Here is a 144,179-nt window from a genome sequence, read left to right on the forward strand (position 1 = left end):
GTCTCTTACCATCAGGTTTCCCAATAAGAATCCTGTAAACTCCTCTTTCCTCTCCCATTCGTGCCACATGGCCTGCCCACCTAACTCTTCTTGATTTAATTATTCTAATAATATCTGGACATGAATACAAATTATGTAGTTCTAAATTATGTAACCTTCTCCACTCACCTGTCTAATCATCCCTTTTAGGTCCAAATATTTTCCTAAGGATCCTATTTTCAAATACTCTCAATTTATGTTCCTCTTTCAATGTAAGGGACCAAGTTTCACACCCATATAATACTACAGGCAAAATTACTGTTTTGTATATTTTAACTTTTAGTTTCTTAGATATTAAACGAGAAGACAAAAGTTTATGAAGAGAAAAGTAACATGCATTTCCTAAATTAAGCCTACTTTTTATTTCCTCTTTAATATCATTTTCATTTGTTAATATTACTCCTAAGTATTTGAATTTGGAAACTGGTTCAAACGAGTTGTTATCAATAATTAGATTTTTATTATTACCTAACACTTGGTTTCGGCCTGTAAGCACATATTTAGTTTTCTCTTTGTTAACTTCCAAACCTATCTCTTTAGCAGTTTTGAAAAATATTTTAGCATTATTCTCAATTGTATTCACATCATCACCCAGTAAGTCTACATCATCTGTATATGCTAACAAATGAGTCACACCATTTAATTTTAGTCCTTCTTTAGTTTCGTTTACCTTCCTCACAGCATATACTAAGGCAAAATTAAAGAGCAATGGAGATAATGCATCTCCTTGTTTTAACCCATCATGAATTGTAAATTTGTCCGACATATTAATACCCACACGAATTTTACTTTCTGTTTCACTGGTGCATATTTTTATCATACTAACAAGCTTCTTAGGTATTCCAAACTCTACTAATATATTATATAATTTATCTCTTTTGACCGAATCATATGCTTTTTTGAAATCAATGAATAGCTGATGGACATTTTGATTATATTCCCACTTTTTTTCAAGTGTCTGTCTGATGTGAAAAATTTGATCTGTGTAGTTGATCTGTTGCGTTTAAATCCACATTGATAATTATAATCACCTATAATTTCATTAGCATATGGGGTTAGTCTTGTTAAAAGAATGTTAGATAATATTTTATATGTTGTTGAGAGTAGAGAAATTCCACGGTAATTATTGCAGTTCATTTTATCACCTTTTTTAAACACAGGAACAATTATGGATTCTTTCCACTGTTGAGGGATTTCTTCTTTATTCCATATTAAACAAATTAAATTATGAATTTGACATATCAATGAATTTCCACCATATTTAATTAACTCAGCTGGTATTAAATCAATGCCAGGTGCTTTGATATTTTTGATCTCTGATATTTTTATTTTTGCTGTTTGTTTCAATTTCATTAATTTTGCTTTTCAAGTAATCTATTTTTTTTTACTTCTAAACGTGCAGTTAACTTCTCGCTTTATTCTATTATAATTATTTAGATTTGTATCATCAGAGTTATTTAACCACCTAAGTCTAGCCTGATTTCTTATTTCTATTAGATTATGACATTCATTATCAAACCATGGCTTACTTTTTCTCGGTTTATGGTATCCTATACTTTCTTTAGCTGCTGATTCTATTGCATTACGTATGTGCTCCCAATTCTTATTTACGTCTGTTTCATTTATATTTTCATCATCATTTAAATCCTGCAAAACATCAAATCTATTTGACAGTTTAATTTGGTAATCTTTCTTAATTCTTTCATCAGTAAACTTTCCTGTATTAAATTTTAGAACTTTTAGATTTTGTTGCTTATGATTTATCACTGAGAGTCTTTCTCTTAATTTAGCAATTACTAAATAATGGTCACTGGCACAGTCAGCACTTCTACGTGTACGAACGTCAATTATACTAGTATGCCTTCTCTTATCAATGAAAATATGATCTGTCTGATTATGAGTTTTACCATCTGGAGAAGACCAGGTATATTAATGGATATCTTTATGTTTAAAAGTGGTACTTTTCACAATTAAATTCCTTGAAGTTGCAAAAGTAATCAATCTTATACCATTATCATTACTTAATTCATGAAGACTTTCTTTAGCAATCGTGGGTTTAAATGTCTCTTCTTTGAGAATCTGTGCATTACAGTCACCTAACAGAATTTTCATATCATACTGAGAAAATTTATCAAAGACCTGTTCTAACTCTGTATAAAAATCATCTTTAGTATTATCATCTTTATCTTCCGTTGGTGCATGTATGTTTATTAAAATAATTTTACACCACCTACCCTGTAAAACTGCATATGTTATCCTACCATTAATAAATTCTACTGTTCTAAGAGCTGAGATAATTATATTATTTATGAAAAAGCCTGTTCCAAAATTATGATGTTCAGTACCACCATAGAAAAAAGTATAATTTTTAGTTTTACAATTCCCTTCTCCTGGCCACCTAACTTCCTGGACAGCTACTACATCTAATTTATACTTAACTATCTCATTAACTCTACACTGAAATGCCCCAGGCCGGTAAAGGCTCAGAACATTCCAGGAGCCTAATTTAATATCCTTATTCCTAACGTAGATCTTATCCTTAGTCCAGGGACCTCCCAAAATAGTCCCCACCCGGAGATCCGAACGGGGGACTATTTTACCTCCGGAATATTTTACCTTGGGAACATCCATGGCCTTATATTGCTGTTTCTTGACATGGCTTTTTTACAGTGCAGAGTTGTCAGCTCTACGCCTAACCTCCAATATGAATGGAGGAACTACTACAGAAGACAAACACAAACACATTAGACAGCACAACTACTACACAAGACACACACAAACACATCACAACTATAACACAATATAAACACAAACACACCATAACTACTACATAAGACAAACACAAACAAATTAGACAGCACAACTACTACGCAAGACAAAACAAACATACTAGACAGCACAACTACTACACAAACATACTAGACAGCACAACTACAACACAAGACACATACATACACACCACGGATACTACACAAGACAAATAGAAACACATTAGACAGCATAACTACTACACAAGATAAACACAACCACACTAGACAGCACAGCTACTACACAAGACAAACCCACGTACAAGCACATCACAACTACTACACAAGATAAACACAAACACACTAGACACCACAACTACTACACAAGACAAACCCAAACACACTACACAGCACAACTACTGCACAATACACCCAAACACGTAACAACCTCTACACAAGAAAAAACAAAAAACATAAATGCACAACTACTACTACATTTTAGTGCTAAGCACAGGGAAGCAATAAACTACATGAAAAAATATTTGCATTTAGATATACAAATTAACTATTTTGTGACTTCTGTCGACATTTGAAAAATATTTTCAGAAGGTATTTTAATTCTAAGTTTAATTATTTTATGTAGAAGTTGCAAAAGCCAAAATTACATGATGTAATTATATAAAACCATATATTCCTTTAAATTTTGGCCTCGACATTTTGTTGACAGCTTTGTTGTGTAAATTGCAAGCTTTTCGGCCTTGTTTTCCGGATCCCGTAAGGCTACTATCTCCGTTTAGCCTTCAGGAAAGAACTGCCCATACATTCGGACGGATTTGGCGTCTAACAATAGGCTGTTCTCTATAAACCGATACCTCTGGGTTAGGTTCCTGCAAAACTTAATGACCGTATATTAATGTTCGAAGGGTTGCCGGTTACAGATTCGTATCTGTTAACTCGCTCCGGGATTGCCTTTACGAAAGTTTCATTGTAACTGTGTGACCAAGAAAAGAATACACACTTATTCGAAGGATTATCAATTACTTCTTGATTCCAAAATAAGAAACACTACACCAGTGACCAGTCAGTGCCTGGTCATCTGTCACCTTACAAATCTAATTGAGAAGTCTTATCAGGAGTGAGAAATCTTAGAAACTGTGACCAGGACACAGATGACCAGTGAGGTGCATGTTAATAGTTTGTTCAGCTTGAAATAAACTTTTTTTCCTTACCTGAATAATGTTTTGGGTTAGATGTCGATTATGTGTTCACATGCTATTGCAAGGTTTTCTTATGTAAGAAAATATTTTCTGAGCGAATTGTTCATCAATAATAATGCTAGCAAGGAAGATACACAATGAACTGATTCCATTAAAATTTTAGGTAAGAGGAATGAACGAAGGAGTAAACGACCAAGGAGAAGCTGCGAGTGTCAAAGCTACTACAGTTGAAGAAGGTTAGTATCTTAGCTGAATAGATTGCAGTAATATAACATTTTAAATAAAATTAATTTATTCGTTGAGTTTGTGTTTTAAGTCCACTGTATGCACAGTAAGGCTAATCGGGACTGGGCCTACAGTTTAAAGTGGGATCCGAACCACTATGTGCCTCCACCGGGTATCGAATCCGGGGCCCCTTGTTTAAGTGGCGACGACGTTACCACTTTTTTGTTATTATTACTTTGATTTAACTATATACAGCTGATTGGAACAAGCATATTTCATGTTTACATATAAATGTTATTGCATACTACTATACATTTAAGAATTTGGCATATAAAATGTTATTTTTGGTTGATGACATAGTTTGAAATATGTGATGTAAGTAATTCACAAATTGTGTGAAAGTCAGGTTGTTGATAGGTGGAGGCCAACCAACCATAATGCCTCAGTAACCACTGTGCACTGTTGTGTTTCATTCTTGGGTAATAATTAAAGGTTGGAAACAGAAGGTGATCAACTGTTATATTCCCCTCGCTTGTGCGACAGATTACACTCACGAGTCTTGAGACATATTTCCAGGACGTAGCAGTTAGTTTGCATTCACTGATCTTATGCACTAAGGATTGACATATTGAACATAGTGAGGTGTCTGCTATGTCAGCTGTATTTGCACTATAAGTACCACGCCGATCTTACCCTTTATAGGAGATATCTCGCGTGAATGTTTGTTCACACCGCAGGTCAAGGAACTTCAAGGTGTCTTGCAACTATTTTACACGCCTGTTGAGACGCTGCACGCATTCCTCATAACATTTCCGACACCACTGGAACTGGTAGGGTATGAGTTTGCAACAAGGCGTAGCAAATCTCCACTAAAGTACAGTATATCGGAGGTACGTAAGGTTGTGGTGGAGGGTAGTAATGTTTATGGGGAGTTCAAAAACGTGACTCATGATTGCAAACTCAGGGTTCGAAACTTATGAATTTGCAGCGCTGCTTTACCACCTCCAATCACTCGATCATAATGTATTTGGATCATTCTTTGCAGAGAATGCTTACATATTACAACAAGTTTCTTTTAAGGTGGTAACAACAGGGAAGTATCGTACGGGTGTGTGTAGGGTAGGTACTTAATTGCATCACACAATATTTTCGTACATTAATTTGGAGGCCTCAATGCACACCAAATTCCTATAACTATAGAAAATGGGGGTTCAATCTGGTAATTCAATTAGTTGTGGCATGGATTTACATACTTACTGCCCATCACAGATATACATTGCTAAAAAGTTGACTGTCGTAGCTGGCAGTTAATCAAAACAAATCACTTTCGCGTCAGGGAGCGTCATACACGGGTAGAATCTTTGACTTCAATTTACATTACCGTTTTAACCTTTCATAAGTAAATCTAGTTCAGCGTAAAATTCTTTGTTTGGTACTCGTGATTAAAACGTCTACTACAGAGAACACTCGCTTGTTGTTGTTACGATAAACGATGACATAGGGGGAAAATGATGACGAAGATTGGCGGTAAGGAAAGCAAAGTAGATGACTCTGATTCCTCTTTTCAGATTCACGAAAAAAACATTTTCTGTCAAGTTTCTTTGGATTATATAAAATCCGTCCGAGCACTGTGTATGAAGTTTATCGAAGCACTGTGTATGAACTCAATCGGAGCACTGTTAAAGGACGGAGAGAGAAAAATGTTTTATGCTTTTCAAATCCGTCTGAGCGCTGTATATCAACTAACTTCGGAGCACACTTTTTCACCCTCGAGTCTCTTGGTATCGCCCCACAAGAGAGAACTGTCCGTCTTCCCCATTGGTCATTTGACTTTAGCTCCGCCTACATCAGGGTTGCTTATTTACACGAGGGGACGACGGGTTTTCCCGAGTCGTTTTCGGGGCTTCGCGACCAATAACACTGCCTGCGGGAGAAACGGATGTGAGGTATTAAAAGTATATGGTTCAATTTAAATCCCACTACCGTACATTCGTTGCGAGCACTATCGCTTCACTTCTGATATTTTTGTTTAGCTTATGTCTTTCCTTGCTGTATTAACTTCACAGGTGTGAAGATATATAATGTAGGGAGGTTAGAGTTCAATTTTCCGTACTCTTCACTCTGTCACGGAAATGTCTAGAATGCAGCCGGACCGTCATCCGTTCGAAAGTTAAGACACTGGCTCTGTTTCCTTAAAATGTCTGGAAGCAGGTTTGTTTACGTCTAGGCAGCTGGCTGGCCCCACGAGAACAGTGTGTCCGTTGGTTCTCGGGTCCTGGATGAGGAGCGAGATATGTGTTCCAGCAGGAAGTGTCAGTTTTTAATTTTTAAAGGTCTTGAAAGCCGTGAAAAGTTAAGCACCTGCATCTCCACCATCTGCACTGTACGCAATTTATGCTGACAGTGCGGCGAGAGTACACTGACTTCCATCTCGAGGTGTGTGTTTCTCAAATTTACGGTATGTCTGGCTCCGTGGGAAGTATGCTGGCCATAAAGAGACAGCCGTGTTCTGCTTTTCAGGAGCGGAAACTCTCGTGAAGTTTTCGTTGGGACCGTAACTGCAAATCGGTCAAAAAAATTTTCCTGCTCTAGAATTAAATATGTTGAATATTCAGGAAGCAAATTTTTCATCTCGCTGTAGTAGCACATCACGCAGGAATTATTTCGGAGGTTCTTGCCTTATGTTATCTTCGTCGTCATCTATGATAGGTCAGAATATAACCCTAGCACCCATAGGCTTAAGTGTTCGGGTCACATCTGCCCTTCCCTGGCAAGTCAGCCTGTCTCTCTCTTTCTCCAGCTGCTGTTGCTGTCTGCTGCTTCATCTTCTGCCTGGATTGCCTTTGGGCATGTGCGTTTTGCCCTTCTGCTCCACCTCATATCCTTGACATCGTCTGCCGTCTTCATTGCTGTCTGGAAGTTCTGCGTAGCTCTTCCTATCTCTCTGCCGTCGCGTGGCCTGGGCATACGGTTGATATTATAGACTGAACCGCCCGCATTGCAGAGTCGTCGTGGAATCGACTCTTAGCCCACACTGACATTTTTTTTTTTTTTTTGACATTTGGTCCATTGAGCTGAATTTATCGAATCGGAACTCCATCTTGGTTGGTTCTGGGACTCCATGAGCGCATCTTCTCCATCTTATTGGCAGTGATAATCTCTGTTGACATTAGTGGTTCTCTTTACTGATGTCCATGTCTGTGAAAGTCCATAGAAATTAGACAATTGCTTTGTTAAAAGTCTTAATTGATCTTCATGCACTATCTTTTCATGTCACATCTTCAAGTCTCTGACCACCTTATAATTTTTGACTTCATACAATCCCTCACTAAGTTTTTCGATCAGATCTTGAGATTCTACATCTAGTATATTTAGACATGTTTACATAATTAAGATTAATAATAAAAGTTACGAAAAATGTATAAAGTCTTCTTGTTATAAAGAGAGATATTACATTATCTGTTCTCTCCTATGAAAATTGGTTGTTTCTTAATGTGAAATTAAAATGTGAAAATTAAAATTATTACAGCTTAATATATTAAAAAAATGAAATTTTATTTTATTCATGCACCGCTTTCTTCATATCCATTTGCCATTTGTTTAGATATCTCAAAATGTATTTACGGGGCCCAAGCAGTTACCAACACTTATTAAAGTCAATACTACTAACTTATTCAAATAAGGTAAATATTAAATAACGCATGGGCTATCAGCCCTTATCTGTGCACATTATACATATCATAGGCCCCTTTGGGCAAATCCTCTGCAGCTTTGCAGGATCAATAAGTGCATCTTCGGCACATTCTATATTTATTGCAACATAAAACCTATGCCGCTCCCTATGGGCAAACTTTCTGGAGCTTTACAGGTGAAATAAGTGCATCGTCTGCACATTCATTATGCAATTTTATTAAGCATCTTAATTATCAGTACCAATATTTAAATAAGTACCAATATTTCAATAAGCTCAATACAGCATAAACCTTTGTTAAGTGTTGTTGGCAAGTGTATGTAGTAGGTGTGTGTTTGTTTGATTGATTGATTGACTTGCATTGTTTAACTTCGTCTTTTGTGCCACTTTTGGCTAATTTGCGAAGATGGGGATGGTGATGATATGATGGAATTGAGGAATGGACACTCACAAACATCCATGCCCAGGCCGGGATTCGAACCCGGGACCGCTGGCGTCTTAGCGCGATGTGCAAACCACTCCGCCACGGAGGCCGGCAGTAGGTGTGTGTATCCTGTATCTTACGCTAATGTTATAATCACGTTTCTTGAACCACCAATTATGTGAGAATCTAAGGTATTTTATATTAACTCATTTTCTCAATTATTATCATAAAAAGCAAGCGATTAATAACTTTTGTAGAGATCGAATAGGATTTCCTCGCTACCATGGAGCATGACTGGTGAATGAATACTAGTTTGGGTTGACAAGATAATAATTTTAGCTTCTTCAATATTACATGGGTCTGATTATAATAAAGTATATAATATAATATATAAAATCATTTAAATATATATAGACCCAACCAGTAGTGTAAACTTATTGTTTCTAAGTCGTACTTAGTAGGTATGCATTTGTAGCCTCTTTTTTTATCAATTGAATATCAGTTTTTGACATATTTTGAAAATTTTTTGTCGATGTTTTAGCGTTTAGCGATGTTTTAGTAAAATTTCCCTTTTTTCCCACTCGTACTTGGTAGGTATGCATTTGTAGCTTTTTTTTTTCAATTGAATATCAGTTTTTGACATATTTTGACAATTTTTTTGTCGATGTTTTAGCGTTCAGCGATGTTTTAGTAAAATTTCCCTTTTTTTCCCACTCACACTTGGTAGGTATATCACGATCTTACGTGATATAACTTAACCTATTTATTTTATTACGTGCTAAACTACACGAGAGCCTCTTCGTGCTTTGACCTACTTTTAGTAGTGGTAGAAGCCAAGTTCTGAAACCGAAAATGGGGCTCGGAGTGGGGCTCGACTTAATGATTTTCTCTTGTAAGGCATAAGCCTTATTTTCTCGCAGTGTTGCCAACACCTCACTCGATCACGATCTTACGTGATATAACTTAACCTATCTTACGATTTTTTTTACCATCGTCAGTGATATAACTTCACCTATCTTACGATTTTTTTTACGATCTTCAGTGATATAACTTAACCTATTTATTTTTTTTATTTACACACCGAACTAACTTACATTATATTTTATATAACCTAAAAACTTTTATTGATTTTTTTTTAGTATGTGGCAATTTTTTTAGGATTTTTTTTTAAAACTGCTCCATGACCCTCTCGTTCTTCACGTCATGGATGAAGGACTTCTTGGCGACCAGGATGACGCTACACAGAGTATCGGCAGGCAGCGCGTCGTGGAATTCGCAGACGACCTTGATGTTGGTGCGATCGTTGATCACGACCTGCTTCCTCTTCGTGGTGTTGACGACGAACATCGGCCTGTGGGTTTTGAATTCGCTGGGTGTGTAGTACATGTCGACGTTTCCCTCGGTCACGCGCTTGTAAGCGGTGTAAGCTTCGTAAAGTTTTAGGTAATCATCTTTTGTCGTGTCGAGGTTGTAATTCTCGCGCGGGAACACTTTGTTCCTGCCATTCTTGAGATAAACGTTCTTGATCTTGCAGTCGTCGAATTCGCAAACAGATTTTTCCTAAGTCTTACCGTTTCCAAGGTAACCCCACTTCCGGTCGCCATTTTGGATTTCCGAGCATAGGTTCTATTCATATTTTACTTACATATCGGCGTACGTGATGAATCCGCAAACAGATTTTTCCTAAGTCTTACCGTTTCCAAGATAACCCCACTTCCGGTCGCCATTTTGGATTTCAGATCATAGCTTCTATTCATACTTTTTCTCACATATAGGTGTTCATGATTACATGATGAATCACCAAACAGATTTTTCCTAAGTCTTACCGTTTCCAAGATAACCCCACTTCCGGTCGGCATTTTGGATTTCCGATCATAGCTTCTATTCATACTTTTTCTCACATATAGGTGTACATGATAAATCACCAAACAGATTTTTCCTAACTCATGAATTGGAGGGTTCTATGACAACCTATATTAATTCTCGTAAGAGAACAGAAAACACACACAAAAAAAAAAACAATACTGTGGTCACTACAACAAATAGTCTTCTTCAAACCCAATCCAACAACCCAAAAATCATCATCCTAACTAGAACCATGTAACTATCTGCCATCTGTTAGAGGTTATGTGAACTAAGTGGTGTTTTGTTTGTGTGTAAAAAAAAAGAAATGCAATGCTTTTTGCACTTGGTTATCATCACCTAACATGTTATTAATTGTTTTTTAAAATTAATTACAACTGAAAACTAATAATTAATATTATCTAAAGTTACTAATTAGTATTATACAAATAATTGATATATTTTTTTGTTCTTGTTGCTAGTGTTGGGTAATTATAGTTGTTGCAAAATATAGCTCTCGCGTATGACAGTTTCTGAGTTTTGTTGGGTATATAAGAACAATTATACACAACCTTTTTCGGTTCTCCTCCGTAGCCGTGCGTGTTAAGGCGTTCACTCGTTCTTGTCATTGTTCGTTCTACGTGTGGCCTATAGGTTCGAACCCGGTCGTGGTCGAAAGTTTTTCAGCGTGTCTAGGAGTCTTTAACAGTGTGTATATTTACTTCTCTGTGTTGAGTCTACGGATTCTGAACGGGGTTGTTTAATGTATATGTTGTTCTTGATATATATATATATATATATGGTGTTCATGTATGTATCCAAAGCACATTGGAAACAATATTCGATCATTAGCTGCGTTCAACCACTGCTGCGGTGGAGTGACCACCCCCTGTCCCCGGGGGTTCCCCCCCTGTCCCTGGACCCCTGTCCCCGGGGTCCTATTCCTGACCCTGGGCTCGTGTTCCCGGGGTCCCTGTCCCTGTTCCCGGGCTCGTGTTCCCGGTTAAGTTAGGTTAAGTTAGGTTAAGTTGTCTAATGTCTATGTCTATGTGTAATGTCCATGTCTCTGTCTTTGTAGGTTTTTGTCAAAAATTCGAGATATTTGCAATTTAACGCTGGACTTAGAAAATTTTCGATTGCTGAAAAAAAAATTGGTTCCATGACGACCTATGTTTATTTTGGTATGGGTGGACAGAGGACACCGAGACTCGACCAACGCACTAAACCCGACCTTTCTACGACTATTCGTTCAAAAGTTACGAGAGATCAAAGTTTTGGGAGGTGGGCTAACTTCTTACCCCTTGGCCCCAGGACCACCAAAACTTGGTACACGTATTCTCCACCTCCAAAATCGACAGGGGGCATCTAACGATGCCGTATGGGGGTGTTTTTCGATATATTTTTTCGATATCTCTTACCATTTTCGAGATATTTGCAAATTTAAGATTTTTTAACACAGGACTTGGAAAATTTTCGATTGATGAAAAATTGGTTCCATGACAACCTATGTTTATTTTGGTATGGGAGGACAGAGGACACCGAGACTTGACCGACACACTAAACCCGACCTCTCTACGCGTACTCTACGTCACCAAAAAAGGTTAAAGGTTCCAAATAACAATAGTTAGAGTTTCCCCAATCTAGTAAAGTGGATTGGTTGAAATCTCCAAGGCGTATTTTGCATTTTTTTTTTCAAATATGAACACGTTAAAACTGAACTGTCTCGGATTTTTGAGTTTTGTATTCGCCCTGAGAAAATTCTATATAAAATAACATACCTGAAAATTATATTCACAGTAGATTGATTTTTTTGAGTTTTGTAATCACCTCAAGAAATTCTATATAAAATAACATACCTGAAAATTGTATTCACAGTAGATTGAATTCTTGAGTTTTTGTATTCGCACACAAGAAATTCTATATAAATAACATAATTGAAATTCTATTTACAGTAGATTGAATTTTTGAGTTTTGTAATCACTCCAAGAAATTCTATATAAAATAACATACCTGGAAATTGTATCGCTATATACTAGATTTTTTGATTTCTGTGATTTTGGAGAAAGCAATGGCATCCACCACCAGTTTCAATCGTAAAAATGATAAAACTGAATGTGTTACTTGTGGGAAGCTAATCTCAAGGAACAATTTATCGGTACACAGGGCAAGATGTAGCGAAACAGGTTCGAGAATTAATCGTTCGTCACCTTCTAAGTCTTGTGCTCGTTGCGGAAAGATGATTAGCATTACAAATTTAAGTAAACACCTGAAAATTTGCAAACCATCGACCGAACAAGGAACATTGAAAAGAAAAATCGATGATCCAGGAACCGAAGCTTCTACTTCCAAACAAGTTAAATTATCGGATGAACGCAAACCAATTAGATCTGCATTGAACCGTCATATTCAGGATTTCTCTTTTACTTCGGAACCAGGCTGCGACATTCTTAGTTTCTTGCGTGAAACGAAAACATCCTTGATAAATATTCTAAAAAATAAATTGGAAAATAATTCCATAAAAGTATACGTTGATCTATTTTCCGAATACGAAAAAGTCGATGGTACAACAAGAGTTTTTTATCATCGAACAAAAACCAGGCTCTTCATTTGGCGGACGTCGATAATTTGGACGAATTTTATTCTGATCTTTCAAATGAACTGGTTAAGAAACATGACGATTTCGAGGCTACAGGGTCGGGATGGTCTCTGTGTGGTAGTCCTCACACGTTAATTGTTTACGTAAACCAATTCTCGCCTCTTCGTGCATCCAGCTACGTTCCTCTTCCAGTGGATATTAAAAATAAAAAAGCCGTGCTGAATATTCAAAATATAGATGATAAATGTTTTCTTTGGTGTGTGTTGGCGGAACTTCACCCGATTCATTGGTCAAATAATCCAGAACGGGTTTATCATTACAAGCAGCATGAACCTGAACTGGAAAATGCAATGGCTGGCATCGAATACCCGATGACTATTTCTGATATATCAAAATTCGAAACACGAGCACGAGATGCAGAAGGAAAACGCTTAATCATCAACGTGTATTCCTATACGTTGGATAAACATGTCGTGCATCCCGTCAGGATAAGCAATGTCGACGATGATGATGCTCGTGTGATTAATCTTCTTCTAATTTCAAACGACAGTGTTCACCATTACTGTCTCATTCGTTCTCTATCACGTTTGGTCAGAAGTCAAACTACCAAGTTTGCAAACAACATCGAAGTTTGCCCGAGATGCCTAACCACATTCAACGATATAAAACAAGTCGATTATCGAAAATACACCGGACGTCAGATTGCTATCGATAAACTTGCTCAACATAAAATATATTGCGGCAACAACAGACCGTTTCGAATGTTGATGCCCGAAAAGAACGAAGTGGAAGAATTTAGGATGTACAAGGCATTGTTGGAACATCCGGCCATCATCGTTGCTGATTTCGAGGCGTTCCTCAAACCACTCTCATACTGCGATCCGGATCCCGAAGTTTCTTCCACCACACCTTACCAGCTTCACGAACCAAACAGTTTCGGTTACGTTGTCGTGCGACAGGATAAAATAGATGAACCGTACGTATACCGAGGACCCGATGCAATCGAACGCTTCTTCGAAAAGATGATCGAGGAGGTTGGGAAAATTGGATGCATGCTGCAAACATCGAAACCGATGCTTCCGTTATCTGCTATCGAACTTCAAAATTACTATGACACTGTCAAGTGTCCCGTGTGTGATAACCACTTCACAGACGACAATCGTAAAGTGTTTCACCATTCGCATACGGACGGTCGCTTCATAAGCGGAATCTGTAATGCATGCAACCTCAAAATCCAAAAACCAAAATTCGTCCCCATATTCTTTCACAATGGTCCTAATTACGACTTTCATCCCTTAATTAGGAAACTTGGATACGACACTCAAAAATAGATATTCTTGCTCAAAACGAAGAAAGATACATCTCTATAAGTAAGAAAGTTATGATTCCCGAGACTAAAAATACCATCGAGATGAGGTTTCTGGATTCGTACAGATTTCTCTCTGCCAGCCTGGACGCTCTTGCCAGCAAACTTTTAGACGAACAATTCAAAATTACAAAAGCTAGTTTTCCCAACGTAGACATAGAACTCGTTAGACGTAAAGGGATTTATCCTTACGAATATGTTAGTGATAATTCTAAATTTAACGACGACGCTCTCCCACTTCCAAGAGAATTTTACAGTCGACTCAGAGAGAAAGGAATCACGGACGAAGAATACCAACACGCGCAACTCATGTGGGAGAAATTAGAATGTAGGACACTCGGAGACTACAACGATGCCTACTTAAAATTAGACGTAACGATACTCGCGGATGTTTTTCAAGCGTTCAGGAAAACGGCAACGAATATTTACAAATTAGATCCAGCGTATTTCTACAGCCTACCGGGATTAGCGTGGTCGGCAATGTTATTCCAGACAAAGGTCAAGCTGGAACTGATATCGGACGTGGACATGTTACTTTTCGTCGAGAGGGGGATTCGGGGCGGGATGGTACAATGTGTGCAGAGATATGCAAAAGCCAACAATGTGCACATGAAAGAAGATTATGATTCAAATCGAGCATCGAATTACATCTTCTACGCCGACGTTAATAATCTCTACGGACATGCCATGGTACAGAAACTTCCTTACGGGGGATTCGAATGGGCGTCATAGACATAGAAAATTTCGATGATAGTGAGTATGGCTTCTTCGCAGAGGTGGATATCGAATTCCCCGACCATTTACACGATCTGTTCAGCGATTTACCACCGGCATCCGAGTTCAAATCTTCGCCTCATTCTAATCAATGCAAGCTTTTATTGACTCTAGAGGGGAAAAAGAGATACGTTGTTCATTACTCGAATCTCCGATTCTTGATCGGGAAGGGTGCTAAGGTAGCGAATATTAGAAGAGTCCTCAGGTTTAAACATTCCGAGTAGCTCAAACCGTACATTGAAACAAACACGCAACATAGGACAGTTGCCACTTCCGATTTAGACAAAGATTTTTTAAATTGATGAATAACGCGGTGTATGGCAAGACGATGGAAAACGTGCGGAATCATGTAGACGTGAAATTGGTTTCAGATAAAAATAAATGCATGAAGTGGGTGGCCGATCCTAGATTCAAGTCGAGAAAAATTTACAATGAGAATTTGGCACTTTTCAATCTAGATATAAAATTGATGAAATTCAGAAAACCAATTTACGTTGGTGCAACGGTTCTCGACTTGTCGAAACTTTACATGTTCGAATTTCATTATGACGTGATGAAACCCTTCTTCAATGATAAGATATCACTTTTGTACACGGACACCGACAGCTTCATTTACAGCATACAAACACCTAACCTCTACGAAGACATAAAAAATCCTTCCATGCTCGAGTATTTCGATACTTCTGCATATCCTCAACCCAACAGATTTGGGATTCCTTCCCTCAACAAAAAAGTCCTAGGTAAACTGAAAGATGAATGTAACGGTGATATTATTGTCGAGTTCGCGGGTTTGCGTTCGAAAATGTATGCCATGAGAACAGAAAGTAGCGTCACGAAGAAAGCAAAAGGTGTGTGCAAGAATACGGTGGAGAACAAACTCACCTTCCACGATTACATCGATTGCCTTTACTCACAATCGACGATACTAAGTATAGAACAAAGAATCCAAAGTGTAGACCACGTGATTACAACAAACAAAGTTAGGAAAGTAGCATCAGATCCGCATGACGATAAAAGATGTATTTTGTCTTGCGGAATCCACACATTGCCTTGGGGACACTATCGTTTAGAAATTAGTAAAAATTGTAGGCAATGCAATTGAAAAAAAATTAACTTAAATAACTATAACTAATATAAAAAAAAACTTTAACTGTCTCAAATTATCACATACACAATAAATAACTAGCAAGGACAATGAATCTCTTTGGTTTCCGAAAGCAAACAATGGAGACTGTACACCGCACGGCAGATCATGAATTTCTACCTTCCATGTTATCTAATCTCAACGGCCTGTTGATCAATCAATTTTCGGAACGCTGCTCTTCTTGCTGGAACAGTGACGATTTCGGATTCGCGACGATCCTCACAACGTTGCAACGTTTAGAAAGTCGTTGATTTTGTTTCTGTATTTTCCGTCGTTGGGTTTCCTCGTCATGTCGATCGACGCGAATCCGAAATCGTCACTGTTCCAGCAAGAAGAGCAGCGTTCCGAAAATTGATTGATCAACAGGCCGTTGAGTTTAGATAACATGGAAGGTAGAAATTCATGATCTGCCGTGCGGTGTACAGTCTCCATTGTTTGCTTTCGGAAACCAAAGAGATTCATTGTCCTTGCTAGTTATTTATTGTGTATGTGATAATTTGAGACAGTTAAGGTTTTTTTTTATATTAGTTATAGTTATTTAAGTTTATTTTTTTTCAATTGCATTGCCTACAATTTTTACTAATTTCTAAACAATAGTGTCCCCAAGGCAATGTGTGGATTCCGCAAGACAAAATACATCTTTTATCGTCATGCGGATCTAATGCTACTTTCCTAACTTTGTTGTAATCACGTGGTCTACACTTTGGATTCTTTGTTCTATACTCAGTATCGTCGATTGTGAGTAAAGGCAATCGATGTAATCGTGGAAGGTGAGTTTGTTCTCCACCGTATTCTTGCACACACCTTTTGCTTTCTTCGTGACGCTACTTTCTGTTCTCATGGCATACATTTTCGAACGCAAACCCGCGAACTCGACAATAATATCACCGTTACATTCATCTTTCAGTTTACCTAGGACTTTTTTGTTGAGGGAAGGAATCCCAAATCTGTTGGGTTGAGGATATGCAGAAGTATCGAAATACTCGAGCATGGAAGGATTTTTTATGTCTTCATAGAGGTTAGGTGTTTGTATGTTGTAAATGAAGCTGTCGGTGTCCGTGTACAAAAGTTATATCTTATCATTGAAGAAGGGTTTAATCACGTCATAATGAAATTCGAACATGTAAAGTTTCGACAAGTCGAGAACCGTTGCGCCAACGTAAATTGGTTTTCTGAATTTCATCAATTTTATATCTAGATTGAAAAGTGCCAAATTCTCATTGTAAATTTTTCTCGACTTGAATCTAGGATCGGCCACCCACTTCATGCATTTATTTTTATCTGAAACCAATTTCACGTCTACATGATTCCGCACGTTTTCCATCGTCTTGCCATACACCGCGTTATTCATCAATTTAAATGTTTTTTTGTCTAAATCAGAAGTGGCAACTGTCCTATGTTGCGTGTTTGTTTCAATGTACGGTTTGAGCCACTCGGAATGTTTAAACCTGAGGACTCTTCTAATATTCGCTACCTTAGCACCCTTCCCGATCAAGAATCGGAGATTCGAGTAATGAACAACGTATCTCTTTTTCCCCTCTAGAGTCAATAAAAGCTTGCATTGATTAGAATGAGGCGAAGATTTGAACTCGGATGCCGGTGGTAAATCGCTGAACAGATCGTGTAAATGGTCGGGGAATTCGATATCCACCTCTGCTAAGAAGCCATGCTCACTATCATCGAAATTTTCTATGTCTATTGACGCCCATTCGAATCCCCCGTAAGGAAGTTTCTGTACCATGGCATGTCCGTAGAGATTATTAACGTCGGCGTAGAAGATGTAATTCGATGCTCGATTTGAATCATAATCTTCTTTCATGTGCACGTTGTTGGCTTTTGCATATCACTGCACACATTGTACCATCCCGCCCCGAATCCCCCTCTCGACGAAAAGTAACATTTCCACGTCCGATATCAGTTCCAGCTTGACCTTTGTCTGGAATAACATTGCCGACCAGGCTAATCCCGGTAGACTGTAGAAATACGCTGGATCTAATTTATAAATATTCGTTGCCGTTTTCCTGAACGCTTGAAAAACATCCGCGAGTATCGTCACGTCTAATTTTAAGTATGCGTCGTGGTAGTCTCCGAGTGTCCTACATTCTAATTTCTCCCACATGAGTTGCGCGTGTTGGTATTCTTCGTCCGTGATTCCTTTCTCTCTGAGTCTGCTGTAAAATTCTCTTGGAAGTGGAAAAGCGTCGTCGTTAAATTTATAATTATCACTAACGTATTCGTAAGGATAAATCCCTTTACGTCTAACGAGTTCTATGTCTACGTTGGGAAAACTAGCTTTTGTAATTATGAATTGTTCGTCTAAAAGTTTGCTGGCAAGAGCGTCCAGGCTGGCAGAGAGAAATCTGTACGAATCCAGAAACCTCATCTCGATGGTATTTTTAGTCTCGGGAATCATAACTTTCTTACTTATAGAGATGTATCTTTCTTCGTTTTGAGCAAGAATATCTATTTTTTGAGTGTCGTATCCAAGTTTCCTAATTAAGGGATGAAAGTCGTAATTAGAACCATTGTGAAAGAATATGGGGACGAATTTTGGTTTTTGGATTTTGAGGTTGCATGCATTACAGATTCCGCTTATGAAGCGACCGTCCGTATGCGAATGGTGAAACACTTTACGATTGTCGTCTGTGAAGTGGTTATCACACACGGGACACTTGACAGTGTCATAGTAATTTTGAAGTTCGATAGCAGATAACGGAAGCATCGGTTTCGATGTTTGCAGCATGCATCCAATTTTCCCAACCTCCTCGATCATCTTTTCGAAGAAGCGTTCGATTGCATCGGGTCCTCGGTATACGTACGGTTCATCTATTTTATCCTGTCGCACGACAACGTAACCGAAACTGTTTGGTTCGTGAAGCTGGTAAGGTGTGGTGGAAGAAACTTCGGGATCCGGATCGCAGTATGAGAGTGGTTTGAGGAACGCCTCGAAATCAGCAACGATGATGGCCGGATGTTCCAACAATGCCTTGTACATCCTAAATTCTTCCACTTCGTTCTTTTCGGGCATCAACATTCGAAACGGTCTGTTGTTGCCGCAATATATTTTATGTTGAGCAAGTTTATCGATAGCAATCTGACGTCCGGTGTATTTTCGATAATCGACTTGTTTTATATCGTTGAATGTGGTTAGGCATCTCGGGCAAACTTCGATGTTGTTTGCAAACTTGGTAGTTTGACTTCTGACCAAACGTGATAGAGAACGAATGAGACAGTAATGGTGAACACTGTCGTTTGAAATTAGAAGAAGATTAATCACACGAGCATCATCATCGTCGACATTGCTTATCCTGACGGGATGCACGACATGTTTATCCAACGTATAGGAATACACGTTGATGATTAAGCGTTTTCCTTCTGCATCTCGTGCTCGTGTTTCGAATTTTGATATATCAGAAATAGTCATCGGGTATTCGATGCCAGCCATTGCATTTTCCAGTTCAGGTTCATGCTGCTTGTAATGATAAACCCGTTCTGGATTATTTGACCAATGAATCGGGTGAAGTTCCGCCAACACACACCAAAGAAAACATTTATCATCTATATTTTGAATATTCAGCACGGCTTTTTTATTTTTAATATCCACTGGAAGAGGAACGTAGCTGGATGCACGAAGAGGCGAGAATTGGTTTACGTAAACAATTAACGTGTGAGGACTACCACACAGAGACCATCCCGACCCTGTAGCCTCGAAATCGTCATGTTTCTTAACCAGTTCATTTGAAAGATCAGAATAAAATTCGTCCAAATTATCGACGTCCGCCAAATGAAGAGCCTGGTTTTTTGTTCGATGATAAAAAACTCTTGTTGTACCATCGACTTTTTCGTATTCGGAAAATAGATCAACGTATACTTTTATGGAATTATTTTCCAATTTATTTTTTAGAATATTTATCAAGGATGTTTTCGTTTCACGCAAGAAACTAAGAATGTCGCAGCCTGGTTCCGAAGTAAAAGAGAAATCCTGAATATGACGGTTCAATGCAGATCTAATTGGTTTGCGTTCATCCGATAATTTAACTTGTTTGGAAGTAGAAGCTTCGGTTCCTGGATCATCGATTTTTCTTTTCAATGTTCCTTGTTCGGTCGATGGTTTGCAAATTTTCAGGTGTTTACTTAAATTTGTAATGCTAATCATCTTTCCGCATCGAGCACAAGACTTAGAAGGTGACGAACGATTAATTCTCGAACCTGTTTCGCTACATCTTGCCCTGTGTACCGATAAATTGTTCCTTGAGATTAGCTTCCCACAAGTAACACATTCAGTTTTATCATTTTTACGATTGAAACTGGTGGTGGATGCCATTGCTTTCTCCAAAATCACAGAAATCAAAAAATCTAGTATATAGCGATACAATTTCCAGGTATGTTATTTTATATAGAATTTCTTGGAGTGATTACAAAACTCAAAAATTCAATCTACTGTAAATAGAATTTCAATTATGTTATTTATATAGAATTTCTTGTGTGCGAATACAAAAACTCAAGAATTCAATCTACTGTGAATACAATTTTCAGGTATGTTATTTTATATAGAATTTCTTGAGGTGATTACAAAACTCAAAAAAATCAATCTACTGTGAATATAATTTTCAGGTATGTTATTTTATATAGAATTTTCTCAGGGCGAATACAAAACTCAAAAATCCGAGACAGTTCAGTTTTAACGTGTTCATATTTGAAAAAAAAAATGCAAAATACGCCTTGGAGATTTCAACCAATCCACTTTACTAGATTGGGGAAACTCTAACTATTGTTATTTGGAACCTTTAACCTTTTTTGGTGACGTAGAGTACGCGTAGAGAGGTCGGGTTTAGTGTGTCGGTCAAGTCTCGGTGTCCTCTGTCCTCCCATACCAAAATAAACATAGGTTGTCATGGAACCAATTTTTCATCAATCGAAAATTTTCCAAGTCCTGTGTTAAAAAATCTTAAATTTGCAAATATCTCGAAAATGGTAAGAGATATCGAAAAAATATATCGAAAAACACCCCCATACGGCATCGTTAGATGCCCCCTGTCGATTTTGGAGGTGGAGAATACGTGTACCAAGTTTTGGTGGTCCTGGGGCCAAGGGGTAAGAAGTTAGCCCACCTCCCAAAACTTTGATCTCTCGTAACTTTTGAACGAATAGTCGTAGAAAGGTCGGGTTTAGTGCGTTGGTCGAGTCTCGGTGTCCTCTGTCCACCCATACCAAAATAAACATAGGTCGTCATGGAACCAATTTTTTTTTCAGCAATCGAAAATTTTCTAAGTCCAGCGTTAAATTGCAAATATCTCGAATTTTTGACAAAAACCTACAAAGACAGAGACATGGACATTACACATAGACATAGACATTAGACAACTTAACCTAACTTAACCTAACTTAACCGGGAACACGAGCCCGGGAACAGGGACAGGGACCCCGGGAACACGAGCCCAGGGTCAGGAATAGGACCCCGGGGACAGGGGTCCAGGGACAGGGGGGGAACCCCCGGGGACAGGGGGTGGTCACTCCACCTCAGCAGTGGTTGAACGCAGCTAATGATCGAATATTGTTTCCAATGTGCTTTGGATACATACATGAACACCATATATATATATATATATATATATATATATATATATATATATATATATATATCAAGAACAACATATACATTAAACAACCCCGTTCAGAATCCGTAGACTCAACACAGAGAAGTAAATATACACACTGTTAAAGACTCCTAGACACGCTGAAAAACTTTCGACCACGACCGGGTTCGAACCTATAGGCCACACGTAGAACGAACAATGACAAGAACGAGTGAACGCCTTAACACGCACGGCTACGGAGGAGAACCAAAAAAGGTTGTGTATAATTGTTCTTATATACCCAACAAAACTCAGAAACTGTCATACGCGAGAGCTATATTTTGCAACAACTATAATTACCCAAGACTAGCAACAAGAACAAAAAAAATATATCAATTATTTGTATAATATTAATTAGTAACTTTAGATAATATTAATTATTAGTTTTCAGTTGTAATTAATTTTAAAAAACAATTAATAACATGTTAGGTGATGATAACCAAGTGCAAAAAGCATTGCATTTCTCTTTTTTACACACAAACAAAACACCACTTAGTTCACATAACCTCTAACAGATGGCAGATAGTTACATGGTTCTAGTTAGGATGATGATTTTTGGGTTGTTGGATTGGGGTTGAAGAAGACTATTTGTTGTAGTGACCACAGTATTGTTTTTTTGTTTTTTTTTGTGTTTTCTGTTCTCTTACGAGAATTAATATAGGTTGTCATAGAACCCTCCAATTCATGAGTTAGGAAAAATCTGTTTGGTGATTTATCATGTACACCTATATGTGAGAAAAAGTATGAATAGAAGCTATGATCGGAAATCCAAAATGCCGACCGGAAGTGGGGTTATCTTGGAAACGGTAAGACTTAGGAAAAATCTGTTTGGTGATTCATCATGTAATCATGAACACCTATATGTGAGAAAAAGTATGAATAGAAGCTATGATCTGAAATCCAAAATGGCGACCGGAAGTGGGGTTATCTTGGAAACGGTAAGACTTAGGAAAAATCTGTTTGCGGATTCATCACGTACGCCTATATGTGAGAAAAAGTATGAATAGAACCTATGATCTGAAATCCAAAATGGCGACCGGAAGTGGGGTTATCTTGGAAACGGTAAGACTTAGGAAAAATCTGTTTGGTGATTCATCATGTACACCTATATGTGAGAAAAAGTATGAATAGAACATATGCTCGGAAATCCAAAATGGCGACCGGAAGTGGGGTTATCTTGGAAACGGTAAGACTTAGGAAAAATGTGTTTGCGGATTCATCACGTACGCCTATATGTAAGTAAAATATGTATAGAACCTATGCTCGGAAATCCAAAATGGCGACCGGAAGTGGGGTTATCTTGGAAACGGTAAGACTTAGGAAAAATCTGTTTGCGAATTCGACGACTGCAAGATCAAGAACGTTTATCTCAAGAATGGCAGGAACAAAGTGTTCCCGCGCGAGAATTACAACCTCGACATGACAAAAGATGATTACCTAAAACTTTACGAAGCTTACACCGCTTACAAGCGCGTGACCGAGGGAAACGTCGACATGTACTACACACCCAGCGAATTCAAAACCCACAGGCCGATGTTCGTCATCAACACCACGAAGAGGAAGCAGGTCGTGGTCAACGATCGCACCAAAATCAAGGTCGTCTGCGAGTTCCACGACGCGCTGCCTGCCGATACTCTGTGCAGCGTCATCCTGGTCGCCGAGAAGTCCTTCATCCATGACGTGAAGAACCAGAGGGTCATGGAGCAGTTTTAAAAAAAAATCCTAAAAAAATTGCCACATACTAAAAAAAATCAATACACTTTTTTAGGTTATATAAAATATAATGTAAGTTAGTTCGGTGTGTAAATAAAAAAAATAAATGATAGGTTAAGTTATATCACTGAAGATCGTAAAAAAAATCGTAAGATAGGTTAAGTTATATCACTGACGATCGTAAAAAAAAATCGTAAGATCGGTTAAGTTATATCACGTAAGATCGTGATCGAGTGAGGTGTTGGAAACACTGCGAGAAAATAAGGCTTATGCCTTACAAGAGAAAATCATTAAGTCGAGCCCCACTCCGAGCCCCATTTTCGGTTTCAGAACCGGGCTTCTACCACTACTAAAAGTAGGTTAAAGCACGTAGAGGCTCTCGTGTAGTTTAGCACGTAATAAAATAAATAGGTTAAGTTATATCACGTAAGATCGTGATATACCTACCAAGTGTGAGTGGGAAAAAAAGGAAATTTTACTAAAACATCGCTGAACGCTAAAACATCGACAAAAAAATTGTCAAAATATGTCAAAAACTGATATTCAATTGATAAAAAAAAGCTACAAATGCATACCTACCAAGTACGAGTGGGAAAAAAGGGAAATTTTACTAAAACATCGCTAAACGCTAAAACATCGACAAAAAATTGTCAAAATATGTCAAAAACTGATATTCAATTGATAAAAAAAGAGGCTACAAATGCATACCTACTAAGTACGACTTAGAAACAATAAGTTTACACTACTCCAACCTATCAAACACTCAAATTATATCAAAATACACCTTAATTAAAACATAAATCAAAATCAATACATTACTTGCCAAAATATACCCTTGATAAACATATTTCAAGTAAATATTTACAAAAATAAATGTGAAAAAATAATCTAAGATTAATTCTTGTAATGAAACTATAAATTAAAAATCTTATTACAGGACAAACATGCTAATTGCATTTAATAAACAAAAAAACTAACTTTTGGTTACGAGCTGCGCAACTGATAAAATCATAATTGAATTTGAATTTGTTACTCCATATAATCCATCTACATTGGTATTTGGCGGGGTTCAGTACAGTTCATATAAAAAATATAATTACAAAATTTCTATAATTTACAATCTAGATATTCACTAACGCTATAATATTCCTTATTAACTAATAGTTTTTTTTATTTGTTTTTGAAACTTGTCATACTTTCTGCTTTTATATATTTTGGTAAATGGTTGAATACTTTAATTGCCATCTCTTCGGGTTCTTCTTGAACTAATGTTAGCATGGTGAAGTATGGCTTTAAAAGCTGTTTGTTTCTGGTGTTATATGTATGTTCTATTGAACTTCGTAGCGTAATAATTTTTCTCGCATATGATGCCATTTCATATATGTACAGTGAAGGGAGGGTTAATATTTTCTTTTATTTCTTGAACAACGTTTTGCACGATTCCCTAGTCTTTATTCCTGCTATAATCCTAATGGCTTGCTTTTGTTTTCAAAATGTTTCTAAACTTATTGTTGAGTTTCGCCAGAATTCTGTTGCATAATTTATTAGTGAATGAAACATTGCATAATATACGTGAATTAGAGCAAATATTTTGGAATTTAATTTTTTAAAGAGTATTTTTACATGGTTTGACCAATTTAGATTTTCATTTATAACTAGAGTATATATATAAAAAATTGTTTCGCTAAGTAATATTACTGAAAGATGGCTATTCTTTACTATATCCTTAATTTTATTTTGTTTAGTGTGAAAAAGCAGGTAATTTGTTTTCTGTTCATTCAATAGTAATTTGTTACTATTAAACCAAGATTTTCTTTCTTCCATTGTTTTTTGAATGTTGGCTTCTAACTCGTTCACATCATTTCCCTTTACTATTGCGCTAGTATCGTCTGCATACAACAAAATCTTGGCATTCTTTATATTTAATGGTAAATCATTTATGTACAAAAGAAAAAGTAGCGGGCTTAATATTGATCCTTGGTGAACTCCATATTTTAACGTCTTTAGAGTGGATTTGTATTTTCTTACGTTTCCTTCTCTTTCGTGGCTAATTTCAACACATTGTATTCTGTTTGATAAGTATGATTTCATAATTTCAAGCGCATTAGGTGGCATTCTGTCTACAGATACAGAGTCATCTGTGCCAAGTTATAATAATACTATTTACACTACAAAAGTACAAAAAACACAAGCAATATTACTAAATTATACTTATGAAATAGTAAGGTATTTAATATGAACAAAATAATAATATCCATACACATATATTAACAGAGGATTAAGTACCTCTTTGGGTTTATATTTCGGACAAAGTTTGAACTTCAAGTTACAATAATTCAATATTATGAAGTAAGGCAAGTTTAATACACTAGATTTAAGAAACTCATAGTACGTAAGTTCTGATTTATGTGCGAAATTACGCTTCTTTGTGTGGAAAATGAAAGACAAGCCAAAGATTGATTTAGAATACATTTTTTTATATTGAAGAGGAAATAAAGTGCTGGAATCTGTATACTCCTTTTTTAGAATCAAGTGTGAAAGATTCTCCCAGCCAATCATTAGTACACTGATGCATGCAAATACTGAGTAACTCCTGAGTATATTCCTAGGGTGAAAAAGTACTCGGAAAATTAGTGAACAGGTTTATTTTATTGAACAAATTACACATCTGCCACCTACGAGCAACGTGAGATTTCTTATGTTTCGTATCAATACAAAACAAAAAAAGGATGAAGTTTATCCCAGCATGTTCAGAACATCTGATATTTTACTTATAAGGATTTCTCTTCAACTACTTGCATCTAAAGATATATTTTATACAACACCGCCTCAAAATACTCATAACATAAGTAATAAAATGATGGCGGTACTATAAACCACCTAAATCTAAATAATCAACATCTGTTGCGCATCTACTTGCAATCTGTAAAATCATCTAACACATTAATTATATATGTGACATAATGTCTTTGTCAACCATAAGCATTCCCATATATGAGCATATGACCTTGACGCGAAATTGAAGTTGACTAAAACAGAGATGTGCATAACATTCGTTCACATTTATACTAAGTTCCACCTTTTCTGAATGGTTTAAACAAGATTTATACTCGTTTTATAAGAAAAAAAAATTGCCACAGCAATGGCGTCGCCCGCCATTGTCTCCGGACCACGATGTTCAGAACGACAGTTTCGCGATTTTCTTCGCGACACACGGTATACTCGCTAGCATGCTTTAATTGTCGATCGCTAATTAGGCAGATCTACCAAACAAGTAAGAAGACATGAGCTCATGCGACACTTTATGACGAAATACAGCTTACCTCCATGGAGTGGTGGGGAGTTGAGAATCATTCACTATCCCTACCTTTTCCCTTCGATCATTTTAATCGTTCAGCTGACGCATCAAATCTTACACATTCGTCAACCCATTCTCCTTGTGTCCATGTTTGAAAGTAAATCCGCCATAACCATCCAGCTGTTGTGCGAAATCTAATATCGAAGGATTTGTACATCCGAGTGCTCTTCACGAAGCACCTTTCTCTCCATCTTTTCTCTGCCCGAACCACCAGTCGCATCATCTGCCCGACCCTGTGGCCGAGTGGTTAGCACATCGCGCTGCGAAGCCAAGGGTCCCGGGTTCGAATCCCGGTCGGGCTTGGTTGTTTGTGAATGTCCATTCATCAATTCCATCTAGAGACCTGCACAAGACCCGGAAAAAACCCGTCTGCGAGGAGGCGCGCCTACAATAATATGCAACACGCACGTCAAGCCCAGGTGTTCGAAATCGCGCAAGCGAGCCTCACGTCACAGTTGTGCACAGGCATCGATGCCTGCCAGGTTTTTCTGTTACCCGGGTCTTAAGAAGACCCGTGAGACTCGATGTAGTTCTTGCAGGTAGACGGCGAGCACTACTGTCAGTGCTGCCAACGGCCATTATATTTCACTACGCATGGAAATATTTGAATTTCTGCTAGGCGCAGGTGGCTTGAGGTTGTATAACCATTGGCGTAGCAAGGGGTGAGCGAAGTGGGCGACCGCACTGGGCCTCGCACATATAGGGGCCTCGCGTCCTATGAGGTTGATACGAAAAACGTAATAAATGGAAGTGAGAAAGATAGAAAAGGCTAATTTTTGTGGGCAATAAAATTTAAAAAAAAATTATCTGGCTTTATATTCTAGTTTAACGTTATAATTTGAATGAATACGTCAAATCAGAGGCGAGCGGGAGCTCTATGCCTAAGGGGTCCCAAAAAGTCAAAACAATTCTCATTTCTCATGTGAAACATTAACGCAAAAATTGCTTGGACAATTTTATCCAATTATTATTTTCTTGAATAGAAAGCGCTTTGTCTTGGCTTTTCTTCTGTCTCGTGACCTTGCATAGCCTACACGATTTTAATATGTTAATGATAAAGCACCTCAAACTGCCACGGAGCAAAGTATGGGGCGTTTAAATGCTCCCGGTGTTTTAAACTGAGGAAGGGTATGGATAATGTTAGCAGTTCGTCCTTCCTTCCTACAACTTCAGATGCAGCTATTGCCCTCTGTAACGGGCACGAAGATGATTTATCTTCAGAATATCCTGATAAAGTTTACGTTTCAGGAATGTGCTTAAATCTGAAATCAAGTGCTTTGGCAAAGTTTCTTCTCCTGATAGCTCTACACTAGCTTCCAGTGTTCTCTGTATCCTGTACCGCCTTCTGTTTTTTTCCTACTCTTCAAGTAACAACCACGAAAAAAGAACTATTATTTCTCAAAATTGAAACTTAGGAAAAACTTCTGGAAGGTAAGTAGTAGGGTTTGTGGTACAACCAGCGCCGGAAAGTATGAACCCCCCTCATGCAGATTTGGCTACACTTAAAACTTGCTCAACATGCCCATATGAGCTTTTTGCTCAAGTGTGGAACCCCGTCTAATCCAAGATTTTTGTAAAAATGCCCTCGGGAATTTCCTGAGAAAGTATGATCCCCCTCAGATTGATTTGCCTACACTTATAAGAGGCACTTCTGTGAGATTGTTGTCCATAAACCTGTCAAAAATATGCCCCTCTTGATATTTTTTTTGGCCACACCTAAAACTACGCCAAAGGTATTAACACACCCACACCCACACACACACACACACACACACACACACACACACATACACACACACATATTCACACATATTTATTTCCGGTCCATTTCTGCCCATTTCTGCCCACTTCCGGTCCATTTCCGGTTAATTTCTGGCCATTTCTGCCCATTTCTGCCCACTTCCGGTCCATTTCTGGCCATTTCTGGCCATTTCTGCCCACTTCCGGTCCACTTCCGGTCTATTTTTGGCCATTTCTACTCATTTCTGCCCACTTCCGGTCCATTTCCGGTCCATTTCTGGCCATTTCTGCCTATTTCTGCCCACTTCCGTTCCACTTCCGGTCTATTTTTGGCCATTTCTACCCATTTCTGCCCACTTCCGGCCCACTTCCGGTCCACTTCCGGTCTATTTTCGGCCATTTCTACCCATTTCTGCCCACTTCCGGCCCACTTCCGGTCCACTTCCGGTCCACTTCCAGTCTAGTTTCGGCTATTTCCACCCATTTCTGCCCACTTCCGGCCCACTTCCGGTCTATTTTCGGCCATTTCTACCCATTTCTGCCCACTTCCGGTCTACTTCCGGTCCACTTCCGGTCCACTTGTGGCCTATTTCTGGTTTATTTATATTGCATCATGTTTTGAAACAAATTATTACCCAATATTAAGCAACAAATTATTAGACATGTGTTGTTTTCTGATTGGTTGCTTATGACATAATGTAATGATGTGTTATATTCTGATTGGCTTATTGTTTCAGATGTTTTCAATGCGGTCTGTGCTTAGGCTATATAAAGAGATTTTGCATTGCATATCAGCCAGTATTGTGAGAGTTGTTGAAGAGTAAGGGTGTGTTGTTGCAGTGCTGCTCATATTTTTTTAAACACAAAAATATTGCAAATTTATATAAATTGAATTACAAATCTATTTGATTTAATAGACAGAATTTTTGACAACCTGTCATAGGTTTATTAAGTATAGAGTTTTGATTTGAGCCCCAAGAAATTTTATATAAATACCAAAGCCAAAAATATTAACACACATACATACATACACACATACACTAAATATACAAATCACACTGCTGAACCCAACTGATATTTTTTATTAAGCATAGAATTTTGATTTGGACCCCAGGAAATCTTATATAATAAACAACAACAAAAATGCCAAATCAAAAATATTGTAATCAATGCAATAAGAATATATCCAGCCCCAATTGGGCCAAGCATCAAAGGAATTGTAATCCAGACAAATGCAGAACTCCCACAAAAATATGCCCTAAATGCCATAGAGAATATAGCATGCAACACTTCACATATACACATAAAGGTACTTGCTCTGCACAGTTATCAACATTTCCCCCTCAACCATCTACATCTGGTCTGAAAAGGAAGCATGAAACACCTGTTAATGCTGGACCAGCAAAGCAGCCACGCTATGAACCCATCCATAGCAGTTTTAATGGCCAATTAAGGGATCACCGGTTTGTATCAGAGCCAAAATGTGACATTAAGAATTTTTTGAACAGTATAAATTCTGATGTGCAGGCAATTCTAAATGCACAAAATGGCTCTTATGAGCTGTCCCTCAAATTATTTACACAATATAAGAAGCCAAATGGCACAAAATTTACACAGCCCCACATAACAGAAACTGTAGCTATATATTCAAATGCAAATTCAGACAAAATAATAATCAGTTTGATAGATCAATTGAATATTAAACACTCTGAATTTGCAGAAAAAGAGTCTGGATGAAGCCTATGCGGTTCTCCACACAAGTTATATGTTAATATTTCTGAATTCAGCCCATTACAAGGTTCCACTTATGTGCCATTACCTGCCAATATCAAAAACAAAACAGCCGTGGTTAATATAAAAAATAATGACCAGAAATGCTTTTTGTGCTGTATTTTAGCTGCTTTGTATCCAGTTTCAAGGGATCCTCAGAGAATAACTTATTATAAACAACATGAAAATGATTTTGATGAAGCAATGGAGGGTTTAGAATATCCAATGTCTGTTCAGAATATTGATAAATTTGAAAAAAAGGCCAGGCACATCAATGGCAAACAATTATCTATTAATGTATTTACTTGTTCTACTGGCCGTGACAATTGCTTGATAGATCCTCTCAGAATCAGTACACTTGATGATGAATCTGCTGTTCCGATTGATCTGCTCTTAATTGAAAAGGATGGCACAAATCATTATACTCTGATACATAATCTTGAAGCTTTAGTCAGAACACAACTAGACAAAACTCATAAAATATTCAAGTTGTGCAGAAGATGTTTGTCTGTATTTGATGGTAAAAAAATGGTGAATGGTGTTTGTGAAGAGAATGCAGAAATTGCTAAAAACAAGTTAATTGAGCATCTGAAATACTGTGGCAACCATAAACCTGTTCATATGGAGATGCCAATGCCAAGTGATAATGCAAAATTCAAAAAGTTTGAAGCCTTGTTGGAACAAACAGCATATATAGTCTGTGATTTTGAATCAAATCTCAAATCTCTTGCATTCTGTAGCCCAGACCCTGAGGAATCTTCAATTACATCATACCAGTTACATGAACCTTCTAGTTTTTATTATGTTGTTGTACAGGAAGTTGTTGTTAGTAAAGAAGATTTATACATGGGAGCAGATGCCATCAAAGAATTTGCACATAGAATAGAAAATGAGTGCCATGACATAGGATCTAATGTCTTAATAAAATCAAAACCCTTGTTGCCTTTAACAGAGGAACAGATTGAAGATTTCAACAATGCAGAAAAATGTCTGGTATGTGATTCTGAATTTTCAGATGCAAATATCAAGGTTCATCACCATTCTCATACAGATGGTAAATTCTTAATGGCCCTGTGTAATATCTGTAATATTAAGATCCAGAGACCAAAATTTGTCCCTATATTTTGACATGGTGCATCCAATTATGATTTTCATCATTTGATCAGGTACGAGGGGTTTGACAAGCAGAATTTAAATATTTTAGCTGAAAATAATGAGAAATATATTGCCATTAGCAAAATAATTAAAGTTAATGGTGTTCCTATTCACTTAAGATTTCTTGATTCATACAGAATTTTATCGGCTAGCCTGGCTACACTGGCCACTCAATTATCTGATGATCAATTCAAAATCACATGTGCTTTGTTTCCAAATCAGGAGCTGAAATTAATTAGGCGGAAGGGTGTATATCCATATGATTATGTTACAGATTTTTCTAAATTTGATGAGTGTTCTCTGCCACCACAACAAGAGTTTTACAGCAAAATCAGAGCATCTGGAATCACTGATGATGATTATCACCATGCCCAGTTGATGTGGAACAATTTAAAATGCCAGACATTTGGTGATTATCACAAGGCTTATTTAAAACTTGATGTCACTCTCTTAGCTGATATACTTCAGGCATTTAGAAAATCTTCCATGCAAAATTATAAACTGGATCCAATGTATTTTTACAGTGCTCCGGGCCTAGCATGGTCTGCAATGTTTTTAAACACTAAAATGCAATTGGATCTGATCCAAGATCAAGATATGTATCTGTTTATGGAGCAATGTATAAGAGGAGGCATGGTGCAATGTTCTCAGAGATATGCCAGAGCAAATAACAAATATATTCCTGATTATGATCCGGCACTCCCATCAAATTATATACTGTATGTAGATGCCAACAGCCTCTATGGTTATGCCATGATGAAAAAACTGCCATATGCAGGGCTTGAGTGGGTTGAAGATTTCAATATTGAAGATCTTAAGGATTTTGATGACAGTAACTATGGCCTGTTCTTAGAGGTTGATCTGACAATTCCTGATGATTTACACAACACATTTTCTGATCTGCCCCCAATTCCTGAGGTTAAGTGTTCACCTGGCTCTAAACAGAAGAAATTGATGATGACTCTAGAGCCGAAACAGGATTATGTCATATATTACAAAAACCTCCAGTTCCTGATGAATCATGGTGTTCAAGTGACCAAAGTTGGAAAAGTTTTGAGGTTCAGGCACTCAAGATGGTTGAAGCCATATATTGATACAAACACAGAGCTTCGAACAGCTGCAATGAGCCAATTTGATAAAACTTTGTTTAAATTGATGGTCAATTCAGTGTATGGCAAAACAATTGAAAATGTCAGAAAACATATTGATGTTAAAATAATTACTGACCCCAGCCGGAGCAAAAAATTGATAGCAAAGCCCAACTTCAATTACAGAAGAATTTATGATGAGAATATGGCACTTTTCAACATGAAAAAAACAAAGATTAAGTTCGATAAGCCTATTTATGTAGGGGCTGTGATATTGGAATTGGCCAAATTACACATGTTAAAATTGTTTTATGATGTGTTGAAGCCTTTCTATAAGGATTGTGTAAAACTGATGTACATGGACACAGATAGTTTTGTTCTTGATATTCAAACAGAAGATGTTTATAAAGATATAGCACAGCCTGCATTGCTTGAATATTTTGATACCAGTGAACATTCAAAAATTAAACACCACAACAAAAAGGTGCCTGGCAAGTTAAAAGATGAGACACTTGGTGATGTTATTGTGGCATTTGCTGGGTTAAGGGCCAAGATGTACAGTTTTGAAACATGTAGTGGCGCTGTTGCCAAAAAGGCCAAGGGCATTGACAGAGTTATTGTTGACAAAGAGCTTGAATTTGAGGATTACAAAAATTGTCTTAAATCATGTAGCACAATCAGAACATCAGAAAATAGAATTCAGAGTGTGGATCACTTATTGACTAGCAATATTGTAAGAAAAGTGGCTCTGGACCCACATGATGATAAGAGATGCATTTTATCATGTGGCATACATACTCTACCATGGTGGCATTGTGATTTGAAAAATAGCAATCAATGCCCAATTACAGAGCATGATTTGAAATAAATAAACATGCCTATGAACTTATTTGGGTTCAAAAAACAGGCTATTATGGACCTGCCAACAGCACAACCCTCTTCTGATATAATATCTAAACTAAGTGCTTTGTTAATTATTCATCTGAACAGCATACTTACAGATGTTGATGATGAAACAGGTAAAACATTGTACATATTTAACAATAATTTAAATCATTACCAATTACCTGTAGGTGGTCAATTGCAATTTATTACAACCCCTGAGGGAAATGTCAAGTTTTCAATAGGGAGAAATATTTATAGAATTAAGCACTCAAACATGATTTCTGGCACTGTATATACTGTTTCTGCTGGTGACTGCTTATATATTGAGGTCCCTGGATCCTATGACAAGCTTATACCTTTTTTTATAGAATTAAGAATCAGATATTCAATAATAAATAACCACTAAAACAAAATGCCTAATGATATATTTGGCCATACAAGGCATGAAGATCACAGTGATGAGATTCTGATTCTTGATGTCAGAGTCAAGAAATTAAGAAGTGATTTACAAGCTTTACAAACCACACTCAATGCCAGTCTTCAACTAGAAATTACAAATTTGCAATCACAATGCATGGACCCTCTTCTTAAAATTGATTCTGAACTCAAATTGCTGCTTCAGAAATATACTGACCTGGCCACATTGGATAATTTTCAAAGTTTAGAAGAAGCTGTAGCAGCTCTTCAAGCCAAATTTAAAACCCAGGCCACCAACTCTGAGCAATTGAAACAGCAATTGGAAGAGCAGATAAATAATGTCCAGACACAGCTCCAAACAATTGTCAAAAGCATAAAATCACAAGAAGATTTTGATCTAGTGATTTGCACTCTAAAGGAACAGATTCAATCACTCCAAATACCTAATCTGGATCCCTTGAACAATGTCATAGCCGAGGTTAAAGAAAAAATTGAGACACTTGAAAATTTTATGAACAACTTGCCATCTTCTGATGCTTTGAGTGCAATAACTCGGAGTGTTGCCAACATTAAGCTGCAACTTGAAACATATGAAGATTTTGGAAAAATTCAAAGTACCATAACCCATCTTGAGGGTACAATAGCAGCAGTGCAAAGTGATTTGACAAATATACAAGAATCCCGCCTGCCCGGTATTGTAGACACACTTGTCAGTGTCCAGGAACAGATCACAAAGCTTGAAAACCTCAACACTGAATCTGAGCTGTCACATTTTCATCACTTGATCGATGATATCCAAACAAAACTTGAAATTTTACAACAATCAACACCCACTCAGGCAGATATAGCTCTGCTCCAAAATGCTATGCAAAATGTGGCTGATGCTTCTGAATTAAACAATGTAAAATTGGCACTTGAATCTTTGCAGAATACTGTATCAAATCTGCCTACATCACAGGAACTTAAAAATATTAAGAGAGCTGTGAATCGCATATTGAAATCAGAAGATGTCAAGAATATCCAGACAGAGATCAAACAACTTACTCAGACAGTAGCTACTCTACCAACTAATCAACATATTAATGAACTGCATGCCCTGTTTGAGGATATCAGAAGACAGGTCCATGATCTTACTGCTCAAAATTCAAAATTGGCAGTTATTGAAAATTTGCAACAAATTGTAGCTAATATCAAGCAACAGCTAGGGACCATGGAATCCAATCAAGCAAATGCTCTGTCTGTTTTTGCCACCCAGCTTCAAGAAATTGTGCAACAATACAAGAAACTTGTTGTGGACATAAAGATCAAGCCAGGCCATGATGATGTTGTTAGGACCATCAATGAGCACCTTGAATCTGTAACAAGCAGATTGCTTACAGCAGAAAAAGAAATAACGGCATAATGGAGAATCCAAAACATACAGTAATTCTTGAATTGTACAGCATCCCCAACAAAGAATATGATTCACCATTTACACCAGGTGGCAAAATATATATGCTGTCCCCTGCACAATTTTATTACCAGTTTTTTGTTGGGGGCACACTGAGACCAATCAAAATCAAATATTGGCTTCAACCACAGGCACACCAGTACCCCACCTTATCAATAACAAATGCTGACAACAAACAAAAAATCACCAGTGTAGAGTTAGAGGATTTTACAGATCCCAATACATTAGAAACATCTTTTGCTGAAGATGATGGCTCTCTGGAATTTCATATACAAATAGGAGACAAATTATATTTAGAAAATCCTGTAGTATCAGCTGCTGAACACCCCATAGTTGCAATATTCCTGTTTTCATATTATGTCTAGACAAATTATTGTTGAGGAATTACACAGACAAGCCAGACATAATTATAAGAGACTGCCAGTAGTCACAAAAGGCATAGATGATTTATGGCAGAGCGACTTGATTGAGATGGCAAGTGGACAGCTGAAAAACTTAGACAAAATCAACAAGGGCTACAAGTATCTACTTACTGTAATAGACACATTTTCAAAATTTGCCTGGGCTGTGACACTCAAATCCAAGACTGGAAAATGTATTACAGAAGCCATCAGGACAATCATCAATCAGAGTGGAAGATCACCGCGCTATTTGCAAACAGATAATGGCAAAGAATTTTATAATTCTGTGATCCAACAATTTATTAAAAGCCGGTCAATACAACATTATTCGAGTTACAGTGATCTCAAAGCCTCAATTGTAGAGAGATTCAACAAAACCCTAAAAAATCTTATGTATAAACAATTTACACTTCAAGGTAATTATAAATGGCTTAATAATCTTTCAGAACTTCTACATAAATATAACAACTCGGTTCATTCCACAATCAACATGAAACCCTCTGAAGTAACTTCATCTGATGAGCAAAAATTGATCAGAACTGTTTATTATCCTAGATACCAGCCAACAACAAGAAAGGCCAAATACAGGGTGGGTGATCAAGTAAGAATCAGCAAATATAAGCACTTATTCAAAAGAGGCTTTACAAGAAACTGGAGCACTGAATTATTTACAGTGGTTCAAGTTAAACCTGGGACCCTTAACACATATATAATAAAAGATCACCAAGGAGAAATTCTCAAAGGCAGATTCTATGAAGAAGAACTCAGCAAAACTAAACAGCCTGACACATATCTCATAGAAAAAATCATCCGCAGAAAAGGCAACAAGTTACTTGTCAAATGGCTAGGTCATCCGGAAAACAGCTGGATCGATGCAGACAAAGTGATAATATGAGCACCTGGGATGTTGTAAAAAGGCTGCCAGAACCTGAACAGCAGATTAAGAGAAATGGCAAGTTGCTGCCTGAAAATATTAGATGTCTTATTGTTGGGCCATCAGCTTGTGGTAAAACTACACTAATGGTTGATAATTTTTTATTGGAACCAAACTGGTTAGACTGGAAAAACCGCACTTGTATGTTTTTCTAAGAGCTTGGAACAATTAAAATATCAGCAGCTGATGAAGCTATATGATGGATTGGATATAGCCACTTTTGAACCAGATGTTAAGCCACTCCATGAATGTCTCGATAATTCTGTTGTTGTGTTTGATGACATTATACTAGATAATCAAAACGAGGTTAGAAATTTCTTTACACAGGGCCGACACAAAAACATTGATTGCTTCTACCTGGCACAGACTTTTTCTAAAATTCCGAAGCAGCTGATCCGAGAAAACAGCAATTTTATATGTGTGTTTCATCAAGATCATACCAACCTCAAACACATACATGATGAATATGTAGGTGGGGACTTGAGCTACAATGATTTTTCCACGTTTTGCAGTAGGTGCTGGAACCAGGATAGTTATGGGTTTGTCACAATTGATATGACAAGAAAACCCAATAGTGGCAAATACAGAAATAAAATTAACAATTTTCTAGACATTGAAACATATATAAATAACCATGAAAAGGCCAATCATTGATGATCTTAAATTAAGAAATTATCTTGTAAAAAGATTTAAGGGATGGAAATCACAGAACCGAGGAATTTATGAACAACACAAACAAACAGAACAGCCTATTATTGATGCTATTAGTGAATTAGGTAAAAATATCAAAACTGTTACAGAGCAAAATCAAAATTTGATCACAGAGCTCGTACCTGTAGCTGCAAGAAACATATTAGATTATCCATTCACCCCACTTTCCAGTATTCATACACCTAGTCCTGTTGCTCCTCGAAGAATTGAAGCTACTCTGGATCCTATTGAATTGGGTCTTCTTGCTCAAAAATATTTAAGCACACCTAAAGACAACAAAGATGAGGTCTTTGGCTTATATGCTGACACAGAGCGTGATGGTAGCATCATACATAGAATTGGCAATTTCAGAGTAACATTTATGGGAGATGATATAATTGTATATTCAGAATCTCATCTTGGAGAAAAAGGTGGTTTTGTTAAATATCCCGGCACACCTGGGTTGTGGGAACTGATGACTAGGAAGAGGCCTGGCAACTATACAGATCAAGATTATGAGCACTACAAAGAAATATTAATAAAATCAGATGCTCTATACCAGAACAATGATCCCACACAAAAAAGAGTCAAGTCTAGCAGTGGAGCAAAATACAACAATTTAATCAAGCCCATATGGTCACAAATCAAGACTGGCAGTGGAATCAAACAATACAACACCCTGCCTAAAGAATTTGTGTGGGTTGATGATCTCAGGAAACTTGTAGATAGGTTATTGGTGATAGCTGGGGAGGAAAATGCTGGCAACCACAATTTTTACAATGAAAAGGTTGGAATTATGGACATGATAAGCACCAAATTGTCTAATTTTATAGTGAATGACACTAAGGGGATTGGATATCTTATAAAAATTATTAATACTCTACCACCTAAATTTTGGAATATTTCTTAGGGCCGGGGGTTGGTTAATGACATTATAAACAAGCTGCCATTTGAACTACACATTCCAGGCTATCAGTATTGTGGTCCCGGTACAAAATTGGACCATAGATTAAACAGAGGGGACCCTGGTGTTAATCCCCTAGATGCTGCTTGTAGAGACGATGACATAGCATACAACACACATTCTGATCTTGACAAGAGACATGTTGCAGACAAGAAATTAGAAGAGGCTGCATTTGGTAGATTTGTAAGCAAAGATGCTTCTTTAAGTGAAAAAATAGCAGCATTGGAAACCACCATAGCTATGAACACCAAACAAAAACTGGGGTGGGGGTTGTGAATATGTATATAATAAACCTACAATGAAGGCCAAGGGTGTTATGTATCAAATACCTTATGCAGGTCTTAAATCTCTTAAAACTATTGATAGTCTTTTAACCAAAAAGCAGCGCAAGAAAAAAAATTCTTGTCTTGCAAAGGGCCATGGTATGAAATTGTTGCTTAGTACCCCCCAATTAAAAAAATTACAACAATCCAGGAAAAAATCACATGTGGGGGGTTTCATATTTACTATCCCTGCCATCTTAGCAGCACTTGGGGCTGTTGGGAGCTTGGCTGGGGGATCAGCTGCCATAGCAAAAACAGTAATAGATGCCAAGAAAAATAGGGCAGAATTAGATGAATTGAAGCGCCACAACCTGGCCATGGAGAAACAAGGCAAAGGTGTTAAGAGAGCCATAAATAAGTTTAAAAAAAACAAGAGCCGCTTACAAACCAAGATATTGAAGCTTTAATCAAGCCACTGGGCATCAAAAATTTTAGGGGTGTGTACATGTCTGATTCTTTGCCAGAGCAACCACTCAACAAAGAGTGTGGCATTGTTAATTTGGATAAGTACAAAAATCAGGGCACTCACTGGATTTGTTATCTTAAATATTTAAACAATGAGGCATTTGTGTTTGATTCATTTGGAGGTGTTCCACCTGAAAATTTAATAAAATATCTAAAATCAGTTAATCTTTATTACAATAATGCCCGTGTTCAAAATTTCAAAGATGTTAATTGTCGACATTTGTGTTTATCTGTTCTCAGATATATGTCTCAAATAAATAAACCATCAATTGAAAATTTACAAAAAGCCGTGTGGTATTTAAAACATCATGGGGGTATTCCATCTCACCAGCCAAAATTCAATATTGAAACTCAAATTACATGATGATATAGTGTATCCCAAAACAATAGCTCTCAGAGCATTTTATGGCATGTACTTGATCCCTAATATTACACACCACAACAACAAAATTGCAGTAGGGGATCAAAAAATTGTCATCACTCCAGGGCAATATAATCTGTCCACTCTAAATGCTCAATTACCCAGAGGTATAGTATTAACTCAAAATTCTGTCACTCACAGAGTAGAGATTGTATCTGCTACAAAAACAGTGGATCTGGGTACTATAGGAGAGTTGTTAGGCTTTGAGAACAACACAAAACTTGAACCAGCCATCAAACACACTGCTATTAATATACCTAAATTCTTAGCCATAGAAACTCTGAATATTCACTGTAATGTGGCCGAGGGTATGATCACCAAATCAAATGGCATAGGCACTCACAAACAAACTGGCATCATTGCAACATTTAAACCTAATTCTGAATTTATGGCGCCCATCATCTACACTCCATCCCCAACATTATATTTTCCTGTGTGCCATAATAGAATAGATAACATTGAATTGATGGTCACTAATGAAAAAGAAGAATTAGTTGATTTTGCTGGAGCCACAACAACTGCAATCATAGAGATTAATATTTAAATAAAAATACATACAAAAAAAAATGGAAAATATTGAGAGTTATGAGCTACAATCATTCCCTCAAACAGGAGGACATTTGTAAATTTAAATCAACCCAACACAGAGATTGAGGTTGATCTTGATGTAGGGGATGGCTTTATACACCCCCACAGAGCAGATCTATACATCAAATTTGATGTTGTAAAGCTCGATGGAACAGATTATCCGGCAAATTCAAATATAAGATTGGTAGACAATTTTGTGCCGCATCTGTTCTCTGAAATTGAGATCAGAAAGCATGGTGTTGTTATAAAAAGAGTGGATTATCCCGGCATTACCTCCACAGCTTTGGCCACACTAAAATTATCCAAAACCTTTATCTTACTACAAAATAGGTGGATTTGAGGCTGGTGATAAAATTTTATCCAAGAGCCACACAGTGCTGTTTCCAATGCGCCTGTTGCCAGGATTCTTCTCAGATTACAAAGATATTATGTGGAAGGGTGGTTTAAGAATCACATTTAGAAGAGCTGCCAATGATAATAATGCTTTGTTGAGGTACAGCACATTAAACTCTACAGGGGAAGCTCTGCCCAATACCCTACCTGATGAAGGCAAATGCATTATTCAGACTATGAAGCTAAGAATCCCGGTTGTTGAATATGAAGCCAGTTATGCTCTTAAATACAAAGCAGATATAATAAAAAATCCACAGATTCCTTTACAATTTTATACATATCAATGTGTACAGAAGCCTGCAACTGGTACTTATTATGAGTTTGATGCTACAAATTAATTCTCCAGTATACAATACGACATGCCGGATTTTGTGGTGGTACTGTTTCAAACTGGAAAACACAATAATCAGGAAAAAAATTCAAGTAGATTTGATAACTGCAACATCAAGAACATATATCTTAAAAATGGCAGAAATGAGGTATTTCCTAGAGAAAATTATAATTTAGACATTTCCAAGGATGATTTCCTTAAATTATATGAAGCATTTACAGCATACAAAAGGGTCACTACTGGCAATACTGACATGTATTACACACCAGATGAATTCAAAGCACAGAGACCCATGTTTGTAATCAACACTTCAAAAAGAAAACAAGTTGTGGTTAATGACAGGACAAACATTAAAATTATCTGTGAATTCCACGATACACTCCCTGATGACACTATATGTAGTGTTATTCTCATAGGTGAAAAATCATATGTTTATGATGTAAGAAATGAGAGAGTCACAGAGCAATTCTAGAAAGTCTCTGCATATTACATTGCTTTAATATTAGCTAAACAAATTGAGGCTGGTGTCCAATTGAACTTAAACCGGAAGTAAATATGTGTGTGTGTGTGTGTGTGTGTGTGTGTGTGTGTGTGGGTGTGTTAATACGTTTGGCGTAGTTTTAGGTGTGGTCAAAAAAAATATCAAGAGGGGCATATTTTTGACAGGTTTATAGACAACAATCTCACAGAAGTGCCTTTTATAAGTGTAGGCAAATCAATCTGAGGGGGGTCATACTTTCTCAGGAAATTCCCGAGGGTATTTTTACAAAAATCTTGGATTAGACGGGGTTCCACACTTGAGCAAAAAACTCATATGGGCATGTTGAGCAAGTTTTAAGTGTAAGCAAATTTGCCTGAGGGGGGTTCATACTTTCCGGCGGTGGTTGTACCACAAACCCTACTACTAAGGTAGTGTCGAATGGCATGATTCAGCCCAAATTTACCGGACTCAGTAATCTCACTCTTGAACGAGAAAGGGCAAGATCTAATGTAAAAGTATCATTCTCATTCGCTGCCCAGAAGCAAGCTTTCTGTTAAGCAAGGTGGTTTGATTTAAATCAAAATTTAAATTGGGGAATTCTATTTTAAAAAAATCACTTATTGAAATCACTTTAAATAAAATTACAGAATAATGTACACAAGAAATTTGTAGATATCAGAATCAGTTTTTGTGAAAGTATATTAATCTCGTATTCATTTAATGGTGTTTATTATGCTCTAAGAAAGGAAATAAAGGAAACAAAATATATGTCCTGATGGGGTGAAGCTCATACGAAAATAAATGTAATATGTTATCTGAAAAAAAAAACACTTAAATTTCCCTTGATTTAAAATTCAATAATTTTTATAAGCAAAAATAGCACATTTTTTAAATAGAATAATATAGAAAATACTAATCACGTTAAACCGTAAATAGTGTAATTTTCATTAAACTGTAAATAAATATGGCAGCTGATATTTGGCTAACTAATATGTTGTAATATGTGAAAATTCAGAGGTAGAGAATCGATTTGTATAATTATTAATGTAAGTATAGCCACAACCAGCCATTCTAAGTAATTACATACACTTCCTGGAAGAATCTGACTGTACTTGAGGGACCCAAATTTGTTTCTTGCGGACGCGTACTTTGCGATTTTGTTACGCCACTGCGTCAAATATTTAATATTACAAGAACATTAAGACGTAACAACAAAATGAGATTCACAATTATTATCATCATCTAAGCCCTAAAATTCAAAATAAACTAGTACAATTAATGTGCAACAAAGTCAAAATTGCTAATTAAAAAAGTCAAATTAGCTATATCAATTGATTACAACAAAGATTTCACATTTATGTGGCAAATGACTATCGTTTTATGATTTGTTTATGTTGAAACCGATTGTGTTGAAGAGTAGGTAGATACTTTGGGCCCCTAGACAGGATTGTGGTTTAGCGCAGCCCCTGCCACCCGCTGTATCAAGCACAGACATTTTATGTGCGTCCTTCGATATTTTCTACTTAAGCCATGGTTTGTGACATTTACATCCTACAAATTTTGAAATGAGGAAACAAAGAACGACTCATTAAATAATATATAGGTTATATTTAAAGGTTCTTAGTTTGTATTTCTGATTTTTTTCAAAGAAAATTTAGCATATTTAAGGATATTTCAGATGTCTTGCTGTCTAAAGAACATCTTAAAAAACGTACTATTACTACTGCCTTGGTTAATGAAAATTCCAGCAACTTGTTAATGTAGCTCTGACAAGTGTAAATTTTTCTGTCGCGTACTATTAAATATAATTTTTGTCAGAAATTAATTTTTATTATAGGCTATTATACAAATATAATAATTTGCTGACGTTTCCTTGATGACCGTACATCGATTCACATCGATATTTCAAACTTAAAGAAGTGTGGAGCCTTGCATTCTAATCTCGCCCAGGGCCTCGCGATATGTTGCTACGCCACTGTACCTAAGATTTTTGTAACTTCTCAAATTAGTTTCATTATTATATCAAACCAACTACCACATATTTTCCAAATTTGTTTCGAAGGTCTTCAAATAGGTTTTTGTATCTTGTTCATTTTATGTCACTTTTCTGGTCTTGAAATCGTAAATCTCCTCTCGGTTTCATTTTTACGTTGTTCGTTTGTTGAAATGTGTAAGTAGCATTGCCTGCAATTTGCACCCGTATGAAGATACAAGCTAACAATGATTATATTTTGCATCAAATTACTATCAATGCGGTCTTTTTTTGTACTGGGTACAGAGTCTGAAGAAAACCTTACTAGAAGGTTGAAACGTTACGTTTAGTTTATATTTTAAAATAAAATAAATTTCTGCGTTGGTCAGCATATTGAGTTTGTCATATCATGTAAACAAGGCTTACTGGTGTTACAACAACATAAGCGAACGACGATTTGTTGAAAGAGATGACAATATTAAAACACCTTTTATAATGCAAATTCTGATTTCATGTTCCATTTTATGGACCATCGTGCCTTAGTGTTCGGGGGGGGGGGGGGGGGAATCTTGAGCAACTAATTCGGATATTGAATTGGCAACATTACACCAGAGAGAAAATCTTTTTGATTGATTGATTCATTTATTTGGTAAATTTATGCAAAATAATACTAATCGGGACTGGACCTACAGTTTAAAGTGGGATCCGAACCAGCATGTGCCTCCACCGGGTATCGAACCCGGTACCCCTTGATTACAAGACAACGACACTATCACTGCGCCATAGGGGAGCACTCCCCCCTCGCAAAAGTATAATGTAGAACAACCACCAGTAATACAAAGTCCAAAATATTTACGATGGCACTTTTTACAAAACTTGGTTCGTACTCCTTTACAGATGTCAGCAGTGGGTGCAATTAGGGGCGGGGCCGAGAGAGTGCAGTTGCCGCCCCCCTCCCCCGACTTTTTGAAACTTTTGCACCACGCTAACCTCATGTATCAAGGGAAATTAATCTGTCCTTGCCCCCCCCCCCCCGATTTTTGCACCTTGGCCCCCAAGTTTTGGAACCCAATCGCCGCCACTGGGTGTGAGTGATACAAATATTTTCTAGCAAGGAATAAATGTCTGCAAATTCAAATTGATAAAAGTGATGAACATTTTAAGCGCTCCTAGAACGGTTTAGAATCTAAAAGTTGGCAACGGTGACTGCGTGACTCATGTATCTGGAGACGGTGCAAAACCGGAATGAGCGTTCACTGAAGATAAGCGCGCTTCGTCTTGCAAGGCCTTCCAGTTACCCGTGGGCTTTCGATGCTTGACGGGTCAAAACTCAAGTATATAGTTTTACTCGCCCGCCCGACCAGCCAGGCGGGCCTAGTAAGCGATTCTGACCGACATGCAGCCCTCTGATTCCATCATTTCATCACTCATCCCCATCTTCGCAAATTAGCCAAGAGGCACAAAACGCGAAGAAAAATAAACTAAATCAAATCAAAATCAAATCAAATCAGTCGCATCATCTCTCTTCCACAACACGTTTGTCAACCACTTGACTGATATTTCAGTGAATGCTCGTGATAACACTATTTACATTTGTGAGTGCATTAAGGATCCAGAACATTTACATTTTAATAATCAGCTGTCGTAAAAGTATAAAGTGTAACAAGCTGTATATACTTTTGCAACATCTTTCGTGTGCAGATTGATTGCTGAACCCGGTCCACCCAACTTCTGACCGAATTGTCAAAAGTGCGTACTCCGACACAAAGCCTATACACAAAGTATATACTTTGAAATATGAAAGACTTGTTAGATTCAGATCTAAAACAAATTACAGTGATGCTTATTAACAATGAAATTAATCTTATCATTTGAATAACAGACAGGTGACACGTAACATCAGAATTTTCGGTTATTAATACTCAGAAAGGTCAGTGCCATCTAGCGTCTTTTTTTCGGCATTAAAGAACGCAGAGATGACCTCACTCAGCATGTACGCTACGCCTAACGTGAATTATCTTAACATTAGGTACGTATGGTAATTGGAATCGAGACTTAAATTTATCCTCTCGACGTACGATTAAATACACCATAATAAGCTAACCTTATGGCAATACCGTCATACCATCCTCTCATTTATTTGCCCTATTGCATCTAGCATAAAGTCCCTGAGTTCCTCCAGTATCTTCCACATGATTGCAGTTACAATTTAACTTTATCAAATTACGTAGCTTAAAATCTCTGCTCACTGGAACTGTACTAAAGAAACAAGAAATTCTTAATGCATGTTCGTTTTTTTAATTTCTGCACTTTATTTTCATAGCTATAACTGTCATTTTGCCTTCAAAATTAGCGTTTATCCCAATATTTCCCACTGCAGTATACTCCTTTATTCAGAAGATTACTTTTTGCATATGTACATTTCAAAAAAGAATTGCCAACTTGTTTCTTTATGTGTTAAGCTATTCTGAGATTAGTTCACTCTTGAGGCATGCATTACTACTTTAGTGTCCTGATTCTTTGTATCATTAAAGGCAAATTTAGACTATTAGAATTTTAACGATACGTAATAAATCGTGAATTATAAAATGGTTTATAATCTGTCCCTGTTCGGGAGCCATTGCCATTTATAACTACAGAAAATTGGGGTTCAATCTGGTAATTCAATTAGTTGTGGCATGGATGTTCGTTGACAACAAAATAATACCAGAAGTTGACATACCAACATGAGGGTGTAATGTTCAGCTGAGAACGGTCCAGGTTCCGGCCAACGATTATAGGCGATTACATTCTACAATCATTGGTCTTAAGACTCAGGCCAGAAATCTACAGACTAAAGAATTCATAAATGAAAAGTCAGGACACCAATGGTATATACTAATTACAGGTTTAATACTAAGTACAGATTTCCATACTTACTGCCCATCACAGACATACATTGCTAAAAAGTTGACTGTCCTGGTGCGCAGGCCAAGCTGGCAGTTAATCAAAACAAACCACTATCGCGGCCCGAACAGGGAGCGTCATACACGCGTAGAAACTATCACTTTAATTTACATTATCATTTTCACCTTCCATACGTAAATCTACTTCAGCGTAAACTTTTTGTTAGGTACTCGTGATTAAAATGTCTAGTACAGAGAACACTCGCTTTTCTTCTCTCTTTTTTTCCTTCTTTCTTTCTATTTTGAAGGAAGGAGAGAAGGAATGTGTTGTTACGATAAACAATGACATTGGGAAATAAGATGATGACGAAGATTGGCGGTAAGGTACGTAGAGGACTCTGATTCCTCTTTCCAGATGCACGAAAAAACACTGTCTTTCAAGTTTCTTCGGACTATATCAAATCCGTCTGAGCACTGTGTCTTGACTAACTAAGAGCGAAGAGAAATCTGTCTCCTTCAAGTCTGCCGAGCACTGTGTATGAAGTTTATCGGAACACTGTGTATCAAGTAACTTTAAATCACGGAGAGAGAAAAAAATGTTTAAAAAAAAAAATCCGTCCGAGCGCTTGTAACGCTTTACTTGGATTAATTCCGAACAATAGCCCTATTATTTGTGAGGAAACAATACTGGTTAGAATTATTTCTCAATTTTTATGAAATATAAGAACAAGCAGTTACAATTACATATTCTTACTTGGTTCCTGCTGGATAAGAGTACTACAGATTCGTAGTGACAAACAAATGTGCAAGAACGAGGCATAAAGCCCTATTTTGCAAGTGCTTTTAGGGACCGATATGGATACAATTCTTTTAATTTCCATACATAATGCTAATCGTGAGAGTTTTCTCAGTTTTGTTTCATATTATGATTAGTTTGAAACAGTTCAGAGTATTCAATAACACATCAACTATGAATGGACTAATTCACTTACAGCTAGATTAATAAATCAACGTGGACTTATCTACCTTACCACTAGGTTAGCATTGATCATTTCTGGCGACTCTATGGTCGTTCTACTTTTGTTTCAAGTCAAGAGAATATATCGTGAAAGAAGTAGTTCTTAAACAACGTGCTTATTTATTCATTTTCATGGCAAAAACAATATTCCAACACTGTACAATTTTAATATAACAATCGCAAAAAGGTACCTAATTTTACATCACCCGTTCAACGGTATTAATTTGTCAACAATAAATACACAACTGTAAGCGTGTTTCTTTTGATATAAATTAACATTCAACAAATGGTGCCTGCTAAGCACACATTTCACACAGTTCCAAACTGCACCAATGACTGGGCACATTTTACGTGATTAAGTATTTTTAATCTTATGTTACGGTTTTGAATCAACCTTTCATTCTATGATCTTAGCTGTGCATGCGTTAGTTAATACCTATTTCAGATCAAATATTTAATTTGATGCTACATACAAGGAGGTAAGATAATTTGACGCTACGATAAGAAAGGTTAGGTAATTGATATTATGAGAACAATTAGGCCTTGACAAAGAATTGACTTCGCGGATGTAGTGCACCACTTTTGATTTCTTTGCGTTCACGTACTTTCGTTGAACGAACTACTATGCATGCTTAGAAAATTCGACAAGGTTTCCACTTTTTCTAACAGAACACTGTGCCTCGTGTCGCAATGGAGTTCTACGTCTAACCACTCGTTTAACAATTGGGAATCATGCAAAGTTTTAATAATGAAGACAAATTATTATCATTCAATGTCAAAAGTTTCAGTTTGCACTAAATATTCGCGTCAATTTCCAAAGAAACTCGCGTAATTTGTTCTCATTGCCTTAAGTTTATAAAAAGGTCGAAGCCGTAATCAATCATTGGGGTATTTCAAAGTTTAAATTCTATAACTAGTAACTTCTCTTAAAATAAGTTCGCAGAGGAGTTCTACGTACCTTTGCACTACACGAATTACCTACCTGGAGTAACAGTATGCTTCATTTCAGCTGTACATTGCAATATCAAGTATTCCGACACACGTGGGTCTCTATATATCGGTAATGGCGTCTCCTTCCTTCATCAAATGTACAGAATCATCGTGGTGCGTACGAGGTCTCGACTGGGTGTATTTGCCAGGTGACGGGATAGAAAGTGAAGCTGGACGTCTGAGCACGACGTGTATGTTGAAAATGTACGACTCTAATCAAGCTTGCGAACTTATAGCAGTGCCGCCATATCGCAGCAGGAGCTTGCGTTGTCAAATGATGCTACCATCTGGCGGCTAAAGTGAGAACTCCTAGTACTGTTTGGACGAGAAGTTCATTTAATGCTGTAACTCTGCGTAAAATTTTATAAAATATAAGGCAACGTTTCACGCTGTGTATAAATACTAACTTTGGAGCACGCTTTTTCACCCTCAAGTCTCTTGGTATCGCTCCGCAAGGGAGAACTGTCTGTCTTTCCCATTGGTCATTTGACTTTGTCGACCTAAATTTACCTTATTTACACGATGGGACGACAGGTTTTCACGAGTCGTTTTCGGGGCTTCGCGACCAAAAACACTGCTTGAGGGCGAAACGGAAGTGAGGTATTAAAAGTATATGGTTCAATTTAAACTCCACTGCCATAAATTCGTTGCGAATACTATCACTTCTGACATTTTTGTTTAGCTTATGTCTTTCCTGGCTGTCTTAACTTCACGGGTTTGAATACATATCATGTAGGTAGGTTAGAGTTCAAATTTCCGAACTCTTCACTCTGTCACGAAAATGTCGAGATTGCAACCAGCCGTCTACAGTTCGAAAGTTATGACACTGGCTCTGGTTCCTTTAAATGTCTGGAAGCAGATTTGTTTAAATTTGGCAGCTGGCTGGCCTCACGAGAACAGTGTGTCCGTTGTTTCTCTTGTCCTTGATGAAGAGCGAGATATGTGTAACAGCAGGAAGTATCAGTTTTTAATTTTTTAATTTCTTGAAAGTCGTGAAAAGTTGTACCTCTCTGTTAAGCATCTGCATCTGCACTGTACGAAATTTATGCTAATAGTGCGGCGAGACTACACTGGCTTCCATCTCGGGGTGTAGGTTTCTCAAATTTACGGTATGTCTGGCTCCGTGGGAAGAATGCTGGCCATATAGAGACAGCTGTCTTCTCCTTCTAAGGAGCGGAAACTCTCGTGAAGTTTTCCTTTGGACCATAATTGCAAGTCGTTCATATTCCGTCGTTAATTTATGTACCGTGGCAACATCTGCATGGGGCTTAACTAGAATTCTGACGTCATCGCCATAGGATAACACTTTTAGAGATTTCGACAGAATGGTAATGCCTTGTAACTAGGCTTCCAGTGAGGCAAGCAAGGGACGTAGCGAAATGCAAAATGGTGACATTGATAAGGGATCACCCTGTCGTACTCCTGTAGTAATACGAAGCGATTTTTTCAGGAAACCATTGATCTGTATTCTCCATTCGGCGTTGTTATAAAGCCTGTGCAGGGCTGAGAGAAAGTTCCACCCCTCCCCCGTATTCGGAATTTTTTGAATACGTGAATCAGAGTTCAGAGAGTTGAACGCACGTTCGAAAACCAGAGCTAGAATTTTATGATAACTTGTACTTATCTTATTTTGATTACTGGTAACATCACGTAGCGTTTGCAGGACGGCATAGATGTTTTTGTTTTCACCATAAACATATTGTGTTTCACCCAGCAAGTTGACAGAGTGCGGAATTAGTCGTGCAAGCGTACAGCGGAGAAAATTTTATAGTCTGCGCACAGAAGTGTAATGGGTGATCTCTGGGCTTTGCACGTTTCGGTACTACACTATGATACCGGTCTTGGAAGATTTACCCATTTTATGTTGCTAGAAAACCGCGATGACCACTCTGTTAAGGTCTGCCCCATTAGCGTCCAAAATATTTGAAATAAACTAGTATGAAGCCCATCTACTCCACGGGCGGAGAAAGGCTTCCCCGATTTCACCACTTTATATACTTCGTCTAAGGTAAAATCCGCATCTAGCATAGTTCGATCAGCGTCTGAGAGTACCTCCGGGACTGTTTCCTAAACTGTTCCATAATTTGAGGTGTCAGATTGGTTACGTGAAATTGATCGTACCAAAGTGATGGTATATTTTACTTTGTATGTTCTTGGGCGTTATGATTTTATTATCAGCATCAGCATCATATGTGAGTTCAATGGTGACTTGTTATTGGGCATTTTGTCGTTCTTGTAGGACGCGACTGATCGAAACAGATTTTTCTGGGTCAAAATGGTGAAGTCTTCTTCCAATTTTAGCGCCTTGGCGTTTGTGGGCTGTCGTGAGTTAGAGTATGGCTGGCTTGTATACGTTTAATTTCTGTGTGGAACTGTAGCCCTGTTGCTTCTTCTATTAGTCCCGCAAGACGCGACAATAAAAATGACATTTCATACGCCAGTCACGGGACCGCTCTTTACAATATGATATACAGAAGCATTTGACTGCCGGTTTGAGAAACTCGTCCCACCAACGAATGATGTCACTATGTCGCGTGCGTTGCGCCTCCCAAAGTCTCCATTGCTCTTGCAATGCTCGTTTGAAATTGTTATTTGAAAGAATGGAAGAATTCAGTTTCCAATAACCATATCCTCGAGACTCTAGGGAGATATCTGTTGTGTATTTGGAACACGCGCAGATCGCACTTAAGGTGTCGAATAGATTATAAATGATATGCACGCATAATTCAACATTATTTAATTGATCACAAAATTCCATTCAAAACACTATAATGAACTCCATTTATACAAGACAAAACGTAATCTGTTTTTACCCACATATCCACAACTTCAAAGGTCTTACAAACCATAGAGACTATTTACATAATAAGCGTTCACACATACTGCAATGTCTATGTTAATTGCCATTCCCACCGCCACCACCAGATGGACCGAAAAACATGTAGGTGTGAGGTAAATCAAAGTTACGATCTGACGCAGTAACGGGGTAACATAGAAACGGTCCAGGCAGGACGCACAATTGTCTCTAATGTACCGAAATGTTCATCTGACCAAAGATTTCAAATTTGAAACCGGACAACAATTTTTGTAGGGCATTTGATGTGGTAAAAACAGAACATTGATCTTGGGGGAGCAGGACGCATTTAAAGTCCCCGCCACATATGATATGTTCCTTTGCACCCTGCAATAAGGCCTGTCGCAAAAAAATATCTGTGGTCGATAATGAGTACCGGATGGGGCATATATATTGCAAGTCCAAACATTTGCAACTTTTGCACATATAATTCGCCCATTTGGGTGAAACGCAACGTTAGTGAACGGCGCAGTGTTTTTTCTCGAGAAGAGCAGTTCTTGTTTCCTGAAAATTTACATTCTTATACACTACTATGGATGGAAGGAAGTCAAAGTTTGTCACTTGGATCTCCTGGAGGAAGGCTATATCGAGGGACGACTGGATGAAAAAGTCACCCAGAGCCTCTTGTTTATTCCTGTTTTGCAGTTTATTAATGTAAATTGTGGCTATTTGGACGGATGTAAACATAGCTAATTGGGTATTAGAAAACATTATCAGGGACACTTTAGCCCCCTTACTGGCAAGGAGACCGTTGTATACATTATACCAGACGTTAACACAAAAAAGCAGTAACACTATCACATGTATCTTTCATTTTCAAGCAGTGATATACTTTCACTAGCACTAACACTTACACTAGGACCTAGATTATTAACACTTTGGGTAATTCACACTAGGAAGGGATAGAGGAGGCATTGGTCATGAATATTCTTGGTCGGTGGGTTGATTTCCGCATCCCTTTTAGAACTTTTCTTGCGCTTCTGCTTCTTCTGCTGCTTCTGCTGTCCTTCCATGTGTAGCTTCCTTTTGGTAGCATTCTTCAAAGGGGCCCATGAAACAGAAACAGGCTTCATAGGGCTTGTGTCTTTATATGTAGTTAGTTGGATACCAGAATTGTCTTGTGCATTCATCCTGTCTTCACGCTTCATTTGGTTGTCACCCTCAGGTAGATCTTCTTGTAGTTTCATTTTAACAGTATACTCTCGTTGCACTTCATGAGCCCATAACTTTGAAGTTTCCTTGGTTTCTTTAGTCGCGTTGTTTGCCGAAACGGTTACCACTGCAGGATCGTCTGTGGGAGCTGAATCCGGTGATGGTGTTGGTACTTCACCCTCTGTATTCTGGCTCAATTTCCTTTTGGTGGGTAGTGGCAGCACTGTGGGTCGCGAGTCCTATTGTGTATATTGGACTGTGAGTTGAGTAGGTGGTCGATTGACACTTTGTGCATAGGTGATGGATTCGTGATTGTTGGTAGATGTGCCCGCTTGGAATGAGGTTGCACTTAATACGGTAGGACTAGTGCGTCGTCGTCTTTGGGGATAAGTGGCTGCTGCGTGTGTCAATTCGTCACAGATCTTGCAAGAAGGCTGCTGCCCATAATAGGTGACCCAATATCTCGCACCTTGGACCGTGACGTAAGACGGTATTGACTGCTACAGTACCATCATCAACACTTTTATGCCCGTACGGGTACGATAGATATGTTCATCCGAGTAAGTCTCATCGTCGATAGACTGTATTTCGTGATATTTGACGAGTACCGCAGATATTGCCTCATCGTTGACTTCCATCGGGCTGATATGTAGTTACACTATCTTTGATATTCTGTCAGCCCATTCCAGTTGTATATCATGATCCCCATCCTCATCACGAAACACCAATATTCGTCCACACTTCCGTAATATTTACTCATCTAACAGGTGTGATACCAGTTTAATGTATACACACTTACAAAAATGGTCAATTTCAATGCTTAGAAACTGGTCCTCAGTGAGAGCAAGCATTTCGCTAATCCAACGGTGTAATTCAATGACGTGGGTATCTTTTCTGCACTCAAAAAGGACAACTTTAACGTGTCTACACTTGTAGCAACAGTAAGAATTACTTCGATTTGACTCGTAACTAGTACTCCCTCCTACTCTCCAATACACGGCCACGTACGTACCAAGTTGAAAGCGTGACCGAGACTATTTTCATCGTACGGCTGCTTTCCCGAGACTTACTACTGATCCATCGAGGAGGCACTTCATTTTTTCATTTATTAGAATATGCACCCTATCCTCCTTACCAGAAATCAAGTACTATCGAGCCAATCTGTTACGGTTGTTGTCTATTGAAGAAATGCTCGTTGAAGTCCTATGGGTAAAAGAAATTTGGTGATTAACAAAAATTGTACTCCATGTACATAATCTATAGCGTTGGGATAAAATATTAATTTATTTTATGAACACAACTTTGCAACGTATTTTTCTATACACTCAGAATTTCAGACCTTTACCACCATGTACAAAAAAGATATATACGAGAGTGACCTTAATTAGATATATTCCCTGAAAAGGGTTAAAGTAGAGGCATATTGCAATACATTTGATCATATGATACCCCGTCCGAAAAGTAGAAGTTTTCGGGATAATCCAATTTGTGTTGATTTTTGTTTAAATTACAATTTTCCACATAAAAATACGAATTGAGAAAAACAGCTTATTGCATGGCACTTAATTTCAGCGTTTTCAGATAACTAACAAATAAGTGGTTCGTTGAAAAAAAAAGTTTGTCCCAAAAAACAATCACATGGTAAGTTACTGGTAGGTCTAAACTTACAAGTGGTGATTAAAATATGCCATCTTAGTTTACTTGGCAACATATTAATAACAAAAATGGTATGACACGAAGCGTACAATTTACCTAAATTACTTCCTTGTATCATCAGCAATGCAACAAGGTACAAATGTTGCTGACATTCAAATTTGTGTACAAGAAATAGTACTTCATTCATTTTAATGTAAATGGAATCAATGAACTTTTCAATTAAAGATCATTACACGTCTTGCTCAAAGTTGGCACTTCCGTTATGAATTCAGACACGCAGGTTTTTACGGACATTTGTTCTCGTAACTCGTGGTGTAATGGTGTCCTTGATGTGTTGAGCAGCTTTTAAGATCCTCTACCTGAGCTCTTCTTGCGAAGTTTACCTGTCTTGTAAACTAAGTCTTTCATGTGGTTCAAAATGTTGAAGTCGCAATGCTTCAAATCGGGGGATCGAGTCGCCAGGGAATCGGGCCGCCTCGGCTAATCCATTTATTTGTGTAATTCTAATCCAGCCACTGTCGCACGCCCAGGCAGACGTGAGCTAGACAACCATCATGCTGGTAAATCATGTCACGTCTTCTGACTAGAGGCACAACCTCCAACAACATTGCCATCTGGTTCCTCAAAAAATGTTCATAAGTGATGCCATTTAAGTTTTGGTGCAGGAAAAATGGATGACGCCCATCCATACATTCAATGAGGATCTCCTCTGACCGGCCTTTTCTATGACTTTTTTCGGGTTCTCGTCCTTTGGCGCATAAAATGCGCATTATGGAAGTTTGTTACACCGTTCCAGTCAACCTATGATTCGTCCGTCCATAAAATCTTGGTGAGGTAATCTGGATCTTCGAGATCAGCGTTTATTAGAAAACGACAAAAAATCCATCCTCCTGGCAGGGTCTCCCTCCTCCAAAGCATGCACGGGTGGGTAGTGGTATGGATAAAGCCGTGCCTTATGCAAAGTGAACCACGCTTTCCACTGACTCATGCCAAGTTGCTTGGCCCCACCTCTCGTCGAAGTAGTACGTTTGAAAACACTCCAGTATTTCCTCCTCCGCTTCAGGAGCAAACTCGCGAGGTCTGCCTGCATCGCTTTGCCGTCGTCGAACCGAACCGGTATCCCGGATGCGCCGGTATGCCTACAAAACACTCGGGCGTCTGGTAAATGGGGATTAGGGAAACGACGATCGTATTATTTTCGTGCTGCAGCTGCATCACCATCACAAACCCCGTAACAGTACAAAATATCAGCGTATTCTTCATTTTAGAATGCAGCCAATTTTTAACAGCACAATAACAACATGTGATAGCACCTATCCTATAACTTATTTATTTCGTTTCGAGTCTACGCAAAGTAGATTTATGTAGATCAGTCACATTCAACCTGAGATAGGCTCTTGGGTACTGCCATCTAGTGAAAGTTATTTCACTGCAATCTAGTGAGCTGCATGATTCACATTTGTATCACTTGTTTAAGTGATAAGATAAGTATTTTCCTCTAGTGGGCGTACGATGTAACATGTAACAAATCAAACCGTGAGTAACAACGGCCCAGAAAGCAGCGCGCTTCTAAGGAAATAAACATGGAAATGAATGAAGTAATATTTCGTGTACACAAATGTGAATGTTAGCAACATTTGTACCTTGTTGGATGGCCGATGACACAAGGAAGTAATTTAAGTAATTTGTACGCTTCGTGTCATACCATTGTTGTTATTAATACGTTGCCAAGTAAACTAAGAGTGCGTTGTTTATCACTACTTGTAAGTTTATACCCAACCGTTACTTATATGTGCTTGTTATTAGGGACAAACTTTTTGTTTCAATGAACCACTTATTTGTTAGCTATCAGAAAACCCTGAAATAAATGCCATGCAATAAGCTGTTTTTCTCAATTCGTACTTTTATGTGGAAAATTGTGATTTTTTAAAAAAATCGATTATCCCGAAAACTACTACTTCTCGAACGGGGTATCATATGGTCAAATTTATTGCAAAGTGCCTCTACTTAAACCCCTTTCAGGGAATACATCTAATTATAGGTCACTATGTATATATATGGAGATAATAATATAATACCTTATAAATTAAATAAATAAATTATAGAAATAAAACAAACACACTAAAAATCAAGGATAGAAGTTATTTACCTTCTAAACTGCAGTGAATTAAAATTGAAACTTTTGAGACTGTAGCTCACATTCTTCCTGAGTATTATTTAAAAGAAAAACCTTAGGAAAATTATTAATTAATTATAGGATAATTTTACAGTGCCTTTGTATTCATTTGCATATTGATGATAATGCAACAAGCGTGAGCCCATTTATCGTATTAATATTTAATTTATGAAAAATACGTTAATTATATGTATGTAATAAAGGACCTGTAAGTAATTGACACTCTCGAAAATACATACATATATGTAATTGAGTATAACTACGAAATAAGTATATATTTACAAAAATTGCGTTCATATTGACATTTATTTGTCCATTCTTTGAAAAGATTTTTTTTCAATGTGCCAATAGATATGTGAAATACATCCAATTTTGGTACCCTTTTGGAACATCTGTTGTACGGTTCACACATTCTCCTGATAGGTGATTTACTTATGATGTTCGATCTTATTTTACTACAATAAAAGAGGCCCCCTTTGAATCGTGTCTTGGAGATAGGAACACGTATGTGTATTTGTTCTAGTAGATGTTGTACTTGAATATTATTGCTAATGATTTTGTATAAGAAACAGAGCAATTGCATCTTCCTTCTTTTGCTGAGAAAAGGCAGGTTGTGGTGTTTACTGAGGGAAGTGTATGATTCGTATCGGGGATATATGCCTGTTTTTTTTATAAGTGGCGTACCTTACGAATTTAAACTGTAGCATTTCTATTATGTGCGTATACTTCTTGTCCTGAGGAGCCCATATTTCTGCTGCATATTCTACTTTGCTTCGGATTAAAGCGTTAAATATTTTTTTTCATTATTTCTTTGTTCATTTACTCTTTACTTATTCTAATTGCGTACCCTAGGTTCCTGTGTGCCTCATTTACAAAATATCGTGGTTTACTTGCATATATCTGTATAGATTAAATCTACCTGCTTTCTTTCTTCTAAACTAGTTGCAACGAAATGACTTAGGAGAGATAGGTTCGTAACAGTGGATCAACCTGGGACGAAGCAGTGTTGGTTTGTAGATATTACTGGGGATATGTGTGACAACAATCTTTGATAAATAATACATTCGAAAACTTTTGAGGGCGCAGACAATAAAGCTATGGGCCTATGCTCTTCAATGTTACCGGTTCCACTATTTTTGGGTACGGGATGCACTGTAGATATTTTCCATTTCGTGGGAAATACAGACGTAGCTAGGGAAAGATTAAATATTTTCATTAAGGGTAGGGCTAGTAAGCTTGCACAACCTTTTAACACGTAGGGCGGCGGAATGCTGTCAGGGCCACAGGATTTATTTGGTTTTAATTTTTTTATTGCCTTTTAAACATCTTCAATACTGACTGCGTTTAGTACAAATTGATTGATTGATTGATTGATTTAAAATTTATGGGTGCGTCGGCACTTAAGGCCATTTTGAACCCTTCTATGTATAAGGGGAAATATCCCCTTATTTAAAATTATTCTGACTAGAAACTAAAAAAGGGGGGGTAAATAGCCCCTTCGAAAAAACTAAAAGTGCAGGTTGTAAAAAGACCTGCACGAGACAAACACAACACATTAAAAAGTCAGAACAAAAAAAAACTAAAAACCTCCTTACAGACGGTGGAAGAGTCCAGCTCTTCGCAAAAAACTAAAAGCATTTGATAAAATCCTGCTGTCATCACCCAACGAGAGATGACAAACAGCCGGAAAGGTTAAAAGTCTGCCGGAGGTAAGCAAGATCGACACATTCAACGAGAATGTGTCGAATGCTTGAAACAACATTACAAACACGACACAACGGAGGGTCCAGCCCTTGTAGCAAGTGACTATGTGTAAGACGGCTGTGTCCTAGACGCATGCGGGTAAGAATAACTTCTTCTCGCCGAGAGGGGCGGGACGAGGAATGCCAAGCACCTATGGTGGGCTTAACAGCGTGAAGCTTATTCCCCGTTTCCGTATCCCACTCGGCCTGCCAAGTGTCAAGAAGGCAACAAAGGAACACATTCTGCAGGTCGCTAGCTGACAAAAGGTGGACGAGAACGTCACCATCTGCATCAGCAGACTTGGCGGCAGCATCAGCTGCTTCGTTCCCCTGGATGCTCATGTGGCTAGGGACCCAACAGAAGTGTACTGTTTGACCAGCGATCCCAGAGCTCTCGAGTTTTCTGCGCATGACCCAAGTAGCAGAGTCCGGTCGTAAATTGGGGGAGTTTGCGGAGGCGCTTCTCTGAAACCCGAGCAGCGCGAGTGTTACGTGGGGAAAGAAAGCAATGTTGCCAACCGGAGAATATTGACACAAGATATTGGAAGTGCTCTGGCCGTGGAGAGGCGTCCTTGCAAAGGATGGTCTTGAACGTAACGCAAGTTCGGCATCTTTGACCCAACCTCAGAGGAAGCTGACCGGACCCGTATCTGGTTTCGGGCCAGGTCTGAAAGGGGGGGGAGGGGTAAGGGGGGGCATGAAAAATGAAAGTCAACCAAAAATTATGTATTTCACACATATAATTTCATTTTAGCCACAATAATGTGTGTTAATTATTGCATGATCACCATAAATTCAAATTTAAGCAATGCTTTTTTATGGAACGGCACTATTTTTGGAGAAAATGTGCCTTGTTTGCCCCACTGGAAAAAATACCTTGTATATGTGAAACTGCAATTCTTTACCCTACTATCCTTCTATTTTAAATTGTAAGAAGGACAAACGACATGATTGTGATTGTCACAATCCTTTACTTCTGTGCATGTCCCTCAGTTTTCGATACTTATGTTCTGGTGGATAAGCATCCTCGCAGATTGGTAACACTGTTCAACGTGCAACCCCGAACTGCGTTCTCCCGCCTACCTACCTATCACGAACTTCCCTTTTTCTTGACACTTTGCCAACTGGAGCTCTCGGATCGCTGGTCAAACAGTACATCCGCGCTGGCAGATAAGGACACAAGCTTCTGAATATGCGTTGAGCTATCGGATGCCGGGAATACGGCGAATCCAGAGACTGCAACACGCTGGTCGAGTCACAGCACACAAGGACTTTCTTCAGACCATTGACGTCTGCAAAGTCCAGTGCCTTAAGAATGGCGTACAACTCTGCCGTATAGATGGAACAGGCAGGATGTAGCGAGTAACTGGAACTTTGACAGTCTAGGAAGAAGGGGCAACCAACTGATTCGACTGTCTTGGACCCATCCGTGTAAAACACATTAAAATTGTGGTATTCGCACGAAGTTCTAAAAACCGTTGCTGGTATACAACCATTGGTGTTTCTGCCTTTGGAAGGGCAGTCAGAGAGAAATCGATAGAAGGTGCAGGAAACTCCCAGGTAGGGAGAGGCGGAATAAGTGGAGAGACGCCAGGAAGATCACTGTCAACACCAAGTGCTGACAGGATCTCGTCTACACGAACACCAAATAGTCTAGTGACACTAGGATGGAGCCGATACCTTGCCAGCCTACTCTCGTCTGAGATGGTCTGAAATGAAGGATGTGAAGGCATCGAGCGATGATCGAGGAAGTAGTTCACTACCAGCCGCTGTCTTCGCAGAGACAGCGACGGCTCAGATGCCTCTACGTACAAACTGGCGACTGGACTGGTCCGAAAGGCACCAGAGCACACACGTATACCAGCATGGTGTCTAGGATGCGAAGTCTAGATGGGCGGGCAGAAGAATACACAACACATACATAATCAAGCTTCGACCTGATGAGTGCACGGTACAGACGAAGCAGTATCGTCCTATCAGCACCCCAAGAAGTATGAGATAAAACGCGTAAAAGGTTGAGAACTCGAAAACAAGAGAACTTTAACTGGCGAAAGTGAGGTAGCCATGTTAATTTCTTATCGAAAATGAGGCCCAGGAAGCGGACCTCATTCACGAAGCACAGGGGAGATTTCCCCATGTACAGGTTAGAATCTACATGACATGTACGCTGACGACAAAAGTGGACACACGCGGATTTCTCGGATGAGAAGGTGAAACCTGTTTGGGAGGACCACTCAACCAAACGGTTTATCGTCAGTTGGAGTTGACGAGAAGCTGAAGCGAGATTCCGTGAGCGACAAAAGATTGTGAGGTCGTCTACATAGAGGAGACCATGTACAGGGTAAAGAATGTTTGCCATAACACTGTTCACTGCTATGGCAAACAGAGTTACACTTAATACGCTGCCCTGCGGGACACCGTTCTCTTCGTGAAGATCTGAAAAGGAGTTCCCAACACGTACGCGGAAAAAGCGATCTGATAAAAAGTTTTTAATAAAGTACGCCATATGGCCACGGACGCCCCAAGAATGGAGCTGCGTTATGATGCCAAAGCGCGACGTTGTGTTATATGCCTTTTGGAGGTCAAAGAAAACTGCAACTAAATGTTCCTTGTTTGAGTTTGAGTTTGTGTTTTAAGTCCACTTTATGCACAGTAAGGCTAATCGGGACTGGACCTACAGTTTAAAGTGGGATCCGAACCACTTGTGCCTCCACCGGGTATCGAACCCGGGACCCCTTGATTACAAGGCAATGACGCTTCCACTGCACCATGGGGGAGGCCCGAAATGTTGCTTGTTGAGGAATGCGTCCTGAATATGTGTTTCCAGCTGAACCAGATGGTCCAGTGGAACGGTTGGAGCGAAAACCACATTGAAAATTACTTATCAATGAGTTTTCCTCCAAAAACCAGGTGAGACGCTTGTTGCTCATGCGTTCCATCAACTTGCACACACAGCTGGTTAAGGCAATAGGCCTGTAACTCGAGGCTGTGGTGCGTTGTTTACCTGGTTTCAGGATTGGAAGAATAATAGCTTCTTTTCAGGAGGTGGGGAAAATGTCCTCCAACCAAAGGCTGTTGAATACCGCCAGAAGGAAACCTTTTGCCCCCAAGGCACAGATGACGAAGCATCTCATAGTGGATCTTGTCCACTCCACGATTTGTATTCTTAGAATCTCGAAGCGCCTGATCGAACTCCCATTCAGTGAATGGAGAGTTGTATGGCTCGGTGTTATGACTTCGAAAGACTATAGGACGTCGTTCCTGACGGTCCTTCTCACGGCGGAAACGTGGTTCATAATTTTCAGAGCTAGATGCATCAGAAAACTGTGTGGCCAAAATATTAGCTATGTCACCGGAATCTGTGTACAACGTCCCATCGTGCTCCAGAGCACTCAGAGAAGTAGATGCACCCCCCTGGATCCGACGTACTTTGGTCCAAACTGCTTTCGACGAAGCCTGCTTCGTCAGAGAAGACACGTATTGGACCCAGCACGCCTTCTTCCTGGCTCGAATGAGCCGACGGGCACGGGCACGCTTAATGCGCAACTGCTCGAAGTTTGCGGCACTGTGGATCCTATTGAATCGATCTAGGGCATGATTGCGGTCTTTGATGGCTGCACTGGGCGTCGCCTAGCAGGTCCACTGGGTTGTGGAATGGAGGTGCGTGCAGCATCATGCACTCGTGACACAAAGACATCTAAGGCGTCGATTGGTGGTAAAGTCGACGCAAGATCGACTTCAAGGTCTACTGCACGCTCGAAGGCATCCCTGTCGGCCCGACTGAGATGCCAGCGAGGGTGTTGTTCACGTGATTTGCTGAAGATGTTCGAAGGTAAGAATGAGTGGGAAGTGATCACTCCCACAGAGATCAGGGTGAAGACTCCAAGATGTGGTAGGAGCAAGGCTGGGACTGCAGAAAGACAAGTCCAACGCAGAGTGTGTGCCTGAGGAAGGACTGAAATATGTGGGAGTCCAATCATTCAGCAACGTTAAAGCTGATGCCTCACGGAATTGATCTACAATTTGACCCTGGTGCTCTGTACGAACGGAGCCCCACAAACGATGGTAGGAATTAAAATCGCCCAAAAGAACTACAGGAGACGGAAGTTGTACGAATATAGAAAGGAGGTCCTCAAGAGAGAATCGCTTCTCCCTTGTGATGTAGACACAGCACACAGATATTGGCTGTGGTAGATGAACCCGCACGGCGACAGCTTGGGGGGGGGGGGGGTGAGAAAGATTGGCGTGGAGTGGATGTTATCTCGAACACAGATTGCAACACCACCGTGTGCACGACGACCCTCAGGAAGCTTGTCGGTGCGGTAAAGCGTGTAGCCGTTCAGAATCACTGATTCATTTGGACGAAAATGTGGCTCTTGGAGACATATGATGGCAGGGTCAAATTCAGATATTAGGATTTGCAGTTCCTCGAGATGCGCACGGAAACCGTTAAGGTTCCATTGGAGACGATAAGCCATAGCTCTAGGTATGATAGTCACCTTTTAAGGCGTACTCTATTTCTAGGCCCTGTCACCTTCATAAGTTCTTCATCCGCGGCTTCGTCCTGTATCACGTCCTCGGGTAAGGACACAGAGGGCGAAGGGGATGAAGAAGGTTGAGTGGGGCCGGGTGCTTTTCGCGCCCGCCAGGCAGCTCTCAGCTGCGCTTTAAATCTCAGGGTGGTCGATGCCGCTACTGGACTTCAGAAAGTTATATTTACTGTGTACCTGCTTGAACTTCTTCTATGTGGATGAGGAGTGGTTTCTGGTTTCCTCGAGGCAGGGCGAGCTACTACGGGAAGCATTGTTGTTTGCGTGGGCACGTCGCTGGTTTGTACACCTACACTGCGACGGGTAAGAGCACCTGCAGCAACTGTAGCGAATGGAACAGGTAAACTGGTGCGTATACTTTCACGGAGACGTTGTTTTGCTTCACCAGCAGAGATTTTCTCTGTGACGACCAACTCTCTGATTTTCTTCTCTTGTTGGAAAGAGGGGCAGTCACGATGCCAGACTGGGTGCTCGCCTTGGCAGTTAATGCATTTGGGACCTGAAGAACAAGGTTCGGTCCCATGATCAGGCAGACTACACTTACCACAAAGGGCGGTAGTGGCCTTTGCAGGAAAGCTGAATGTACCCAAAGTGCTGGCATTTGAAACACCGCATCGGATTAGGGATGTACGGCCGGACTTTCAGTCTCTAATATCCAGCCCGTACCCTATCTGGGAGAGTGGTCGTTTGGAAGGTCAAAATAATGGAAGCAGTTGGAACAAGTTCTTCGGACTTTCGTGTCTTTATTCGCTGCACTGCGGTGACATGTTGGTCTGAGAGTGCTTGAAGAATCTCTTCCTCCTCAGCATTTAGCAGATCCCAGTGGCGAATCACACCTTTACTACTGTTAAGTTGACGATGGGGTTCAACATTAACAGGGAAGTCGCCCAAAGATCTTAGCTTTAAGAGATTGTTTGTCTGGCGATCTGTGCTGGTCTGGATAAGTAGACTCCCGTTTCGCAGCTTTTTTATATCTGGTACATCTGAACCAGCGGCGTCCTTTAATGTGGCAGCTCCATGTTTCTTGGTTGTTGCAGATTCATCATTATTATCGGTCTTCTGCACAATACTAATTACAAGATAACGTGGCACGTTACTTGTCTTTTCCAACAAATGAAGCGGGCTCGAAGGCCGCGCTCGTTTTGGGGTTTCCCCCCGTTTGTGTTGTTTATTGTACCCATTTACAAAAAGTGTTTTGATAAGAGGGTCCATAAATTGTCGCCTCGACATGCCCTCTATGCCGAGGAAAGCCTACCCCCAAAAATGGAGGCTACTCGAGGACCAAACCGAAATCCCCGTGGCCACGTTCGCGACTGCACCTACCCCTGCAGCCAACACTGTCCCATCGGCACGTGCAACTCACACCTTGGGATAGGTTTTTTTTATCGAGGTTGTCTCCTCTAGCAGGACCCTTAGTTATAGGCAGGTCAAAGATATGGAGATGAATGACGTGATGGAATGGTGAAAATATGAGATATGGATGTGAAAAATGAGTGAAATGATGAGATGAAAATTGCCTCTATACCTTAGTTATAGGGAGGTCAAAGATATGGAGATGAATGACGTGATGGAATGGTGAAAACGTGAGATATGGATGTGAAGAATGGGTGAAATGATGAGCTGAAAATGGCCTCCCTACTAAGCCCCCTCGCCCGGTCAAGTCAGTCCTACATGGAGGGGGCGTTTAGTACAAATGCTTCACCTAAGGCTATCTCTTAAATTGCAGTCGTAATTCGCGGGCGTGCTCTTCTAGGTCTAAAGCAAATGCTGAACCAAGGAGTTCGCAATTGCCTCGTCATCATATAGTGTAGTGTCATTGTATTTGAGGGGCATGGACGTATTTTTCCTTCCATTATTTTGGACGAACGACCAGAAGTGTCTAAAATCGAGTTTTATATAATTTTCTGTTCCTGATGTGTAATTCCTGTAAGCTTTTTCAATTTGCCTTTTGGTTATTTTGCGGAGAGTTTCAAACTGTACACGATGAAAGATGATATTACCAATTCCGCGTTACCATTTCTTACGGTGGTGGGATTTGCTTTTAATGTTTTTAATTATGCCACTGTTGAACCAACTAGGATAGCGTGATGTTATAGATTTGTTTCTGTACGGGACGGTGACTTCGAAAACTTTATCCAGATTTCCGCAAAAGATATCAAGCGCGTCATTTACATTCTTTTTTTGGATATTTCTTCCCAGTTGATGGTAGCAATTTCACTGTACATTCCATCAAAGTTTGCTTTCCGGAAATTACGTATGCTAATTATTTTCTCTTTATTTGCTTTAACGTGTGTTGAATGAAATAATTCGATGCTAAGTTGGGGATGATGTTCGTCCTTCGGTACTAACGTTTCAGTTTCTTTACAGACAAACACGTTTTGGATGTTAGTCAGAACTAAATCTAGTGTTTTGTTGTTGGTGTTTAATACATTGTTTGCACTACTTAAATTATAGTAAGACATAAAGTTGGAGAGAGTTTTAGATTCTTGGGAGCCTTTGCTGAAATCCGAATTAGAACCTGTTACTTCCGCCATGTTAAAATCACATACGAGGAGTATGCGTGAACTGGGAAGACAAGAATAGAACCATTCATAAAACGCTTCATAAATTGAAATAGTACACAATGGTGTGAAATATATTCTGCATATATACGGGGACATAATATTGTTAATTACAAATTTTAAGAGAACACATTCAGTTAGTAGGTCAGGTAATTCTATGCTGGTTGATCTGAATTTGTTTTGTATTTCTAAAAGAACGTCCCCTCCATCCTTTTTTCCTAAAGTTTTTATTTTCAGGTCAAATCTAGTTACGCCATATTTGTCATCAAACAGTTCACTATCCCTGATGCCAGGTACCAGCCAACTTTCGACTACAGCCACTGCAGCATAGTTGTTTGCAGAAACGCATTGAGAGAAGGTTCTGATTTTCGAACCGAGTCCTCTGGTGTTTTGAAATGCTAATTTAAATAATGCTTTACTCACCGCCTCTTTCCCTTTTTCTGGGGATGACTTTTGTCTGCCTGTCCATCATTGGGTGTAATCTCTCTCCCTATTATTATACTCGGGTCCCGACAGGAGGAGAGGGTGTATGTGGATCGCGAACGTTCCTTCGGTCCCTGGCACGGTCCGAAAAGTAACTGTGCAGTGGAATTCTTGAAGTGAATTTGAATTTGTACTTACGGCAATGCAGTTTTCTCTGGAGGAGATGCTGGAAATGCCCTCCTCCGACTTGAAGACATATCTATACACGACGCTGCATATTGTTAAAGTTTTTATGGAGGGTTTGCTGGAGTTATCTGTCCAACGTGCTGGGTAATGTCTACCTACAGCTTCGCCAGTGTGTGGGGATTGTTTTCGTATACCCGTCCCTTGAGTGAGCCCCACAGAAAAATCCGGGGGAGTGAGGTCTAGAGACCTAGCAGACCAGAGTCCACGGGAGATTATGCGATCACCAAAAAATTCTTCCAAAAAACGGAGTGATGCCCGAGCCGTGTGTGCTGTAACCCCGTTTTGTTGGAACCAACCCTCTTGAATATCACGCTCATTGATTTGGGCCACAAAAGGTTCCAGAATTTCAGTGCGATAGCGTACTGCTTTAATGGTATGGTTGAAGAAAATTGGCCCAAACCCACGCTGTCGACTCGAGGCAAACACCTTCTGACCGTGTAGACGCATTTCCTTCCACTCGTGGGGTCTTCAGTAGTCCAGACACAGGTGTTCTGACTCTTCACGTATCGTGAAAGATGGAACCATGTCTCATCAGCAAAGAAGGTTACATCAAGGATGTCACACCAGCAGGGATGAGCGATTTAAATCAACTTGGTTTAAACCATTGTTTAAACCGTGTTTAAACCAGTTGCTTTTTATAAATAAGCCATTTTTTTGTTCTTTTTAATTATCTGTTGTTTAAGGATCCGTTTTCGTTTAGAACTTTCAGTCCATGTAAGCATTACAGTTAAATATTCTACCTCAAGGTAATTTTAATGTGGGGACTTGAGTCTACTCATTATATTACTCCAAACATGATAACAAACGACCACTATTTGACAGAATTTCATTTCAAAAATGTTCATTTTATAGCAAGTGAATTATACATTTATGTTCTTATTACTGAGTGTATTGTCATAATGCAATATCAGAAAAGTTTTCAAGTAAGTAAGGTAGAGGAATACATAATATAACAATCTATTTAGAGGCAATTCAAGATGAAAATTTGTGTCGTTTTTATTTTCTTATAAAATGGCATTAATTATGTAATATTTTGAGCTCATAAAGTATTGCTTTTTCACTTTCTCTGTCCTTAAAATTACGGACGTTAACTAGCAGATCGGTATAGTTTTCATATATACACCACAAGAAGCTTAACAAAACTTGCACAGTATAGAGAACAGAGGTGGCACTACACTTCATTTGTACCTAATATTCCTTTAATTATGTTCAAGAAGTTGATTTATGTATTCTAATCAAAATACTACACTCCAAAACATGTTTTTAATATATACAAAAAAAAACGGATTTATATTTTTTAAAAAACGGTTTAAACCAAATAAACCATCGTTTTATTTAAAAAAAAACAACAGTTTTTCACAACCCTGCTCACTAGCATCACGAACAAAGATCTGAAACCAATTGCCGTAATTAACACGGGTCCTATGATCCGCCTCTTTTAACTGTTGCACTACGGACAATATGTATGGAAAAAAGTTTCACGTGTTTCCTCAGAATGTCGTGCACTGTCCTCTTTGCCATATTAGACTGCTGCGATAATCGTATTACAGATTTCCTTGGACTCCTCCGTATCATCTCTTTGATATCCGCCACTGTATTTTCTGAGGTTGAGGGTCGACCGCGCCTAGGAGCGTCTTCAACATTGCCCGTTTCACGAAATTTCGCAATGAGATTTTGCACAGCATTATGGTGCGGCACCTTCAAATTTCGAAATTTTTCCACAAACATTCTTTGCACAGTTTCCGTGAATTTATATTCGTTCCGAAACACATACTCCACCAGGAATATTCGCCAGCAACATGCTCACATAACGTGCAATCTCTCTGTCACTCGGTAAACTTGGTAAATGTGGCAAATACGGGAGGCAATATCCGTTCTCAGTAACGCCACCTGGGACGCACGTCATAGTACTAGTCTCTCTCTCTCCCAGTGCGATGTTTTCCCAATATATCACTTTTTTCACAAGTTCTTCTTTTATTTTTATTTTCCCACTCCACAGTTACTTATCGGACACGCTGTATATTTGGGTAATGACGTTATTGTCCAGGTTCATCGCACAATTCGTCCAAACCCTACCTCCCTATCAGTAGGATTGTTCTGGTAAAATTCCCTCTAGCAAAACGTGCCTGAGCTACAGATAAAACGGAATAAATTAGTATCATTATGTTTGGTAAAATATTTACCGTGAATCATGGTGCACGTAGTTTCCTGAAATTATTTTCCACTTTGCATTTGGTAAAATCTCAGAATAAAAGATTTATTACAAATAAGTTACTCATGCATATATGAAAGACTGGTTAATTTTCTTCACAATAATAGTATTGATATATTATTATTATTATCATTATTATATAATTATAATATCATTAGGTCCCGTACGTCCAATTCTTTGCGAGGCCGAGAGATCGGGAGAAGTGTGGCGGACTGCGCAAGCGGAGATAGCGATATTTACAATCAGTAACGTCCAGCTTATTTTTATGGACATATTTTTAACATGCAGATACTTATATTAAAATTGCAAAACAAGCACTAACCTGTGTTATAAGAGTTGTTCAAAGCATCGTTTTATGAAATTTTGATTCAAACGCAAAAGTTTATAACAACAGTAAAAAATGCATTACATCGAAAAATAACTTTTTCTCATAATGTAAGGAAAATACGTCTAACCGTCTCTCTACCTGGAGGTGAAACGCCAAGTAATTTCTGTGCAAATTGTGTACACACGTCTCGCCACGAGTCTGTTTTCACGTAAATGTCATACATAAAAATTATTTGTTCTAACGTGAACTTTGCGGCTGTCATTTCAATCGCCTCACTTTCACACACAACACACACACGCTGCAATTACACAAAGAAGTAGCATGGCAAGTAACCAAAAACCACACTCTTTCACATAGAACGAAATTATAACGCTCTTGGTCTGTTCTTCATTCCATTAGCAACTCTGTCCAGGGCACCAGTAGTCGCGAAGGAAAGAACAACTCAAGTTCGGAATTTTCTGATTACAAAAAATGCTCAAGAAAACCATTGACTTTTAACAGTTTAGTCTGCAACGTAATCTTGATACAGTCTTTCACATTAGAAACCTCCAAACGACTCCAAGCGAAACTTTCGAGGATAAATTCAAGCGGGACGTTACTGGTCGAAATTGTTGGTATCTCTGCTAGCGCCCCCCGCCACACTTCTCCCCGTCTCTCGGCCTTGCAAGAAATTGGACGCACTGTATATCATCCACGTTCTTTTTGCGTGTAAACTTAGGGTTGTCCAAAATACTCTATGATTGAAAGCTAGGTGTGTTGAATTCCTATTCTTCACCTCTCATATTCTCATATCTGTCTCTTTTCAATAATTTGTTCGAATCACTGATCATAAATTTAAGAGTTTAAACAAGTACATTTAGGAAAGGATAACATTAAGAAAGTTTCTTATTGTGAAAAACATGAACTGTTTAATTTCTACACAGCTCCTGATGCTCCTCCATATTTGAGAGTTATCTCGAAGACATCCTCCACGCTAAGTGTTGAATGGGGGCACCCCTTCATGGTCAACGGAATCCTCAGGTCGTTCCTCATCAACGTAGAGCAAGTGGACACCTACAGCTCATCCGAGTGCTGCAAATATTACCCTATCGCCGAACACCTGGTTAGGTCAGAAGAGGAAAAGTACCAGTATGAGGTACGTTGAAAGAAAGAGAACAAATATGTCGAGGTGACATTATAATTACTGAAACTGGCTTCATTCTTGTGGTGAAAAATTTCCAAATGTTTATTTTAAGTAAAGTTTATCTTCAGCTAGGATCATCGGAAGTGGGTCTACAGTTTTACCGGTAGCATGTGCGCTGTCAGCTAGGTTGGAAGGACTCTCGATGGGTAAAATATACACACTTGCAATAATGAATCTTGAGTTCTAATTTCAGTTGTTTTAAAGCATTTAGATAGTAATACATTCATTGGTTAATTTTATTTTATTAAGTTTGAACGTTTTTATTTCCTGAGGAAAAGATAAAATTAAGAAAAGATGAGATTAAAAAACGATGAGACAAGTGCTGCTCTTTTCTGTATCATACGGACGTGCGCTGGATAAATATACCAAGAACAAGAAATACTTATTAAGCTCCAATTTAAATGGTTTAATAATCATGTAAATAGTATTACCTTTATTGCCTAATCTAATTTTACTTGTTTCGAATATTTCGTTTCAATCATAAAATTAAAAAAAGGTAGAAAAAATTAGCATCTTCAAATTCTAATGTGAAACATGAGCGCGCATTGGTTGCAATTTACCCAGGCAGAGTTTTTACGGTCCTGTGAGAGGAACAAATGATCTAATAACCGATTCAAGGTCCCAACACTCGGAACGGTTCATTGGAAATATACTGAAAAGAATGGAAGTAATCCAAAATATATTTCATAATCGTATGGGTAATTTAACACGTATGCGTGTTCTTACAGGTTAAAATTGGATCCAAAAATTACGCAATGTGCCTCCTCTTCATTGGAGACCTCACCCGGGAGTTTGATCAAGAGGCATCCACGAGGATATCCCTTCAGTCCTTGTGACAATTTCTTTTTTCAAAATAATTTTTTAAAATCCATTAATTTTGTATCTGTAAAACATGCAAGTCTATATCGCTATAGATGCACATATAAAAACTAAATAAACATATTACATTTCACAATAATTTGTTTTTCGTTCGTTGGGGGGGGGGGTGGAATAAGTGAGTAACGTGATAATAATAATAATAATAATAATAATAGAAATGACATTGCATTAACGATATCAATATGTAAAGGTAATAAAGAGCTGAATACTAAATTTTCAATATAGTCATACTTAAAATAAAATTCACGATTTAAAGAATTTTGTATATGTCACGTTACGAATGTTCTTTTTTAACCTTTTTGAACTATTTAATATCTCTGTTAGAACACAATTTCCGTAGTAAGGGAACCGAAGTCTCCCTTATCCCCTGTTTCCGTAAATTGTCGCCCATGCAGAGAGGTTTCTTGTAATGCCGACTACTGACTGTTTCCAGTTTAGCGATCTGGATGCAGCCTCCACGTACACCGTGAGTGTTTCTGCGAAGACCGTGTCCATGGGACCAGCAGTCACTTTGACCGTCAGCACAATGCTTCCGACTCCTCTGATGACGAAGAGTCCTTCTGTGCTGATGGAGGCTCCAGGCAACAGAGTCGTCAACGTCACCATTGAGCCAACACAGGAATACAAAGATCTCATAAGGTGAGTTGCTGTCTTTGCACACTATATAATCTTCGCAATATAACGTAATATGAAGACAGTATCCATGGGACCAGCAGTCACTTTGACCGCCAGCACGAAACTTCCGACTCCTCTGATGGCCAAGAGTTCTTCTGTGTTGAAGGAGACTACAGGTAATGGAGTCGTCAATGTCACTCCACAGGCTTACAAAAATCTAACAAGGTGAGTTGCTGTCCTAGCACACTATAATTATAATCTTTGCAATGTAACGTATTATGGGAGCAGCAGTCAGTTTGACCGACAGTACGAAACCCCGACTCCTCTGATGGTGAAGGCTCCTCTTGGAACTGGGAATGGAGTCGTCAACGTCACAATTCAAGCGTCACAGGCATAAAAAGATCTAACTAGTTGAGTTGATGTCTTAGGATACTACGTAATGTTCGTAATGTAACGCAAAAACATTTGGCTCACAATTATGCATAAAAATTACAATGAAGCCCATATTTAATTTTTTACTGCATTACATGCATAGCATTTCATTATAATAATAATAGGATTTATAATGTAATATTTCATTCACGGAATTTAAGAATATTGTCGTTATCTACCTTACCAAATACTATCGTTAAACATACATAGGTAAGATTAGGAAATCTTCATATGGTGAATAAACTGTATTATGGATAGATATCAACAGAAAACTATATTTCTATTATGATTATATTACGACTTTTTTTCTACCTATTGGGCATATAATAAATGAGGGACTAATGAATGTTGTTTGCCAAACAACATGATTATATCCATGTCTTACTAGACTTCGAACATTGGAACTTGTGTAATATTTTAAGGGTAATAAACCCTTTTAGACTATTCTGAGGTTTTTCCCCAGCTACGCCAAAACTCGGTATTTTATCAATTACGATGGAAGGCATCAAAGTACATCTATCACATTTTCACCATTCGTTGATACTGGAAACTTCCTCGTGTCACATTAGAGACACAACATAATACACGGATCGTACTTTTTTTTTTTCAAAAATATTTTACGTCATTGCATTAATTTGGGGGAAAAAGTGGTTCATAAACGAATTGAATATACGTTATTATAAGTTTCTACATCACTCACCATCTAGAAAATGATATAACAAGCAATGTCCAATACCAAGCTTATCTGTAATTTGTTATTGGATTACAAACCTGATATTATGTGCTCGTAATGCAAGGATGGCATTGCACGTTGAGAAGAGAATCAACAAGCACGTCAGTGGCAGACCTAAACATTCATACATTCCTAGTTATAACGCAAACTTTCATTTGTAAACCCAGGTTTACAGAGATTGTCACCATCAAAACTTCCAATAAAGTATCAAATAGTAATGGACGCAAAATTTCCCGATATAGTACATACTATATTTAGTAAAAATATCCTAAAATTCATTCTGAACGCTATATTTAAGAGTTTTAATTTTTTTATTAAGCATTTCTAATTATCACTAATCAGTTATCAAAATAGGTTGTTACGTAAAGCTGATGAAAATTAAAGTCCCTGGTCAGTGTTCTTACGTGTGTTATTATTAGCAGAGGTATTCATAATAAATTCGGCTTCGATATGTGACAAGAACATACCTCAGCGGCTTGTCCATTGCAGTTATTTATCCAAGAAAGTTAAATTGTCAAATACTGTATGTGTTCTGTTAAGATTTATAGAGCTGTCCTGTCATGGCTTTTTGAGCTTCCGAAAATAGGCGGAGGTTCGGTTGGTGGTCCTCTCAGCTAGATCAGAGGGATACGCTGATCAACGACAGGTGCGGTCCTCCTATCGGGGTGATATGTATGACGTTTTCTATGGTCTTCGGGTGAGGTCGGTGATGTTATCGACATCTATGAGCAGTCAATCCAACTATTTGTCTCGAGTTGCTTCTCAACTGTCACGCTAGATGGCAGAATCGACGAGCCAATACTAGAGTCCCTGGATGTATGAGAGTACTCTCGACCGGCATTTTATAGGTGAAAATCCCTGGTTGGGTCTTCAAAAAGCATTGGTTCTTATGGGACGCAGAGCATCAAGAAACGTAATTTTTTAAACAATGTTTTGTATGTAATTCCCGAATTTCGGGTATTACTTCAAAGATGAAGAAACGAACTTAATAAATATTCAAATGCTTAGAAAAGGATGCCTACAAACTTTTTTTGTTAAAAATGTGTAAAGTGAGACAAGTGCCTACTAGCTTTCCGATACACATTACACGTAATTACATGTACAGAAACCAGGAAATTCGATGCTTTACACATAGGATTATAAGAAAAACTAAATATGCTGACCAAGGCAGTAATTTATTTTATTAAAAACATAAACTAACGTAACGTTTCAACCTTCTAGCAAGGTCTTTTTATAAAGAATATGGAGGACAGAATGAAGAAAATATGCATGAAAGAATGTGAAAAAGAAGGCAAAATAAATTTATTTTATTAAAAACATAAACTAACGTAACGTTTCAACCTTCTAGCAAGGTCTTTTTATAAAGAATATGGAGGACAGAATGAAGAAAATATGCATGAAAGAATGTGAAAAAGAAGGCAAAATAAATAGCCTATGGAAACAGCTGGAAAAGAATGGCTATGAGAAGCAGGATAGACTGGACATAAACAGAAGAAGTAAGAAAACGGGCAGGGGAGAATTGGAAGAGAAAGAAAAAAAGGAGAGAACGTTTGGAATAAGGAGTATGGGGAAGACCACAGAAAAGATATGCAAAGTGCTTAGGAAAGCGGGAATTAAAACTTACAGGAAGGGAGGGAGAAGCATCTTAGGAATAGCGAGGAATGCTAACAAGAAAAAGGAAAACAGAGAAGAGGAAGAGGAAGGGATTATCTACGAAGTGAAATGTAAAGAATGTCAGAGTGTGTACATAGGAGAAACGAAAAAAAGGCTGAAAGACAGGTTGAAACAACATAGGGATGATGTACGATTTAAGAGAGAGAAAAATGCAATATTTAAACACACGAGAGAAACAGGACATAACAAAGAGTGGGATGAGGCTAAGCAGATAGGAAGGGAGAAGAGAATGCTAGTGAGAAAATGGAAGGAAGCCAAGGAAATAGAGAAGAAAGGTGAAGAAGACACAATGAACTGGAATGGGGGACTGAAGTTAAACAAAGAATGGAAGAAGATGTTGGAAAGAGTGGAAAGGACAAGAGAGAAAGAGGAGAGGAGAAGGAAGAAAAATGAAGGGAAAAGAGCGTGAGATTAAAAGTCCAACCACATTCTATATGGAAGTAATTGTGTTTAGCCTTTTAGGTGAAAGTAAAGTTGGCAAGTGAAAGTCATCTGCTAGAAAGTTCCAAACAACTTTCTAAATAGTCTGGAGGGAGTAATGTTTGTGTATATATAATGCCCTTTTGTTGTATCTGGTTACTTTTGTACTTGATACAGAGTCTGAAGAAGACCTTGCTAGAAGGTTGAAACGTTACGTTAGTTTATGTTTTTAATAAAATAAATTACTGCCTTGGTCAGCATATTTAGTTTTTCATAATCATGAAAACAAGGCTTAATGGTGTTATAATAGGATTATAAGGCATAAACGTAATGAATGACGGCGATTATGGGGGCGTTGGGGGCAGTTGCCCCTCACTTTTTGCCACCTTTGCCCCAACGCTATGCTTAACCTTATTTCAGAGTTGTTAAAGTACCAGGAATTTTAAATAAATTCAATTCTGGTGCAGGAAAGAAAATCAACAAGCGTAAATGGTTTCGTGAGCGTAAAGACCCTTTTATCTGTAAAGTATTTCAATTTGGTCCAGAAAGCTTTTTCCGTTCGAATTTAAATTCGGTACAGGAACCTTTTTCCGTCTGAATTCAAATTCGGTCCAGGAACCGTTTTTCCAGATCAATACAAATACGCCCAGGGACCTTTTTTCAGGATAAATTTATATAGGGTCAAGGATCATTTTTTCAATGAAACAATATGCAACTTCTACCGAATTTAAATTGTGCGAGGAAAAAGGTTCCGGAACCCAATAAAACCCATTAGAATCTATAGGTTCCTGTACCTTAAATATCCCTGGGTCATTCCATGTCAAATCATCCAGAATTTTGTGAAAATGTCACCCACCATCCCCGATTTTGATGAAATTCGGTATACTTATAGAACGTTTGATGCTGATTACAAAAATGACAACTTTTTAAAAATTGGTCAAAGGGTTCAGAAGTTACGCGCTTTTTAAGATCTCCGTGTACGCCACATGCGGCTCCACTTTGAATGTCACGCATTAGGTTATAAACGATCGTATCTTCCCTCGGGTTTGCCGTAGAAACTTCAAGTTTGTTTTCTTTTGTTCAGAATAGTGTAAGCTTTTATTTAAATAACGTTTCAGATGAATGCATCAATAAACATGTATTTTTATATATAGTTTTATGTATTTTTTTAGAAAAATAAATTACTAACTTCAAGATAGAATTTCATACAATGCCCCCCCTTCAATTTCCCCCCAATTTTATATGTAGGTAGCTCAGAGTGTGTACTAATGCCTGATGAAAAAAATGGGATGGGCGGTTCAGAGACAGGGTGATAAAAAAATCATTTGCATAAAATGACATTAAAAGTAAATCTTCTTAAAAATTAGCACAATTCTGAAGTACAATATGTTTCAAGCTACAATATTCAAAATTTATGTTCACTATGTGTGAATGTAAGCATAGGCGTAACCTTGGGGGGGCAAAGGGAAACACTTGCCCCAACCGAATTTATATGTTAATTAAAATTTACAAGTTAAATATATTTTGTGATCCTCCTGGCAGTTGAGGAACAAACGAATAAAGAGTAATAATTGTGGTTTTTCAAATGTATTTATCAAATAATCCTGGACACTATTTTTATGCGATGGAAAACTTTGTGATTATCTCAACCCGAAGATAGTTTCCAAGTGACACCCATTAAGATAGTACCTAAAAATTGTATTCTATGCATTGCCAAAATTTCATGTACTATAAATTGTGCCGTTCACATTTTACATGGATATTTTGACCATTCCCAACACACTTAAGTATTTGACTTATCACTAAGTACATATGTCCATCAATTTGTATTGTTAATGTACACAGGACACAGAATATTTTGTGGCCAATAGTAGGAAGCTGATGGACCAAGTGGATGCGACAATTTAATAGCTGCATCTCCATTTTCACGTGGACTTTTAAAGCAATCCTACAAGGTAGTTTGAGTCACGCACACACATGCTACTACATAACTGTTTACAGTTGGAATTCGGAAAGCCACTTCTTCACAAAAGTGAAACCATACAGTTATACAAAACATATTACATCAGCACATACTATTTTGCTCTGACTGTTAAACAACTAGTGTTTCGAAGTAAATAGTTACAAAGTTACAAGTACAGTTACTTTTTATTTAGGAATTCTAACTGTAACTAGCTACTTTTAAAAGTAAGTACCTGTAACGTTAACAACGGTAACAGAGTTACTTTTTGCAGTAGGGAAATAGCTAAATTGGACAATTCTGTTCAAGACTATAAAAATGAAATATGTACCTTCTCCGGATGCTAGAACATCCACGCTTTACTGTAATTGATTTCTAATTATATGTGAAAACTCCATTGTTTTTGGTAGACTCTGTGTTCCTTTGGAATGTTGTTGTCCAGCTAGGAAAAAATCATTGTCGAGGGAGTGGATCTTTGGATCTTGTTGAACTTGGAATGGAGGAGAAAGAAATAGGTGCAAGTGGAATCAATGACACCATATTCAAAATAACGTGGTCAGCATACAAATGATTTTTTAATTATAATCGTTCACGCAAAGCTGACTGTGTTTTCCATCATTTATTAGCAGTAATAATGTAAATATATGAATACATATTATGTACTAGAAACATAAGTAAAACACGGAAGTCTTCATGATCATTGATTTTGTGTAACTTTTACTCAAATCAATGATCATTAATAGTAAGTTACTGTTACAGTAACTGTAAAAGAAACCCAGTTACTTATAAAAAGTAACTTATGGAACCTGTAAGTTCAAAATAGTGCATACTTCCTGGTACTGTTGTAGTACTTTGCAATCGCTGACACATTGTACTGTGGGTTGTTGTCATTTCACCCTAGATGATTACTAAGAAATTTATGCCTTGAATACTATTTCTACGGAATTGTTACATAATTGCCGTACTTGTTGCTTTATACTATAGAAGTCTATACAAGTATTTTTTTCTGTTCGAACCATCCCGTCACAAGGATATTTTCTGAGGTATGTGGCGAAAAAGCTCAATTTGAAAAAAACTTCAATCAGCACAAATGTGTAGTATTAATTCTTACTTCATATTACGTATCCCCATGAAGAGTAGCCAAAAAAGAACTTCCATATTGAGATAAAATGCACAAAAAGAATGTTCTCGAAGATAAATTTGCTAAACTTGGGAATGTTAATAATGATTATATATATATGATTATATATATATAATTATATAATATATATATTTTTTAAAAAAAATGAAGACTGTTGAAACTAACTAAGATACAGTGGAACCTCGATTTTACGTTATCCAGGAGACCAAGCTGAAAAAAATTAATACGCGGAAAATGTAAAATCTTAGAAAATTTCTAAACAATTTAGTATGTTGGGACCACCAAGATTGAATGCAAAATGAAGGAAAAATGTAAAATCGAGCAACTTCAATCGGAGTTCCACTGTAATTATTACTTGCAAATTTTAAATTAATCGATAAATTTGGGAGAGGGCAAGAGCTTCCCTTTGCCCACGCCAGGTTACGCCTATGCTTACATTCATAAATTTTGAATATTGTAGCTTGAAACATATTGTACTTCAGGTTTTGTGCTAATTTTTAAGAAGATTTACTTTTAATGTCATTTTATGCAAATGATTTTTTTATCATCCTGTCTCTGAACCGCCCATCCCATTTTTTTCATCAGGCATTAGTACACACTCTGAGCTACCTACATATAAAATTGGGGGGAAATTGAAGGGGGGGCATTGTATGAAATTCTATCTTGAAATTAGTAATTTATTTTTCTAAAAAAATACATAAAACTATATATAAAAATACATGTTTATTGATGCATTCATCTGAAACGTTATTTAAATAAAAGCTTACACTATTCTGAACAAAAGAAAACAAACTTGAAGTTTCTACGGCAAACCCGAGGGAAGATACGATCGTTTATAACCTAATGCGTGACATTCAAAGTGGAGCCGCATGTGCCGTATACGGAGATCTTAAAAAGCGCGTAACTTCTGAACCCCTAGACCAAATTTAAAAAAGGTGTCATTTTTGTAATCAGGATCAAAAGTTCTATAAGTATACCGAATTTCATCAAAATCGGGGATGGTGGTTGACATGGCCTGGATGAATTGACGTGGAATGACCCCCCTGCCTTATCTTCCAAGAGATAATAAACTGTCCTTGCCCCCCCCCCACACAAGTTTTGGCATCTTCCCCCTAATTTTAGAACAATATCGCCGCCACTGGGCCTCATGTGCTGTACCTGTCTGTTTGTCTGTGTGTATGTATGTGTGAAGTTTAGGTTAAAGTCCACTTCATGCACAAATAGCCTAATCGGGACCGAACCTAAATTTTACATTGGAATCCGAACAAGTATGTGCCTCCACTGGGTACCACCCGATACCTCTTGATTACATATCGACAGCGTGTGTGTCACCAGCTTCCATGATATTACAGAATTAGGTCTTGTATTCCATTTACAACATTTAACACAACGAATTAAAAAAGCTTAATATTTAGTTTTCTGACTGAATCGTTCCTTCTTACTCAATCAGAATGTTGCCTGCAGGTACTGTACATTTCAAATTTATGTTGCATTAAAAGTACGTAAATAATTTTGATAATAAGAAAATGAAATCATAGGAAACAATCCGATTAGATAAAATGTTTTTCTACATTTGAAACATTTACATAAAGATGATGAGGAATGTGTTTGTAAGACTGGAATTTCCTATGAAAGAAACTTTGGAAACACAATTCTGGTGTGTAATTTGAATTAATTTATAATTTTCGAAAAATCTGGTAAATGTTTAGCTGCACAACTTACCTTGATCATAGACTACAGTTTTTTTAATAGCATGTTTCGTTATTTTTAGTGCACACACGTACATGCAAAAGAAGTGAAAGTGTACTAATACTAATGCAACAACCATAATTAGCCTAACCTACTCGAAATACCTAGATGCGAAGAATACTAAATTAAAATGACCTAACCCACTTTCACGTATTCATAGAGATTTACTTCACACAGTAAATGGAATTAATAAAGAATGATAGGAAAAGCAAACTACTTTAATTAATAAATCCAAAGCAAAAAGCAAAATAACGGACTGGGATTCATGTACTATGAAGATAATATTGCTATGGTTGGTGATCACTGTAATTCTTTGTTCTAAAGTTCACATAATTTATATTCCTCTTTGGTAGACAAGCCAGGTAATGGTGAAAATCAAAGGGAAATATATGGTGCAACTTTTTGTTCTATATAGGGTGTAAATTTTAACATCAGCGTATGTTTCATTAATCACTAAAACCGACAATTTAATTCTAACTGTACATGTGCATGTGTTGAAATCGTATCAATTAACTGACGTGTAAAATAGGTGTGTGTATAATACAGAGATATTAAACCTACAATCTAAACTTGAGCCAGATTACGAATTCGAGAGTATAGAGAGCGTTTAAATTGATAGTCGTTCAGCATATATTATAACTTTACATTCACTGATATGTAAGTTAATAATTATAGCCTCCTCTTGTACTTGTGACATTTTGAACAGGTGGAGATAATATCTCACTCTCCTACTCTTCCATGTGGACTATAGATTAATATACAGCAACTGGGTTACATGCTATCACATTCATTGACTTCAGCAAAGATGCAGACATTTATGTAGCACATTTTTACTTTAGGAATTTGTTTAGAGTTTGTTTTATATTTCCAAACATGTCAAATGCTGACATTTCACAAGAATATACATTTCTTTATTTAGTTCATTACTTCCTTCGTAATAATCATAGAGTTCTTGCTGTTTTTACAAAAATATTTTATATTGTTCACGCTGAGTGGAAAAGTACAAAATAATCCACAATACATTTGCGAAAGAGTCCATAAATAGAACTAAGTCAAAACGCCCATTGATGTACGTTTATTTCGTGTAATGTTCATCATTGTGCACATAATGCAGTTAAACTGGAACATAATATAAAATTCAAGAAGAAATTAAATGTTCTGTACTTTGACAAAATGTAAATACGTGGCTTTTACACTTGGAATTATAGAGTTTTCGACTACGTTCTTACAATAATACTGACGCACAAATCACGGTAAACATTCTTTCTTGTTGAATAAAGGAATACAGTATGTAACATTCTTATTCGTACACACGGATTTTCAAAGAAAATGCTTTAATATCTGAAAGGAAATACACTCTTTGGAAATTGTTTCTTTACAATTCAATAACTAATATCATTAGGAACATAAAATCTTACCCAAATTTTGTATAACCAATGACAATAATAAATTAAATGAAACTGAAAGAGAAACATGCCATTTTTTGTACAACTTTTCTATTCGTACACTTAATAATATAAAAGAAAAAAGTATATTCAGAGCAAATTGACTGACATTTCTAATACTTTGATGCGTATTCTTTGGCTTAAATTACTGCATGACACCTGTTTTTCATAGAATAAATCAGTTTCCGAAATGTTTCAGAGCTTATTTTATTCCACTCGGCTTGCACAACAGTTTTCAACCCTTGTTTGGACTTGACGCCTGCTTTATGGACTCGCCTCTTCAAAGTTGCCCATAAATGCTCAATGGGATTTAAGTCTGGACTTTGAGCTGGTGTTTTTAGTAGTTTGGGCACATTCCATATTAGCCAATTCATGTTAACTCGCGCCTTATGCTTACTGTCATTGTCTTGTTGGAATCTGTAGATAGGCGGCATGTCCATTTTTTGGGCAGTCTGCTTTACATTGTTCTTCAATATGTCCAAATAGACATATACACCCATGATACCATCAATAAACTGGATGGTACTAACACCTTTGGACGACATACAGCCCCAAATCATTAATGACCCACCACCGTGTTTAACTGTTGGAACTGTGTTAATGTGATCATTGTCTTTATTTGATTTTCTCCAGACCCTATTTATCCCATCTGACCCGTATATATTAATCTTGGACTCGTCTGACCATATGACACTATCCCAAAATTCCTGGTCCTTGTGGATGTGCTCTTTCGCGAATGAAAGCATATTCCTGCGATTCACCTTATTTACATACGGCCTCTTTCGTGGTATTCTGCCATGATATCCATGCTTCCAGAAGGTACGTCGGACAGTTTTATCGGACATAATCTTGCCAGCAACATTTTCTACTAACGGTCGTAACTGAGGAACACTTAGTCGGGGGTTTTCTCGCACCACTTTTAAAATGAAGCGTTCATCACGTTTATTCAACCGTATTTCTTTTGGTTTTCTCTGCACATTCTGTGTTGAACCTTACTCTCTAAATTGGTTTACTATGTATTGAACTGTGGAGTGTGATTTATTGACTGTTTCTCCAATTTTCCTTAACGAATAACCTCTAAGGGCCAAATATATAATAATATCTTTCAGATCGGAACTAAGTTCCTTCACCTTGCCCATTTCGAACACCCTGATAGATAGACGATAGGCCTATAACAATACCTACGCCAGCATTCCGCTTGACGGGGAGCGCGCCTGCATGTTCAAACTTGTTACGAAGTTGCAAACTGCACGAAATCGCTCGAATAGCGGTGGTGCTGTATGCAAGGAAGATTGAAACTGTTGCCTGTACGAATAACAATGTTGCATGAAACAGCGTGTTTCCCTCTTTTCACACAAATTATATGCTCTATTTATACACTTTGAACATACATTTTTATTGACATTTGTTGGTGAAACCTTCATTAACATTAATTTCCAGGTACATATGAAAATGATTATATTTACTAGTAGATATGACATTTTTTCCTCGGAAATTCTATGTGTACGAATAACAATGTTACCTACTGTATTAGTCTCTTGAAGACTAAAATTGGTAAACGCTGTAAGTGCCACAATAATTCAAACACCGTTTTCTACGTTAAACTGTGAAATTTGCCATGTTTTATAATGTGGTAAACGTGAAAAGTGGCTGGTAGCCCTCTAAGTAGTTTAAATGGCGTGTAAAGAGGTCAAAAGTGTAAACGTTCTTACGGACTGATGTGCGGAACGATGCGATTTCCCAACAGTTTCGGTTTTGGCACTTACAACGTTTTCCACTTTCAGCCTTTTTATAAGTTCAACATATAATCAACTTTACCAATCAATTAGGCTCAAAAATTCTTAAATGTCTGACTTCGCGCTTGTTGAATACAAACATATTTTGCGTTAATATGCAATTGAGTTTACATAGAAGCACACAAATGTATGTAGAATTGGTGAGGAATTAATTATTTTAAATTTACGATGATAATTATTATTCTTGTTCTGAGAGAAATAAACTTACATGAATTCTCTCTCGCACCACTAGAATCAGCTGTTTGTAGACGACGGAGATTTACCTACAATATGGCGACGTGTGCAAACAGCTGATTCTAGTAGTGCGATAACGAATTACTATAAGTTTATTTATTTTAGAATATGAATAATAATTGTCATCGCAAATTTAAAGCTATAATTTTCTCATCAATTTTACTTAAAATTGTGGCTTCTATGTAACACAAAACTCAATTACACGTTAGTGCAATATATGTTTATGTTCATCCATTTAAGAATTTTTGAGCATAGTTGATTGGAAAGGTTGATTACATTAATGTCGAATTTGTAACTACTAATATTCCTTTATTTGACACGAGAAAAGTTGATTGTGGTTTGTGCGTTTGTATTATTGCTTATATGTTGTCGAAAATTGTATAATTCGAAGTGTAAAGGCCACGTATTTACTTTCTGGTCACAGTAAAGGATAATCAGTTACTTCTTCATTATATATCATTTTCCAGTTTAAAAGCATTGTGTTCACGATGATACACTTAGCGTGGAGTAAATATAATGTCCATCAATGAAAATTACAACTTCGTTCTATTTTTATGGACAATTTCACAAATATATTGTGAATGATTTTATACCTTTGCACTCAGTATGAACAATGAAAGTTATGCACATAACATTCACTGTTTCTTCCTCTACAAAATAGTTCTGTGAAATCAGCAACATCTTTGTGATTATCTCAATAGAATAATGAAGTATATTAAAACGTGCTTGTGTCAAATACTAGCATTTAACGTGTCCGGAAATGTAAAACAACCTTTATACAAGTTCCTAAAGTGAAAATGTACTACTTAAATACCCAGTACGCTTGCACTGTCAGTCAATGTGATTTCATGTAACCTATTTGCTATATTTTCATCTATGATCCGTATGGAAGAGTAGGAGAGTTAGATATTACCTTAACCTGTTCTAACGTCAAGTGCAAGAATAATTATTAACTGTCATGTAAGGGAATATAAAGTTATTGTACATGCTCAACGACTATCAAATTAATGGATTACTATACTCTCGAATTCGTAATTTGGCTAAAATGTAGACTCCAGGGTCATTATCTCGTCATTATATATACACACACAGCACACCTATTTTACATGACACGAATTCGAAACATGTACGTACAAGTATAGTTACTAGTAAATTTACGTTTTCTAGGGATTAATGAAACACGCGGCTAAAACTGACGCCTTATTCTGAAAAACAACTTGAATCATGTATTGGCATTTGATTTTTACCATTACTTAGCTATTCTACCGAAAGGAATATCAATTATAGGGATTACAGAACACAAAATTCCAGTGGCCACTAACAATGGCAATATTCTCTTCATAGTACATGAGCCCTACTGGTTCTTTTGCTTTGGATTTCTTAATTATTAAGCTGATTTCCCTAATATTCTCAATGAGTTTCATTTTTCTTCTTGACAGTAAATCCCTTTGAATAGGCTTGAAATGGGTTATGTAATTAAGTTTAATGTTCTTAGCAACTAAGTGCTTTGTATAGGTTAGGTTAGTTATGCTTGTTGCATTAGTATTAGCGCATGTTCACTCTTTGCCTGCATGTATGTGTATGAAAAATGAAAATTAAATGCTAATTCGAAATTCGAAATTAATTCACATTATACACGGACACTGTGATTCCAAAATTTAAAAGCTTATTTGATACGAAATTACAATCTTACAATCTTACTATCATTTTTAGAAAATGATAGTGCATCGGAACTCTGACTCATAGCGTGATATTAGATACCATTTATGTAAGAACACTGATAATTCTTTACTAATTCGCAGTTAGTTTCAAATTTAGAATAATATTTTTTATCTGTATCGCCTTTTTCTATGATAATTTGAAAAATAAAGTTAGATTATGCAGAGCGGTAGAGATTGCGTTTTACTTTCAACAATATTATTTAAGTAATTTCTAATGTTACATAAAATTTGAAATGTTCTTGAAGGGGAAGGCAACATTCTAAATGGAATAAGAAGGAACGGTTCAGTCGGAAAACTAAATACTATCTTCTACAGTTCGTTGTGTTAAAGATTGTAAATGAAGTATTCCGTTAAGCACTGATGTGCTGTTACTTTATTGAATTCATTTACTGTTGTAACAACTAAAATACATTATGAGAAGATATAATACTTGAACATGAAATTGTTTAACTGTAAATTTAGAACAATTTTGAAGCCAAAATATGGTTATTTCGTTGTTTTTTTTTTTCAATTTTACTTTTAAATGAAGAAAACTGATAACGTTTCATAGGAAACATAAGTTAGAAAAAAGTATATTTGTATGTTTGTATGTATGTACGAGTGTGTGTACTGTACTTTTCTTATATAGCGTCGCTTTTCTGCCACCTTTGGCTAATCGTATCGATTAAGATGAGTGATAATATCTACTTACGTCCAGGCCGGGTCTTAAATCCGAGAACTTCGGTAGTGAGTTCCGAAAGTAAACCACTTAACTCGTTCGGTTCCGAGGCAGCCGACTCTGTGTGTATGTGTATCTACATACAAACATAATCAAACTGTTTCTTTTCCTGGTGATCGGAGGTGAAATCCGAAACTTTAGAATTAGATTTTTCTCAAAAGAGCGGCAGGGTAGAAAAAAAAAAGATATGTATACCATCTTGTAGCTGAGTATATGTATCAACACAACGAAATGAAAAAAAAAAAAAAAAAAAAACTTAGGGACCTCGTCTCATTTTCGAGACAACAAATCAAATGTTAAGAAATGTCAAGGCAAAACTATCCCACTACCTCTGCTTTCAGAAAGTGGAACTGCCCTTTGTCCTCTCTTTCTTTGTTGCAAATGGAACAGTTCATGTCTTGACAAGTTGTGTAGCAGTTTTCTTTTATTGTCATTGATGTGTGGCATAGTGCTACCGTCGCCTCCTTGTAATCAAAGAGTCACTGGTTTGATGTAAGGTGGAGGTACAAGTGGTTCTGATTCCACTTTAAATTGAAGGTCCCCAGTCCTGATTACCTCTTCCTGTGCTTGATATAGGCTTAAAAACATAACTCTACCAAACTACACACACACATATATACACATACATACGAGGCGGATCCAGAAAGTAAGTTTCCCGAATGACCAACAGATAGCAGGCTATGGATTGCGAAAGGTTAGTGAGCATGCGTGAGAGATGTATGCCGTGGCGATCGTATGCAACAGGCAGCATTCCCTACAACTCACAGTAGCACCGTAGTAGCGGTTGAAGATTGCAGCTCTTATTCCACCTCCTGCCGACTTTGAGGTTCGGTCGGTGATAAAGTTTTTGAACGCAGAAGGCATAGCACACACCGAAACCCATCGTCAGCTGTGTCAGGTGTAAGTGACAGACATCTTGAGCACGCAGATGGTGCGTCGCTCGTGGAGGCAATTTGCAGAAGTTCGGCAAGTTGTGCATGATGAGGAGCGCAATGGGCGGCCCTCCATTGTTACGAATGACCTTGTGGAGCAGGTGCGGCAGCGCAGAACCATCGCTTCACGATTACGGAACTCAGCAGCGATTTTCCGCAGATTTCTCGCTCCTTCCTTGTTTCACCAAATCGTCAAGAAGAACCTGTTGTTCCGGAAATTTTGTGCCAGGTGGGTGCCAATGCAACTGAACACAAAGGAAATCGGTACCATGCAGCGGTACCATGATGACGGTGACGAGTTTGTGTACCGGATCATCACAGGCGATGAAACGTGGGTCGCACACTTTACCCCAGTAACCAAGCAGCAGTCTATGCATTGGCATCACAGCAAGACGAAATTCAGGCAGACTGTGTTTGCGAGGAAAGTGCTGTGGTCATCGAGTTCTTGACGGGGAACGCTGAACTGAACTGTGCGACGTGACATTCAGAACAAGCGGAACTGGATGCTCATTGCCGGTGTTGTCATGCTGCACGATAACGTTCTGCAGGAGATCCAGTGGGATGTGTTTGACCATCTATACTATATCCCTGATCTTGCTTTCAGTGATTACCATCCTTTCTTACACCTCAAGAAATTCCTGTCCGGCGAGCATTTGCAAAGTGACGAGGAGGTGAAAACGGCTGACACACACGGGTTTACAAAAGTTGACCCCACGGTACGACAAATGTCTCAACTCCGGTCGGAAGTATGTTGAAAAATAGCTGAACAATTGCTGTATCTCTTCCAATAAAATAATCAATTATTTCTGTAGACGGCCCAAGGGAAACTAATTTCTGGACGAGCCTCGTATATATAAAATATTGCCTAACATTTCAGATACAGTACTGAATTCCCAGTTTACACTGAAACAGTAATATCAGGAAAACAACAATAATAACAACAACAACAAAATAAAGTACAAAATGGGACAGAAAACAAGTAGGATATACTCGTAATGTTTGAGTATTTAGTATGTTATATCTGTTAAAAGCATCAATATTCAAGTAAAGTGCTATGTCATTTAGCTTGTCCTAATAGTGAGTTTTAATGCCCAATAAACAATCTTTGCGTACTGTTGCTTAACCAATATATTGAAACCCAAAAATAAACAGGAACTGCATTTTGAATACTCTCTGTTGGCACATAACTTTTCATTCATTCATTGTTTTCTGCCTAATTGGCAGGTTTTTCACTGCAATCTCCAGCTTTCCCTGTTCTCTGCCTTACGCTTCGTAATAGCATACGACCCAGTTAATTTAATATCATCCATAAGCTGATATCTCTTTCTTCCACGGACTTTTCTTCCTTCAACCATTCCCTCCAAGGCATCTCTTAGCAGGCAGTTCCTTCTTAGACAGTGTCCTAACCAGTTTCTTTTCCTCTTCTTGATGGTCTCCAGTATTGATCTTTTTTCACCAACTCTTTTCAGTACGGCTTCGTTTCTTACCTTGTCCGTCCTTCAATTTTCACGCTCCATTTTTCGCCATGTCCACATTTCAAAAGCTTCGAGTCGTTTCTCTTCATTTCTTCTCAATGTCCAGGTTTCTGCACCATATAGTGCTACACTCCACACAAAACATTTCACTAATCTCTTCCTTAGACCTATGTCCATGGGTCCACAAAAAACATTTTTTCTTCTATTGAAAGCTTCTTTTGCTATTGCGATTCTCATTTTCACTTCTTGGTTGCAGCTCATGTTACATAACTATAGAAAGCAATAATGCCACGAGACAAGTGAATATTTACAAGCAAGCAGGATTATGCTAACAGTATATGAAAACTGAAGTTTCGGGTGTTGTTGCTTTCTAAAGATTTACCTCCTAAACCTCACTCCTATGTGACGTATCATGAAAACTGAAGGCTATGCCTTGAAATTTGACATTTTCTACAAGGAAGGGAAATTTTTTTGAGTGTCTATGGAATTAAATATTGATAAATAAATTCTAGCATAATCATAAGAGTAATAATAGCTTGATTACGTGTAGGATTGTTGACAAATATACCTTGGTAATAATATGGATGACGAAGTGGTAACGTCGTCTCCTTGTAATTAGGTGATCGCGGGTTCGATAACCTGTGGAGGCACATAGTGGCGCGTGCTCCGCTTTAACCATAGGAGTACCGCAGAAACAAATATAGCATCTGGTACCATCTGGGTCTCTCAGACCCAGTATTAAAAATTGTGGAATTTACCTGGGTGAAGTATAACAATAAACAGATTTTGATTTAAGAATCTTTATTTTATGTGATTATGTTTTGCTATATTTATTTATTGCACTTTATTAAATTTTGTTACAATTACAGTTGTACTATATTCTGTTTTATTACATTATCTTTAGTTATTTTATTTATTTCCGTTTTGCTACATACATATTCATATGTATTATTAAACTTTACTCAGTTTTGTAACACTATGCTTTTGTTTTATTACAAGGTTAATTTTTATTTTACTTGTTTCTTGTTTTATTACACTGGTACAAAAACTACTGCACAGTAGGCAATTTATCATCTTCATCAGAATTTAGTAAGTCTTCTTGAAGTAAGTCTGCTATATCGCTTTCACATAGTGGTCGAGCCATTTTTCTGACGCTGGCGAAAATTTCGTTTTTGAGTTTGCCAGTAGACTTCTGCAGATTATATAAGCAACTGGCACCAACTTGGTCTTTGAGACCAACTGATATTTTCCATTTGAATATGTAGATGCCGCTAGGGAAATTGTGCTCGTTGCCCTGAAACTATTATGATATTTGTTGTACTAACAATGTTACTTGTCCTTTCCACGGATGAGAATGAAGAGGATGCTGTTATCCCTTCCGTTTCATCTTCCGAAGATGAGGGCAGAGACATTGATGACACTAGTTTCAACCAATCCTTCTTGATTAGTCCACTTGCATATTTCCTCTACCAGTTGGCGTCGGAAGAAAAGCAAGAAAGAGGAACTTTCACTATCACATTCTCTGTAGGAAAATCGGGTCGGTTCTGGTGGGTTCTTGATAACATTGCATCTGCTGGCTCTGTCGGAAGGACATGAATAAGGTTCTGCCAACTAAACTTCTTCGCCATTTTTTGATAGATAGGAGGTAGCAAGGCTAGAGGTGGATTGGTTGAAACTAGTGTCATCAATGTCTCTGCCCTCATCTTCGGAAGAAGAATCAGAAGGGAAAAGAGCATCCTCTTCATTCTCATCCGTGGAAGGGATGTAATCACTTCCATTGTCATCTTAGTCTGAATTTAGCAAGTCTTCTTGAATTGAGTCTGCTATATCGCTTTCACATAGTGATCGAGCCATCTTGCTGACGCTGGTGAAAATTTAGAAAACTGAATGAAGAAATAAACTTTTCAATGTAAGTGATTCTCAGTCCTACACAATTGGTGCGCAGGCCACACTATTATTTGTTATTATAAGCAAACCACTTGAGCGATCAAAAAGAGAAGGCGCGCACCAAGTTGAAGAACGTCCGCTACAAATAAGATATTAACCTAATTGAAAGCAAAAATGTTATACAACAAGAAACATTGTTAGTACGATAAATAGCAAAATAATTTCAGGGTAACGAACGCCATTTCCCCAGCCCCATCTACATACTCAAATGGAAAATATCAGTGGGTCTCAAAGACCCAGTTGGTACCAGTTGCTATTATATTCTGTAGAAGTCTACTGGCAAACTCAAACACGAAGATAATCTCAACACTTAATCTTCACCGAGTAGTACAGGTGGACGGGTTCACAAACCTCAATTGGGGATAAAAAAAACCTTAAAAACTCACTTTCTCTCCACGTTCCGCGCCTCATTTATTGCGCTGACGATGTTTTGCAGCGAAGAAAAGAGCACCAAAACATCAAAAACTCACTTTACTCATTTGGGGATCACCAAAAAAAACTAAAAAAAAAAACAAAAAAAAAAACTCACCTTTTCTCCACGTTCCGCGCCTCATTTATTGCGCTGATGATGTTTCACAGCGTGTTTATATATCGTGACCTTTGTAAACCTCTCTCGGGAACGATGTGTAGTGGACTTTAGAGAGTTCTGCGCCCTTAAGTGAGGTTCGGTGTTGCCAACCCCCAAAGAAAAAAAAATGAACAGAGAAAAAAAAGCTCTGGCATCACTTTTTCAAGCTCCTCCTGCTCTTATGCTACCTCGTCCTTTGACCTACACACTTTTGAAATGACTTACCTATAAGTCTGCTGTCTCCTCTTACTGTAAAAGGTCCCTCAGTGTAATCTACTACGACCTTGTGCGCTCTCGGCGTAATCTGCTACGATGTTGTTTTTTTTTTAAAAAAAACAACTCATGTGTGTGATCTTCTGCGGGGTGTGTGTGTGTGTGTGTGATAATCAAAATTATTATTTTTGTTAAGACCCTAAAAAAAAAAAGAATAAAAAATTAATATCCCCAGCCATATAGAGAGAGGGGGTGGTGCGTGGTGCCCACAACACAAAAGTTCTAAAATGGTCATGGCTATCGAAGCCATATGCCTCTGTAGAGAGTTTCACGAGTTATTATTATTATTATTTTTTATTTGCGCACCGAACTAACTTACATTGAATCCCGATAGTAGTGTGTAGCGTTAATTTGATCGGAGGCGCCTTATCGACAGGATCGTCGTTCTGCAGTACCGTCGAGAGAAAATCCAAATTGTACACACGCTTGCCGAAATGTTTTCGTATGCGTGGAAGGGTGTGCTCGGACCAGTGTGGAAATTTATTTTTCGCACCGACACCGAGGTTTGAGAGCGTCTTCGTGCTCGAATTATTAGAGGGACTCGTGGTCGAAGATGCGGTGTCCGTCGTGCTGGCGATGCTCGTCATCTCAATTTCGTCGTTGGTCTCGGGACGTTGTTAAGGCTTCTATCAAGAAAGGATTCAAAACGATTTTGTCGGGCTGGCGCAAATCCAAAACTAATCCACTGGGATGATGAATTAATTGCAAATTTGCAGCATCGACGTCGGACGACGATCTAAACCAGGCGCGGCATTTTTGGCATACTCTGTAATTGTTCGTGGTGGGTTGCAGCGAGGAAGATTCTGTGCCTACGAGTATAACTTTCAAATCCGAAGAAATGAGCGTCGGGGGGTTTTGTTGCTCAGCGTCTGCAAGAAACACATCGTATGGCAAAATTCGCAGCACGAGTCAGGTACGTCACAGCAGGAGAATTCTATGCGAATGTTGTTGCCTGGGATGAAATGGAGCAAGCAGCACGCTTCGTTCTCCTGCTGGTCGATCTGGTCGAGGATCAAGCTGAATCTCAACTTCGGGGAAACGACCGCTTTAACGGTATTGTTGCTGTTTGCCTCAATTCCAAATAATCGCCTGGCTCCGAAATTGCGATCATCATCTTTCATGTGAAAATAAGAAAAGAGCGTTCGCACGACGTCGACCCACGGCGAGGGGATCTTTACCCACTTCACGCGCTCGATGCGCTCCCGAACGAACGCGGAATCCTTTTTGGGGAAGTAGCGTTCTTTGCTCGCGTCCAAGTTGAGAGAATCGATGTACGTGGCCCAAGACCACACGTTGTGGTGCTGTTGATCGCTGCCACAACCCTCAACGATCTGGTGGAAACGAAAATTATCCGGCAGGATCGTACGTTCGAAGGTTTTGTACTGATTCGATATTCTCTTTTCCGTCCTCAGGAGGCGTAGAAATTGAGTTTTGAACGCGTCAGTTTCGGTCACGTCCTGGTACAAATCTTTCAGGACGTTCAACTTGTTTTCCAGAACCGTATAATGCAACACCAGGTAATTGATGTTGCAGTGTATGATGAAGAACGTCGGGATGATGCAGCAGAATCGATAGATCAGACCCCAGCCGAGAAAGTAATGCGTGTGGAAACGATGCTGGGTCGTCCACGTAAATTCGTTCAGAACGTGGCTGTCGCAGACGGCGTTCGGAAAAATCGTTCGCAGGTACCTGGCCGGATCCTTTCCGAAAACCTTCTCGAAAACGTGTGACGCCAAGCCAGAGCGTTGATGCAATCGCTCTTGAAACTAGCCAGCTGTGGGGGCTGACAGATCGAGCTTCCTCCCCAGATCGAATTGCGTCGCATGCCTTTCTACGAACGCCAGGTAAGCCTTCGCCGTGGGCCACACGATGCTCGTGACGATCTGTTCCCCCGAGAAATTCTATATAAAATAACATACCTGAAATTCTATTCACAGTATAGATTGAATTTTTTTTTTTTTTAGTTTTGTAATCACCCCAAGAAATTCTATATAAAATAACATACTTGAAAATTGTATTCACAGTATAGATTGAATTTTTTTTTGAGTTTTGTAATCACCCCGAGAAATTCCATATAAAATAACATACCTGGAAATTATTTTTTTTTTGGTTTGTGTGATCTGAGAAAAGCATAATGGAATCCACCAGTTTGATCGAATGTGTTACTTGCAAAAAATTAATATCTAAAACTAATATTAGCAAGCACAGGGCAAGATGTAGCGAAACAGGTTCGAGAATTAATCGTTCGTTACCTTCTAAGTCTTGTGCTCGATGCGGAAAAATGATCAGCATTGCAAATTTAAGTAAACACATCAAAATTTGCAAACCATCGACCGGACAAGCATCGAAAAGGAAAATCGATAATGCAGATACGGAAGCTTCCACTTCCAAGCAAATTAAATTATCTAATGAACGCAAACCAATTAGATCTGCATTCAACGACCAACTCCAGGATTTCTCATTTAAGTCAGAACCAGGCCGTGACATCCTTAGTTTCTTGGACGAAACGAAAACATCTGTACTAAATATTTTGAAAGATAAACTTGAAAACAACTCTATAAAAGTATACGTTGTTCTGTTTTCTGAATACGAGAAAGTTGATGGCACAACGAGTATTTTTTATCATCGTACAAAAAACCAGACTCTTTATTTTGCTGACGTCGAAAATTTGGACAACTTCTATTATAAAGTTTCCAACGAGCTGGTTAAGAAACATGACGGTTTCGAGGCTAAAGGGTCGGGATGGTCTCTGTGTGGAAGTCCTCACACGTTAACCGTTTACGTGAACCGATTTTCGCCTCTTCGCGCTTCCAGCTACGTTCCTCTTCCACCGAACATTCAACACAAGAGGGCTGTGTTAAATATACAGAACAGCGATAACAAGTGTTTCCTTTGGTGTATATTGGCAGAACTTCACCCGATTCATTGGTCAAATAATCCAGAACGGGTTTCTAATTACAAACAATACGAGACCGAGTTTGAAAGTGTAATGTCTGGCATCGAATACCCGGTGACATTGTCGGATATAACAAAGTTCGAAAATCGTGCAGGAAAACGCATCGCTATTAATGTGTATTCCTTCACGTCAGATAAACATGTCGTGCATCCCGTCAGGATAAGCGATATCGACGATGACGATGCTCGTGTGATTAATCTTCTTCTAATTTCAAACGAGGATGTTCATCACTACACGCTAATTCGTTCACCATCACGTTTGGTCAAAAGTCAAACAACCAAGTATGAACATTGTATCGAAGTTTGCCCGAGATGCCTAACCACGTTCAACGATATAAAACAAGTCGATTATCGAAAATACACCGGACGTCAGATTGCTATCGAGAAACTTGCCGAACATAAAATATACTGCGGTGACAACAGACCGACTTGCATGTTGATGCCGAAATCAAAAGAGGTCGAAGAATTTAGGATGCATAAGGCATTGTTCGAACATCCCGCAATCATCATTGCTGATTTTGAGTCTTTTCTCAAACCGTTGTCGTACTGCGAACCAGACCCCGAACTTTCTTCCACAACACCGTATCAGGTGCACGAAGCCTCGAGTTTCGGATATGTTGTCGTGCGACAGGATAGGATAGATGAACCGTATGTTTACCGAGGACCAGACGTAATCAAACATTTTTTTGAAAAGATGGTTGAAGAGGTTGAGACCATTGGCAGCTTCTTACGCGAATCGAAACCAATGCTTCCATTATCCAGCGATGAACTTCAATCTCACAATAACATTGAAACGTGTCCGGTGTGCGATCAACGTTTCACCGACGAGAACCGGAAAGTATTTCACCACAATCACTTCACCGGAAACTACATCGGTGGAATCTGTAACACGTTTAATCTAAAGATCCAGAAACCTACGTTTGTCCCCATATACCTTCATAATGGCAGCGGTTACGACTTTCATCTCTTAATTCGGAATCTTGGATATGATAGACAAAAAATAAATATTCTAGCAGAGAATGAAGAAAGGTACATCAGTGTTAGCAAGCGAGTATTGATTCCGGGAACAAACGAAACTGTGGAGATGAGATTTTTAGATTCTTACAGATTTTTATCTGCGAGCTTGGACGCTCTTGCAAGCAAACTTTCGCCTGAACAATTTAGAATAACGAGAGCTAATTTTCCCACCGTAGACATAGAAGTGATTAGACGTAAAGGGATTTATCCATATGAATATGTTAGTGATAATTCTAAATTTAACGACGACACTCTTCCACCTCAAAAAGAATTTTACAGTCGACTCAGAGAGAAAGGAATCACGGACGATGAATACGAACACGCGCAACGGATGTGGGACAAATTAGGATGTAGGACACTCGGCGATTATCACGATGCCTACTTGAAACTGGACGTGACGATACTCGCGGATGTTTTTCAAGCATTCAGGAAAACGTCGGCGAATATTTACAAATTAGATCCTGCATATTTTTACGGTCTCTCGGGTTTAGCGTGGTCTGCCAAGTTATTACAGACAAAAATAAAACTCGAATTGATACCGGACGTGGACATGTTATATTTTATCGAGAGGGGGATACGAGGTGGAATGGTGCAATGCGTACAGAGACATGCAAAAGCAAATAACGTTCACATGACAGAAGAATACGATCCTAACGAACAATCGAAATACATATTTTATGTGGATGCAAATAATTTATACGGACATGCTATGATACAAAAACTTCCTTACGGCGGGTTCGAATGGGTGGATACCACTTCCATTGACATTCATAATTTCAACGACTGTGAATTTGGCTTGTTTATAGAGGTGGACCTCGAATTCCCCGACCATCTACACGATTACTTCAAAGATCTACCTCCTGCACCCGAACTAAAATGTTCGCCTGATTCAAATCAACGTAAGCTTCTGTAAACATTGGATAGGAAAGAGAGATACGTTCTCCATTACAAAAATCTTCAATTCTTAATTGAAAAGGGAGTTCAAGTAATAAATGTGAGAAGAATAATGAAATTCAAACATTCCGAGTGGTTAAAACCTTACATTGAAAAAAATACGTATCATAGAACACGCGCCACGTCAGATTTAGATAAAGATTTTTTAAAACTCATGAATAATGCTGTTTACGGAAAAACAATGGAGAATGTCAGGAAGCACGTGGACGTGAGATTAGTTCCCGATTCAAATAAATGTAGAAAATTGATAGCATCGCCGATATTCAAATCACGAAATATATATGATGAAAACCTGGCCCTGTTTGTGATGGATAAAAAAATAATCAAGTTCAACAAACCAATCTACGTGGGGGCGATGGTTTTGGATTTATCTAAACTGCATATGTTTGAATTTCATTATAATGTCATGAAACCCTTCTATAATGAAAATATAACACTTTTGTACACGGACACGGACAGTTTTATTTATTCCGTACAGACATCTGACCTCTACAACAATTTGAAACAACCGAAAATGATTGATCATTTCGACACATCTTCCTTCCCTCAACCAAACAGATTTGATCTCCCTTCTCGCAATAAAAAAGTGCTTGGTAAAATGAAGGATGAATGCAACGGAGAAATCATTCTGGAGTTCGCCGGCTTACGTTCCAAAATGTATGTGGTGAAAACAGAAACCAGCATTACCAAAAAAGCCAAAGGTGTTGGTAAAAATACCGTGAAAAACAAGCTTGTGTTCGAGGATTACATCAATTGCCTCTATTCACAGTCGAGGATTCTACGTTTGGAGACAAGGATACAAAGCGTAGACCACGTGCTTACCACAAACAAAGTTAAGAAAATTGCGCTGGATCCGCATGGCGATAAAAGATGTATTTTGTCTCGTGGAATCCACACGTTGCCTTGGGGGCACTATCGTTTAGAAATTAGTAAAAATTGTAGGCAATGCAAATGAAAAAAAAAAAACTTTAACTGTCTCACATACACAATAAGTAACTAGCAAAGGACAATTAATCTTTTTGGTTTCCGAAAGCAAACCAAAATGGAAACTGTACACCGCACGACGACAGATCATGAATTTCTACCTTCCGTGTTAACTAAACTCAACGGTCTGTTGATCATTCATCTCAACAGCATTTGGACTAAATTGGATGAGGACGTGGGCAAGATGTTTTACGTCTTCAATAACAATTTACATTTCTACGAAATTCCGATCGACGGGAAACTTCAAATCACCGTGAATCCGGAAAACGCAGGCGAAATCAAAATATCTACCGGCAAGAACATTTTTCGAATCAAGCACGACAAGATGCTTTCTAACATGGCGTACGATGTGTCTGCAGGAGATTATCTTTACGTGGAACTCCTAGGAGATTACGACAAACTCGTTCCTCTCTTCGTAGAATTACGAATCGTCTATCCTATTATAAATAACCGTTAACCAAAAATGCCTAACGACATTTTCGGCAACACCAAGCGTGTAGACCACGCAGAAAAGATTCTCATGTTGGATATTCGAGTTAAAAAGTTGAGGAGCGATTTGATCGCTTTGCAGGAGACCTTAAACAAAAGTTTAGAGTCTGAGATCGTTACGCTCCAAACGCAATGTCTCGACCCCATTCTGAAAATCGATTCCGAACTGAAAACGCTGATAAAAAATTATGTCGACGTACCTTCTTACGACAACGTTCAAAATATACAGTTGAGCGTGGATTCGCTTCAAAATGATTTGGCCAAATTACAGCAATTTCAATCGAAAAATGAAGATTTGGAAAAATTGAAACTCGAAATCGAAGAACGAACTTCCAATATAGAAAAGAATTTCTCTGAACTTCAAACCGTCGTGAACGATATTGATGCGGAACGCTTGCATGTCGTCGTTTCCAAATTACAAGAAGAATTCACCAGCACGTTGGAAGAAATCAAATCCAAGTTACAGACTTTGGAAGATACCATGACGAACCTACCATCGTCCGACGAACTGCAGGTCATCGGTAAAAGCGTCGCGAACATAAAAATTCAATTGGAGGCGTATCAAGATTTCGAACACATTCAAACCACCATCGCTACGCTTCAGGCGTCTCTGGAGTTGATCAACGAAGAAATTAAAAATATTCACGCTGAAGCAAGAGCGTTGACGAGCATACAAGACACGTTAAGCACGGTTCAGCAGAAGATCGAGTATTTAGAAAATTTGAACGTCGAATCCAATCTTGCTCATTTTCATCACGTACTGGACAACATACAGGGTGACTTGGAATCGTTACGGACGAGCGTGTCTTCGAGCGAAGATTTGGAAAAATTGAAAACGGCGGTGACGGCACTATCCGATTCGAGCGACATCAAAAGTTCGTTGAGCGATCTCGAGAGTAGGGTGGCCAATCTCCCCACCTCCAAAGAATTGCACGCTTTGAAAAGAAACATATCACGTATGCTGAAAAGACTGGAAACGGAAACGGCGAACGTGGAACAGATTCGAGACGAACTTGCTTCGCTGGTGTCGACGCTGCCCACTTCGCAGAGCGTCGCCGACCTTCACACGCAGTTTACCGAGATGCGAAGCATCGTGAACGATCTTACAGAGAAAAGCTCGAAATTGAATCAAGTCGAGAACCTTCAGAACATCGTCGTCAACATCAGAGATCAAGTTGAAGTGCTGGAATCCACCCAGGAATCGACGCTGGCCTCTTTCGGTGCCAAGTTGCAAGAACTCAACGAAAACTACAAGCAGTTGAACGTGGAAGTGAAAATCAAACCGTCGTTTTCTACCGTAACGGATACCATAGTCGAGCATTTGCTCCCCATCGAAAATAAACTCGGACACGTTCACAGTAACCTGCTCGGCGTCGAAACTAAATTCGCCAAATTGTTCATCTTGCAAGCCATCGAAATCAACAGCGTTCCCAATCAGCAGAGAATCTCCACGTTCGTCGAAGGTAACAAACTGTACATGTTACATCCTTATCATCCGTACTACAAGTTTCTCCTCGATGGCACGATTCAGGTAAACGAATTTTCGTACTGGTCTCACGGCAGAAAAGCTAGCGTTCCCACCATGACGTTGATATCGAATCGTGGCGTCCAGAAAGCAGGAAACATTCCTCTGGCACGTTGGAACGAAACGCGCAACATATATGAAATACACGAAGACGAAGATCTTACAATTTTCGACGTGAGTGCCGGCGATAAGCTGATCGTTCAAAACACGAGCGAGGTGCCACCCTCTTTGAATCCCATCACGCTGGTGCTTCTTTTCAAACGTAATCTCTAAAAAAAAATGTCTAGGCAAGCCATCGTCGAAGAATTGCATAAACCTGCACGCCGCAACTACGAACGTTTGGCGGTGGTAACCAAGGGCATCGACGACCTCTGGGAAAGTGACCTCGTGGAGATGAGTAGCGGCTAGTTGAAAAACGTACATAAATCGAACAAGGATAACAAGTACCTCCTCACCGTCATAGACACATTTTCGAAATTCGCGTGGGCTCTACCTTTGAAAGCCAAAACAGGAACGTGCGTCACGGAAGCATTCAAATTAATTTTTCGCGAAAGCGGCGGCAGACGACCACGGTTTTTGCACACGGACAACGGGAAGGAATTTTACAATGCCGTATTCCAAAAGTTTATTCAAAAACATGACATTCGACATTATTCGACCTTCAGTCACATCAAAGCCAGCATCGTGGAAAGATTTAATCGAACCTTGAAAACACATATGTGGAAACGATTCACGCTTCGGGGAAATTACAAATGGGTCGACATCCTGCCGGAACTCGTCGATACCTATAATGATACGGTACACAGAACGATAGGCATGAAGCCAGCTGACGTTACGAAATCTGACGAGCAGCGTTTAATTTCTACCGTTTACTGTCCAAAGTACACGCCCACGACTACCAAGAAATCAAAATTCAAAATTGGAGACCAGGTGAGGATCAGCAAATTCAAACGCACCTTCGAGAAGGGATTTACAAAAAATTGGAGCACGGAACTTTTTACGGTGGTTCGAGTTCTACCCGGAAACCGATACACGTATATAATAAGAGATAGTAGCGGCGAAATTTTGAAAGGAAGATTTTACGAAGAGGAACTCTCTAAAACAAAACACCCCGACACGTACCTCATCGAGAAAGTATTGCGTAGGAAAGGTGACAAACTGTTTGTCAAATGGCTGGGACTTCCGGAAAAGAGTTGGATCGACGCGAACGAAGTGATCTTGTGAGTACGTGGAAAGTGGTGAAGCGTCTACCGGATTTGGAAAGTCAAACGAGAAAAAAAAAAACGGCGAGTTGCTTCCCGATAGCATCCGCTGTCTGATCGTAGGTCCTTCGGGGTGTGGGAAAACGACACTGCTCGTGGACAATTTTCTCCTCGCACCGAATTGGTTAGATTGGAAGAACAGGCACCTGTACGTGTTCTCGAAAAGTTTGGAGCAATCCAAATACCAACAACTGATGAAACTGTACGATGGTCTGGACATTGCAACGTTCGCCTCGGAAATAAAACCACTCGACGATTGTCGTGAAAATTCAGTCGTTGTGTTCGACGACGTCATCCTGGAAAATCAAAATGAAATTCGCAACTTTTTCACGCAAGGTCGTCACAAAGGAATGGATTGCTTCTACCTGGCTCAAACGTTTTCCAAAATTCCAAAACAGTTAGTACGCGACAACGCTAATTTCATATGTTTGTTTCGTCAAGATCACACCAACCTCAAGCACGCGTACGATGACTACGTAGGCGGAGACATGAACTACAATCAATTTTCGGAACGCTGCTGCTGTTCTTGCTGGAACAGTGACGATTTAGGATTCGCGACGATCGACATGACGAGGAAACCCAACGACGGAAAATACAGAAACAAAATCAACGTCTTTCTAAACGTTGCAACGTTGTGAGAAACGACGTGTATAAAATAACGTTATGACGAAACGAAAAATCGAAGACGAAAATCTCAAGCTTCGCGATTACCTCGCGAAACGCTTCAAAGGTTGGAAATCCGAGAATCGCGGATTCTACGAAGAGAAGAAACGTCAAGATCAACCTGTGATCGATGCCATCAGCGGTCTAGGTAAAGAAATTAAAAGTGTCACGGAACAAAATAAAAATTTGATCAACGAACTCGTACCACTTGCAGCTAAAAGTTACATTGTACCCACGCCCATTTCGAGCATTCCTTCGACGCCGTTCGAACTGAAGGACGTACCGGCACGACGTCGAGCCATAGGCAGCACGTCTTCGGAAAAAATCGAGTTGGGACCTTTGGCACGAGACTACCTGAGCACGGGGAAGTTCGACAAGGATGAAGTGTTCGGATTGTATCCGAGCATGGAAACCAACGAGGGTGTGGTGTGGAAGATTGGGAAATCGAAGGTGACCTTCGAAGGCAACGACATTAAAGTCAATTTAGGCGAGAAGGATAGTTGGACCAGGTATCCGGGTACGGTGGGACTGTGGGAACTCGTCGCCAAAAAGCAGCCGAAAGATTACACCGACGAAGATTACCAGAGTTACAAGGAAATTTTGATCATGACGGATGCCTTGTACCAGAACAACGACGCCTCGCAGAATAGGGTGAAATCGAGCAGATGCGAGAAGTACAGAAATCTCATCAAACCGATTTGGAACCAGGTCAAAACAGGCAGCGGCGTCAAACGCTACAACACGTTACCCAAAGAATTCGTTTGGGTGGACGACGTTAGGAAGCTCGTGGACCGATTGTTGGTGATAGCCGGCGAAGAGAATGCTGGCAATCGTAATTTCCACAACGAGAAGGTTGGCATCGTGGACATGATCAGCACGAAACTTTCCAACTTCATCGTGAACGACGACAAGGGCATAGGTTACCTGATCAAAATCATCAACACGCTGCCTCCGAGATTCTGGAACGTGGCCGAAGGAAAGGGACTCGTAAACGACATCATCAACAAGTTACCTTTCGAGATGCATTTACCTGGCTACCAGTATTGCGGACCGGGTACCAAACTCGAGAAAAGATTGGAGAGAGGAGACAAGGGTGTGAATCCGTTGGACGCCGCATGCAAAGATCACGACATCGCTTACAACACCACGCAGACGGATCTGGATGCACGTCACGAAGCAGACAGAAAGTTAGAGCACGCAGCTTTCGAAAGATTCGTCAGCAGAGACGCAGCGCTGGGTGAACGGGTCGCCGCACTGGGTACCACCATCGCCATGAACACGAAACAAAAATTTGGGTGGGGTATATAAATAACATAGAGTAAAAAAAAAACAACATGTCTCGTATAACAGATTTGCCTCCTGAGCTACTATGTAAAATATTTAAGCACGCAGTAAACGGAGATTGTGAGGATGTACATAAACTTGTAATCATAGCAAGAACGACGCCGGAATTTCGTATCCCTTGTGAAATGGTTCTCAAGGACCATCTTCGGGAGATCAGCGGTCTGAGGTGCGGTGATCTCGACACTCTTCTTTCGGCCGCAGTGAAAAAATTAAACGATAGGATGGACACGGACGATTGGTGCAAGTCTGAACAGAAGGCGGCAGATATTGTAACGCACGTCATCTCGTTTTCCGAAGCACAAGCTTTCTTCCTCTTACACACACTGTGAAAAAAATAATAATATACACGTCAAAAAAAATGTACGTGTCAAAAAAAAATGACAAAAAAAATATACGTTAAAAAAATATGTCAAAAAAAATATAGATGTCAAAAAAAAATTTGCCATGGAAAAAATTTTGATCGTGAAAAAAATTTGTCTCGTCAAAAAAAAAAAGTTGACGTCAAAAAAAAATTGCCATGGAAAAATTTTTTATCGTCAAAAAAAAATTTGTCTCGTCAAAAAAAAAAGTTGACGTCAGAAAAAAAATTGTCTTATCGTAAAATTTTTTATCGTCAAAAAGAATTTGTCTCGTCGAAAAAGTTGACGTTGAAAAATTATTACCGTCAGAAAAAAGTTGCCTTATCGTAAAAAATTTTTATCGTCAAAAAAAATTTGTCGTCAAAAAAAGTTGACTTGGAAAAATTATTACCGTCAGAAAAAAGTTGCCTTATCGTAAAAATTTTTTATCGTTAAAAAAATTTGTCTCGTCAAAAAAAGTTGACGTGGAAAAATTATTACCGTCAGAAAAAAAAGTTGCCTTATCGTAAAAAAATTTTATCGTCAAAAAAAAATTTGTCGTCAAAAAAAAGTTGACGTGGAAAAATTATTACCGTCAGAAAAAAAAAGTTGTCAAAAAAATGTACAAGAAAAAAAAAACTTGATATATAAATAACACACATCTTGAAAAAAAATCTACGAGATCTCAAAAAAAATTCTTCGGTATATATAAATAACACACATTGTGAAAAATTAAAATTCTCTAACACCCTGAAATTTCTCTTCGATATGACGACTGAAAAAATGAGTGATCTCCAAGCATTAAAACAAATGCTAAATTTGTCAGTCGAGTATGTAAAAATTCAGGAATTGGAAGTCGACAAACCTTACACGATAACTTCCGGTTCAATCGTTTCTACCCAGTACGGTCCCAAAGTGCGTCTGTTGCTCAACGGACAATACAGTCTATTTTTACCAGATCGATACGCTATCATGTTATCCGACGAGAAGCTAGCTATTTTAATCGAGAACAAAACTCGAATCGTGTACAAGGGGACAAAGGAACTTCTTGGTAAGAAAACGAAGCACGTAATAGAATTTGTTTAGTCAACCCTCGGAATATATAAATAACATACCATAAAAAAAATGTAAACTTGTATAAGTCAACTTCCTCCCGAAGTGTTGCACAAAATATTTACGTTCACGTTCGACGGGGATGTAACTAAACTCATAGACTTGTGTAAAGTAACGCCAGAATTTCGTTCACCGTGCAAAATGATTTTCATGGATCACCTCCGAGAAATAAGCGGAATGAAAAAAATGTTCCGATCCCCAGAGACTCTCTTTCGAGCCGCAAACAAAAAAATTGACAATAGGTTAGACGAGCTGCACGAGTGGAGGCAGGGGAGAAGAAGATTTACCGAAGATTGGTACGCGTCGAACATTGAAACTGACGATCTTGTAAACCACATGATAGCATTAGGCGAAGCAAAAACTTTTTTTCTTTCCCAGAATACATATATATAAATAACACATCGCCACAGATTGTTTTGAGTGAGACGATATAAATAACACATATCTTGAAAAAAAAAATTACACGAGACAAAAAAATCTCAGAACATTTATATATATAAATAACATACCGTGAAAAAAAAATGAAGCCCAAGGGTGTCGTGTACCAGATACCATACTCCAATCTGAAAACGCTGGGTGCTCTCGATGGGTTACTCACCAAGAAACAACGCGAGAAGAAACGTTCTTGCTTGTCGAAAGGACACGGATTGAAATTACTTCTCAGCACTCCACAATTGAGACGCTTGCAGCGTTCGCGGAAACAGCAAAAGATCGGAGGTTTCATATTCAGCATCCCGGCCATCCTGGCAGCATTGGTTGCCGTTGGAAGTTTGGCCGGCGGAAGCGCCGCCATCGCGAAAACCGTCATCGACTCGAAGAAGAACAAGGCGGAATTGGAAGAACAGAAACGTCACAACCTGGCCATGGAGAAGAAAGGGGGGAAGGGCGTGATGAAAAAGTTTAAAAAAAAGAAACAGCAGCACTCACCAACCGAGACATTGAATCTCTGATCGAACCGTTACGAATCAAACACTTCAGAGGAGTTTTCATGTCCGACTCGCTACCTTCAAGCGTTAAAAGAAGAGAATGCGGAGTAGTCAACTTGGACGGTCAAGAAAATCCAGGCACGCATTGGATATGTTACCACAAAAACGACAATAACAAAGCATTCGTTTTCGATTCTTTCGGAGGTGTTCCACTACAAATTTAGTCCATTACCTAAAAACGAACAAAACCTCTATATACTACAACGACGAACGCATTCAAAATTTCGGAGACGAGAACTGCGGTCATCTCTGCCTCTCCGTGCTCGCGTTTCTCTCTAAAATAAATAAGCCTACGATCAAAGATTTCCAGAAAGCATTGTGGAATCTGAAACATCATCCTTAGGATGGGTGTGTTCCATCTCACGAGCGAATCTTCGATCTTGAAACTCACGCTGCACGACGACATCGTCTATCCTAAATCCGTGGCTCTGCGTGCATTTTACAGCATGTACCTCATACCTAACGTCACGCAGCACAACAACAAAATTAGCGTCGGAAGCGAACATATCATCGTCACGCCAGGCCAATACAATCTTTCCACTTTGCAAGCTCAATTACTCAAAGGCACGTACCTTTCTCAAAATTCGGTCACGCACAGAGTGGAAATCGTGTCCGCTACGGAGACCGTGGACCTGGGCACCATGGGAGAACTTTTAGGTTTCGAGAACGACACAAAACTCGAAGCTGGCATCAAGCACGTAGCAACCAACATTCCTAAATTCTTGGCCATAGAGACTCTAAACGTACACTGTAACGTGGCGGAAGGCATGATCACGAAATCCTCGGACGGATTAGGAAGTCACAAGCAGACGGGAATCATAGCCACTTTCAAACCAAGGTCCGAGTTCATGGAACCGATCATCTACACACCCTCTTCGCCGATCTATTTTCCAGTATGTCGCAACCGCATAGACGACATAGAGTTGGTGGTGACGAACGAGAAAGGAGAGGTGGTGGATTTCGCAGGTGCAACGACCACTGCCATCGTGGAGATCAACGTATAATAAATAACACACATAGTGTAAAATGGAGCAAATCGAAAGTTACGAATTGCAATCTTTTCCTCCCAACCGTCGCACGTTCGTCAATCTGAACGAAGCGAACAGGGAAATCGAATACGACGTGGACGTAGGCGACGGGTTCGTTCATCCTCACAGAGCGGACCTCTACCTTCAATTCGACGTGGTGAAGAAGGAAAGCGGAGACGCGTTTCCCGCAGCAGCAAATTTGATACTCGTGGACAACTTCGTGCCTCACCTGTTCTCGCAGGTGGAGGTGAGGAAACACAACACCGTCATCGACAGAATAGATTATCCAGGCATCACGTCGACGGCAGTGGGAACATTGAAATTATCCAAAACGGACGCGGCATACTACCAGGCGGGAGGATTCGAAGCGGGGACGAAAATATCGACGAGAAGTCACACGGTGCTCTTTCCCATGCGTCTGCTGCCCGGTTTCTTCTCCGATTACAAGGAGATCATGTGGAAGGGAGGACTGAGGATCACGTTTCGAAGAGCGGCCAACGACAACGACGCACTGATGCGATACGCTACCTTGGGTCCGGACGGCACCACGCCGATAGCCAACACTTTACCCGAAGCAGACAAGTGCGTCATCCGGAGCATGGAGTTGAGAATGCCGATCGTGGAATACGAGACGAACTACGCCCTCAAGTACAAAGCGGAGATCTTGAAAAGTCCGCAGGTGCCGATTCACTTTCACGGTTACCAGTGCGTGCAAAAGATAGCGTTGGGGAGTCACATGGAATTCGACGTGACGACGCAGTTCAACAACATACAGTTCGACATGCCAGATTTTGTCTTTGTACTTTTTCAGACCGGACGCGATAACAATCAGGAAAAAGATTCCAGCAAGTTCGACGACTGCAAGATCAAGAACGTTTATCTGAAGAACGGGAGGAACGAAGTGTTCCCGCGCGAGAATTACAACCTCGACATGACCAAAGACGATTACCTCAAACTTTACGAAGCTTACACGGCTTACAAGCGCGTGACCGAGGGAAACGTGGACATGTACTACACGCCCAGCGAATTCAAAGCACGCAGACCCATGACCGTCATCAACACGACGAAGGGGAAGCAGGTGGTGGTCAACGATCGAACCAACATCAAGGTCGTCTGCGAGTTCCACGACGCCTTGCCCGAGGACACCGTGTGTAGCGTCATCCTGATCGCAGAGAAGTCCTTCGCGTACGACGTGAAGAACGAGAGGGTGACGGAACAGTTTTAAAAATTAATTCGTAAAAAAAAAAAAATAATTGCCACATACTAAAAAAAAATCAACAAGGTTATATAAAATACAACGTAAGTTAGTTCGGTGCGCAAATAAAAAATAATAATAATAATAACTCGTGAAACTCTCTACAGAGGCAAATGGCTTCGATAGCCATGACCATTTTAGAACTTGGTGTTGTGGGCACCACGCACCACCCTCTCTCTCTCTATGGCTGGGGATATTAATTTTTTATTCTTTTTTTTTGAGGGTCTTAACAAAAATAATAATTTTGATTATCACACACACACACACACCCCGCAGAAGATCACACACATGAGTTGTTTTTTTTTTTAAAAAAAAAAAACATCGTAGCAGATTACACCGAGAGCGCACAAGGTCGTAGTAGATTACACTGAGGGACCTTTTACAGTAAGAGGAGACAGCAGACTTATAGGTAAGTCATTTCAAAAGTGTGTAGGTCAAAGGACGAGGTAGCATAAGAGCAGGAGGAGCTTGAAAAAATGATGCCAGAGCTTTTTTTTTCTGTTCATTTTTTTTTTCTTTGGGGGTTGGCAACACCGAACCTCACTTAAGGGCGCAGAACTCTCTAAAGTCCACTACACATCGTTCCCGAGAGAGGTTTACAAAAGGTCACGATATATAAACACGCTGTGAAACATCATCAGCGCAATAAATGAGGCGCGGAACGTGGAGAAAAGGTGAGTTTTTTTTTTTTTTTTTTTGAGGTTTTTTTGGTGATCCGCAAATGAGTAAAGTGAGTTTTTGATGTTTTGGTGCTCTTTTCTTCGCTGCAAAGCATCGTCAGCGCAATAAATGAGGCGCGGAACGTGGAGAGAAAGTGAGTTTTTAAGTTTTTTTTTGATCCCCAATTGAGGTTTGTGAACCCGTCCACCTGTACTACTAGCACGTAGAGGCTCTCGTGTAGTTTAGCACAAAGAAAGGATAGGTTAAGTTATATCACATAAGATCGTGGCATTCGTACCAAGTGTGAGTGGGAAAAAAAGGGAAAAAATGGGATATTTTGCTAAAACATCGCTAAGCGCTAAAACATCGACAAAAATTGTCAATATATGTCAAAAAGTGGTATTCAATTGATAATAAAAGAGGCTAAAAAAGCACTCGTACCAAGTATGAGTGGGAAAAAAGGGAAAAAATGGGAAATTTTGCTAAAACATCGCTAAGCGCTAAAACATCGACAAAAAATTGTCAAAATATGTCAAAAGTGATATTCAATTGATAAAAAAAGAGGCTAAAAAAGCACTCGTACCAAGTATGACTTTGAAACGCTAAGTTAGCACTACTTCACCGAAACTGCAACAAAGTCACATGACCTCATAGTCCCTGCAAAATTCCTTGCAAAAGTCCTTGCAAAAGTATAGACATATGAATTCATTATGGGTCTCAGAGACACGGTTGGTACTCGGAGGGTTAAACTGTAGGTCGAGTCCTGATAAGTATATTTGTGCATAAAGTGGACTTAAAAAACGAAAACTCACAACTCAAATATGCTATTGGGATTATGATAGTTGTGAAGCACTTTCAGCAGAACATTTCGCAGCTCAGTATAGTTGATACGAGGGCACGGTATCGGGTCGCGGCCGGGTAGTTGAGGAACAATGCACTAGAGTACTTTACCATGTGCACTGATCAATTTTACACTCAAGAGTGCTGGCTTTTATAAATAAAAACAGTCACATCGTAATTGGCGAAAACACGGCCTCTTTACACGATGTTGAAGGCAAATTACAGCTAATAACTGCATCAAAAAATTTGATAAAGGGAAAATAACGTTGTGTTTAAATCTTAAAACATTGTTAAAACATTTTACATATCGATACTTTATTATATCAATAAATTATGGATTCAAACATGTTGTTAATCTCCCTGTTGGACTTTCTTCTAGAGTCTAAATATAGCTGTTGAAGTGAAGCATTCACTGCGCATACGCAAACAACAAACTGAGGCTACACGATGCACGGTATTGAGAAAACGGCACAGTCGGAGTGACACCTAAGCGACATGCGACACATGCATCTTGCCGTGTCTCTTTGGTCCGAAAGGTTGCATTGATTACTGATGGCTCGCTTCCAAGCAACACGTGTCTCGTGTCTCGTATGTCGAATGTCGCTTGTCGCGTGCCTGTTCGGTTTGAATTCTCCCTAAGGTAAAATATAACCAAACATAGACCCTAAGCATCTCCACACGCAGTTTTGATTTATTAAATGCACATAAGAAATAAGATCTCGTTGCACAAGATCACCCAGTCTCTGTATTTTGAATATGAAGCGATATCATTTTCTGTATAACCACCAACAAATTTCACCGTGAGACGTAACTAAATTCAAACCCCGAGCTCCACACAAAGCTTCTGAACATTCTAACGAATAGCGATTGACCTCTCTTTCAAATTAAAAAAGGTAAAGTGTTCCCCTGTGCTTAGCACCACGCCATGAAGGCGTATAGGGGGTGTGGGGGTAACGCCCCACACTTTCTTGATCCGGTCGTGAGTGGGGGTGATGTGATCAGCATCACGCCCTTGACCGCCTTTACCCCTCAGGGTTTCCCCCAGGTACCCCATGTTATTCGACGCTGGGTGGGCGCCGGGGCCGCTTCCATCTCTTTCAAATTTGCCTGTATAATATATTTTACGATTGAAAGGTGAACGACGCATGTCGGAGATAAATCAGAAGTAAATTAATTACGGACAACAGAAATTTTAGATCCCGAACCTATATATATATATATATATATATATATAAAACTTGACTGAAGTTAAAGATTTTATTAAATGGCTAAAGAATAACAAAGCACCTGACATTGACTCAACACCAGCTGAGTTAATAAAATATTGTTGGAATTCGTTAATATGCCAAATTCAAAAATTAATTTGTTTAATATGGAATAAAGAGGAAAACCCTAAACAGTTGAGAGAATCAATCATTGATCTTGTGTTTAAAAAATGTGATAAAACGAACTGCAATAATTATCGCGGTATTTCTCTACTCTCAACATCATTTAAAATATTTTCTAACATTATTTTAACAAAACTAACTCCATATGCTAATGAAATTTTAGGTGCTTCTTAATGTGGATTTAAACGTAACAGATGAACTGTAGATCAAATGTTTCACTACAGACAGACATTTGAGAAAATTTTATAATATAAACTAAATGTGCATCATCTATTAATTGATTTTAAAAAGCACATGATTCGGTTAAAAGAGAAAAATTATAATATATTAGTCGAGTTTGGAATACCTAAGATGATTGTTAATATGATAAAAATATGCAACAGTGAAACAGAAAGGAAAATTCTTGTTGGTATTAATGCGTCTGACGAATTACAATTCATGATGAGTTAGAACAACAAGATGCATTATCTCCATTGCTCTTTAATTTTGTCTTTGAATATGCTGTTAGAGAGGTAAAATAAACGAATGAAGGACTAAAATTAAACGATGTGACTCAGTTGTTAGCATATGCAGATGATGTAGACTTACAACGGAATGATGTAAATAGAATTAAGAATAATGCTAAAGTATTTTTCAAAGCAGATAAAGAGATAGGTTTGGAACTTAGCGAAGAGAAAACTAAATATATGCTTACAGGTTGTTAGGTAAATCAAAATCTAATTATTAGGGCTGAGCCGATACCACTTTGAATCGATACCGATTCCGATGCTCACACGTATACCAACCGATGACCATGCCGATACCGATACTTGTATAAATCCAAATTTAAAATAACGAAGGTTACATACGTATAATATATTATTATTATTTATTATCTCAATAGGGTTACAGTTAAGCCATACAACATTTTATTTTGAACAATATTAATACAAATAATGACTTGATGCCCTATGTAGTAACAAGATATACAATAGCTATAACTATCGAGAATGTGATAGTATTCTATAGTAGCAATGAAATAAATAACGTTTGAGAGTTATACACATTTAGAAGAAAGGAAAGTGCAAAAGTGTGTGGGTTTGGATGTGAGTGTGTATGGAATTACTGTTCGAAGTACAGGGATAAAAATGTTAAAATATATGTGTGTGGTGGGGATGGTGTGTGTGTGTGTTGGGGGGGAGGTAAGCACTGAAAATAATATTACTGGAGTTAGAATTTATAGGCATGTGAACGTAGAAGACGACAGAACTGCGCTTTGCTGTTACTGAATTTGACCATTGTCGGGAGTGAATTCCAGGTTACCTCTGCTAGGTACGAGAAAGAATTCTGACCAAATCTGCTTTCGTTAGGTTTAAGGATTACTGGTATCTATGTAAGGCAGATCTCTGGTTCGGGTACTGAACTTAGAGTGGAGCTTAATCCTGTGATGCAATGGAGATGGTTTGGTATACATACTATGGAATACCTTATTCAGGTAGATGTAATGTATTCTTGAAGAGACTGTCGGTATGTTGTAACACTTGCGGAAATGTTGGGAATTTTTTCCTTGGGGGTGCATGTGAATGGTTCTTAAGCAATTGTTTTGGATTGTTTCAAGTTTCTTAAGATGAGTTAAGTTATAGCCAAAAATAAGACCAGCACCATACTCGAATACGGGACGAATAAAGGAAAGGTAGAAATGTCTAATAAGATTTCCATTGAGATATTTACGAAGTTTTCTTAATATATATGTAAACATGGTGCAGATTTTATGAATATAGTTACTTATTTGAAGGTTAAAATTTAGCTGAGAATCGACAATGATTCCGAGATACCTTAAATGATTGTAATATAATGAAGCCTTGTTTCCTTATAAGAAATACACTAAGTTGCTGACCAAGGCAGTTTATGAAGATATAAAAACCCTTAACATGTAATGGTTCAACCCTGTATCAGGGTCTTCCTCAGACGAAGAACTAAACATTAGTTTTCCGTCACGTTTTCCGTCACGTTTTCCGTCACGGTAAAAAATTCAAAAGATGGTTAAATATAAAGTATCGATTCAGAAGATTTTATTTAAATATTAATCAAATATTTACCTCACAAATTCGATAATATTGCGTTCATATTTTCTTGGAATCTGCGTGCCTTAGGGAGTAAGTAAGAATATAAAAATATTTCCCACGTTTTTCGTGACGGTACAAAAAAAAAGGACTTGATACGAAGTTATGGTCCATAAAATATTATTCAATGATTAAAGAGCTCTATACCTCACCAATATAATAACATTTGTTCCCTGTGTACATACGAAGTAGTATATCGAAGTTAATGAACTAAAGTTTGAGAATTATTTTGCAGTTTTCCCTAACGGCACAAAAATAAATAAGGGGCTTAATTGAAAGTAACCGAAGAGAAGATTTTATTTAAAAAAATATTTAGATCATAACCTTCCACATTTTATAATATTTGGTCCATAGTTTCTTCTAAACTGCGTGTCTTAGCGAAGAAGTAAGTGTTGAAAAATATTTCCCCGGTGTTGCGTAAGTGTAGAAAAATCAAAAAGTTCTTGATACAAAGATATAGTTCATGAAATATTATTGAAGGATTAAAGAGCTCTAAACCTCACAAATATAATAATATTTTGTCCATGTATTGATACGAATTAGTACATCGACGTGAAAAACCAAAATATGAAAATTATTGTCGGGTTTTTCTTAACGGTACGAAAATAAAAAAGAGGCTTAATATAAGTAATCATTGAGAAGAATCTTTTTAGAAATTACCTAGATACTATCCTCACACATTCTATATTTTTTTATATAGAATATTGTGAACTGCTTGTCTTAGCGAAGATGTCAAATTTTAAAAATATATTTCCTAGGTTTTCCGTGACGGTACAAAAACAAAAAAAGATCTTGACACAAAGTTATAGTCGATAATATATTATTGAAGGTTTAAAGAGCTCTAAACCTCACCAGTTTAATAAGATTTTGTCATGTATTGATACGAATTATTACATCGAAGTGAAAAACCAAAATTTGGGAAATATTTTGTGATTTTCCGTAACGGTACAAAAATAAAAAATGGCTTAATAGAAAGTACTAATTTTGGACATTTTATTTAAACGTTAAGCAAATATATACCTCACACATTCAATAATATTTGGTGCATATTTTCTTGTGAAGTGCGTGTCTTTGCGAGGAAGGAGAAATTTATATAATATTTCTCGGGTTTATCGTGACGGAGAGGCACTTGATAGAAGTGCATGTCTATAAAATTGTATTGAATAATTGAATTGCTCTAAACCTCTACAATATAATAACATTTTGTTCATGTATTCATATGAATTACTACATCGAAGTGAAAGAACCAAAATTTGAAAATTATTTTCAGGTTTTCCGTAACTGTACAAAAGTCAATGAGTTGCTTATTAGAAAGTACTCACTCTAAAGATTATTTAATTATTACTTAGATACTAACCTCACACATTCGATAAAATTTTGTCAAATTTTTTCTATGAATTGCTGCTTCTAAATAGTAAATACAAATTTGAATGTTTTTAATTTTATTTTTAAGAACGATATTAATATCGTTTTTAAACTCAGTGCAAAGTAGGTGTGTAGAAAGTTTAATTTTAAAAGTAGTACAAAAATAACATAATATTTTAGGAAGCAACTCGAGAGGGTACAAAAATATATGGTTGCAAGGTACAAATTTTCCTGCCTTTCTTTTCTGGCTGTTTCTGACGGTTACAAAATTTTTAAATAGCGGCACAAAATGGTATATGAATAGTACAATATTTTGAGGTGGATAACTTAGCAGAAGCCGATGATGAGGTTGAGACGTTATTCTGTAACCCCAAAATTGTTTTGTGTGTTTCGACGGTAAAATTGAGCGGTACAAAAATTATTTTTAGCATTCTTGAGCAGTACAAAAAAAGTACAAAATTTTAAAAATGAGGTTTTAAAGGTACAAAAATATGGGTTTACAAAGTAAAGTAGCCGTTAGCGTTGCCAAAATAACGTTTGTAACAACCAGGAGCTGATGTCCGAGCCCTCATTCTCTATTGTTGGCAACAATTGTAAATAAACAGGAAGTTCAGAAGTTTTACATTAGCAAAAGCAAAAAATTGGGATATGAAGAATTGAAAAAAAAACAAGGAAAAAAACATATTATTGTTGGGATCACAGACAATTTTGAATTAACACAATTGGAGGGTATCAAAATGGTCGTAAACTTAATTGGTTGTTAAACGTCACTTCGGACTTATTCGAAAGGAATTCACCCAACTCTTCCGGTCACACGGCGACATTTACATATTGCACAAATATAGAATATATGTTGAGAAATGTTCTGAAATACGGAAATAACATCTAAAATTAACTAAAATTTAAAAATATGAGCGAAAACGTAATATATGTACGATTTTAAAAAGAACTGAACTTCTTGAGTCTACATGCCATGATGCGCATTGATAATACAAAATATAACTGATTTCAGTTTCGTACTTAAATATGTATTTACTTATAAATCCGTTCCCTGGTTATAACTAATTAGTTGAAACAAAATTTAAATTTAGAAATACAAATACACAAAAATAAAAATATCTGATCGAATCTAATATATAAAAGTGGATGTATGTGTGTGTGTGTGTGTTAGTTCCGTAATAACTCTCAAACGCCTCGTGCGATTTCAACGAAACTTGGTACCCGATTCGCTTGCAATCTTGAAAGAAATACTGTGGGGGTAATACACCCATGGCACCCCCAGGGGAGGGGTTGGGAAGGGGGTGACAAGTAAAAATAATCGAAAACTACCGATATTAATGTGGAATCCTTAGTTTTCGTGGTCGCTAAGGTGGATAGTGATACTCCCAATGCCGTCCAACTCCAAGACACCTCTGGCACACCTAGGGGAAGGAGTGGGAAGGGAGTGACATGTAAAACGACCGATATTAGTGTGGAATCCATAGTTTTCCAGGTCGCTAAGATGAATAATGACACTCCCAATGCCGTTCAACTCCAAGACACTCCTGGCACTCCTAGAGGTGGTGGTGCGAAGGGGGTGACATGTACGACCTATATTAATGTGGAATCCATAGTTTTCGGGGTCGCTAAGACACTCCCAATGCCGTTGAACTCCAAGTTCATTTTACACTATAGTTAGAATTCACTATTTTCCTGTCTAGTAGAAGATTGGGATAAATAAATACCCAACAGCGCCGGACAATCAGCTAGTGTATAACAAACCAAACGGATTAAATGCAAATGTACATCATACAAGATATCATACGAATTTAATTGCATTTAATACAGGGTACGCTCGTGACTTAGAAGCTATAAACAACGATGCAATAAGAAAAAATGGGTCATATCAAAGTTCTTTAACAAAATGAACCATCATTCGAAAACATGTTACCTTGTCTAAATTAGAAGTTACTATGTCTTGTAATAAGCAAGAATAATACGTATTTTAAATCATTATTGGCGCTTTTACAGTTTTAATTGTTGCTATAATTTGAATTTACTCATCCAACCGGACACGCGACATTGGGTTTGCTTAAAAAAACGAGGAAGCCTTTAAAATAACGCGAGCTTGTCATTTATATAATTTGATTATAAGAAAAATATGAACACCAATGCTGAAGTATGATTCTTTGAAAATGAAAATTCCCATACTCAGTATCTGGTTAATTATACGTAGCATCATAATGTACCACTACATTGCAAGGGTTACAGTTAACAGTATCTCGTACATTAGTGAAAGGTAGGAAGCAATATTGAGTAACTCTATTGGAATTGTAGTAATATACATATACGTATTTCGCAATGACCAAAAGTAGCAGAGAAACGAAGCAAAATGAAACCATAGAAGTAATCAATAAATTAGGAGATATGTATGGTTTAATTAACAATGTAAGGGATAATGAATCGATTGATTTCATAGGATACTTCAATATGAAAATTTCAAAATTAACAAGGATGCGTTGCCTCATTTGTACATAATACTCATGCAAATATATATGTGTATAATGAATTGTTACACTTAGTAAGTGTTAATGAAGAATTTGATTTATTTAACACGCCAAAAACGTCATTACCTAAAATTATATATTTCTTCCCAGCGCTTACTTGGTGTTGGTTTTCCCGCAAGAAACATCCGAGGAGTTTCCGGAGGAGCAGTTCCACTCCCCCGCTGTCCAAGAGGAAGTGAGTGCTTTGGTCAACAAGAGTTTTTATGTGGCTGCAGAGTTCTCTAAGGTACTCTAAACTTAATATTTTAATAAATATGTACTATATATTTTGCAAAAGGAAACAAAATACCAAATAAAAATTACTTATTGTATACTGGGAGTTTTTACTTCAATCTAAAAACGTAAACAAACAAAACTTTCTAAAAAATGTAGACTAAACAGAGATTTGACTAACTGTCCAGTGTATTAACCTGCTTTGAGGATTTCAACGTATATGCTCCAAATCTGTCGCAGTTACAGAAATCATAATATTTGCAACTTGCCCCCACTCCGATTCTAAAGTAAACATATATTAGAAGTTTATAACCAATATTTACCCCAAATAATGCTATGAAATTACTGTCAATTTAGTTTCATAAGCTGGATAAATATAATCTAAAAATACATTTGAAGACATCCTCGAATTTTAAATTCCCTGAAACAGAAAATGACATCGTCAGAATTCGAAATTCTCTGTAACAATATACATGTATATATATATATATATATATATATATATATATATATATATATATATATATATATATATGCTGTTATTCGTTAATCATCATGAGGCACGTTATACCAATATTTTACTCACATGCAAAATTAAATGAATACCTCATGGTATCTAGCATTTTAAATATTTTACTTCAATTGCTCAAAAATTCACAGCAGTTATGTTGTTGTTACATTATTTACGACTTGCACATACTTCCCTCCTAAAATTACGCAAAATAATTTAAAACCATAAATTTTTATGCTTCGATTTTAATAGGTACCAAATAATAAAACATAAAAAAAAGCACATAGATAAAAATGCTCGAAAGGTTTTCGACGAATGTTATACACCACATGAAATCACGCGTAACATAAGAAATGTCGGTTTTGCATCCTCGTTTTTCAAACTTTCCGTTCGATTATATACAATGCATTAGAATTTCAGCAATTCGCTATATACAGTACGAAATTAATTTAAATTTAAAGTAAATCATAGCAGTCAAATTATACAACACTCTATATCACTTTTACATTATGAAATCAATGTTTAGCCTATATCTTTACCTGTCTTTATCAAAAGAGTACGTAAAACTAATTTCAAAATTAAACTTTGCAGGAGACGATGGAAAGCAGGACATATATTACGCTGGGAACAGAGGAGACTGGTAACGGAAACTACGCAACTTATGAGAATCCTCCTCTAGCAGAGGATACCACGTATTCCGTTGGACTCCTGCTCATCTTGGACTATCTCTCTGGAAGAAGTTATGGCTTTGCGGAGAGCGACGAATTTTCTATTCCTCCTTGAAGGTGCAGTGACAATTAGTTTCCTGTAACCTAACATAATATGTAATCAATTATACACATACGTAGCCAACTATGTTTACGTCTTTTATAATATGACGATTCGGGAAATTTAGTGTTTGGAAATAAACCACATAAATACATGTGTTTGTATTGATTTTCCGAATAACTGAGTTTAATAATTATGATGATATACCAAAGACCAAAAATATATAGCATCTTTATTCAGTAAATAATCTTATTGTATATTTTTGTAAACAAATACATATTTTATATGAGTATATTAAAGCAGAAAACGATTATCTTGCAATGTAAATTTCCAATTAATTTCCTCCTCTCTATTAGTCGTGGGAGTCTAGCTGCACATTCCGACGCGTGCAGATCTTGTTTTTGCAGTAGCTGTTTCCATGTGGAAGCCAATCACCCCGTCTAGTTCGCTGCACTTTTTAACACTAGGTGTAGTGCAGGTGTATTCCGGTGTCAGGTGGTTCAAGGAAATTACGTTCAGCCAAGTAGACGGAAAGCGGTGTTCAAGTTCAGAAGATTCAACAAATGCCTGTCTGTGGCTTTAAACGTTCATTTGAATAGTAAGCACTAACCACGAGATCATACATGACAAATACACCGACCCAGAACATAATGCAAACGGTTAAGGGACCAAATACACTACTTGACTGTAAATCAACGAACTAGACCACTAGGTGTTGCACCGTGTTACCAGCTACACGCTTCGGTGCAAGGAGAGCCAAAAAGTACAGCAAACTATGCGGGGCTATTAGGTAAGGCAAAATAGTCGTTAGTTGAATAGAGCATGAGCTTATTCTTAGTATGTCAATGTTAATGGAGAAAGACTAACAGAAACACAAACATGCCGATACAGCGACAGAATACCTTGAAATTTGCTTTTCTTAGTGTAAAAATCTTACTTGGCTGGATATACGTACGTCGTTTCACAACACTTACGGTGTATCATGAAACCAAGTCCAAAGTTTTGAAATTGATTACTTTCGAAACTGTGTATTTGTGAAATTTGTAACCAGAGTTGTGGGTGAAAGATTATTAAACTATTATGGAGTTGAAGTGCCCTATTATGATGCAAACGGTGAGCATAAAATAGATGTGGAATGGGCAGACCATGGGAGTGTACTTGTAATTGTACATGTAGTGCCAGAAGAACTAAGCCACGAATACGGCGAAGTGCTGAAGGTAAAGAAGAGAAAAGTTCAGAATAACACATTTACAGAACTCGAACGGGGCGCATTTTGATTACGAGGGTCGTTCAAAAAATACGTTTCCTTATGTTGTAATATTTTTATTTGGTAATATATATATGCAAACTCTACATGTCTAGATGAGTACATGCCTGTACTACATCTCAACATAATCGCCTTGCACATTGAGGCAGTTGTCCCAACGCTGCACTAGCTTATCGAAGCAATGTGCAAAAAAGTCCGGGCTCAGGCCTTGGAACACTCGTCTTACTGCGGCCTGGATTTGCGCGTGGATGATGCTGTGAGCGGTCCCAAGGGAAATTTTCAACATGTTGGACACCTCACAAACCTTGATTCTTCTGTTCCCCCGGATCAGTTCATCCACTTTCATGATGTTCTGATCAGTGGAGCAAGAGATACGTGAGGGACAACCTCATAAAAATTCCCTACTCTGCCTTCAGTCTGACCATCTGCACCGACATTACAGTGACACCGTACACAGAAAAACTTCCTGTGGATGTCAAGCCATTTGCCCATTCGTACCGAATCACGGACGCACATCTTCCTGAACACCAACAGTCCAATACACGTTCACCTGCCATGCTGCCCTCCTCTCTAATGACGCAAGCCCAGTGTTTCACTATGTTCCGTCGTCTCCTTCCTCTCTGCGCATGCGCCTTCACGTCTGCGGGAGAAATGGCTATCGTTCCTTGAAGGCGACAGAGAGGGCTCGTTTACTCAATTATTCTTGTAACAAATTTTATGGCACAGGGAATTTTTTTATTGAACGACCCTCGTAAAATTGCCCTGCGAAAGCAATCCCTTCGTACATTACAATACAAGGAGACAGATACTGACCAGGTAACCTACTCTGGTCAGGTGCGTACGTGCAGCAGGTGTGATTTGGAGGGACACAACTTTTCAGAATGACCCTCGCGAAGACCTCACGTGAATAGAGCAAGAAGAAGCCCTGTTAATTTGATCTCTGAAACGGCCCCACTTTTATCTCAACGTACAGTACTTCAAGTACCGACAAGACCCCAAATCACGAATCCATCACCAAATGAAGATATAACGTTAAAAGGACTTATATCAGCCTCGCACTTCACATATGAAACAACAGAGACACATGCCACTGAACCAGAACTTCAATCACCGTCAATACCAACAGACCCAAGCCAAAAGAAGAGCACCTATGAAGATAAGAAACAGGACGAACAACAATCTGAAAATTCATGTGGAACAGAAGAAAGTAGAAAGCATTCCAGCTCGCTTTCAACCCCTTTAACAATACCAGACAGGCCTGAAAAGGAACAACACACTTCAGAAAATATTCCACAACTCGGAAACGAAGCAGACAAGAAAACAGAATTCCAGAATGTACAAAGCGCCAAAGAAGACAGATCAGAGGATGAATTTCCGGGGGTCAACAGTGATAAAGGACAAAGACTCTCGACGAGATACAAACGATCCAGTTCACGATCCACAAGTCCCAATCGACTACTATTTCTGTTGTGTTCTGGTGTTTTTCTGTGTGTGAGTTATATCACACGTGTACGCACCGTGAATATAAATGGTATAATGTCACCAGTCAAGAGTAAAAATGCTTCAAGATTTTGCACGTGTGCTTTCAACGGACGTCTTATTCTTGCAAGAGGTATGTATTCCAGATTTTTACTTTATGCAAGGTTAGGACAACATTGTAAATTTAGACACACGTGGACGAGGAACGGTAATTTTGATAAACACTGTAATAGAAATACGTAGAGAAACTAATAGATGGGAGGGGTATTAGTTTTCAAAGTAAAAACTATACTTCTTTCACATATATGCTCCATATGGACATCAAAATAGACACCAGCGCGAACAGTTTTATCAGTCCGATTTAGTTTACTTGCTACCATCAAATGACTCTTGTTTTATCATAGGGGTGACTTTAACCACGTACTTCGATCATGTGATGGTGTTCCAAAATTTCACAATAGCTCCGGCATTATCAAACTGAATTAGTGAACTGCAATTAAAAGACGCGTGGAAGGAGAAAATATCGCATATAATTTAAATTTACTTCAACAATAAAGTTTGTTCAAGAATAGATAGAATACATCAGTATACTAGCTCCAACACATCACTTCAATTGAAGCTTTACCGGTATTTTTTTCAGATCACATGACAACACGTATGTCTATTAATCTATAAGAGAAAATATACTAATGTTAGGTCCCTCATACTGGAAATAAAACGCCTCTTTACTCGAGCATCCTAATGTACAAAGAATCTTTCAAGAAAAGTTGTCATATTGGTGTGGGATAAAACAAACATATACAGACTATAATGAATGATGGCAAAACTACGTAAAGACTAGAATAAAATCCTTCTTTCGGTGGTACGGGAAACATTGTGCACGAGATCGATATCAAAACTTAATATGTATTTTACAGTATCTCTCAAAAGTCTTAGGACCACAACATTTTAAACTAAGCAACCCAATTTACACAAGGCGTTGGTGTGTTGCGTGCAGAGTTAGGCTCAATGTCAGGGTTGCGACATGCACAATAGATATTTATGAAATACGAGAAAGAAATAAAAACAAGTATTATTGTATATAATTAGAAAAATATCACTATTATATTGCAAATGACAAAATTCTTTCTGAAAAAGAAAATAGGTTTCCAAGTATTTCATCGCTGATGAGTCTACAGAAAGGAAAAGATGTTAGAGGAAAAGAAAGGTGACAAAGAAGAGGAAACAGATAAAGCGAAAGGAAAAGAGGAAAAGTAGAGGTGAGAAGAGAGGATATACGAGGAGAGGAGAATTATTAGAAGAAAGAGAAAAAATTCGAGTAGAGATGTGGAAAATGGAGAAAATGTGAGAAGAGAGAAGGAAAACGAGAGGAGCGGAGGGGAAGAGACGAGAAGAGGGGAGTGTAGATTAGAGTAAAAGAGAGAAAAAGAGAAAAAAGAAGAGAAGAGTGCAGTTGAGTCGGAAATCTAAGACAGGAGAGGAGATAAGCGGAGTGGAGAAGAGTGGGATGGAGAAAAGATGCAAGAACAGTAGGAAACGCCATATGAGGTAGAAGCAGAGGATAATGAGGTGACAGAAGAAGGAGAAGAGAAGAACAGATTGGACTGGAGACGAGAGGAGAGAAGAGGTAGTTCCAGAAAATATCTTCTTGCAAGAATAAGACGTCCGTTGAATGCACACGTGCACAATCGTGATGCATTGATTAAATTATCGACGTGAACATTCAATAACATTTTGGAATGTATTGGAGAATGGATAAGATGGGTGTGAAATGTCTTTTGGCTTAGTTCAGATCAAGATAAAATCTTCCACGTATGATCTTTGATTTTACCTGCGATTATATCACTAAAAACGTGAATGGAATTTTAAAATTTATCCAACTTTTCTCCACATTTCGATTCGTTGAAGTTGAGATTTTTAAATTTAATATCCCCCACCCATTCGTTAATTCCAAACTGAATCATTCCGTTTCACACGGCGTGGAAAATGTCTAAAACTTACGAAAACTTTCTGACACCGGATTGATTTGAACCTACGACCATCAGGTTGACAATCCTTAACGGTAAACATTACCCTACAAGCTATCGCTCCTGGAAGAGCGTAGAAGAAGCTGCCCAATGTGAAATGTAGATGTAACTCTCCTCCTACACGTAATGTGCAAGGAATACTTGTTTGTAACAAACAGAACGGAGACAGTAGGATTAGGCGAAAACATTTAATGGAGAATTGCACATGATGAAAACTTTTCAGTTGATATTTGCGGATGTATCCTTGCATTGAACTCGAGTGGGAAAATGGGTAAAATTAGCATGTCCTGAATTGCCACAAATATAAATAGTTACTTCATTAATATTTGTCAATATCTTTGAAGCAATACAGAATTATCGTTAGGGTATCATATATGAATATACATCAAAATATCCATTTGAATGTGTGGTAATTCATGTATTTGTTTATTTGTGTATACATTCCAGAAGCAGAACAATGTTGAAACTACACACTGCTATTAGAAATAATGTCACCATGCTCTTGATATAATAAAAGGGGAATTAAAAAAAAAGAGATCACCTTGTGAGGATGATCAAACCTGAGACAGCTAGCAGCCCAATCGAGAATTCTAACCACTACACCACGCTTTGCCTTCAGTTAAAACAACAATTGTTAAATATTCTGTTCCTCAAATATTGTAAATGTTATTGGGTATACATGTAGTTGAACATTTATATTAATTTCGAATTGCTTTCTTGTTGTATAGCAGCTATCTTCGAGAAATAATTTTCGAAGTGTTGAAGGAAAAATATAATATTCGTAGTTGTGAAAATGCGAGTTATTTCTTCTAACTTCTTATTGTGATTATACATTATTTTTGTAAAATATATGTAGAGGATTGAACATTGCAGGACGATGTTCTCTTCCAGTGATACTGCAACAGACGAAATGCTTGTATACTAACGCAAGTCTCGTGTCCAGAACAGTATTTTCTGTTGCGTAAGGTAACACGAAATAATTACAAAGTATTCGTTCCCGACCTTATATTGCAATCAACAGCCACGCAATAATTACACAATTTGCGATACCGGCAGTCACACAAATGATAAAGCGAAGCTAATTTAAAAATGTATGGAACCTCCTGTGCTGGTCTTCAAATCTGTCACAAGGAAGGGTGAACGTACAAATATTGAGATGAGCCGTTATCTTTGCCCGCTCATCGGTATTGGTTGCTGGTAAAGTTTCTGCAAACAATATTAAAATAGATATGTGAAATTCGTTGAATGGTTATATTGTTTTTCAAACTATTCACCCTTAAGATCGATACACTTTTGCATACGCTCAAACCAATTTTGAAAGCATTTTTCCCACTCTGAAGCTGATACCTCAGAAACTGCTGTTCGGAATGCGTCAACAGAGCTTCAACCGACACAAATCACTAACCACGCATCTCATTTTTCATGTGTGGGAACAAAAATAAGTCACTAGGTGAGTACGGACAATGAGTCATTAATTCGACATTTTTACTGGACAAAAAATCAACAGTTTGGTGTGCTGAGTGGGAACTGGCGTTGACGTGGTGAAGAATAATGCGACGATTTGGGTTTGTTTTACGCAGTTCATTGATGACCTCTGGCAAACAAATTATTGTAAACCACTCAGCATTTACAGTCCTTTGTTCTTCTAAAGCTATTGATGCCACATATCCGTTATAACCGAAGAAACAAGCAATCATTTGCTTAGCATCACTCCTCGAACGAACAACTTTTGTTGGTTTCGGATCACTTTGAAACACCAAAACAGTGGATTGCTGTTTAGTTTCGGGTTCGTATGATTAGATCCAAGTTTTACCCCTTGTAAAGATGTAGTATACCAAATTTGACTTGCCTCGGTTGAATGTTTTGAGTATTTCTTTACACCAATTTACACGAGCCTGTTTTTTTAGCTTCGGTCACGTTGTGTGGGATCCAAAGGCTTGAAAGTTTCCGTACGTTCAGGACCATGAAAATCGTATGTATCGCTTTCATGTCAATGCTCAAGGGTGTCTGAATCTCACGGTATGTCACATGCCGATCTCTCTCAATCTTTTCACGCACAGCATCAACATTACTGCCAACATCAGACGTGGATGGACGACCTTTACGAAATTCATCAATGAGAAATGTGCGACCAGGCTAGGATTCGGAAAAAAAACAATTGTACACAGTCCTATTAGATGGTGCTTCATTCCTAAAAGCCAAAATTAAGTCGCTCGATGCATTGTTTCGGTGTTAAACTACATTTGAAATCATAAAAAATTATTGTCCGAAAGTGTTCACGAGAAATTTCCATTTCTCACTACAACTTCAAACTGCTGTGAAAAATAAACGAATAGGCTTAAAGAAACAATCAAAGATAATTTAAACATTAAAATGATCTATTCTTCCGATTTGTTTAATAGCGGAACACTAGCTCCACCTCTGGTTGTAGTTTGCAGAAACTTTTCCAGCAACCCTCGTATATGTCAGTTGATTCTTAATTGACAAAAACGAAAAAAAAAACACAAAAAAAACAGGCACTTTCACACATACTATGCAGGTAGTTTGAGGATTCGGCAGTTTGAAAATTATAATTTTAAAACACTTAAATATTTCATTGGGTTCATTAACTGGCGAGGAAGTGAAGTCTCAAGGTCCTGGCGTGGTTCGCATTCTTTTCGCTTTTCTGTCAGAATCCACTGAGTTTTCGTATCGATCTCTCGAAAAAAGATGCACAGATACTTTAGAAAATTGACGCCTTTTCTGTAAGATATTACCAATACATCTTTAATATCCATGTTACTTTTTGAAAACCGGAAATAGCGTTCCTGGCCGCATGCAACAGGAACGAAAATCTAAACATCCGGTGAATAACTACCATACAAGTTGAGGTTTCGACAAATTTTCGTTACAACTACCAATATTCTCATAAATTCCAAAGTTATTTGTCGAAGATTGCTGCTATACTACAAGCAAGCAATTCAAAACTAAAGTAAAGGTTGAAGTACATGTATATCCAACGACATTTACAATATTGGAAGGACAGAATACTTAACAATTGTTATTTTAACGGAAGGTAAAGGCTTGGTGTAATGGTTAGAGTCCTCGATCAGGCTGCTAGCTGTCTCAGAATCTATCCTCCTCAGGAGGTCTTCTCCTTTTTTGAATTCTCCTTTTTTAATCAAGAGCATGGTGACATTATTTGTAATAGCAGTGTATAGTGGTTACATTGTTCTGCATCTGGAATTTATAAAACAAATAAACAAATACATGAATTACCACGCTTTCAAATGGATATTTTCATGTATAGGATCGTGAATTATGATACTCTAACGATAATTGTGTATTGCTTCAAAGAGATTGACAAACATTAATAAAATAACTATTTATATTTGTGGCAGGACATACTAACTTTACTCATTTTCCCACACGAGTTCAATGCAAGGATACCTCCGCAAATATCAACTGAGAAGAATGTTTTGCCTATTCGTACTGTCTTCGGTTTCTCTGTTACAAACAAGTATTCCTTGCACCTTAAATGTAGGAGGAAAGTTACATCTACATTTCACATTACACACATCACACATCTACGTGCTTTCAGAAGTGATAGCATGTAGTATAATGGTTTCCGTTAAGGATTGTCAACCTGATGGTCGTAGGTTCAAACCACTCCGGTGGCAGTAAGTTTTCGTAAGTTTTAGACATATCCCATTGTGTTCATTTTCCACGCCGTGTGAAACGGAATGATTCAGTTTGGATTTAACGCATGGGTGGGGGATATTAAATTTAGAAATTTCAACTTCAACGAACCGAGAAGTGGAGAAAAGTTGGATAAATATTAAAATTACATTCATGTTTTAGTGATACGTATAATCGCAGGTAGAATCAAAGATCTTACGTGGTAGATTTTATCTTGATCTGAACTCAGCCAAAAGCCATATAATCCATTGTTCAATAATTTTCAAAATGTTATTAAATGCTTAATGTCATCAGTTCTTGATGCCGATATTTTGATATTTTCTGGAACTACTTCTTATCTCCTCTCGTCTCCAGTCCCATCTGTTCTTCTCTTGTCCTTCCTCTGTCACCTCATTCTCCTCTGCTTCTATCTCATATCGCGTTTCCTACTGTTCTTGCATCTTTTCTACTTTTCTCCTTTCGCTTTCCCTGTCTTCTTTTCTTTATCAATTTCGTTTCCTCTCACCTCTTTTCCTCTCTATAGACTAATAAGCGATGAAATGCTAGGAAACCTATTTCTTTTCTTTCAGAAAGAATTTTATCATTTGCGATATAATAGTGATATTTTTATAATTTTATACAATAATACTTGTTTTTATTTCTTTCGCATATTTTATAAATATATATATATATACAAATTGAACCTAACTCTACACGCAACCCACCAACGCCTTGCGTAAATTCGGTTGTCGAGTTTAAAATGTTGTTGTCCTAATGCTTTTAAGAGACACTGTACTACATATTTACATGAATTGTGTACAAGAGAAGACGTTACCATACAATATGAAATAATATAAAAATACAATGCAGAAATTCTCAACCTGCAACAGAAACATTTAGAAACTCTCAAAGTAAGAGCTACTCCGACAAACACGGAGCGAGATGAAAGAACATCATTTTGTCCGTACATACAAATGCACAAACTAATAAAAGTCCTTTTCATAAATAGTATTTTGGATTCCGATGAAGATACACAGGGAACTCAACACGGTATATCACAGGTGTTTTATTAGTATTATAATACTTTGCATACTGGTAATGAACTAGATCAATTGGCCTTACAACAATTGCTCACCTCAGTAAACAAATTTTTAACGGACGAAGATAGATCTCACTGTTAGTTAAAGACGTCACCGGTGATGAGGTGTGTGAAGCACCTGTAATGTTAAGAAAACTCCTGGGAGAGATGGAATATGATATACATTTTATATTAATTTTCTTGATATCATAAATCATGAATTTTGTCAAGATGATTCAAGATGCATTTCGAAGCAGATGTGTGTTTCAAAATGAAGGTATAATTGTACAAATTTCCAAAAATACGCGACCGAATGCAGTGACTGACTATAGGCCAATCACTTTGTTAAGCTTTGACTTTAAGATTATGACCAAAGTATTGGCTAATATACTGAAACTTATATTATCCTCTTTTCTCAGTATGCAACACACATGTATCAGTAAAACTTATACTATTTGTTCAGCGGTGGCGTGTATACGTGATCCAATGGCTTATTAAGAAATGCAACAAACATCAGCTTGTGTAATATCCTTTCATTTACAAAAGTATTTGACCTTGTAATTCACCAATATTTGTTTGACGTACTACGAGCCTATCGTTTCCGCGATGCTTTTATTTCTGTTTTGCAAGGTTTCTATCGAAAGGCAACCTTGCGTCTCATCAATGGTTTCGTGACTCCTGCAATGCACGTTACGAGATCCATTCGTCAAGAGTGCCCCTTGAGTATGCTTCCATTCGACTTGACCTTGGACCCACTACTCTGATACATTCACTGCCGAGCAACATGGAAAGAGAATGTTTATGTTCGAAAACGGTTTATTGGCTTGAGTAACTACAACGAACCAGCTCCAAATTATACAAAATTGAATATCATTCAATTGTTCTGCAAGTGGATTGTAAATAAACATGAACAAATCATCAGCTTTACCTTTTGGCAACTGGAAACAAGAACCTCCGGACATTGGTATACCATACGCAAATGAACTCAAAATGTTGAGTATCACTTTTCATTCCAACGAGTCCCGTGTGCTGGAATTAAATTGCATGAAAAATTTTAAGCGAAATCAGGTCACAGTGCTATCAAATGAAAGGACGACAACTTAAGTTAATCCAGTGTGTTTGGTTTCTCCACAATAATATTTCTAGTAAATTAAATTATGTCGCTCAAGTGTTGCTAATTACACCGCACACTCTTCGACAAATAAAGTTTGCTGTGGGATGGTTTATGTGGTACGGGCATTTCTTTCGGGTACCTTTCCCGATCATGTTGAAATTGTGTTTTAAGTCCACTTTATGCACAGTAAGGCTAATCGGGATTGGACCTACAGTTTAAAATGGAATACGAACCACTATGTGCCTCCTCCGGGTATCGAACCAAAAACGCCTTGATTACAAGGCGACGACGCTACCACTGCGCCATCGGGGAGGCCTTTCCTCCAAACACAAATGACAGGTGGACTAAAAATATGGAACATTGAAAATAAATGTATGTCACCATTTTTAGCTAAAAATTATAAATTGCATTTACTTGAAGGATCGATTACGTTAATGTGGTTACGTACATTTACCCATACGTTTTCACACCAAAATCCACGCAACTTGTCTCTACTAAAAAAGAATCCTATGTATTTGAGAGTATTTGTTCAAGAATGGAGTTGTGTAGAGTTTCCTATAGATTTGAAAGGGAGTACTATGTCAAAACATTTGCATGAACGAAGTTTGCGGCACAACCTGGTCATGATATATTTTCAATAATTTATGAGTTGCTGTTTTAAGTCCACTTTAAGCACAGTAAGCTTAATCGGGACTGGACCTACAGTTTAAGTGGGATCCGAACCACTTGTGCCTCCCCCGGGTATCGAACCCGGGATCCATTGATTACAAGTCAATGACGCTACCACTGCGCCATGGGGGATATTTCCAACATTTGTCAGTCTAAATGACATAAAAAGGTTACCAACATATGAGTGTAGAAATTGTGGAGAGGAGGATACAAACGAACATCGCCTCACTACATGTAATGATATTCCGGAAATTTGGGCGTTTCTCATTATGTCTTACGAAAATATGTCGTCTATCGCCGCAATGCTTTGAACCAAAAATGTGTAAATTACTAGATTTTCAATATTTCCCAGTGAAGAAAGAATGCTGTTATACGGCTAATAGCCCACACAATATACCATTTATACAGTAAAACGTTTGACTCAAACATCATCTTATATACCATGTATCTCAAATGATCTGGGTTGAATCAATCAAACAACCAAATGTCTCAATGTCACAATATTTTGGTAAATATCTAGATGTACTTTAATTGTATTTATTAATATAGATATTTATGTTGTTGATGTTATTGATATTAACAGAACAGTGAAATAAATTGAAAAAAGTCGTTATATCATCTGTCTACTTGGCGAGAGACCCGGGTTCGATCCCCGCCAGTGGAGAATCTGGATTTTTTGCACCAGTTCAAACTCCTCCTGTGCCCACCCAGCGCCGTTTAAAGTGCATATCTGGAGGAAACTCTATGGGATAAAGGCGGCCAGGGGTGTGGTGTAGATCTTATTACACCCTCCTTGGGCTCCTCGACTACACCTTATCAACTCCATGAGGTCTGTAGTTATGGATACGTAGTTGTGTGGCGCAATTCATAAAAACCCAATGAGCCTTATATATACCGAGAACCCGATGCCATCAAACATTTTTTTCCAGAAAATGAAGGAAGAAGTGACAAAAACTGGTAGTGTATTATTTGTGTGGAAGCCAATTGCTCCATTATCTGCTGCCGAAGAGCAATTATATGATACTACTCAGATCTACCCACAGTGCAATTCAGATTTTACAGATGATAATAAGAAAATTTATCATGAGGATCATTACACGTTAGAAAATCTCGGGCCCTTGTCAACAATTGCAATCTCAAAATATAGAGAAACAAATTTGTCCCCATATTTTTCCATTTTGGCAGTGGTTATGATTTCCACCATTTAGTTAAGCATCTCAGTTATGATACAGAGCGAATAGATGTCCTAGCAGAGAATCAAGAGAAATATATCAATTTCAGCAAATAAGTGACGATTCCTGGGGGCGGCGCTGTTGAGATGAGATTTTTTTGAGTCGATCCAAATCCTACTTGATGGCCTGGATATTCCTGCCAGCAAACTATCTGATGACCAGTTATAAATCACAACCAATAGCTTTTCTGGCTTGGGCATATTAAACATTAGACACAAATTGGAGTATCCATATGAATATGTGATGACCATACTAAGTTTGATGATGAGTCTCTCGCTCCTCAACAAGAGATCTAAAGCCAACTCAGAGAAAGGAATATCACAGATCAGGATTACCATCATGCGCCACTGATGTGGGAGGAATTAGGGTGTAGGACACTAGGAAACTACCATGATGCCTATCTAAAATTGGATGTGACAATCCTCGCTCACGTATTCCAGGCTATTAGAAAATTGTCCATGGATATCTATAAATTGGACTCGGCACATTTTTACAATCTCTCGGGATTCGCTTGGTCGGCTCTCAAAACAGAAATCAAACTGGAGCTGATTTCGGACGTCGATATGCTTCTCTTCATAGAGAGACCCGTACGTGGGGGCATTGTGGAATGCACAGAGATATGCGAAGGAAAAAAAACACACATATGACAGAAGAATGAAACCCAAATGAACCCTCCAGCTACATACTGTATTTTGATGTGAACAATTTGTATGGTTATTCGATGATGCAGAAATTGACCTACGGTTTCGAGTGGATACATCTCACATCAAGAGATATCCAAAATTTTGATGACGCTGAGTATGGTTTCTTTGCCGAGGTGGATCTCGAATTCCTCATGAGTTGCACAATCTGCTTTCCGATTTGCCACCGGCTCCCTAGTTCAAGTGTTCACTTGAATAAAAACAGAAGAAGCTTCTAATGACTCTCGAATATAAAGAGAAATATGTCATCCACTATAAGAATCTCATATTCTAAATGGAGAAGCTGGTCCATATAGTGCAAATCCGATGCGTCCTCAGATTCAGACATTCTGAGTGGTTGAGGACTTATATTGAAACCAACACAAGACACAGAGTAGCCGACACTTCAGATTTGAATAGGGCTTTCTACAAATTGATGAACAATGTGGTCTATGGTACGACCATGGGAAGCGTGTAGATGTGAGCGTCATCGATCCAAAAACGTGTATTAAATTGGTGGCAGATCCAAGATTCAAATCACGCACAATATATGGACGGCTTAAAGTTACAGTGGTGTAAGTCACTCTCTTAGAAAACAAAGTAAGCCTTCACAGAACTTTGCTGATCAACACAGCAGCTTTATCACTAGACCTTAAACTGTCATCTGTTGACAGTTGAATGAATCTCTGATTGACTTCACGTTTTCTGTTAGCAGATTGTCTTATATAGATGTGGTTTCTGTGTCTAAATATTTTTTTTTCAAAGTGATTTACACCACTGTAACTTTAACCCGTCCATATCATGAAGATTTGTCACTCTTCCAAATGGAAAAAAACAATAATCAAATTCAACAAACAAATCTATGTGGGAGCTGCGGTCCTAGATATGTCCAAGCTACACATGCTGGAGCTCCACTATGATACAATGCAACTCTATTATAAAGATGAGCTCTCTCTTCTGTATATGGATACAGATAGTTTTGCATATCACATCAAAACACCTAATCTCTATGAAGACATATAACACCCTGAGTTGCTCAATTATTTCGACACATCTTGATGCCACCATAGTTTTGGAATCCCCTGCTAGGACAAAAAGGTGCCGGCAGACTAAAGAATGAGAAAAATTGGGATATTATTAAAGAGTTTTGCGGATTGCGAGTAATGATATATGCAATTTGATCAGAGGGAGACACTATAAAGAAAGCCAAGGGAGTGCGTAGAACCTTAGTAGAGAACAAACTTTCCTTTGATGATTATTACGACTGCCTCAAAACTAGGTCTCCCAAACTGAGCGAGGAGAGGATAATCCAAAATGTCAATCACATATTGAACACAAATAAAAATAGGAAAATTGCACTGGTTTTCAGAGGACGACAAGAGACGAATTCTCTCATGTAAGATGCACACATTACCATGGGCTCACTACCGCCTGGGCGATGGCAACCAATGTGATATTTGCCAATAAAATTACCATGAATCTGTTCGGGTTTAGAAAACAATCCATGGAAGTGCCTGTTCAGATAGCCCCACTAAATCTCACTTATCTCTTTTCTAAACTAAATTGATTGCTAATTATTTACTTGAATAGTATCCTAACAAAATACAATGATGATACTGGTAAAATATTTTATATCTTCAATAACAATCTAAATTATTACAAATTCCCCTTTGGAGGGAAACTAAATTTCACTATAAATCCCTGGAACAAGGGCGATATAAAAAAAATTCACTGGAAGGAATATTTATCGCATCAAATATGATAGGATGGACTATGCCACCACATATTATGATATATCTGTGGATGATTGTCTGTATATAGAGTTGCTTGGAGATTACGACAAACTCATCCCCCTGTTCTTGAAGCTGAGAATCATCTATCCTATAATAAATAGCCATCACCAAAATACCTAATGATATTTTCGGTCACACAAAACACAATTATCACAGCGATCAAATTCTTGTGCTCGATATTAGAGTCAAAAAATTACGCACTGATCTGCGAGCATTACAGAAAACTCTCAACTCCAGTCTCCAATCCGAGATAGCCAGCCGGCCTGCAGTCTCACTGTCTGGATCCTATTCTCAAAATCGATGCTGAACTCAAGTTCCTACTGCAAAAATACACCAATTGGGCCTCAATTGACAATCTTCAAAACTTAGAGGAGAGTGTATGCAAATTAAATAATGAGCTTGAGAGATTTCGACAAGCCCAGACCACTAATGCAGAACAACTGAAACAACAATTGAATGATCAAACAAACAGCATTCCCAGAGAATTACAAGCCATCATCTAGAGCAGTGGCGTATCCTGGATTTTCACAAAGGGCATACTGTACACAATTTTTTTCTACATATATATTATGGAATGGGGGATAGCATTATACGTATTCAATAGTTGACGATTTGGACATTAACATTACTAAATATTGCATAACGTATAAAGTAATGAGATATGGATAATAAAGTTTAAAACTCAACAGGTTTGATATATGATGTGGAAATCTTCATAAATTTATAAAATCACTTGATATTTAAAAACAGTTTATATTTACATTGGAGATTCACAATTTAAGTTTGTTTGGTTTTTGCATAAACAATACTCTACTATAATGTAGAGAAAACTCTCAACTCAAGTAGTAGAGTTATAGTAGAGGACTAATTTACAATCAGATATTCAGGAACAAAAGACCAGACTGAATTAAAATAATTTAAATGTAAATTCTGCTCTTCTGTTTTGAGTGGTAAATACCCTCATAACATCTTCGTAAAATGAGGGCAATGCTTACATTTTTAGAAGCAGCTCTTTTTCAATGGATAATATACCAAGCGCACTTCATCTTTCTTGCGATTGTGTTGATCTGATATAATTATTAATTCATCTTAATGCTGAAAAAGATCGTTACACTGATTCAGTTGAAGCTGGTATTGACAAAATGAGTGTAACCAACTTGTAAGTTTCACTATAATGTTATGAATATTGTTCGTGTTCATATATGGTACTAGTTCTTGTACAGGTTTATTTTCAAACTTGGGGGAAGAATAGAGAGCAATCAATTAATTATTTAGCTGTACAAAGTCAAATAATAATAATAATCCTGTATCACACCCTCTGTTTAATTTTCCGTCATTTTTTTAAAAAAAATATTTCGGGAAAATACTGCACTAAGTCATGTGGGACTTTGAAAGAGACCCAGAAATTAAAATAAACCAAACTTTAAACTAAATGTGCATTGCACTGTACCTCCAAGGAGAAAAATCAATCGCTACCACCACTTCGTTCAACGAAACAACAAGCACACTCTTCTCTGTAGCTGTCACCTCACCGCATGCAGCCAACGCGATATTCACGCATTGTGACGGGAAAGAAGAGGAGAGGGGAGAAGCACGCGAGCAGCGCTTCCCCACGTTAAAATCTTCCTTTGCTGATGCGTTTCATCCGACAGCTTGCTCTGCGACGACTTTAATGAGCATTTCTACATTCTAATTTCTTCGTATAGGAGAAGTATTTATTTTACAGGAGAGCGCGCTCAAATAAGCTTATATTACATTTCTTGGATCTGAAGTGAAAGAAAGTAATAATTATTTTACCACAATTGACGCATGCGCCGCATGCATCGCATACGCCCAGCAGACGCTCTGATCCAGAGTATCAAAACTTAAAAGTATGATGGTAGTGTTATTGCGAGTTTCGAAAGCAATTTCAATCCTTCGAGATTCCTACACTGGAAAATATAAAAATCCAACTACAAACAGATGAGCTGCACACTTTCATAACTGAACTCCAAGCCAAAATTCAAATAGGGGAAATTATTATAAACAATCTACCCTCCTCTAGCGAACTCAAAGCCATTGGTCGCAGTGTTACCAACATCAAACTCCTGTTCGAGACCTACGAGGATTTCGGGAGAATCCAAAGCACCATAACCCACATCGAGGATACTCTACCAATCTTAAAAAATGAACTGTCGAGTGCCCAGGAAACACTGGAATCGGAGTTACATGGCATCACCGAAACTCTGAGGATAGTCCAGCAGCAGATTACCAAGCTGCAACATCTGAAAACCGAATCCAAACTATCCCGTTTCCATCATCTGATAGGTGACATACAGAACAAATTGGAAACACTGCAGCAATCGACACCTACACAAAATGACATAACACAACTCCAAGGTGACCTGAGTACTGTTGCCGATGCCACTGAATTGGATGTTGTGAAAAAGCTCTGGCACTCGAGTATAGTGTTGATAGCTTACCTACTTCTCAAGAACTGAGACCTGTGAAGAGAACAATGAATGGAATCCTCAAATCCGAGGATATCAAAAACAGTCAGGTGGAAATTGCACAAACCATCACCACTTTTACCACCAACCACATCGTAAGCGAACTCCACTCACTGTTTGTGGAAATCAGAAGCCAGATACATGATCTCTCCAGCCAGAGCTCCAAATTGAGGTTAGTGGAGAGCTTTCAAAAGATTATCTCAAACATCAAACTTCAAATGGGGACCATGGGTACAAATCAATAATCGGCCTTATCGAGTTTCACCACCCAGCTCCATGATTTGAAAGAGCAGTTCAAACAACTCTACGTAGATGTGAGGATCAAACCCAGCTATGATGAGCTGGTTCGCACCATAAGGGAACACTTGGAACCGTTGATGAGCAGATTGGATGAAGCAGAATCTCGTCAATTTTTCTCTGTCGAGATTATCAGACTTCACAATATTCCAAATACTCGAGGGTACTTAACATATGTCAGGGCTGAAATATTTACTAAATATATCCCTACACACAGACTAATGATTTTTTTCCTCAGCGGTAACTTTCGGTTTCTGAATTTTGGATATTTGAAAAAGGGAAAACACTCCGAGGTGCCGCTCTTCACCATACAAAGAAGAGATGGTGTGTTCAGAGCACTTCAAATCTTCAAATACCAATAGCATATTGGGACAATACCACAAACAAATATAAAATACACCAGGGTGAACAATTATCTGTTTTGATGTCGAAACTGGTGTTCAATTATTATTCGAGGTCAAACAATTGCACTCCGAGGATAATCCCTTTTATGTAATCTTCTCTCACCTCACTCGATGTCTAGACAAGATATAGTCAATGAACTACACAGACCAGCTCGTCGTAGCTAGTACAAGCGACTATCTGTGGTAACAAAATGAATCGATGATCTGTGGCAAAGCGGATCTAGTGGAAATAACCACAGGAAATTTAAAAAATCTGCATAACATAAATCATGGTTTTAAGTATTTCCTCAATGTAATAGACATTAAGTAAATATCCTTGGGCTGTTCCTCTGAAATGTAAAGCAGGGGCTTGTGTCACCGAGGCCTTTAAGTCTATTTTCGAGCAAGGCAGAATACCCCATAAATTACAGACAGACAGAAGAAAAGAATTTTACAGTTCCATATTCACCAAATTAATGGACCAGCATATTATTCGGCATTATTCCACATACAGTGATTTGAAAGCCAACATAATTGAGCGATTCAACAGGACGCTAATACATCATATGTGGAAGCAGTTCAGTTTGCTGGGTAACTATAAGTTGGTAAGAATTGTATCTGATCTTGTTCATAATTACAATAACTCGATATATAGATCCATACATATGAGGCATGCTGGGATGACCAAATCTGACGAGGTGCGATTGATTTCCACTGTTTACTCTCCCAAATATCGACCCACAACCAAGAAACCCAAGTACAAAATAGGAGATCAAGTGAGAATCAGCAAATTCAAAACTTTTTTGTAAAGGGTTTCACCAAGAATTGGGGCACATAGTTGTGCACTATGGTTCTAGTCTTACCAGGTAATAGGCATACGTATATATAAAGAAATAATCGCAATGAAATATTGAAAGTGCGCTTTTATGAAGAGGAGGTCAGCGAAACTAAATACCCAGACACTTATCTCATCGAGACAGTGCTAAGTAGAAAAATCGATAAGTTGTTGGTGAAATGGCTGGGATTTCTGGGAAAAGTTGCATCGATACAGACCAGGTGATTCTATGACAGAAACATAGAATGTGGTGAGACGCTTTCCCGATTTACTAGAAACTAGGAAAAAATGGTGAGTTGCTACCTGACAATATTCCATGCCTCATTGTAGGCCCATCTGTTTGTGGAAAGAAAACACTGTTTGTAGATCATTTTCTCCTCGCTCCGAATTGGTTAGACTGGAAGAATACCTGTATGATTTCTCAAAAAATTTGGAGCAACCAAAATATCAGCAGTTGTGACGTTCACTATTCAATCACTTGCAAGAATACATTTCGTTCATAAATATTTGAAACTAAAAACGCGAAGGTGAAGATACAACTTCTATGGGTCTATATATTAGCGAAATAACTGAGCAATATGCAGTTCACTATTACCTATATTTCAATTTTTATCACACACATTACACATAATGACTATTGATTCTCGTTGCTATAGCAACGTTAGAATTCCAAATATCTCATTTATACAGCGTATAGCGCAATAAATAACATAAAACATAATTAACATTGTACAAAGTAATTATTATACACTTTTTTGAATCGTTAATATAAGCTGATTTGTATAATATGAAATTCATAATTTCAATAAACATATAATTATATTGTGCGGATTCACAGGACTGTGACAACATTTCCCTCCTCCGGGAAAATGAAAACTAAGAAACACTAAGGAGGAGTTTGCATTTACAAATCATTTAGATGTTTATGGACATAAGTAAAACAAAGTTACAAATCCACAATATTATCTGAAATTCGGCAACAACGTGCACATGAAGAGATTTGTGCCTAACAGTAATAACAACTCAGAACATAATACAACGTTCAATTGTACAAGCTAATAAACAACATTTTCCTTTCACAGTATCTCATAAATTTAATTCTTAGACAAGAGTTCATTCCTTTTTCCTTGTGAACAGTTGAACACTCGAAGATTTGAAAAGTTCACCTTGTCATAATATTGCTGGTTCATTGTGTAAAGAATTGCATTATTGTCCTTAATTTCCTTGACAAGGAATGGCCCAATATACAAGTTGAACAATGTATGAATGTGGCTTTTAATCTTAGAATTAACTTGCCTATTTTTTTATCATAACCAAATCTCCTGGTTGAAGTTTGATAGAGTTCAATGCATTCTTAATCCTTCTACATCTTTTAGATTGTCTAGTTCTGATTTCTGCTAAAAGCAATTTGCGTTTCCATGGCAAAGATTTAATTTGTTTTGGCCAGCCTATTTCTTCAAATATTGAGTCCATCTTATCTTCATGTAAGAAAAGTTCACTAGGAGATAATCCGGTAACTGAAGAGCATGAATGATTTAGTAACTGAATAATATAATTTATTTTTGGATACCAACTGGTGTGATTATCATTGCAGAATAATCGCAGTAATCTAACAATCTCCTTATTGTACCTCTCAATAGGATTAGATTTCGGATTGTATGTAGTGTAGTAATATGCTTAATTTTCCTTGAATCCATGTAGGCTTTCCACTCATTTGATGTAAATTGGCTCCCACAATCTGATAATAATACATTAAATTCAGGGTAATGTTTAAAATATTGTTCTTCAAAACGATTAATAATTTCCCTGGCAGTCGCTTTTCTTAATGAATAAATCATAACAAACTTTGACATAACGTCTACAATTGTGAGAAGATATTCATATGTATGTGATCTTGGTAATTTTCCGATTAAGTCAATAGAGACGAAATCGTGTGGTTGATGAGAAACGACGTGATATTCATCTCTCCGCAACGGTCGACCTACAATCTTGGTTCGTGCACATTCTAAGCAATCCTTCAGGTAATTTCTAATAGATTCTCTCATGTACGGCCAAAAATATGCCCTTCTACAAGCTGATAAAACATTCTGATAACCAAAATGTCCATTTAAATCATGCATTTTGTGCAATACCAAAGGTATAAGCTCACGTGGCACTACTAGTTTACAGATTTCATCTGAATTGGGTTTATAAAAAAGAATTTTGTTGTGAATAAGATACTTTGAAAAGTCTTTATCAGTTTTACTATTTTCCATGTGAGAAATTATATTATTACATTTTTCATCTGCTCGTTAAGCCCTTAACCAAATAGAAAAAGTATCATCTTGTGAATCTTCCACAATTACTTGATTGATATATAATTTATCATCAAGTGCACAATAAGTAGTACAAGGCGGAAATCTGGTCAACGTATCAGCAATATTACTCAAAACTCCTGGGACATGATATAACGTGAAATCAGAACACTGCAGTTTGAGAGCCCATCTCGTAAGACGAGAATTAAGTGATTGTGCAGTTTTAAGCCAAGACAACGACTTATGATCCCTCCCAATATAAGTTGAAATCAGTTCCTTTAAGATATATAGCAAATTTGTCCAGTGCAAATAATATAGCTAAACATTCCAATTCGTGTGTACTATATGTAATCTCTGCTCCTCTAAGAGCACGACTACCGTATTGTATGACACGAATTTCATCATTATCAACTTGCCAAAGTACACAACCCAATCCTTTCTGGCTTGCATCAATGGAAACACAAAACATCAACTCAAAGTCGGGTTGACTCAATGCTGGTGCTGAAATTAGAGCATTCTTTAGTAACAAGAAAGCTTCTTGACACTGAGGTGTCCAATAAAAAGCCACATTCTTGCGTAAAAGATGATATAATGGACTAGCGATATCTGAAAATCCCTGTATAAAACGATTCCTCCAATTTGTCAGTGCTAAAAATTTGCGAAGTGACTTCTTATTTTGAGGAACAGGAAACTGTAGAATAGCTGAGACTTTATCATGATCGACCTTAATCTCGGAACCAGACACCATATGACCAAAAAACTTAATTTCCGTTTGGCAAAATTTGCATTTCGCAAATTTTATGGACATGTTTGTCTTCTGCAATGTCTGTAGAACATAATCAAGATGTTCAAAATATTTCTCTATTGTTGGGCTAAATATTAAAATGTCATCCACATATATCATCAGAAATGAATGAGTGTCTGGTCCAAACACCTTATTCATTCACTCAACAAAAACAGAAACAGCTGATTTAATACCATATGGCAAGTAACAAAACACGTGCTGTCGTCCTCAATACGAGAAAGCTGTGTACTTATATGAGTCGGGTGTAAGTGGTATTTGAAAATATCCAGAGGAGAGATCAATAGAAGAAAAATATCTTGTACCCTTCAAATGTTGAAGTAGCTCGTTTATCGGTTCAACATGGGTAAGTGGTGAAATTACATGTTGGTTTAGGAGACTAAAATCTACCACTGGACGCCAATTACCGTTAGATTTTAGGACGATATGTACAGGGTTTAAATATGGCGAGAACATCTCTTTAATTATTTCCCCAGGCTTTCCATTTTTCTAGTTCCTGCTTCTGCTCTTTTGGCGAACGGTACCGGATATATAGGCGCCTTAATTGGTTCCTTTGTGTCTAGTTCAATTTAATAAGGTTCTACGAATGCAGATCGGGGTCGATCAGAAAACAATCTATGATATTCTATTATTAGATTCTCAAGGTGAGACTGCTGGTACGTGTTGAGTGATTGACACGACCGCACCTTCGTTGTGATCTGATCTAGAGAAACGACAAGTAAATTTTCTGCTTCTTTGAATACAGTAACTTCCTGCATCTGGCAGCGATCCCTATCAGTTGTGCTTTTGCTAGAGGTAAATGGCTGAACCAATTCGGAACCAGTAGACGCCATCAAACTAATTTCGTTTCTTATAAAATCGAGTACAGCTTTGTATTGCCTTAAAAATGTTATTCCGAGAATTAATTCAGCATGCAGTTGCTTCAATACAAACATCTCCAAAGAAAAAACGTCCGAGTTAATTGAAATACTTATAATCTTCCGACCAGCAGCACGAAACTTCTGATGTCTTGAAAACGGAAATAACTTAAGTTGATCCACTGTATCCAGTTTGGCACTCGGAATAATTGATTTTATACTGCACCATAATTCATAACTGACTAAATTACACCGGCTTCCACTGTCGATGACACACTGTATGGTAATACCGCAAACTGTTCCTGTGATCAGAGGTTGATCAGTAATAGGAGTAGGTATACCAGTATCATTTAAAATCCAAGTAGGTTCATTTTCGTACCAATCTAATTGAGAAAATATTGAAAGTGGATAACAATGATCAACTTCAGATAACACGGAATTACTTAATACACAGCATACTGACAAGTTGTGCCTATATTATCACTACGATAATATTTAGACGGACCCTCCATTATGTTAGTGCGAGCAAACTGGTCCACGTTCACCCGCGACGTTCGTTTAATGTTACTTCAGGGGCAGAAGAAATGAACTGTTTACAAGAAGTTTCTCTTGGATCGAAAGATGGAGCATTTTCATTCAATAAAGTATTCGCCACTGCAGTTGCATTGCAACTGTTTCCCGTTGACAACTGAGAAGACGAATATCCGCAATTGGCACATACACTGCATGGTTGGCATGAGTGGAAATTATTGTTAGAGAACTGAGAGTTAGGACGCAGTGTAAATTGCTGTTGTTCTCGCTCGTTTCTGGCATTGAAACTGTTGCTCATAAATCTACCATTATTGTTGAAGTATCGTGAGCTTTGTGGACTTTTATTTTGCCGGAAGTTTTGATTTCCTGCACCATTACGTCTGTAACGATTATATGGTCTGTTAGTTAGGTTTGGTTTCCCAAAATTATTATTTATATTAAATATCATCGTCTTCTGGCTGGAATTTGATTGTTGGTTTTCAGCAACAAATGGAACATCTCTAAGTGGAATCTTAATTATTTTATTTTCATCGCTAGAAGAAACAAAATAAATACTGTCATTAGGTCTTACGTTACGTCTTGAACCTTGATTTCCATTAGGTTCATCATCGTTCACAAAGGATGAACTTTTAGCAACACTTTGAACTCTCAGTTTTTCCCTTGTACTATTATTGTCGGTAAAACTTTTAGAATTATTCCCAGCATGTCCGAAATTTTTTTCACGTACATTATCAGGAACATTAAAACTCTCGTTCGATCTCGAATTCACTAAATCCAACCTCTTTAGTAACGCAATTACATCATCCATTTTAACTTATCTAGCAGCTAATATTGTTTGTGCAATAGATGTGGGCAACTGATTGATTAAAATATAAATAACTTCTGCATCATTCGGACGATCAACTAAATTATAATATGCTGAATGCGTACGAATAGCAAAAACTTCCATACTACTCGTTGATTTAGGATCATATTTACGACTTCTAAGTTCAGATAATTCAGCCTGAGTTAACGAATAAGACGTGTAGTGATTCAGAAATTCGTCAACAAACTGTTTGTAAGATGTAAACGAATCGACATGAGTATTATACCAACCTTCTGCAGGTCCTTGGAAACAATTAGTAATACATTCAAGCCTTTGCATGTCAGGAACTTGCAGAAAGTCTAAGTAGGATCTCAAAGTTTTAATAAACTTACATAGGCTTGATTTTTCAGGATCTCCAGAATATTTAGGAAGAACAGTAAGTTCATTCAATCTTACCAACCGTCGAGGTTCTTGAGTAAGCGAACGCGCACAATTGTCAGGATAATCACATCGATGATTCTGCGGATTTGCTGACTTTTGGTTTACTTGCCTCTTTCCTTCCTGACCAGAACCATCAGAATATAAAGAACGGGTTGATTGACATAATTTGTTAGTATTACTAGTTCTCATTCTATTATTTCTAGAACGTTTGTGTCTTTGTGAAGCAATGCGATTGTGTTCGTCATCAGAAACATCACACGCTGAAGAATCAGATGATATAGCAGTGACGTGCACTGAGGAGTAGCTAGTCTAGCAGAGATAGATCAATCTATCTCACATCTCGAATTATATTCAAATCACAATATTTATTGTCTTGTTAAAGCCACCACAGCTCGTATGCAACACCTTCTTTTCCACGCGCTTCTCGTCAATCGGTGTTCTCCGCGGGCAAAGCTGGCTGGATACCCTAGCTCGCTCTTCTTCCGCCTGACCAGTTTCCAGGTAAAAACTGCCGCCCCAAGGAAAAGGAAGATTTCTACCTCTACCTCCCTTGTTCCCTCGCCCCCCGCTGTAATGGTTGAAAGCCCAGGCTTTCAGGTCCCCTAGTCTATCTCCTGTAGGACAGATAGGGGATTGGTTTCTCATAGATTTTTTTGTAAATCCTATAAAGAACTCAGGGTAAAATTTTCTACAATACTTAGGTTCTCTGTATTTACACAACATTTTACACGTTGTACAATATGTATGTATAATATGGAATGTAGTTTTATTATTTATGAAATGGGAACGTGTTATGTACAGACAATAATGTTATGCTTTCTATATTTTTTTCTCAAGTATGGAATATATAATGATTAAATTACAAATATGTGCTCGGGCTCTCTCTCACTCTCGTTTTAGTAGTGTTTTATATAAATATACTACTCTTGGCTTCTAACAGTCATAAATACGGATGTATTTATGTTGGTTTGGTTTATTTTACTTCGCTTTTCTGCCACATTTGGTTATCGCGAAAATGAGGATGAGTGATGATATGATGAAATTGATGAAGGGACCTCATATGAACAATCCAGGCCAGGATTCGAACCCGTGATGAGTGCGCATTCTTGTCCTGTGTGTTGTACTCTGCAGTGAATAATGAAATAATTTGGAATGATAAATGTATCTCAGAACTCAAAAAGCCAAATTAATATTATTGAAGAAACTACAAAAAAGTGTGTTTTGTTACCTGTTTTGTTTATGTGCATAAAGTGTGCTTAAAAGACCAAATCAACCAACCGTGAGGGAGTGTTTATCACAGCGCGCTACGACACCAGGAGTTCCGGGTTCGAACCCCGTCCTGGGCATGGGTGTTCTTTGTGTTTGTCCCTTCATTAATTTTATCGTAACATCTTCGCAATTAACCAAATGTGAGGAAAAAGCGACGCTAAGTAACAAAAATGAAATCAAATCATTGATTGATTGCTTGATTTGGTTTATTTCACTTCGCTTTTTTGCCACTTTTTGCTAATCGCGAAGATGATACGATACAATTGATGAAGGGACACACACAAATAATACCCATGGTCAAGCTGAGATTCGAACCCAGGATCTCTGGCTTAGTAGTCAAATCAAATCGTTTTTTATTTTCGAATGTGGCTGAGGTTTACGTGCACTTTTTTTTAGTACTCATTCAGCATTTTGCAATCTTTTCCTGTTATTGACATTCTTTTTTTTTTTTAGGAATACAGGGGCCTAAAGGGGGGAGGGGTGTAACCCACAACAACCCCATTCCCCCCTGAGCACGCCACTGACTGCTACCTTAAGTGTCGACGTCACCGCACGTCACTGTGATTTAGGAGAGTTTAGGTTCCGTGCAGGAATACCAAGTTGACAGTTACTATTCACATGAGAACTGTAAACTTGTACAGGATTACTTGATTCAACATTAGTCGAAATATTATATGTTAACTTAGTAATCTTTTCCTCACATGCTTCCACGCGCTTCGTTATTTCGTCCTTGCTCACAACGACTTCAAGTCTTTGAACTTGCCGAGACAACCCTGAAACATTGTTCTGGCATTCTGTAAACTGATCATTCAATCCAGAAAGTTTATCAGAATTCTCTGTACAAGTAGTGTTGGCTTCCTCGATTTTCTTTGTTAGTCCTTGAACTTCTCTTTCCATTTCCTGATGTAATGAACGTGTTGCTAATTTGCAGGACTCGGCAACTTCAGCTAATTCCTTCCGTAACGATGTACTCAATTCGTGAAAATCAAGGTTGAGTAGTTGCTGTGAATTTTGAATTTCCTGTAGAGATTCCCTGTTTTTTGTAAACGCAAGCTGTTGAGACTCTTGAGTTTGTCTCATGGACTCTTGATATTCCCTCATTTTTGTAAACTCAAGCTGTTGAGACTCTTGAGTTTGCCTCATAGAATCTTGAGTTTCCCTAATTTTTGTAAATTCCACCTGTTGTGACTCGCTGATTTTCCTTAACTCTGCCAGCAGATCAAACATTTGAAAAGGAACATTACTTTGCCCCGTTGACGTCTCTGCCAACAAAGACGGAGGAATGTCAATTTCTTGAACATTTTCTTGACTTCTTTTCCATTGCACGAAAGCTTCAATACTGAACGGATCATAAGATGGATCACAATCTGTACAGAAATAATTTTCATTTAACTGGTATAACTCCCAATGCTTATCGGACAAACCCAAACATTGTAAATTATACCAATGGCCACAATTTTCAAAAGCTACCAACCTTTCCTTATCGGGATCTTTGCAGCACTTCACCATATTCATGGCACCATTCTTATTTTGTGATTCATCAGGTTCATCACCACAATTGATAGATCAAGCTGTAAGACTTGTTTTGGATCTCAGATTATAAGGATTACTTGATGCGTACATCATATAAATTTAAGCACAAACTAGATTCACGTGAACAATGGTGTAAGTTAACACTTACGCAAAACACATCACTCAAGATCGTGCTGATAACGTTCCACAATACTGGACCACTGTGACGTTCACTATTCAATCATTTGCAAGAATACATTTCGTTCATAAATATTTAAAACTAAAAACGCGAAGGCGAAGATACAACTTCTATGGGTCTATATATTAGTGAAATAACTGAGCAATATGCAGTTCACTATTACCTATATTTCCATTTTAGTCACACACATTACACATAATGACTATTGATTCTCGTTTCTATAGCAACGTTAGAA

The 144,179-nt window shown here is 38.1% G+C and overlaps 1 protein-coding gene across 1 annotated transcript; it reads left to right on the forward strand.

Annotated features, from left to right (window-relative positions):
* Nucleotides 1-4,167: 4,167 nt before the first annotated feature.
* Nucleotides 4,168-116,453, forward strand: LOC145994360 (uncharacterized). The gene is made up of 5 exons (XM_083130475.1): nucleotides 4,168-4,239; nucleotides 68,957-69,168; nucleotides 70,529-70,734; nucleotides 114,833-114,968; nucleotides 116,058-116,453. The coding sequence occupies exons 1-5, from the start codon at nucleotides 4,176-4,178 to the stop codon at nucleotides 116,247-116,249; spliced, it is 810 nt and encodes a 269-aa protein (XP_082986601.1). The 5' UTR covers nucleotides 4,168-4,175; the 3' UTR covers nucleotides 116,250-116,453.
* Nucleotides 116,454-144,179: the final 27,726 nt, after the last annotated feature.

This window comes from Lepisma saccharinum, chromosome 10 (assembly GCF_977018435.1).
Source record: "Lepisma saccharinum chromosome 10, izLepSacc3.1, whole genome shotgun sequence".
Lineage (NCBI taxonomy): Eukaryota > Metazoa > Arthropoda > Insecta > Zygentoma > Lepismatidae > Lepisma > Lepisma saccharinum.

Coding starts and splice junctions, on each gene's coding strand:
- LOC145994360 (XM_083130475.1), top strand. CDS start 4,176: ATGAACGAAGGAGTAAACGACCAAGGAGAAGCTGCGAGTGTCAAAGCT. Junction 69,169..70,528: donor AGGAAAAGTACCAGTATGAG/GTACGTTGAAAG, acceptor GACTGTTTCCAG/TTTAGCGATCTGGATGCAGC. Junction 70,735..114,832: donor GAATACAAAGATCTCATAAG/GTGAGTTGCTGT, acceptor ATTTCTTCCCAG/CGCTTACTTGGTGTTGGTTT.